At 49.7% G+C, this 139,014-nt stretch overlaps 8 protein-coding genes across 14 annotated transcripts in view; 5 read left to right on the forward strand and 3 right to left on the reverse strand.

Annotated features, from left to right (window-relative positions):
- Positions 1–3,722: 3,722 nt before the first annotated feature.
- On the reverse strand, positions 3,723–20,608 carry PRPH2 (peripherin 2). 3 transcript variants are annotated; one of them, XM_038760836.1, is made up of 5 exons: positions 19,125–20,608; positions 18,246–18,369; positions 15,891–16,537; positions 7,599–7,845; positions 5,907–6,137 (listed from the first exon to the last, which is right to left on the reverse strand). In XM_038760836.1, exons 3-5 carry the CDS (start codon positions 16,469–16,471, stop codon positions 5,907–5,909), a joined length of 1,059 nt encoding a protein of 352 aa, XP_038616764.1. In that variant the 5' UTR covers positions 16,472–16,537; positions 18,246–18,369; positions 19,125–20,608. The 3 variants fall into 3 exon arrangements, with proteins under 3 accessions (XP_038616766.1, XP_038616764.1, XP_038616765.1); XM_038760837.1 differs by having other exon boundaries at positions 15,891–16,706; XM_038760838.1 differs by lacking the exons at positions 18,246–18,369; positions 19,125–20,608 and having other exon boundaries at positions 3,723–6,137; positions 15,891–16,471.
- A 168-nt stretch (positions 20,609–20,776) lies between these two features.
- TBCC (tubulin folding cofactor C) lies at positions 20,777–21,831 on the reverse strand. The gene has a single exon (XM_038760839.1). The coding sequence runs from the start codon at positions 21,766–21,768 to the stop codon at positions 20,857–20,859; it is 912 nt and encodes a 303-aa protein (XP_038616767.1). The 5' UTR covers positions 21,769–21,831; the 3' UTR covers positions 20,777–20,856.
- Positions 21,832–21,947: 116 nt separating this feature from the next.
- BICRAL (BRD4 interacting chromatin remodeling complex associated protein like) lies at positions 21,948–78,627 on the forward strand. 4 transcript variants are annotated; one of them, XM_038761199.1, is made up of 12 exons: positions 21,948–21,969; positions 61,285–61,330; positions 61,772–61,820; positions 61,907–61,975; positions 64,374–66,074; positions 69,333–69,438; positions 70,513–70,607; positions 72,650–72,711; positions 73,037–73,182; positions 74,142–74,236; positions 76,494–76,596; positions 77,835–78,627. In XM_038761199.1, exons 2-12 carry the CDS (start codon positions 61,290–61,292, stop codon positions 78,614–78,616), a joined length of 3,249 nt encoding a protein of 1,082 aa, XP_038617127.1. In that variant the 5' UTR covers positions 21,948–21,969; positions 61,285–61,289; the 3' UTR covers positions 78,617–78,627. The 4 variants fall into 4 exon arrangements, with proteins under 4 accessions (XP_038617127.1, XP_038617130.1, XP_038617129.1 ...); XM_038761201.1 differs by lacking the exon at positions 21,948–21,969 and adding an exon at positions 34,804–34,891; XM_038761200.1 differs by lacking the exon at positions 21,948–21,969 and adding an exon at positions 48,632–48,646.
- A 10,137-nt stretch (positions 78,628–88,764) lies between these two features.
- Positions 88,765–96,524, forward strand: RPL7L1 (ribosomal protein L7 like 1). The gene is made up of 7 exons (XM_038761087.1): positions 88,765–88,830; positions 89,611–89,719; positions 91,686–91,849; positions 93,000–93,137; positions 94,639–94,748; positions 94,867–95,081; positions 95,844–96,524. The coding sequence occupies exons 1-6, from the start codon at positions 88,817–88,819 to the stop codon at positions 95,073–95,075; spliced, it is 744 nt and encodes a 247-aa protein (XP_038617015.1). The 5' UTR covers positions 88,765–88,816; the 3' UTR covers positions 95,076–95,081; positions 95,844–96,524.
- A 5,492-nt stretch (positions 96,525–102,016) lies between these two features.
- On the forward strand, positions 102,017–107,940 carry PTCRA (pre T cell antigen receptor alpha). The gene is made up of 4 exons (XM_038761446.1): positions 102,017–102,083; positions 105,070–105,387; positions 106,355–106,396; positions 107,409–107,940. The coding sequence occupies exons 1-4, from the start codon at positions 102,017–102,019 to the stop codon at positions 107,564–107,566; spliced, it is 585 nt and encodes a 194-aa protein (XP_038617374.1). The 3' UTR covers positions 107,567–107,940.
- Positions 107,941–110,281: 2,341 nt separating this feature from the next.
- On the forward strand, positions 110,282–119,517 carry CNPY3 (canopy FGF signaling regulator 3). Of its 2 annotated transcripts, none has more exons than XM_038760816.1 (6): positions 110,282–110,467; positions 113,352–113,475; positions 114,100–114,196; positions 115,014–115,136; positions 115,425–115,542; positions 117,621–119,517. In XM_038760816.1, the coding sequence occupies exons 1-6, from the start codon at positions 110,341–110,343 to the stop codon at positions 117,914–117,916; spliced, it is 885 nt and encodes a 294-aa protein (XP_038616744.1). In that variant the 5' UTR covers positions 110,282–110,340; the 3' UTR covers positions 117,917–119,517. The 2 variants fall into 2 exon arrangements, with proteins under 2 accessions (XP_038616744.1, XP_038616745.1); XM_038760817.1 differs by lacking the exon at positions 117,621–119,517 and adding an exon at positions 115,674–116,654.
- Positions 119,518–119,973: 456 nt separating this feature from the next.
- GNMT (glycine N-methyltransferase) lies at positions 119,974–125,019 on the forward strand. The gene is made up of 6 exons (XM_038760815.1): positions 119,974–120,180; positions 120,500–120,627; positions 123,833–123,946; positions 124,112–124,254; positions 124,459–124,580; positions 124,722–125,019. The coding sequence occupies exons 1-6, from the start codon at positions 119,975–119,977 to the stop codon at positions 124,891–124,893; spliced, it is 885 nt and encodes a 294-aa protein (XP_038616743.1). The 5' UTR covers position 119,974; the 3' UTR covers positions 124,894–125,019.
- Positions 125,020–126,813: 1,794 nt separating this feature from the next.
- PEX6 (peroxisomal biogenesis factor 6) overlaps positions 126,814–139,014 on the reverse strand; it is a 14,687-nt gene continuing 2,486 nt past the window's right edge. The window contains 16 exon segments of the mRNA XM_038761369.1: positions 126,814–127,261; positions 128,159–128,298; positions 128,535–128,612; positions 128,994–129,110; positions 129,242–129,350; positions 129,566–129,627; positions 129,757–129,962; positions 130,662–130,794; positions 130,999–131,075; positions 131,335–131,530; positions 131,762–131,970; positions 132,173–132,284; positions 132,436–132,572; positions 132,663–132,765; positions 135,505–135,588; positions 137,184–137,347. Of these exon segments, the coding sequence (XP_038617297.1) occupies positions 127,125–127,261; positions 128,159–128,298; positions 128,535–128,612; positions 128,994–129,110; positions 129,242–129,350; positions 129,566–129,627; positions 129,757–129,962; positions 130,662–130,794; positions 130,999–131,075; positions 131,335–131,530; positions 131,762–131,970; positions 132,173–132,284; positions 132,436–132,572; positions 132,663–132,765; positions 135,505–135,588; positions 137,184–137,347 (2,064 nt within the window). The 3' untranslated portion in view covers positions 126,814–127,124.

Here is a 139,014-nt window from a genome sequence, read left to right on the forward strand (position 1 = left end):
TTGCCGTGGAGGTCCCCCCAAGGTCTCCCCTACCCAAAACGGTCCTCCCCCAGACTCCTGAGGAAAACTTCAGACTGGGCCAACACTCCCCGCCTTCACGCTGCCCCTGAAACCACCATCCCAGAACTTCCCCGGGTCCCAGAACTTCTCCAGACTAAAGCAGGAAGGAGAATAACCAACGCAGTCACATCAGGAAAGCCTGGACCTTTTAGAAACACTTGGAATATCACCTTTTCACTGCCCAAATGAAGGCTTGAGCAGCACTCTGCTGGAGTTGCTCCATGCAGGCGACTCAACCGGCCCGTTTCTGCCGGGAAATGGGTTTGCGAGCCAACGCTTGCGTCTTCGTGTAAAGTTTGACTCGCTTGTGGTGTCTCCAACACTGCTCTCGTACGCGAGGACCTGCCTCAACTGCAACCTTTACTCAATGCCAGGCACCCACCTGATTGCCTAGTGGGAAGAGCACAGACCTTTGAGTCGGGAAATACGATCCGTTAGATGTGGTAGCCTTGGTGTGCCCGGGGCAGGGGGGAGACAGGAATCCCAAACCATCCATCCCTGTCTCCAAGGGAGCCCTGCTCAGTTGTCATCCGCTGCTAGTTCATCATCATCAATCGTATTTATTGAGTGCTTACTATGTGCAGAGCACTGTACTAAGCGCTTGGGAAGTACAAATTGGCAACATATAGAGACAGTCCCTACCCAACAGTGGGCTCACAGTCTAAAAGGGGGAGAGAGAGAACAAAACAGTTAACTTGTGAAAAATAGCCAGACCTAAATGTAGGGCCTTTCTAAGTGATGTATCTGCTCTGGGTAATTTTTTTTTTAGAGTTCAGTGTTGCTTTGGATGAATTTTTCCAGAATTCAATGCCATTAGGGATGGCTTTTCCAGATTTCAGTGTCACCTGGGAGACTTTTCCAAAATGCAGTGCCTCTACTGGGCAATATTTCCCCAATTCAGTGCCCATCTGGGTGACCCCTGCAGATTTCACTTTCATGCTGGGTGGATTTTCCCAGCAGCTGGTGTTCATTTGTGAGGTTCAGCCCCCAGTGTTCTCTTAGCTCCTTAAAGAAGTGCAGTTCTGGCACATCCTCGAGTTTGGTTCGACTAAAGGGGATGCCCGCTCGTTGACGGCAGGCTACCCATTCTGCTCCCTCTGAAGAAGGAACAAAAAATGCATGTGGAAGTGGGGAGCATCACCTGGCTACACAAACTCTGGGCTGCAGGGAGAAAATGGGGACCTAACAGCTGCTTCTCTTTGCCTCCAGCTCCCGACTGTAAAAGCAGCCCTTTTTCTTCTCCACACTTGGGTCCCCACCAGAAACCTCACTGCCCATCCGCCAAGCTAGCTTGCCCATCCGCCAAGCTAGCTCTCTTCCTCCCTTCAAGGCCCTGCTGAGAGCTCACCTCCTCCAGGAGGCCTTCCCAGACTGAGCCCCTTCCTTCCTTTCCCCCTCGTCCCCCTCTCCATCCCCCCATCTTACCTCCCTCCCTTCCCCACAGCACCTGTATAGATGTTTGTACATATTTTTTTACTCTAATTTATTTGTACATATCTATCCTATTTATTTTATTTTGTTAGTATGTTTGGTTTTGTTCTCTGTCTCCCCCTTTTAGACTGTGAGCCCACTGTTGGGTAGGGACTGTCTCTATATGTTGCCGATTTGTACTTCCCAAGCGCTTAGTACAGTGCTCTGCACATAGTAAGCGCTCAATAAATACGATTGATGATGACACCACCCCGAAGTGGTGTCACCCCCTGGCCTGTCATTGAGCACTTGCTGTCAATCCTGAAAGAAAGAGCCCTGCCTGGCCCCCCAGCTAAGCTGTAAAACTGCTGGTCTGGACTATCACTGCATTAGCAGTGTCCACCCTTGGAGGGGGGGACGGGGGGGTCAGGGAGCAGGTACTGTAATCTCCTTTCCAGGATTAAGGCCCTTTGGGAATTACTGACCCTACAGGTGTTGGTCAGAATTCTCCCCTGCGGCTGGGAAACATTCAGGAAGATGCCTGGGTTCATTCTGTCAAGGTTCCGATCCAAATTACAACTGTCTTTCCTTTCATCTCTGATGAACATGGAAGTACATATTTGTACTTCCAATTTGTACATATTTATGGTTGTACATATTTATTACTCTATTTTACTTGTACATATCTATCCTATTTATTTCATTTTGTTAGTATGTTTGGTTTTGTTCTCTGTCTCCCCCTTTTAGACTGTGAGCCCACTGTTGGGTAGGGACTGTCTCTATATGTTGCCAATTTGTACTTCCCAAGCGCTTAGTACAGTGCTCTGCACATAGTAAGCGCTCAATAAATACGATTGATGATGAACCTGCTGCTAATTAACACTCACTTGTCGGACGGCAATTTCTCATTTCAGACAACTAACGACGGAGGAACTCCCAACTTGCCTCTCCAAGCTGGAAGCTTTTGGGCTCAGCTGGGCTGGATGGGGCGGGCCTGGATTGGATGAGGTAGGACTGGAGAGGAAAAAGAACAGAGCAAGCAGAGGCACTTTCCTCTGAGTTCAAGGAGAAAACTCTCTCCACCCTCCCGAGAACAAAATAAGAGAAAATGGGCTCAAACTGCAGTGAGAGGGATGTATAGGTTTGGTTGAAGAAATGAATGACTGGGGGAAAGGGGAAGCGGCATGACCTAGTTCAAAGAGCTTGGGAGTCAGAAGACCTGGGTTCTAATCCTGACTCTCCCACCTGTCCGCTATTTGATCTTGGGTAGGTCATTTCACTTCTCTGTGCCTCAGTTTCCCTTAAACAAGGGCAGGGAAAAAGGGGAAGTGTAAAGAATGGAAAACCACGGCTAACTTAAAATGGACCTCTCCGGCAAGAGTTTCCTCCACCTCCTTCCCAGTATTTTCTATGCCAAAGCTATGCCAAAGGGACAGTGTGGAGGCTTGAGTTTGCCCTTTCCCCTGGGCTCGGTGGTGTGAAACTGGCTGCCGCGTGACTATATTTCACCGGACAGCCAGGTCGTGTTCCTCCAAAGTGTGGTCCCTTTTCTCACACTTGGGTGTAATGAGTTAGGTTCCATTCCAGAACCAGCTCCACTGAGATGGCCGAGGACTACAGGGAAGTAAAAATTACCTTGTTCATCTCCCCCCAGCCCCCCAAATCCTTCCCCTCCTCATTCCTACCAACTTTCCTCACTACCCCCCCAACCACCAGGAGTCGAATTCGGCCCCCTCCTCCTACGGCCCCCAGTCCTCTCCCTCTTTGTACCGGTATTTTTTGTTTGAACTTTCCGTCTCAACAGCTGCTGCTGCAGGCATGGCCAGTGTCCGCATCACCCCACCCCTCCCGTCTTGGAGTCCCGCATCCCTACCCCAGCCCTGAAATGGGAAGAGGGCCGGGCAGGATGGTGGGGGCACCGTGGTATCCTCCCCAAGCCCCCTCCGCCGGCCCTGGGCTTATCCCGGTCCCTGTACCCGGGGCTGCAAGCCGGGACAGGGGAGGAGTTGAGGAGGCCACTGCCAGCATTGGCCAGGCCTACGTCAACAACTACCATTACAGTTCAGACAGAAAATAAAAAAGACTCAAGTGTGGGTTGGGGGACAAGAAAGAAGGGTGATGAGTTTGGAGGTCAGGAAGTGGAAAGGGAACCGGGACTGACAGAACGTGAAGTCAGGGTGGAACTGGGGCGCAACACAGACAGACGACGCAGGAGTCCAGAGAACCGGGCTTTCGGCAAGCAGGCAAACAGGTGGGTATCCACTGTATATATTTAAACATCTCACGCAACAAGTGTTTTCTTACAATATAGTTTTAACATCCGTATTACAGGTGACGGCAGCATAGACTCTCTATGGGCACAGCTCTAGTTTAGGCATTCCACGACGGGGTGGCCTCTCTCTCTCTCTGGTTTACAGGGAAAGCTGAGAGAAACGAAGCCGACACGGCACAGAGAGAGGCCTCGGCTGACCTGGGGTGAGCACGGGAAGTTGGAGACTCCCATGCGCCTGGTTTGGGATTGAAAGCGCCCAGCAAATTCCCAGTAGGCGCACTGGGCCTACTGGGTCAAGCCGACGCCAGCCCAGTTGAGGGCTGGGGCAGTGGGTCCTCACTCAGATCAAACCGCTTGGGATTGGGAATCCGCATTTTGTGAGTAAACCCCCCTGGAGCTGAGAATGAGGGGACCAGAGGGTCCCTTTTCCTTCAATTCCGCAGCACCAAAAAACCCTCAGGCTAAACCCCTGGGACAGCAATGAAACAGCCTCTTTGTAGGAGAGATGAGACATGTTGGCTGTCTCCAAGCTCCCTTGTCCCTATGAGCTCCTGGCCTTTCTACACCTTTCACCTTGCTCTTACCTCCCCCCTGAGGGGTTTTGGTGGCTGGGATGGTGAAACTGAAGCCCAGAGGTAAGTGATCTGCCCTCAGTGCCCCTGCAGGACGCTGGCCTGGGATGTTTTCCCCTCCATTATGCTCCTCTAAGCTGAATGTACAGTGGTGAATGAAGCAAACACAGCCCCGGCTGGGTCATGCACCCACTAGGGAGACTGACAAAACAGTCAGAGGGGGGTGGGGGTTTATAGTTCTCCATCAATCAATTAGTGTTAGCTAATTAGTGTTACTAACTAGTAACACTCAATTAGTGTTAGCCTGTGGAGATAAATGATGGTGAAGGAAAGAGTGGGCGGGGAAACTACTGGAAATCATCAATGAACCTACATATATAAATGGATACCACGCAGTGGCATTAGTAAGAGTGACCCTACAACACTGGCCATGGCCAAGACCTCCTCGCCAGGGATCTCCAGACCAAGGCTCCGTCCGGCTGATGGACACACATCACCTCCCAGTCCGTTAGGACAGCTGGGAGCCCAGTTTGAGTCTCCAGCTGCTCTAAGATGCAGCCGTGTAGGGGCAGGGAGGTGGGAGAACATCAGCTATTTTCCTTCCCATCCCCACCAAAGGAACAAGAGTGGGGAGGAGGGAACTCTAGGGGCTGTGCTTAAAGTGAGGAGCCTACAGTCTTCTGGATCCAGGGTGGGCATGCAGATAAATTGGGAGCCAAAGGGATAAGATTCTTCAGAATTGGAGGTTCTGGTGCAGGATCCTATCACTGCCCACTCAAGTCGGGATTTCCCTAGAAATCTGAGGGCGGGGGAAGAACGGTATTTGGGTGTTTGGAAAACACTGATTTTAATGTACGGATTCTCCCCCCGGGGTTGGACAAGCTATTTTCCAAAAGAATCCAACATCGTGACCCAGCTGGGAGCTGTGGGGGTCCTGGGGCCAGCTGACAGGCTGGGGAGGGTCTCTTTCTGTCCCACCCACACCTCTGCCAGGGAGCAAGTGGGTGGGGTGCCTTGGGCCCGAGGAAGGTCAGAAAACACCGCTTTTGGATCTTGCTTACTGCTATCTGATGCCTTTATAACCCTAGGGGGTTTTAAAGTCCTCTTGGCCTCAGGAACCAGGAGCGGTTTTGCTTCCACCACTGAGTGTTTTTCAGTTTAGTGACTGGAACCCATATGCTGCCTGGGCCAAACAGAGGTACCCTTAAAAATTCCAAACGGATGAAAAAAGAAAAGATTTGTCCCCATCCCAGTCGTCCACCCCCAGATGAGATCACCAAATCACCACTTTGCTCTCTAGCTTTGCAAGCAGCGACGAAGCTGAGTCTACAGCGGGGCCCGGGATGTATCACAGGTTAGAGAAGAAGATGACTACCACTCGCGTTTCAGGCAAGAACCTGCCCCGTCCAGGGTTTCCGAGCACTAGGGAGGGAGGAGGATGGAGGGGAAGGAGAAGGTCCTAACCTCAGATGCACCTCGTTGTCATGTCTCTGACGAGAACAGCCGATGAACGTGGGTTTCTATGTTTGCTTCAGATGAGCGGCCGTGGAGTTCATGTGGGGTCCAAAGGTCCCTGGGCCCCTGTGGGGTGCTCAGCTGACTGTGGCGACGGCTGGCCCCTTGCTGCCGTCCTCGTCTCCCGGAGGGTCGGCCTCCACCTGGTTGCCTTTGCCCAGCCTCTTGACGCTTTCCAGGATGGCTCTGCAGGTGTCCTGGATGCTCTGCTCCAGCAGCCAGCCCTCGCTCTTGCACTCTGGGTCCTCCGGGTCGGCGATGCTTTCCAGAGACGTGTGTAAGTAGCGCAGCCCAACCATGACGGACACCTAGGGGAAGAGAAGTGATAGGATGCAGCGGGAGGGGTTCAGGGTAGACCAGAGAATTTCTGACACCAAGGGGGACTTTCTAGTTTGCCTCGATTTCCAGTCGGTGATAACGCCGCAGGCTCAGCTGCCTTGCTAGGGGCGTTAGGGGGTGGTCTGCGGCACCACTCTCAGCAGCAGCCGCAGCTATCTCACTGATCCTCTCATTAGCCTATGTAGGACGACTATCTTTGTTCTCCCCATTTTACAGCAGGAGACACTGAGGCCCTGGACACTGAATGATTTGTCCCCAGTCACGCTGTGCATTAACCGGCACCACAACCCAAGTCTCCTGTCTCAAAGAACAGAGCTCTAGCCACAAAAGCGAAGCAGCAGCCTGTGAGCCCCACGTGGGATAACCTGATCACCTTGTAACCTCCCCAGCGCTTAGAACAGTGCTTTGCACATAGTAAGCGCTTAATAAATGCCATCATTATTACTAGTATTAGTGGCTTGGGCATGGGCCTTGGAGTGAAGGACCTGGGTTCTAATTCCGGCTCCACTAGTTGTCTGCCGCGTTACCCTAGGCAAGTCACTTCTCTGTACCTCAGTTACCTCAACTGTACAAAATGGGGATTAAGACTGAGCCCCTTGAGGGACAGGGATTGTGTCCAATCCATCTGCTTGTATCCACCCCAGCGCTCAATACAGTGCCTGGCACATAGTAAGTGCTTAACAAATACCACAATTATTACTATTACAAAACTGGCGGTGCTTATCCCCCATCCGCATCCCTGCGCTGGCTTCTCACCGCACCATCCCAGCCTGATGCCCCTCCCCTCTCCCCTCCCAAAATACGGAAAGTCTGAAAAGCAGCATCCAGATTGGGCCCAACTGGACTGGGTTTGGCTCTGCGCCAGCCTGGCTGACCTGACCCATCACGGTTTCTTGACTTAACCCTGCACTAAGGAAGTAGGAAGAGGGGAGCAAAGGTAAGAGGCTCCCTAGCCCCACACCCTAGGGTCGACCCAAAGAAAATAGTAGCCATTCCACAAGTTCTTAGAGGAACTGGCTTTCAAAAGTGAGGTGGGTGGGTAGCACGTTCACTGACTCATTTTAGTTGATTAGTGGGCGAGGGTCTCTTCAGAACAAAGGAGCCGTCCTCTACTGAAATGTCCCTGAAGGGGTTGTCTGAGGTTCTGCCCCATCCTCCCCACCCCCACACCTTGGCACTACAGTAGACACCTCTAGGGGAACGGGACAGGGGCCTCGGGCCACCTGAGCAATGTCAGAAAAAAAAGATCCCTAACAGTGGATCTCACCAATGCCCAGGAAATCCCAACCCTGCAAATGCCATCCCAGGAAGTCTCGCCCCATTAAGCTCCAGCAGCCTGGCCCCAGGGGACCCTCCCCCCGGCCCCGTGGACCCAGGCCATGCCTGCTCCTCCCCCAGTGGGAGGGGGATAAGTGGGGGCCCAGAAGCACCTCAAAGGACCACACGAGAAGGACGACGACACCCATGGAGTTCATCATGCCGCTGTAGTAGTAGAGCAGGGCCTCCCGGCAGCCCCGGCCCCACAGGTTCAACTCCTCCGTCTGATAGTCGTAGCTGTAGTGGGCCGAGTTATTGGTGATCTGGTATTGGATGCAGGGCCGAGGGGAGTTGGGGTTGCAGCAGCTAAAGGGGACCCCGTCCACCAGGTACCGCCCATCCACGTTGCTCTTAATACGACTGTCGAAAGGAAACAGAGAAAGAGAGAGAGAGACAGAAAGACAAGGGCTATGAACCTGGGGCTGAGGTTCTCCCAGGCCTTGAAATATCAAGAGATCATACACTGCTTGGGGGTGGAGACCCCTTCATCTGTTCTCCTGCCTCCAGGCAAGCTGCACAGAAATCGTCTCAGAAGAAAAGCACCTGCTCTGTTGCTCTTAGGGCCCCTGGAACCAAGGCTCTTACAACCTCCCTAGTGACTTTTCCGGCGCTGACTAAAAGGTGGGCATTCCTGCTGCCTGGCCTAAGTCCCATTTCCTCTTGTTCCAGCTTCAGTGAAGATATGAGACATCTGGTCACCATTCCCCCTATAATAATCCTTATGCAGCAGACACAATGAAGGGAGTGGGGGTCATCCTCACCAAAATCCTACATTAAGTCCCCACCTACTCTTGGCCCTGGGCTAGCCCTGACTGGAAAGAGGTTCAGAGCCAATCCCTGCCTGGGAGGAATGTCTCGCTAAGGACAGACAGCTCTCCCAGACAGATCAATCTTTATTAAACCAGGGAGAACAGGTCCTCCTGATTCGGACCAGGATTTCAGCCTGGACACGGAGGCTTCATCCTGGCTTCTGTTCATCCTGTTCATCTGTTCATCCTGGCTTCATCCTGGCACCTGTATATACGTATGTACATATTTATTACTCCATTTATTTATTTATTTTACTTGTACATATCTATTCTATTTATTTTCTTTTGTCAGTATGTTTGGTTTTGTTCTCCGTCTCCCCCTTTTAGACTGTGAGCCCACTGTTGGGTAGGGACTGTCTCTATATGTTGCCAACTTGGACTTCCCAAGCGCTTAGTCCAGTGCTCTGCACACAGTAAGCGCTCAATAAATACGATTGACTGATTGATCGATCACTCAATGTCATTTACTGAGTGCTTACTGTGGGCAGAGGACCGTACTAAGTCGTTCATCAAACTCCAGGAAGCTTTGTGCCAATCTATTCACACCAATTAACTGGGTCCTGTAAATACAGTCCTGGTTTGAAATATTCACCTATCTTTGACCAAAAAGACCTGGAAAACTGCAATCCAAAGAAAAGCAAAGACCTCGTACAACTATGTGTTTCCCCCTCCTCCCTGTTTCCTCCTTTCTCTGAGGAAAACTGACCCTAAAATCAATTGGTTTTCCTGCTGCTTCACCTGCCCTGGAACCAAGATCTGAGACAATAAAGCTTCCCTGCCCAAGGGCTGCCTACAGTCCAGCGAGTCCCCGACGGGGCCTGCTCTCTGGGGCCCAGAGGGACAAGGCCCGTGGCCTGCAGCGTGAGGGCTTGAGGCCAGTAGGGAAGGGCCCAGGAGGCCAAGGGAGTCTCACCAGGCTCTGTTCATTCATTCAATCGTATTTACTGAGCGCTTACTGTGTGCAGAGCACTGTACTAAGCGCATGGGAAGGACAAGTTGGCAACATATAGAGACGGTCTCTACCCAACAACGGGCTCACAGTCTAGAAGGGGGAGACAGAGAACAAAACTTCTCTTCTGTCAGAGAAGCAGCGTGGCTCGGTGGAAAGAGCTTGGGCTTTGGAGCCAGAGGTCATGGGTTCAAATCCCGGCTCCCGGCTGTGTGACTTTGGGCAAGTCACTTCACTTCTCTGGGCCTCAGTTCCCTCCTCTGTAAAATGGGGATTAAGACTGGGAGCCCCCTGTGGGACAACTTGATCACCTTGTAACCTCCCCGGCACTTAGAACAGTGCTTTGCACATAGTAAAGCGCTTAATAAATGCCATTAAATTAAAAAAAACATATTAACAATATAAAATAAATAGAATAGTAAGTAGGTACAAGTAAAATAGAGTAATAAATCTGTACAAACATATATACAGGTGCTGAGGGGAAGGAGGTAGGGCGGGGGGGAATGGGGAGGGGGAGAGGAAGGAGGGGGCTCAGTGTGGGAAGGCCTCCTGGAGGAGGTGAGCTCTCAGTAGGGCTTGGAAGGGAGGAAGAGAGCTAGCTTGGCGGATGTGCGGAGGGAGGGCGTTCCAGGCGAGGAGGAGGAGGACATGGGCCTCTGTTTACCTCACCCTGCCTGCAGTTCAGCTCCGCACAGTCCCAAGCACGCCCACCTCACTCTAGACCTTTTAAGCTAAAAGTCCTGATATAAGCAGAGGGTCCTAGGCTGAGGGTGGGGGAGAAATGGAGGGAGAGGGGCAGGCGGGGAGGTCTCCCATCACCTGATCCAGTCCACTGCCTCCAGCCGGTGAACAACTAAACCCTCCAAGGAAGGTCCATTCTTAAAGCCCTCCAGAGGTCCAGAGGCAGAGACACCACAACCTTCTTCAATCGCCTGTTCCGGTGATAATCCCCTTGGGAGTCAGAAAGCTCTTCCACGAGTCTTACCCAAATCCTTCTTGCTGCAGTTTAAGTCAATCAATCAATCGTATTTATTAAGCGCTTACTGTGTGCAGAGCACTGTACTAAGTGCTTGGGATGTACAAGCTGGCAACATATAGAGACAGTCCCTACCCAACAGCGGGCTCACAGTCTAGAAGGGGGAGACAGAGAACAAAACCAAACATACTAACAAAATAAAATAAATAGAATAGATAGGTACAAGTAAAATAGAGTAATAAATATGTACAAACATATGTACATATATGCAAGTCCCATTTTCTTAAGTTCTGCCTGGACGTGAAGAATAACTGGACAGCGATAGTCTCACAAAAGCTTTTTGGACACCTGAAGAAAATGAATGAGTCCACCCTCAGCTTTCTCATCTCCTCGCTAAATGATGCTGATTCCTTCCACTTTTCCCTCTCGGGACTATCGTCCAGCCCTTACGGTACCTTTACTGCTCTTCTCTGTATTATCACCAGTGGCATTTACTGAGCACCAACTGTGTGCAGAGCACTGTACTAAGCGCTTGGGAGAGGATGAGGAGCCTAATTCCAACTCCCTGATTGGCAAATCAACATCTCAGCAGGATTCCGTCAGGTGGACGGTTTTCCCACTGGACTTACAATATAATCGTAGACCACCCTGGCCTCATCCTTTCTGCCTGTTCTTTCCTCCCACTCCCCCTCAGCCTTCCAACTCCCTCAGCTTTAGGTCAGCTGGCCTCCCACACGCTGCCCGCATCAGCACCTCCCTCGCTTCTCCAAGCCCATCTTTCTGCCTAAAAGAGACTTCCTGCCACTGCTCCCGTTCCTACCCACCATCCCCTGTATCCCTACCTTTCCGGGCTAGTTCCGGACCACCTCCCCCAGGGAGAAGGAACAGTAATAATAACCGTGGTATTTGTTTGGACACAGTCCCTGCCCAACACGAGACTCACAGCCTAAGTCGGAGGGAGAACGAGTATTGGATCCCCATTTTAAAGACGAGGAAAGTGAAGGCCAGAGAAGTCAAGCAACTTGCCCAAGTTCACACTGCAGGCCAATGGTAGAGTCAGGATTAGAACCCAGGTCTCCCGGCTCCCAGGCCTGTGCTCTTTCCGCTGGACCTGCTACGTTTCGGGAAGTGCACGACCCACTCTCCAGCCAAATAGCATTTCTTCCCTCCAGCTTATTCCTGTCATTTTTGCATCTGTGTGGACATAGGAACACATAGGGAATGTCCACATGGGTTTTCTGTCTTTACCTTTAGACGGGGACTTCCTTTGGGTGGGGACATTTGTCCCTAACACAAACCCCGTCTGGTGCTGGGTCTCAACAGAATTATTGACTGACTGTACAGTGCTCTGCACACAGTAAGCGCTCAATAAAGCGCCCAGCTGCGTTCCTACTTTGCAAGTCCTGGGTGGGGCAGCTGTGTCCAGTCTGCTTTTATATTATCCGTCCCAGATAACAGTAATAATAGTAATAACAACAGCGACTGTGGTAATCTGTTAAGCTCTTACTAAGTGCCAGTCACTGTATTAAGCGCTGGTGTAGATACAAGGTGATTGTTTTGGACACAAGTCCCTGCCTCACATCGGGCTCAAAGTCTCTGTCCCCATTTTCCAGATGAGGTAACTGAGGTCCAGAGAAGTGACTTGCCCAAGGTCATACTGGTGGCAAGTGGCAGAGTTGGGATTAGAACCCCGGTCCTTCTGATTTCCAGGCCAAGGCTCTATCCACTAGGCCACGGTGCTTCTCTGGTACAGATCTTAGCACAGTGCTTGGCACATACTACATGCTTAAGGAGCACCATATTATTTTTATTTTCTTTCTCTGTCCCAGGACAGCGTAGTTTTCCTGAGGGGCTTTGCCCTTATGCTGATGCTGGATTTGGGACAAGCCACCAATTTAGACTAAAGCCGGACAGGGAGATCGCATTAGGCCTGGAGAGGTCGTTATTTATATCCCGTGGCATTTCTGAGAGTCCCAGATAGAACGGGGCAATGCCACTCTGGGAGGCTGACAGTCTAGGGACAAATTCCCATGTTTCCGCTTGAAATCCAGGTTAGTAAAACAAAGACAAGGGGTTCCCGGGATAGATAAAATTCAGCCATCAGACTGTTTTCTCCTTCCCTGAAAGCCCCAAGCAGCGCTTTGCAGACAACAGCAGTAGCAGCAGTAGCCTGGTGAGTACCAGTCATTCGAGTTACAGTGGCTTTAGGCAGCAACAATCCAGCTTCCGTGACCCTATCTGTCTGTGGAGCTGTGACCCCACCACTGAGCAATCCCTGCACTGAGCTGAATGAATGGGATGATTTTTTGGACCACAACAGGGGGGAAAAGTCACTTTTCAGAAGCCTGAAAGGGCTCCCAACTGCTGCTTGCACAAATAGGGTACTTGCAGGCAGGGATCCCATCTTTGTATTCTATTGACTTTCCCAAGCACTGCTCTGCACACTATAAGCACTCAATAAATACCACTGATTGACTGATCTCTGGTTTGGAGGCTCTATTAACTTCCACAAATCCCCTCTCCTCTGCCCTAACCTTCAAGTCTTTGATATCTGCGTCTGCCAAAACAATGGGCTCTCCACCCTAGCTGGCGCATGGGCTGCCCCTCAGCCTTCTCACTCCCAGTTCTCTACATCTACAATGCCCTCCCTTCCTCCATCCTCCTTCTATGCTAAATCCTATCCCTCCCCTCCTTCAAACTAAATTCAAAATCTGCCTTTTCTGGAGTCTCTGCAGAATAAGCCCACCGAGGTTTTGGTCTCTCCCCCATCACTCCAGGATTCGCGTGTCTCTCCATATAAAATGGTTTTTGTTGATATTGGTTTCAGATGTGTTGCTTCTGTGCATGTTTTTTTTTTAAAAAAGAAAGGATTTTTAAAGCAAAGTCACTATAAACAACTCAGAGTCTTTTAAGCAAGGTTCTCCAGGCCTTCGAGTTTGTGTTTCACCTCTCCAGCAACTAACACCTGTGTCCCCCATCTTCCAGAGTGAAAATTTAAGAGTACGGAGCAGCCCTGGCTGAGATCAGGAGCCGCGTGGCCAAGTTGGAAAGAGCACGGATCTGCGAGCCAGAGGACCTGGGTTCTAATCCCCGTTCTGCCACGTGCCTGCTGTGTGACCTTGGGTACTTAACATGCCTCAGTTACCTCATCTGTAAAATGGGGATTCAATTCCTGTTCTCCCTCCTAGTTAGATCACGAGCCCTGCGTGGGACAGGGACTGCGCCTGACCTGATTTTCTTGTTCTTCCCCAGTGCTTAGAACAGTGCTCGACAGAAAGCAAGCACTTAAATACCACAATTTTGATCAGCCTTAAACATAATCCAAGGGGAAATGCAGGGAATACAACGGGATATAAACACATCGATCCATATTCGTATATCCTCCTCCTCATTCATGGAAGGTCACGATGGGATAGGTGATGAAGTTCACAGGAGGTCTCTAAGTAAGACACAGCTTTCCCTTCTCAGGCGGGGGGAAGGTCCCAGAATGGGGCCATTGAGTTTCCTGAGGCATCCAAAACCTCACTGTATCCATGAGCTTAATTCACCTCCCCACCCCGACCCAGCTGCTGCTTAGGTGCACTTAGATTTTTCCATCCTGTCTCTGCCTCTGTTCCAAGGGTGGGGCTTCCAGGAGGGTGATGGGCCAAAACTGGAGAGCAGAAGGGTGAGGGAACCCTTCAATCTTCAATCCTCAGGCCGCTCAGATCCCTGCCTGGTGGTGCTGAGCAGTCCTGGATCTTGTGCTGAACGCTCTTCGGGGTTCAGAGGTAAGCTGAGGGGGACTGCTCAGTAATCAAAGTAAACCCTGCCAAGGCAGAGGTCAGCGTGGCATCACGCTGAACTCTGCTCTGATCTCAGGGGAAAGCCCAGGGGTCTTGAAATCCCACACATGTAACCAGCCCAGCCACCTCTCAATTATTCAGGACTTGCATGTGGATTATCTAGGGTCCTCTCCCCCGACTCCCCCAGACTCTTCAGCGCTTTCCCCACTCATCAATCCCTCCCCCAGGGTGGGCAGGGTCAGGGAAGAGAGGGGGAAATGCTGGGAGGGTAGGGTGGATGAGGATGGGCTACACTATAGGTTTTTCTGTTTTCCAAGCTCTCCCTGACCCCGATTAGTCCCAGACACGTAGTCGGCTGCGAATCGAGTCAATCAAGGAAAGGAAAAGAGGAAAGCTGAAAGGGGTGTGGCTTATAAACCTGCACAGGATAAATGAACAGACCATCTACCTTCATCTCCCCACAAAGCAGGGCTATGGCCCTGAATGACGGCAAAACAATGTGAAACACTGCAGGTAACAGTCCCTAAGCACTGGGGCCACGAAGGATAGAGATTTCAGTCCTTCCCCAGACCCAGGGCTTTAAGCCAGTAATCCCCGCAGAGTACACAGAGGAAAGAATAAAACCCTGAGCAATGACCTTCAACGGGAATTTTCTTTATTGGTGGGGGGCAGATTAATTTTCAAGGCTGCGACTGGGCAGAGTCCAACTGAGCAGAGCCGTTACCTGTTCTTTACTCCTCCCTTCTGCTGTAACCAGCGGCTGTGTGTGGATTCCCTACCAGCACAAAACGATACAGGGCTGTAATACCCAGGCCACCCAACAATCAGTTACACAGGCAACGGAGAGGGTGGTGGATGTGATTGCTCAGAAAACTCTCAAGGAAATAAAAGTAATGGGCGAGGGAAAGAAAAACCAGAATAGTAATAGTATCTATTAAGTGCTTACTGTGTTCAGAGCACTGTACTAAGCGCTGGGAGAAAATACAAAGGTGGAAATGAAACATGGTCCTTCTCCCTCATGGAGCTCAGAGTATAAAAGTGGAGGCTAGGGATTGGCTTCAAGCAGACACTTGGATTGGAAAACTCCGAGAAGAAATCAAAGGCGTTTTAAACCCTTTAGGAACTTGGAGTTGTGACGCAGATCGTACCTCAGGGACAGCGCAGTCACCCTGAGCTTTTAAGATCAATCAGTTGTATTTACTGAGCACTTACTGTGTGCAGGGCACTGCACTAAGCACTTGGGACAGTTCATCAGAATTAGCAGATACGTTCCCCGCCCATAAAGAGCTTACAGTCTAGAGGGGGAGACAGACATTAATATGAATAAGAACAGTGCCTGGCACATAGTAAGCACTTAACAAATGCCATTATTATTAAGTCATTTATAATATATAATTTAAAGATACGTACACAAGTGCTGAGGGGTTGGGGGGGAATATCAAATGTCCACGGGTCGCAGATGGAAGTGCACAGATTGACGCAGAAAGGGAAAGGGGGCCTAATAGGGGAAGGTCTCTTGGAGGAGCTGTGACCTTAGTAATGTTTTGAAGATTTAAAGAGGAGCAAAGAAGGGGCTTTCCCGATTGAAAACACAGCAAACTTTATAAAAGGAAAAAGGAGGGTGGAAGTTTAGGTGAGGTGGGGGCTCCCTTCAACGTTTTTCGGAGCAAAACCAATCTGGAGTGATGGAGTGGTAAGATATTACGAAATCCTTAAGAAATCGCTTCCCTCCCTTCTCCCCTCCACCTCCCCTTCGCGCCCCACCAGGGGAAGGGGAGTTGTATTTTGGGGGATCCCCTCCACCCCACCCATCCCTTCTCATTTCCCAAGACGAATGCGCCCACCGGATGCCCACATTCCGACCCCCACCCCACCCTACGACTTACTCTTTCACTTCTTTGGAGCCGAAATCCAGGTATCTGTTGCTGATCCACTGGATCTCAAACCAGTCTCGGAAGCCGTTGTTCCCACAGCACCTGAACTCGATCTGCAGCATGTCGATGGTCTTCTTCATGAAGCAGCGGCCCGGCGTGTCGGTGTCTCGGTAGTATTTCATCCCGCTCTTGAGCCCGTGGGCCAAGGTGTCCTCCAGGGAGCCCCTCGTGAGGAAGCAGAAGAGGGCCGCCAGGAAGACGAAGACGTTGAACAGGAAACAGACGGCCAGGTAGGGTCTCAGCCACGGTCTCCATCTGCCGTACTTGGCTGGGTCGAGGGAGTCGTAGCAGATTTTTCCCGCCAGGGCGTTGAAGACGCAGCCCAGGGTCCCCACCAGGATCAAGGAATTGGGCACAAAGTGGCTTTCGGAGTTGTTCATCACCTCGCTTCTCTTCCTGAGTTCGATCTTGAGGAAGAGTCCTAAGCTGAAGATGACGATCCCCGCGATCACTGAAAACCAGTTCATGAGCCAAAGCCCCTGGGCTAATTTGACCCGCTTTTTGTGATCAAACGTGACTTTCATTAACGCCATCCTGGTGGTTGGAGGGTCCAGAAGACTCACGGGTCAGTCTCCTCCCCTCAGACGGACTCGATGTTCCTAGCAACCAAATCAGGCCTTTAGGAAGATGCCTCTTGGGCCCGGCTGACCTGAACCGTCCTTTGGGCCTTCCATGCTGATCCCTGGGGCCCCTCTGCCCCCGCCAGTGAAGAGCGCAGGCCCCGATGGCCAGTAAACAACAGTGCCGGCCACCGGCCGGACCTCCTCACTGAGCAGGAGAAACATTCCCGACCTTGCACATTATTAAAGCGGGATCCACAAGACGTCACCCTAATGCCTCTAATCTGCCTCATCCCATTAGAGAAAGCCCCACCGGCGGGGTGGGCTGCAGGTATAATTCCCCCCCCCCCCGACATCTTACTGGTTGACGATTTTGTCGTGTTCACAAGGAACCGTGGGGGAAGCAAAATCGAGAGAGCCCAAAGCTTCAGGGAACTTAGTTAACCCAACGTGGGGACGGGGAAAGAGTTCAGGACATCAAATCCCGATGGCGACGGATAGCATTTTCCATCACCTTCCTGGACCTTTCCCTTCCTGCTGGTGACTTCACCCCTCACCCTAGAGTTCATCCTCGGGTTTAGCTGCTTGGGAAGGAGCTGAGGGCGGCTTGGTCGTGAAATAGCACAGCCTAGTTAGTGGCCAGAGCCCAGGCCTGGGAGTCGAAGAACGTGGGTTCTAATCCCAGCTCCACCACAGGCCTGCTGTGTGACTTTGGGCAAGTCACTTAACTTCTCTGTGCCGCTATACCTCATCTGTAAAATAGGGATTAAGACGGTGAGCCCCACGTGGGAAAATCTGATGACCTTGTTATGTACCCCAGCGCTTAGAACAGCGCTTGACACACAGTAAGTGCTTAACAAATACCATAATTACTATTAAGTTATACTACAGCTCTCTGCTGTAGTACCAGGTACCTTGGGGACGATGGAGAATGGCAGACTGTGCTAAGATTAGTAGCTAGTCCTGGTCAAGAGGAGAACCTGGTGAATAGCCAAGTACTTAGGCGACGTGGAAGTGCTGTTGGGGCAGTATGAGAAGATATAGAGTGTGGAGAGGAGAGATTAACGAAGGAAGGCCTCCTGGAGCAGATGTAATTTCAGAACCATTTCTGAAATGCTTTCAAACACTTCAAACAAAAATGTTTTGTTTTGCTGTCTGTCTCCCCCTTCTAGATTGTGAGCCCGCTGTTGGGTAGGGACCATCTCTATTCATTCATTCATTCATTCATTCAATCGTATTTATTGAGCGCTTACTGTGTGCAGAGCACTGTACTAAGTACTTGGGAAGTACAAGTTGGCAACATATAGAGACAGTCCCTACCCAACAGTGGGCTCACAGTCTAGAAGATTAATTAATAACCAATAAATTCATAAATTACAAGAAATCAATATATAATATACAGTAATATAGAATATATTCAGGATGAATAATAAGTGGTGATAAATATATTAATAATGAGATAATATATTATGTGTAATATAATCAATAAGAAACGAATATGTTGCCGACTTGTCCTTCCCAAGCGCTTAGTACAGTGCTCTGCACACAGTAAGCACTCAATCAATATGATTGAATGAACGAATGAAAAATGAAGACGGGGAGGACACTGAGTGGTCCGCCAGCCTTGACTTGGGGAACAGATCCGGAAGACACTATTGACAGCACCTTCATGTCTTCTATTTTTATCTGAAAAGCCTTTTTAAAAAGTCTGACAGGAGAGAGTTGTTAAGAGTTCGTCTGTACTCACTGTTCCTGAAAGGTTCAAACCCCGCACATCAGACATCACAAAAGGTCACGGGTTCTACTCCCGGCTGCGCCATACGTCTGCTGCGTGACCTTGGGCAGATAATGTCACCGGTCCTCGGTTACCTCTGTAAAATGGGGATTAAGAGCGTGAGCCCTAGGTGGGACAGGGACTGTGTCCAACCTAACCTGTAACTCCCCTAGCGCTTAGAACAGCGCTTAAGCGTTTAACCAGTACCGTAATAGCGATTATTATTCTCAAGACAATGGCCTCAACTGTTGCTGTCAGCATTCCTGGTAGAAAAACAGTTTGAGTTCCCAGGCATTCTTAACAGTGAGCCCCATGTGGAACCTGATTGTCTTGTAAACACCCCAGTGCTTAGTACAGCGGTTGGCCTATAGTAGGTGCTTAAATACCGCAATTTTTATCCTTGGTCCTCCTGAGGCCAGAGATCTCCCCAGAGAAAGTTACTTCCTCAGTAGCCATAAAATCCAAGGCATCCTTCCTAATCGCTTCCTCCTCCCCCGCCCCTTCCCCCCACGCCATAAAACTCTGGACCCATATTCTCTCCATCACTCGTATTTACCAAGTCTATCTTTTCTCCCCCACCTCCCCCCAGAACACTTAGGCAGAGAGAACCCCAACCACCTCTTCCCCTCATGCCGCCTACTGAATTTCTCTGAGAAATCCAGAAGTCGTTATCAATTCTCAAATCGAGGGCCTGGATAGCCCTAGTAGAATCACGTGTGTGAGGAAGTCCTGAATGGTTCCCAAACTTGCAAAAATTCCAAAGAGGTATTTAGCGGTGGTAGCGGCCAACTAGGAGCCGAATAAACCATCTCAACCCTGCCCGTTGCTCCAAGTCACGATTGACGATATTACCTCTCCCACCCCAATTCGAAAGACTGTTGTACGACACGAGCACCGATTCCTGTCCAGGATCTGCTTCCCGGGGATCAGTGGCTGAGGGCGGGGGTGCACGGGCCACTACAGTTTCGGTCGTCTCTCCGAAGAGACGATGTAAGGTCTTGGTCTTTTGTTGAGCCGACATTCCTACAAGTTTTACACCTGTGATTTCTCATTACGTTGGCTTCATCGCCCGTCTTACACCTTGAAGAGCAGAGGGGTCGTACAACATCAGCCCTGAACACAGCCCTACTCTGAGCTCCGACAAGACGAAAGGAAGCGGGAAACTGTGTTAACTCGGTTGCGCTATTCTGAGCTTCGACAAAAGGAGGCGGGAAACCGTGTTAACTCAATTGCGCTATTCTGAGCTTCGACAAGACGAAAGGAAGCGGGAAATTGTGTTTAACTCAACCGCCGGAGCGTTTATTACTAATGGTTGGGATGTGAACAGGAAGCACCCGTTTGGGAAGAGGAGATTATGTTAAAAGTCTTCTATTGGGCGGGAGGAGCGTCGTTCTTCACGCCCAGTCGTTTCGGTTTCACGGTGGGCGCAGACACGGCGTCCCCGGGAGCGAGACCGCGTCCCGTCCGAGGGGTTGTTACAAAAGGCAAACGAAGCGGCGACCGTTAGAGGGACGGGATGGGACGGGGCTTCTTTCGGCCCCACGGCGGCAGAAAGGGGTGGCGAGGGGTTGTTAGAAAAGGCAAATGAAGTGGTGACCGTTAGAGGGACGGGACAGGACGGAGCTTCTTTCGGCCCCACGGAGGCGGACAGGGGCGGCGAGGGGTTGTTAGAAAAGGCAAATGAAGCGGCGACAGTTAGAGGGACGGGATGGGGACTGGACGGAGCTTCTTTCGGCCCCACGGCGGCGGAAAGGGGCGGCGAGGGGTTGTTAGAAAAGGCAAATGAAGCGGCGACCGTTACAGGGATGGGACGGAGCTTCTTTCGGCCCCACGGCGGCGGAAAGGGGCGGCGAGGGGTTGTTAGAAAACGCAAATGAAGCGGCGACCGTTAGAGGGACGGGACTGGACTGGACGGAGCTTCTTTCAGCCCCACGGTGGCGGACAGGGGCGGCGAGGGGTTGTTAGAAAAGGTAAATGAAGCGGCGACCGTTAGAGGGACGGGACGGAGCTTCTTTTGGCCCCACGGCGGTGGAAAAGGGCGGCGAGGGGTTGTTAGAAAAGGCAAATGAAGCGGCGACCGTTGGACGGGACTGGACGGAGCTTCTTTCGGCCCCACGGCGGTGGAAAGGGGCGGCGAGGGGTTGTTAGAAAAGGCAAATGAAGCGGTGAATGTTAGAGGGACGGGACCGGACTGGACGGAGCTTCTTTCGGCCCCACGGCGGCGGAAAGGGGCGGCGAGGGGTTGTTAGAAAAGGCAAATGAAGTGGCGACCGTTACAGGGATGGGATGGAGCTTCTTTCGGCCCCACGGCGGTGGAAAGGGGCGGCGAGGGGTTGTTAGAAAAGGCAGATGAAGCGGCGACCGTTAGAGGGACGGGACTGGACTGGATGGAGCTTCTTTCGGCCCCACGGCGGCGGAGAGTTGTTAGAAAAGGCCAATGAAGCGGCGACCGTTAGAGGGACGGGACTGGACGGAGCTTCTTTCGGCCCCACGGCGGCGGACAGGGGCGGCGAGGGGTTGTTAGAAAAGGCAAATGAAGCGGCGACTGGACGGAGCTTCTTTCGGCCCCACGGCGGCGGGACGCTCAGTTCCACTGGGTGATCCTCTCGTCTTCGGGCAGGACGCTCCAGTTGGGCGAGGGCTCCCCCTGGACCAGCCAGTTGAAGTCGTCCACCTGCGTCCAGTTGTTCGCGTCCCTGTCGAGGCCGGAGCCGGCGAAGTCGTCGTCCAGGCCCGGGTAGGTCCAGGCGTAGGGGGCCAGGCGCAGCCCGCTGCAGTCCTCGACGACGGCCCGGCTGGTCACCTGCAGGTACACGCGGGTGTCGCGGGTGTCGTGGGCGCGGAGCTGCTGGCAGGCCACGGCCAGGAGGCAGTCGGCGCAGCCCTCCAGGACCACGGAGGTGGTCACGGGCCCGCAGAGGACGGTGCAGCGGCGGGCCCGGGCCAGCCGCAGGGTGTTGGGGTTGCCCCGCAACCTGACGGTGCAGTCGGTGAGGTCGCTGAGCAGCACGTCCCGCTGCCGCAGCTCGGGCGCCGACCGCTCCAGCACCTCCCCGTGCCGGTCGCTGAAACCGGGGGCCGGGGCGGGCTGGGGCCGCTCGGCGGGGGCGACCCCCTTGTCGGGGACCGGCTCCGGGACCGGAGCCCCCTCCTTCCTCCGGGCCTTGAAGGCGAAGCGCTTCGGGGGCTGCAGCTCCCGGCGGCGCCGGGCCAGGGCCTCCTGCAGCCGCTGCAGCGACTCCTGGCCCTGCCGGACGTCGTAGGCCGGGAGGAAGAGGACGGCGTCGGTGAGCATCTTCCGCAGGCCCTGCAGGCGGGACGACGCCTCGGACAGGCCCTGAGGGGAAACCGGGCCTCCCTCCTCGTCCTCCCCCTCCCGCTGCAGGAGCCGCTCCACGGCCGCCCGCTCCCGTCCGAAGGCGGCGAGGAACGCGTCGCTCTGCTCCCGCTTCCTCAGCGGCTCGGGCGCCGCGCCGCTGACAGGACCCGCCGCCATCTTTCTCCTCCTCCTCCTTCTCCTCCGTCTTCCGCGCGCACGCGCGCGGCACCTCCCACCAACGCGCCCTCCGATTGGCCCGCCCTCGCGGGGGCGCCGCAGGAGCGAGGAGCGGATTGGACGAGGACGTGTCCCCCCCCCCCCCCACGCTCTCCTCTTTCTCTTTCTTAAAGGGGCAGGACGTAGAGCCGGGACTATGGGGTGAGTCGCGGGCTGCCCGTGTGGGTTTGTTGAGGAGGAGGAGGAGGAGGGTGGGACTCGCCGGCCCTTCCCCCCCCCCCCCTTTTTCCCGCTGACAGGACTGGTTGAGGAAGGAGGGAGGGAGGGTGGGCGCGAGGAACAGCCCCCCGCGTCCGGCCGCCTCAGCCCGCGGGATGGAGCGCGCATGCGCACGCCCGCGAGGCGCCTCGCCTCAGGCGCGCGCCGCGGCGGGGGGGGGGGGGGCGCGCGTGCGCGAACGTTCCCTCAGCGAGGCCTAGCATCAGCATCATCATCAATCGAATTTATTGAGCGCTTACTATGTGCTGAGCACTGGACTAAGCGCTTGGGAAGTCAAAATTGGCAACATAGAGAGACAGTCATCATCATCAATCGTATTTATTGAGCGCTTACTGTGTGCAGAGCACTGGACTAAGCGCTTGGGAAGTACAAGTTGGCAACATATAGAGACAGTCATCATCATCAATCGTATTTATTGAGCGCTTACTATGTGCAGAGCACTGGACTAAGCGCTTGGGAAGTACAAATTGGCAACATATAGAGACATCATCATCATCATCAATCGTATTTATTGAGCGCTTACTGTGTGAAGAGCACTGGACTAAGCACTTGGGAAGTACAAGTTGGCAACATATAGAGACAGTCATCATCATCATCAATCGTATTTATTGAGCGCTTACTGTGTGCAGAGCACTGGACTAAGCACTTGGGAAGTACAAGTTGGCAACATAGAGAGACATCATCATCATCAATCGTATTTATTGAGCGCTTACTGTGTGCAGAGCACTGGACTAAGCGCTTGGGAAGTCCAAGGTGGCAACATCTAGAGACAGTCCCTACCCAACAGTGGGCTCACAGTCTAAAAGGGGGAGAATTCACTCATCATTCACTCATTTATTGCCCATTCATTCACTCACTCCATCATTCACTCATTCATTGCCCAGTCGTTCACTCACTCCCTCATCCATCGATCATCATCATCAATCGTATTTATTGAGCGCTTACTGTGTGCGGAGCACTGGACTAAGCGCTTGGGAAGTCCAAATTGGCAACATAGACAGTCATCATCATCAATCGTATTTATTGAGCGCTTACTATGTGCAGAGCACTGGACTAAGCGCTTGGGAAGTACAAATTGGCAACATATAGAGACAGTCATCATCATCATCAATCGTATTTATTGAGCGCTTACTGTGTGCAGAGCACTGGACTAAGCGCTTGGGAAGTACAAATTGGCAACATCTAGAGAGAGTCCCTACCCATCTAGAGACAGTCCCTACCCAACAGCGGGCTCACAGTCTAAAAGGGGGAGACGGAGAACAAAACCAAACATACTAACAAAAGAAAATAAATAGAATAGATATGTACAACTAAAATAAATAGAGTAATAAATATGTACAAACATATATACATCATCATCAATCGTATTTATTGAGCGCTTACTATGTGCGGAGCACTGGACTAAGCGCTTGGGAAGTACAAATTGGCAACATAGAGAGACAGTCATCATCATCATCAATCGTATTTATTGAGCGCTTACTGTGTGCAGAGCACTGGACTAAGCGCTTGGGAAGTACAAGTTGGCAACATAGAGAGACAGTCATCATCATCAATCGTATTTATTGAGCGCTTACTGTGTGCAGAGCACTGGACTAAGCGCTTGGGAAGTACAAGTTGGCAACATCTAGAGACAGTCCCTACCCAACAGCGGGCTCACAGTCTAAAAGGGGGAGACAGACAATAAAACCACACATACTAACAAAATAAAATAAATGGAATAGATAGGTACAAGTAAAATAAATAAATAAATAAATAGAGTAATAAATATGTACAAGCATATATACCTCATCATCAATCGTATTTATTGAGCACTTACTATGTGCAGAGCACTGGACTAAGCGCTTGGGAAGTACAAATTGGCAACATAGAGAGACAGTCATCATCATCATCAATCGTATTTATTGAGCGCTTACTGTGTGCAGAGCACTGGACTAAGCGCTTGGGAAGTACAAGTTGGCAACATAGAGAGACAGTCATCATCATCAATCGTATTTATTGAGCGCTTACTGTGTGCAGAGCACTGGACTAAGCGCTTGGGAAGTACAAGTTGGCAACATCTAGAGACAGTCCCTACCCAACAGCGGGCTCACAGTCTAAAAGGGGGAGACAGACAATAAAACCACACATACTAACAAAATAAAATAAATGGAATAGATAGGTACAAGTAAAATAAATAAATAAATAAATAGAGTAATAAATATGTACAAGCATATATACCTCATCATCAATCGTATTTATTGAGCACTTACTATGTGCAGAGCACTGGACTAAGCGCTTGGGAAGTACAAATTGGCAACATAGAGAGACAGTCATCATCATCATCAATCGTATTTATTGAGCGCTTACTGTGTGCAGAGCACTGGACTAAGCGCTTGGGAAGTACAAGTTGGCAACATAGAGAGACAGTCATCATCATCAATCGTATTTATTGAGCGCTTACTGTGTGCAGAGCACTGTACTAAGCGCTTGGGAAGTACAAGTTGGCAACATCTAAAGACAGTCCCTACCCAACAGTGGGCTCACAGTCTAAAAGGGGGAGAATTCACTCATCATTCACTCATTTATTGCCCATTCATTCACTCACTCCATCATTCACTCATTCATTGCCCAGTCGTTCACTCACTCCCTCATCCATCGATCGATCGATCCTGTTTATTGGGAGGTTTACTGTGTGATGAGCGCTGTACTGAATAATAATAATAATAATGATAGCATTTATTAAGCGCTTAATACGTGCCAAGCACTGTTCTAAGCGCTGGGGAGGTTCCAAGGTGATCGGGTTGTCCCATGGTGGGGGCTCACAGTCTTCATCCCCATTTTCCTGATGAGGTCACTGAGGCGCAGATAATAATAATAATAATCATGATAGCATTTATTAAGCACTTACTATGTGCAAAGCACTGTTCTAAGCGCTTAGGGAGGTTCCAAGGTGATCAGGTTGTCCCACGGGAGGGGCTCACAGTCTTTATCCCCATTTTCCAGATGAGGTCACTGAGGCACAGAGAATAATAATAATGGCATTTATTAAGCACTTACTATGTGCAAAGCACTGTTCTAATTGCTGGGGAGGTTCCAAGGTGATCAGGTTGTACCACGGTGGGGGCTCACAGTCTTCATCCCCATTTTACAGATGAGGTCACTGAGGCGCAGAGAAGTGAAGTGATTTGCCCAAAGTCACCTAGCTGACAGTTGGCGGAGCCGGGATTTGAACTCATGTCCTCTGACTCCAAAGCCCGGGCTCTTTCCACTGAGCCAGGCTGCTTCTCATAAAAGGTGATCGGGTTGTCCCACTGGGGGCTCACAGTCTTCATCCCCATTTTGCAGATGAGGTAACTGAGCCACAGAGAAGTGAAGTGACTTGCCCAAAGTCACACAGCTGACGATTGGCGGAGCCGGGATTTGAACCCATGACCTCTGACTCCAAAGCCCGCGCTCTTTCCACTGGGCCACACTGCTCTCAACTGAACAGTTGCTGCGCCCTGTCAACCCCGAGGGCCGAAGGCGCTGAGGTGCCAACCCCTCCTGCCTTCTAGTAGGAGTAATAATGTTAGCATTTGTTAATCTGTTAATCAGTCAATCGTATTTATTGAGCGCTTACTGTGTGCAGAGCACTGTACTAAGCGCTTACTATGCGCAAAGCACTGTTCTAAGCGCTGGGGAGGTTCCAAGGTGATCAGGTTGGCCCACGGGGGGGCTCACAGTCTTCACCCCCATTTTCTAGATGAGGTCACTGAGGTGCAGAGAATAATAATAATAACAATGATAATGGCATTTATTAAGCACTTACTTTGTGCAAAGCACTATTCTAAGCGCTGGGGAGGTTCCAAGGTGATCAGGTTGTCCCACGGTGGGGCTCACATCTTCATCCCCATTTTCCAGATAGGTCGCTGAGGCGCAGAGAATAATAGTAATAATAATAATAATGGCATTTATTAAGCACTTACTATGTGCAAAGCACTGTTCTAAGCGCTGGGGAGGTTCCAAGGTGATCAGGTTGGCCCATGGGGGGGCTCACAGTCTTCATCCTCATTTTCCAGATGAGGTCACTGAGGCGCAGAGAATAATAATAATAATAATGGCATTTATTAAGCACTTACTATGTGCAAAGCACTGTTCTAAGCGCTGGGGAGGTTCCAAGGTGATCAGGTTGTCCCACGGGGGGCTCACAGTCTTCATCCCCATTTTCCAGATGAGGTCACTGAGGCGCAGAGAAGTGAAGTGACTTGCCCAAAGTCACACAGCCGACAAGTGGGGGAGCCGGGATTTGACCACATGACCTCTGACTCCAAAGCCCAGGCTCTTTCCACTGAGCCACGCTTGATGGCATTTGTTAAGCGCGTACTATGTACCAAGCGCTGGGGGGTTACGAGGTAATCAGGTTGTCCCACATGGAGCTCACAGTCTTAATCCCCATTTTACATTTGAGGGAACTGAGGCACAGAGAAGATAAGGGACTTGCCCAGAGTCACTCAGATGACAACGATTAGAACCCATGACCTCTGACTCCCAAGACCGGGCTCGTTCCACTGAGCCACGCCACTTCTCTTAATGATGTGGTACTTCTTAAGAGCTTACTATGTGTCAGGCACTGCACTAAGCACTGGGGGAGATACAAGATCATCCGGTTGGACACAGCCTCTCTCCTACCTTGGGCTCGAACTCTTAATGCCCATTTTACAGATGAGGGAACGGAGGCACAGAGAAGTGAAGCGATTTGCCCCAGATCACACAGCAGATGCGTGGCAGAGCTGGGATTAGAACCCAGGTCCTCTGACTCCCACTCTTTCCACTAGGCCATGCTGCCTCTCTGCTTCTCCCTGTATTTGGGGGAGGTCAGTGCAACAGAGTTGGCAGGCTGCCCTGCCCACAGCGAGCTTACAGACTAGTGGATTTTGACCTTGCCTTTCACATGCATTAGCAATCGAGGAGCTCGACAAACGTACCTAGTGGAAAGGGCCCCGGACCTGGGTTCTAATCCGTGCTCTGCCACGTGTCTGCTGGGTGACCTTGGGCAAAGCACTTCACTTCTCTGTGCCTCAGTTCCCTCCTCTGCTTAATGGGGATTCAATACCCATTCTCCTTCTAGACTGTGAACCCCCCTGTGGGATCTGATGATCATCATCAATCGTATTTATTGAGCGCTTACTGTGTGCAGAGCACTGTACTAAGCGCTTGATCTTATATCTACACCAGCACTTAGGGCACTCGTTAATGTTTAGCAAATACCCCTGATATCATTATTACTTGTATTCCTACACCCCCGCCAGCCTTCCTCCCGCCCCACCAGGCCTTGAAGATTTCTTAGCAATAACCTAGTCTGAAGCTCCGTTATTAGAACGGGGTAACATGCTGATATATCTATTCTATTTATTTTATTTTGTTAGTATGTTTGGTTTTGTTCTCTGTCTCCCCCTTTTAGACTGTGAGCCCACTGTTGGGTAGGGACTGTCTCTATATGTTGCCAACTTGGACTTCCCAAGCACTTAGTACAGTGCTCTGCACACAGTAAGCGCTCAATAAATGCAATTGATGATGATGATGATGGTGTTGAATATATAGCATATCCAAGATTTGGGGTTCTATTGGACAGGATAAATAGCGTGTATGGGTTTGCTTGGGTAGGGACTGTGAGCCCGTTGTTGGGTAGGGACCGTCTCTATATGTTGCCAGCTTGTACTTTCCAAGCGCTTAGTACAGTGCTCTGCACACAGTAAGCGCTCAGTAAATACGATCGAATGAATGAATAGGGTAAAGATAAATGTCAGAAGGGATTAATGGGAAGTGATTGGGTTTTGTTAGTTTTTAACCTTGACCGTTTCTTTGGATTGGTTTTATGGTCAAGATGTGAAAGGTTTTGTCAGTCTGTTTTGTGCAGGAACAAAGACTTGTCCAAAAGATAGTTGGACTGAGTTGGACTGAGGACTGTAATTATCTGCTTTGATTAGAGCATTCTAACTAAAGGGTTTAAACAGTTTGCATCAGATTTCTTGCTAGGAAAACAAATCTCTCACCTTTTTAGTCATCTTCCACAGCTGACAGTTTCTCCTTTAAACTTTCCACATACTAAATTTGGAATTTGTCTTGTTAATCCCAGACAACCTTTAACCTGGAAATTTGGCCTAGAGTCAGGGTATTTTCTTGGAAACAAAATCTGTCTTTAGAATTATTTGTGTCAAGAGTAAAGGTTGAATCTGAACACCTCTTCCCAAATGTTTATTTATAGCTCCTAAACACAAGTTTCAGTTGGTTGCCCAGAGAAAAATGAGAGCGCATTGAGTTTCTGGATCTTGAAATCAGACCTTCGGGGGGAAAAACAAGTGATTGAAATGTCCTCAGGTCGCGCTGTGGTTTCTCCAGCTAACATCGACAGGTTTTTTAGTTAGATGGAGCTGGGGTCATTTGTTTTATTATGACTAGTGATGGATTTGATTAAAAGTTACAATGTTCAGAAAAGCCGGACCGAAAGCTTGTGAAGTTCAGGAACAACAGCTCTTACTTCTGGGCATTTTAGGTAAGAAAGAATTGAAAACACTATTATTCTGGCATTGATCATGATTAATTTATATCACATTCTCAAAACTGATGTATCAGCTTGGGTGAATTCATGTTTGGGTGGAAGGAAAAAGGGAAAGGGAATGTTGAATGCCTTGTTATATTTAGCTCTGCCACCCCATGCAGAGTTAATCTGATCAGAAAATCCAGTTTCCGGAGAAATATCAAAGGGTTTCTTAATCATAGGACAAGTGCCAATTTTCAAACATCTGGGGTTTTTTTGGTGCATTAACAACTCCATTTTGATCCCTCCCATGTAACGTACATATCCCTGCTGCCCTTAGTGTTGAACGAAGGTAGTAGTGACTGCCCGTGGTGTTGGGGCACAAAGCCTCACCATCCTTCAGAAACGTTTCAGGTCCTGAGTATGCCGATAGTCTACCGGTCATCCAAATTGTTCCGACTCTACACAGAGTATGCCCAGACATTCTTGGGACTGCAAGTCCCAAAATATCAAGTAGTAAAAATCTGCCCCTTTCCACCTGAAGCTTGCTCAGAAAAGGAGGAGGTGAGGCGAGGGGAACCTACTGGGCACCTTTCTTCCTCCTGGCTGGTTACCATGGCCCTCCAGGACCCCCAGAAAGTTATGTATGGTATGTAAGTTAGTTAAATCACATAACGAATTGTCATCACAATGACAAAAAAAAAAGGTTCTTTTCAGAGTCTATCCCTGGAGCAGCCCCTGGCTGCCCCTCTTCTTCCCCCCTCTCCCCCCCAACTTGCTCTGGAGTCTTTTCATTTCCCCGCCCAGGCCCCTCCGAACATGGGACCTGCTGCTCCTGAGCTGGGGAAACTGGTGGCAGGGCCTAGGCGGAGGGAGGCTGAAAGCTGAAAATAAAAGTATTGAACATAAAACTTCCCAATATGATCTTAGCACTAGACAAATGCTACCGGACTGTGAGGCCAATGCAATTGTCAGACCGCCTTCCTAGCACTTCCAAGTGCAAAGCAGGACTTTAGTGGGCCCTGCGGAGGCCTTGAGGATGTTGGGATGGACACCCCCCCCACCAAATCATGATGCCCCCACCTGAGCCGCAACGTCTGGTCACGTTACATATGAATGTTTTTAATCCTGTCCCGAAGTACCACGTTATGGTCTTCTTGGCCTGCAAATGATCCCCCCTCCACCTTATCAGTGGGCTTTCTTTGAGCTTCCATCTTTGTGCTAGGGGACTTCCACATATATTGGCTAGTGGCCACGAGGCAAACTTACAGGTAGAGTGAGAAACTTCCCAAATTCTACAGGTATCCTAATGGCATTGGTGACATCTGACACCACAGGTCACCAACCTGCCAGGACTCTGTCTTGAGGTCCCCAAAGCAGGGTGGGAATGGGATGTGGGGTTGCAGGGTGGTTTAAAAAGTCTTGAAAGAAAGCTTAAAAAGTCTGAAAGAAAGCCTTGTCCGAGCCTAGAGCCTATGGGTCTGGATTGGGAGGGCAGAGGGGACGGACACAAAACTGGCTGGATCAGCCTGGGTTTGATCGCGGGACTGCTGGTTTGAGGGATTTTTGTTGTTGGTTATTTTAACGGTATTTGTTAAGCGCTGGGGTAGATAGAACCTAATCGGGTTGGACGCAGTCCACGTCCCACGTGAGGCTCACAGTCTTCATCCCCATTTTACAGATGTGGTAACAGAGGCACGGGCAAGTGAAGCGACTTGCCCAAGGTCCCACAGCAGACCGGGATTCGAACCCAGGTCCTTCTGATTCCCAGGCCCAGGCTGTATCCAGTAGGCCCCGCTGTTTCAGGGGGTGCGGTGTTGTGATAGGGGTCCCGCCAAACGGGGCGCAGCTTTCCGTAGAAGGACGATTGTCCTGGAAGACTTCTGGAAGGACGGATCCCAGCCAAAGCACCCCACCTTGGTCAACCTCGGAGGCAGGAGCTAATGCCATCTGGAATGAGCTCTTCTGGTTTGGCACAGGCTCCTTCCCCTCCACTATAGCTCAGGGTTTGGCTGCTGAGGCCTGGGTTCATTACGAGGCTAACTAAGCCATCTAGGGTCCAGCCCCGCGGGGCAAGGCGAGGCAGCGTCTCCAACTTCAGACCATGGCCACGTGTTGCAGGGCTAGTGTTCATACGATACCAGGGTGCGCAAGGGGCAGGCGTGGACATGTGGTGGTTTGCAGATAGAAAAACACGGTCCAGTCTGCACAGCACCGTCTAAGCCATCGTTTGGTACGCACTTAGTGTGAGGCTGGCAAATTTTCTTAGGAAAATGTACCTTTAAAATAATATTCTTGCAAATTCAAAGATGGGCAATGAGTGGGATGGCTGTACTAAGCGCTTGGGAGTTTGCAATATGACTGAGTTGGTAGACGTGTTAGCTGTCCACAAGGAGTTTTCAGTCCCTGTGTTTCAGGACATGTGATTTAAAAAGAAAATTACAGGTATGTGCATAAATGCTGTGGGGTGAATATCAACGGCCTAAAGGGTACAGATCCAAGTGCAAAGACAATGTAGAAGGGACAGGGAGTAGCAGAAATGAGGGCACAGTCAGGGAAAGCCCCTTGGAGGAGATGCGATTTTAATAAGGCTTTGAAGGTGGCTTTGAAATGACCGTCTGTCAAATATGAAGAGGGAGGGAGTTTCAGGCCGGAGGCAGGACATGGGCAAGGGGTCGGTGGCGAGATAGACGCGATCGAGGTACAATGAGTAGTTTGGCTTTAGAGGAGCGAAGTAGGAAATCAGCAAGGTAAGATAGGAGGGGGCAAAGTGATTGAGTGCTTTAAAGCGAATGGTAAGGAGTGTCCGTTTGATGTGGAGGTGGATGGGCAACCACTAGTGGTTTTTGAGGAGTGGGGATACCTGGGGTGAACTTGCTTCAAAGAAAATATCTGGGCAGCGGTGTCGAAGGATGGACTGAAGTGGGGAGAGACAGGAGGCAGAGAAGCGAGCAAAGAGGCTGATGCAGTTATCAAGGTGGGATAGGATAAGTGCTTGGATCAGCATTGTAGCAGTTCGGATGGAGAGAAAAGGGCAGATTTTTAGAGATGATGGGAAGGTAAAGTAGAATTGACAGGGTTTGGTTTCTTTAGCATCTGCATTCTCCACTACTGCCAAAAGCCAATTTCCCCAAATGGAACATTTGGGAGGGACTACGCCATTTTCACTTTTAATTTTTCTGGGAACTTTTAATCTATTTCTATTTTCAGGCATGCAACCAAAATGACAGAGTATGTGCCTTTATTGTCCTATTAAATCCCTTCACCTTTCGTATTTTTCTGAGATCAGTTATGTGAAGAAATTACGATATGTGAAGCCATTTTCTCCGTGGACATATTTAGGGGTTAGAACAGAAATGATTTACTATAGGAATCCTGCCAGTATTGTATTGTGGATCCATTATCTATAAAGAGTAAAAACACTTTCTTGATGTTCCCTTTCATAAAGTCCCCAAATTTTTAAGTCCCAACTCAGTGTTCGGATTTCTTTTCCCACTTACATTTTTGTGTTCATTTTTGGTAGCTGGTCAAAGGGAGAGTTTGAATCGTTAAGAGTTCTGCCATTTTCCCACCTACTTTTATTTCCACTATTGATCACATGGATCATGATCATAGCTTTGAGGTCAGAAAGTTTTTCAAGGAAAGCTGTATTCTTGGGAAAGGTGAGGAGCAACCTTAAATTGATTTCAAAGTGTACTTGTCTAGCGGCATCCTGAAAATTATCTTTCCTGCTTCACCCCAGGAAGTAAATATTCTAATAATTTCTCTGTTACCTTTCTATCAGAAAAGGTCAGGGCATTCTAATCTGAGGCCCCACCTGAATGGAGGAAACCTTTTTCTTTATGATTTACTATATTTCGCTGGTCACATTTTACGATGATACACGTTAATGGCTTCCACCTCAACATCAGTGGCATTTTTTCAGCATTTACTATGTGCCGAGCACTTTACTAAGCGCTTGGTTTAGGAGTACAACACGAGTCAGCACAGGCTTGTCCTACCCAGAGCAAGCTCACAGTCTCCGAAGAACCTTTCCTTCAGATACTAATATAGTAAAACATTTTGAAATGAAATATTTCATCTCAAGTCAATGAAAGGAGGCCTGCCTGCTGGAAATCCTTATCAAGTAAAAATTAAATCATTTTTATTAAAATGAGAGTTTTGGCTTCTAATACGTAGCCTGGTGCTGGGCCACCTAGTAAGCACTCGATAAACGCAATTATTATAGTTTTAAACTTTAGATTTTTTTTTAACTTCACCTTCACCCTAAAATGAATATTCCTTTAGAGGCTCAGCTGACATGGAAGAAAAGTTTTTCTAACTCCCTTTGATATTTAATTTGAGTTTTAAGTAAATAGATAAAAAGCCTGCTTGGGGCATCTCTGCTGTTGTAATAATCCGTATACATAACTCTTTTGAAATACAAACATTTGGAGTGGTAGGGTGCCAGTTAGAATATAAACAATCAAGGAATACTTTTCTTAAGTGTTCACAGCTTTCTCAAGACAGTAGAAAGCCCGAGTGTCAGGTATGCAGAAATATGCTAATATATGCGAAGAGTAGTGTTTTGCAGAAGTCAATGATTGAATTTGGAGGGCATCCCCTGAGAAGACACCTTTTGTATCAAATGATACAACACATACGTAATAAATGAAAAATAAAACCTCAAAACATTACAAATGGCCATTTATTCCTTAGTTACCAAACAGTCGGGTCTTGCATAAAATTGAGAAATATTTGATGCCAAAAAAAAAGCCAACCCATCTTTCATAGCATTTCTGAACTACCAAAGCATTTTGAAAAATATGCTTTTGTTCACTGCCGTTTTAAAATGTCAATTTTGGAATCTTAGAATGGGACAGTGTAAAAACCAGTGAATCTCACCGTTAACACTTTCTTTGAAAAAATTGGAAGAAAACATGCAAAAAAAAAAAAAGTGGATTGCCAGATCTATGTTTTGTCTTTTCCAAACTCTCACTTATCAAAGAGTGCATCTTAACAAAAGGTCAGCGATAAAGCTCAATCTGAAAACAATTTTTAAGGGGTAAAAATTACTTTATAGGAATTAAAAACTATGACTTTTAATAGTGATATTCATTGAATATTCAAAACGTGCCAAGTGCTACCTTCAGGGCAGATTGGGGCACACTTTTTAAAAAACTTTTAAAAACCCCCACACATTCAGGAAATAGGTCTGAATATAGTTGAAATATTTTTAAAAAGTGAGCCCACCTGAGATTAAAGGAGTTTTCAAAATTGAAGTACCCTGAACATTTTTAATTAGTCGGGAACTTTGTAGAAGGGGGGAAAAAGCCATTGATTCTGGAGTAAAGAGACTAAACCCAATAGAATAAAAGAGAAGGTTGTTCTGTAGTGTTTTGTGTGTGGTTGCCTCCGCGCCAAATCCTCAAGGTCCAGTTCTTGTTCCTTAAAGTACAGTGCTAAACGCTTAGTACAGTGCTCTGCACACAGTAAGCGCTCAATAAATACGATTGATTGATTGATTAAAGGGTAGAGGTTTTCATTTTTTAATATTGTTCTAAAAGGGTAGAGGTTTTCATATTTTAATATTGTTCTAAATATCCCAGGTAAGGTTTCAGGGGCGCTTCAAAGTGAGAAACGGGAAGTAGAGTTCATTACACCAAACCGAATAACCTCGGAAGTTCAGGTTAACCAGAACGATCCTTAAAAATTTAAGGAAGAGGTGGCATTTTCTGAGAAAGAAAAAGAAATAGAAAGCCAAAGAATCAATGGTGGGATGGGTTTGCTAAAGTATGTCCAGGAGTGTTCTTCCTCCAGACGAGCTTTACGTTTTAATGCACGTCTCCCCAATGTCAGTTTTCACGTTGAGAAGGGCAAAATAGCCCTAGATCATTTTTCCAGGGTAATCGATCGCATTTCCGGAGCAAACTATTAAGTTCTGAAGTGGGGAAAAAGAAAACAACGGGAGAGTCGAGAGAGTTAGCCCCAGTGGAGTTTATGAAGAGCGCTTCCAGGAGCCAAAAAAAAAATGATAATAACGAGCAAAATAAAAACGTCCTCACCCAACCATGTTTTCTACGTTAGAAGCGAAGTTTTAAGGTGGGAAAAAAGAGGTCGGAGGGGAAAATGAAGGGGAGAGAGAGAGAGAGGAGCAGCAGCAGCAGCAGCAAGAGCGGCAGCAGCAGTATTAGCGGGAGCCTGGTGCTGGTGTGTGTGAGCGGAGTGAGTGTGTGTTGCTCGTAGTCTGTCTCCTCTGGCTGGGAAACTCCTGCTCCTGTCTCTCCCCCTCTCCCCCTGCTGCTGCCTGCCAGCCCCTGATGTGATGGCGCAGAAACCCCGTTGACAAGGCACTGCTTTTTCATGACGGTGAGTTTCCCTTTGAGTGTATTATAATTTTGTGATAAAAATTTCAAGGAAGAAAAAAACCCCACCACAACCTCCTTCCTCTGCCTCTTTCCTTCGGGGAGGGAAAAGCGAGGGAGGGGGGGGGGGGATGCGAGGCCTGGGTGGTGGTGGTGGGGGGGAGAGGAATCTATCTCCAGACAGGCAGAAAAGAAAGAGGAGCAAATTAAACACCGAGTTGCCAAAACCAGGATATTAGGTTTCAGCCCAGAGAGCTATTGGCTCAGGCTGTGGGTTTTTTTTTGGGGGGGGAGGTTGTGGGTGGGTGATGGTGGGTGGATGTTTAATGGACGTGGAGAAAAGGGGAATAAACTGTTTATTCCTTTTCCCATCCCCGGTGGGGGCCCCGGGAAGACAAAGTTCAGCGGCTTTCGGGAGGGGTGGAGGGGAGAAGGAGGCCCGCGGAGCAGGGCCGGACTGGGAGAGGCAGGCGCTGGGGGGTGGGGGAGGTGATGGGGGGCTGGGGCTCTTGCTCGGGGGTGGGGGGTGGGTTGTTTTTTTTTTTTCTTCCTTCTCGCTGATGCAAATTTCAGGAGAGCAGAGGGGAAAAGGGGGGGGAGGGAGAGGTGGTGTGGCGATGGCGAGGAGGGGAAGGGGGGGAAGCCTTTTAATGACTCATTGATTGAGCCGGTTTAAAATTAGTGTTGTGTGTGTGTGTGTGTGTGTGTGTTTTCCGCCCCCCCGGCTCAGCTGTGGAGAAGGAGAGGAGGGAGCCAGGCTTCCAGAGGGGACTGAGGGGAAGGAGGACAGCAGGCAGCGAGACAGGGAGGAAAGGGACAGAGGCCAGGGAAGGAGGGAGGCAGAAAGAAAAATCATCTTTTCCAATCTCCTCCCCTCTCTCTGCCCCCCCACCCCCCCCCCTTCTTTTCATTTCTTTCTCGGAACCTCTCGGGTGTGAAGCGCATTTCTTTCTTCTCAGGAAAATGGACACCGCGTCCCGCAGGGAGGGAGGGGAGGAGTGGGAGGGTCGGGAGACCGGCTTTAGTTTTCATTCTGGCTTTTCCTTGCGGGCCTGGGCCGGCAAGGCCGGGGCCTGGTGGCTGGGGGGGGGGGCCTGGTGGTCGTAGCCGGGGAGGGGGCCGGGGGGGACTGTTGGTTGTGTTCGTGTTTTGGGGGGCAGGGGGGTGGGGTGGGGGTTCGTCTGGATCTCGGGGGTGAGGGGAGGGTCCCTTCGGGGGCTGTGGGGGTCTCCGTGAGGGGGGCCGGCCCCGGTTTCGGGGGGCTGCGGGGCGGGGAGGTGCTAAGATGGCGGCGGGGCTGGCGGCCCGCCAGGCCTGGTTGCGCAGTTCCCCCGCGGGCGCCATCTTCTCCCAAGCCCGGGGCGGCTCCCGCAGAGACCCAACAGGGAAGGGGAGACCCTTCTCCTCCTCTTCCTCCTCCTCCTCCTCCTCCTCCTCACCATCCCCAATCCTTCACGACCCCCCCCCCCCCCTCAGGAGGACCCTCGGACTGGCCGCCCTCACCGACCTCCCCCCCAACGCCTCACAACGAAGCCTGGCCTTTCCCGGGAATTAGGTCGGCCCCAGCTGGTTCTCCCAATCAATCAATCAATCAATCAATCAATCGTATTTATTGAGCGCTTACTGTGTGCAGAGCACTGGACTGAGCGCTTGGGAAGTCCAAGTTGGCAACGTAGAGAGACAGTCCCTACCCAACAGTGGGCTCACAGTACACCCCGACTGGGGGATTGGGACCAGTTGTTAAAGCTGAAAACATCCCGGAGTTAAGGGGTTCCGATCACCCTGTAGATTGTGATTATTTTATTTTGTTAATATGTCCAGCTGGATCACTCTGTAGATTGTGATTATTTTATTTTGTTACTGTGTCCAGCTGGTTTTCCCAATCAATCAACCAATCAATCAATTGTATTTATTGCGCGCTTACTGTGTGCAGAGCACCATACTAAGCACTTGGGAAGTACAAGTTGGGAACATATAGAGACAGTCCCTACCCAACAGTGGGCTCACAGTCTAAAAGCGGTTTTTACACCCCGACTGTGGGATTGGGACCAGTTGTTAAGGCCGAAAACATCCCGGAGTTGAGGGGTTCCGATCACTCCGTAGATTGTGATTATTTTATTTTGTTAATATGTCCAGCTGGTTTTCTCAATCAATCAATCAATCGTATTTATTGAGCGCTTACTGTGTGCAGAGCACCGGACTAAGCGCTTGGGAAGTACAAGTTGGGAACATGTAGAGACAGTCCCTACCCAACAGTGGGCTCACAGTCTAAAAGCGGTTTTTACACCCCAACTGTGGGATTGGGACCAGTCGTTAAGGCCAAAAACATCCCGGAGTTGAGGGGTTCCGATCGCTCCGTAGATTGTGATTATTTTATTTTGTTAATATGTCCAGCTGGATCACTCTGTAGATTGTGATTATTTTATTTTGTTAATATGTCCAGGTGGTTTTCCCAATCAATCAATCGTATTTATTGAGCCTTTACTGTGTGTACAGCACTGGACTAAGCGCTTGGGAAGTACAAGTTGGCAACAGATAGAGACAGTCCCTACCCAACAGTGGGCTCACAGTACACCCTGACTGTGGGATTGGGACCAGTTGTTAAAGCTGAAAACATCCCAGAGTTAAGGGGTTCCAATCACTCTGTAGATTGTGATTATTTTATTTTGTTACTATGTCCAGCTGGTTTTCCCAATCAATCATATTTATTTATTTAGTGCAGAGCACTGGACTAAGCGCTTGGGAAGTCCAAGTTGGCAACGTAGAGAGACAGTCCCTGCCCAACAGTGGGCTCACAGTACACCCCGACTGTGGGATTGGGACCAGTTGTTAAGGCCGAAAACATCCCGGAGTTGAGGGGTTCCGATCACTCTGTAGATTGTGATTATTTTATTTTGTTAATATGTCCATCTGGTTTTCCCAATCAATCAATCATATTTATTTATTTAGTGCAGAGCACTGGACTAAGCGCTTGGGAAGTCCCAAGTTGGAAATATATAGAGACAGTCCCTGCCCAACAGTGGGCTCACAGTACACCCCGACTGTGGGATTGGGAGCAGTTGTTAAAGCTGAAAACATCCTAGAGTTAAGGGGTTCCGATCACTCTGTAGATTGTGTTTATTTTATTTTGTTAATGTGTCCAGCTGGTTTTCCCAATCAATCAATCGTATTTTTTGAGCGCTTACTGTGTGCAGAGCACTGTACTAAGCGCTTGGGAAGTACAAGTTGGCAACATGTAGAGACAGTCCCTACCCAGCAGTGGGCTCACAGTACACCCCGACTGTGGGATTGGGACCAGTTGTTAAAGCTGAAAACATCCCAGAGTTAAGGGGTTCCGATCACTCTGTAGATTGTGATTATTTTATTTTGTTAATATGTCCAGCTGGTTTTCCCAATCAATCAATCATATTTATTTATTTAGTGCAGAGCCCTGGACTAAGCGCTTGGGAAGTCCCAAGTTGGCAACATATAGAGACAGTCCCTGCCCAACAGTGGGCTCACAGTACACCCCGACTGTGGGATTGGGAGCAGTTGTTAAGGCCGAGAACATCCCAGAGTTGAGGGGTTCCGATCCCTCTGGAGATTGTGATTATTTTATTTTGTTAATATGTCCAGCTGGTTTTCCCAGTCAATCAGTCGTATTTATTGAGCGCTTACTGTGTGCAGAGCACTGTACTAAGCGCTTGGGAAGTCCAAGTTGGCAACATATAGAGGCAGTCCCTACCCAACAGTGGGCTCACAGTCTAAAAGTGGTTTTTACACCCCGACTGTGGGATTGGGGCCAGTTGTTAAAGCTGAAAACATCCCAGAGTTAAGGGGTTCTGATCACTCTGTAGATTGTGATTATTTTATTTCGTTACTATGTCCAGCTGGTTTTCTCAATCAATCAGTCGTGTTTATTGAGCGCTTACTGTGTGCAGAGCACTGGACTAAGCGCTTGGGAAGTACAAGTTGGCAACATATAGAGACAGTCCCTACCCAACAGTGGGCTCACAGTCTAAAAGCGGTTTTTACACCCCAACTGTGGGATTGGGACCAGTTGTTAAGGCCAAAAACATCCCAGAGTTGAGGGGTTCCGATCACTCTGTAGATTGTGATTATTTTATTTTATTAATATGTCCAGCTGGTTTTCCCATTCAATCAATCAATCATATTTACTGAGCGCTTACTGTGTGCAGAGCACTGGACTAAGCGCTTGGGAAGTACAAGTTGGCAACATATAGAGACAGACCTTACCCAACAGTGGGCTCACAGTCTAAAAGCCGTTTTTACACCCCGACTGTGGGATTGGGACCAGTTGTTAAGGCCGAGAACATCCTGGAGTTGAGGGGTTCCGATCACTCTGTAGATTGTGATTATTTTATTTTGTTAATATGTCCAGCTGGATCACTCTGTAGATTGTGATTATTTTATTTTGTTACTATGTCCAGCTGGTTTTCCCAATCAATCAATCGTATTTATGGAGCGCTTACTGTGTGCAGAGCACTGGACTAAGCGCTTGGGAAGTACAAGTTGGCAACATATACAGTCCCTACCCAACAGTGGGCTCACAGTCTAAAAGCGGTTTTTACACCCCAACTGTGGGATTGGGACCAGTTGTTAAGGCCGAAAACATCTCGGAGTTGAGGGGTTCCGATCACTCTGTAGATTGTGATTATTTTATTTTATTAATATGTCCAGCTGGTTTTCCCATTCAATCAATCATATTTACTGAGCGCTTACTGTGTGCAGAGCACTGTACTAAGCGCTTGGGAAGTACAAGTTGGCAATATATAGAGACAGTCCCTACCCAACAGTGGGCTCACAATCTAAAAGCGGTTTTTACACCCCGACTGTGGGATTGGGACCAGTTGTTAAGGCCAAAAACATCCCGGAGTTGAGGGGTTCCGATCACTCTGTAGATTGTGATTATTTTACTTTGTTAATATGTTTCGTTGTCCGGCTCCCCCTTCTAGACTGTGAGCCCACTGTTGGATAGGGACCGTCTCTGGATGTTGCCAACTTGGACTTCCCAAGCGCTTAGTACAGTGCTCTGCACACAGTAAGCGCTCAATAAATACGATTGATTGATTGTGAGCCGCGCGTGGGACGGGGCCCGGATCTGAGCTGGAGATTGTGCGCTCCGCGTGGGACAGGGCCCGGATCTCATCCGATTAGCAGAGAAGCAGCGTGGCTCGGTGGAAAGAGCCCAGGCTTTGGAGGCAGAGGTCATGGGTTCCAATCCCGGCTCCGCCGCTTGTCAGCCGTGTGACTTTGGGCGGGTCACTTCACTTCTCTGGGCTTCAGTTCCCTTGTCTGTAAAATGGGGATTGAGACTGTAAGCCCCCCCGTGAGACAACCTGTTTCATTCATTCATTCAATTGTATTTATTGAGCGCTTACTGTGTGCAGAGCACTGTACTAAAAGCTTGGGAAGTACAAGTTGGCAGCATATAGAGCGGTCCCTACCCGACAGTGGGCTCACAGTCTAGAAGATCACCTTGTAACCTCCGCAGCGCCTAGAACAGTGCTTTGCACATAGTAAGCGCTTAATAAATGCCATCATTATTATTATCTGGTAACCATCCCAGATAGCCCAGCGGTTGGCACCTAGTAAACACTTACATGCCAGGGTTAAGTCAGGGCCAGAAAGAGCAAAATGTTTTTTCTAAGGGAGTTGTTTGCTTCACAACAAACGGGGAAGGAGCCTTCCGGTTCCGTAAATGTTCTGGTTCAGCCTTTTGGGGGTTCTCCTTTCTCGGCAATCTGGGGGTGTGGTCAGCAAGCCACATGTGGCTCTTCCTCATGTGCTCTGCACACAGTAAGCACTCAATAAATACGATTGAATGAATGAATTTGCTTCGTGTCCCACAGTGAAAAGCTAGGTAACATGTTTTTGTGGCTCACCTTTCACCTCAGTTACCTGTGGCCTGTGCCACTTACTCCAGCCTTTTCCGGAACCCATGGGGGCTCTGGCGGAGGAGCTCCCTTCAAAGCCCTACTGAGAGCCCACCTCCTCCAGGAGGCCTTCCCAGACTGAGCCCCCTTTTTCCTCTCCTCCTCCCCATCGCCCCCCCCACCTTACAGCACTTGTATATATTTGTACATATTACTCTATTTTACTTGTACATATTTACTACTCTATTAATGATTTATTTATTTAATTTATTTGTACATATCTATTCTATTTATTTTATTTTGTTAGTATGTTTGGTCTCTGTCTCCCCCTTTTAGACTGTGAGCCCACTGTTGGGTAGGGACTGTCTCTATATGTTGCCAATTTGTACTTCCCAAGCGCTTAGTACAGTGCTCTGCACATAGTAAGCGCTCAATAAATACGATTGATGATGATGATGAGCGTATAGCTATAATTCTGTTTATTCTGATGGTCTTGATGCCTGTCTACATGTTTTGTTGTCTGTCTCCCCCTTCTAAACTGGGAGCCCATGGTTGGCTAGGGACCGTCTCTATATGTTACCGACTTGTGCTTCCCAAGCTCTTAGTACAGTGCTCTGCACACATTAAACGCTCAATAAATACGATTGAATGAATGAGGAGAGGTGGCAGCCTCCAGCCCCTGATTGCCTGCCCACTTTTTGGGCCAAAATTACAGTTTCAATAAAAGGGTACTCCAAAAGTAATAGTCCTGGGTTTCACATACGAGACAACCAGTCATGTGTTATACCACCAAGCATTCCACTGTGAAAGTTCTCTATTCCAAAATAGAAGATTGTTTCTGACAGGTGACCAGGTCAATCTCTGTGTCTTCCTGATGCTAAAGTCCTAGTGTCTGCAAAGTTTGAAAATTGGCTGTAAAGGTTCACTCTCCCTCAGTCCTGTGTCTTAAAGCTGTACAGAGAAAATGAGATTTCCATCTTGGGAAGGTTTGGGGGAATGCAAAGCACTGTACTAAGTACTGAGGGGGTAGCTTATAAAAGAAAAACACAAGGGCCCTGACTTTCAGATGTTTAGAATCGAAAGGAGACAGCGATATATAACCATATCATTAGGTAAAACAGAGTATAAATAACCAAAATAATCAACTTATTTTAAGAAACAGCACAAGATAAAACTCTCGTTCAATAATATATTTAGTGTGTTTGGGCAGGATGTGTTGCACATCGTAACTGAAGTAGTTTCAGTTTTTCGGTAGTGTATTTGGTATAAAGTGCTGTAGTAAGCATTTGTAGAACAAAACAAGCAAGTGACACATTCCCTGCCCACAAGGAGCTTACGAGACAGGCATAAACATAATTACAAATGGAGTAATTAGGATAAATATGCAGTTGAGAGGTGTTGATGTTTTGAAGTCCATAAGTGCCGCAGGTGCTGATGGGTTTACATGACTCTGGATGCTGGGAATTAATCCAGGAAAGCACATTGGAGAAGACTGGCTTTTCAGGAAGAGTTTGATTATGGGGAGGGTCGTGGTGTGTGAGATTTGGGACGGAGGGAGTTCTGAGCTCTGGGGACAGTTTGAGGGAGGGAGGCAGAATTGTAGAGCGGAAGGTATAGGTTAGTTTGGGAAGAGACTGGGTGAAGAAAACAGGGAAGGTAGGGTGAGTTAGTGGAGAGCCATGATGTTAATTTTGAGGAGCTTTTGCTCAGTGTGGAGAGAGACGGGGAACCAGTTGGGGGTTTTGAGAAGTGGAGAGATGTGTGTTGGTCAGTGCTTCAGCTAGATTATCCAGGCAGCAAAGAGAGAAGAGGCTGAAGGCAGGGAGATCAGCAAGAAGGGGAAAGATTAGTCCAGTCCCCATAATAATAGTAAGAATTGTGGTGTTTGTTAAGTGCTTACTATGTGTCAGGCACTGTACTGAGCGCAGGGGTGGATACAAGCAAATCAGGCTGGACAAAGTCCCCGTCTCACATGAGGGGCGCAGTCATAATCCCCATTTTGCAGAGGAGGGAACTGAGGCTCAGAGAAGTTAAATGACTTGTCCAAGGTCACCCAGCAGACAGTTGTCACAATTTCAATCTCCCATATCTCCCAAAGTTTAAACTGTCCTTCACCTTGCCATCCTGAGTAGTATCCGTGTTTTGCCCATCAAAGAAAGCTTGCTTTATAGTCCTCGTATCGTGCTTCAGTTCTTTGTAAAAGACAACTGACGTGTGTGTCTGGGGACCTACCAGCACGAAGTTCCATGAAGTGAGAATATACAGCAGAGACTCTAGCACAGGCCTGGACTTTGGTCTGTAGGGTTAATCTTTGGGATTGTTTTGGGTTAGTGCCAAGCAGACCCAAGCTCCTCCAGGGAGTGAGGCCTGACTCATTTCCAGGTAGTCCCACTGGAAGGAGCAAACTGGGGAGAGTGAAGAAACTAGCCTGAAAAAAGTGCAGGTTGGTTTGAGAAATAAGGCGATTAGCATTAGGATTTTGAATTTTGCCACTACTGTCCACCTTCATTTTTTTTTCCTCGTCTTTGGGACTGAGGTGACAAAACGATTCTTTCCGTCAATCACTAATGTGATTCAGTGGTGGAATGAGAAGCAGTGCGGCCTAATGGAAAGAACAAGGGCTTGGGAATCAGAGGGCCTGGGGTCTAATCCCGGCTCTGTGCTTCAGTTACCTCATCTGTAAAATAGGGATTAAGACTGTGGTACCTGTGTGGGATATGGACTGGTTCCAATCTGATTAGTTTGTATCTACCCTCAGGGTTTAGTTCAGTGCCTGGCACATAGTAAGCACTTAGCAACTACCACTAAAAAAAATGGGATTGGGGCCACATAACGAAAAAGCCAGGAGGTGGGCGAGGGATGCCATTTCCTCTGTTACTGCCACCTTCTTCCACTCATCTGTTACCCAGCTTTATTAAGTCTGCTGTGCATGGGTGGCGGAGGACGGCATCAACTCTGACCACGTCAGAACTTGTCTGTCTGGGCATCGACACGTTTCTGGACTGCCCAAATTGGCGGGCTTCCAGCTTCGCTGGAGTTTCTCATCAGTGGCCTAGAAGGCCCAATTCAATCGTAGTGATGATGGCAGCCGCAGGAGCCATGTTTTTTGCCATTAAAAAGAGGGAGAAAGATTAATCCGTCTCCCGGGATTTCTCCCCCGTCACCTTCCCTGAAAGTGGGACTCTAAATTCCACCTCAGGTCTTTCAGTCGGTAAAGAGTGTGACTGCTTTGTTTTTCAGAATAGAGCCACACTCAAAGCATTCTTGTATCAGTAACAAAGTACAGAGCCAATTTTTAATCTTTCAAAGAGAAAGCCAGAAATGCAGTGAACTGATTGACTAGTACCTTCTATATTAGACTAGTCCGGCTATTGGTCCAGTGGAATCAGGAGAGCTGGGTTCTGAGCCTGGTAGTGCAAAAAAAGGGAATGTCTGCTGGGGCCGGCGGTGATAGAACCGTCCGTCGTAAGCGTCAGGCAAGCCTCGGTCCAGTCACAGGGCTCCTCGGCCGAGAATCTGCAGGAGGAAATTATAATAGCGCCGGCGGTTTGCTCAGTCAACCCTCTCATCCCTGTGAATCAGATTCCGGTCTGGGCAGTGGGAACCACGAGCGAGTAGGCGGGTGCCGGCGTTCAGCAGCCAGCTGCCATCAGCGGCGAAGTCTCTGCCTGAAAAGTCACCTCCGCTGTTCCGGGGGGTGGACGGACCCAGCAGGAATCCCGAAAAATAGTGGGTTGCTAATGGGCGGTAAAGGTCACAGCAACCCCCAAAGTGCAGGTTCTCTGGTTCTGAAGTCGTAACCAATCAATCAGTGGTATGTTTTGAGCGTTTACTGTTTGCAGAGCACTATACAATCAATTAGTGATATTCATTAGGCATTTGGTCTGTGCAGAGCATAAGCACCAAGTGCCTGGAAGAGAGTACAATACAACTGAGTTAGCAGGCACGTTCCCTGCCCAAAACAAGATTACAGTTTAGAGGTAAAGACAGATGTTCACATTAATTTTAATTCAAAGCACTTGGGAAAGTACAATACAATAGTTGCCCATAAGGAACTTATTTAGTCTTAGAGCAACGGACATTGCAGTATATAAATTCTGGATGCGCACATAACCATCATCATATAGTAGTATAGTCAAATTAAGTAGCATCGAAACAATGATTGACATTTTAATTCTCACTCCCCCTAACCAATACATTATGGTAATATTCAGACATTTAATATTCATTATTTAGTTCCCGGTGTTTGAGCTCTGTAGAGGAAGAATTTATAAAAATCTAGTTAACTATTTTATACGTAAAAAGGGAAATCATTGCTTCTTCCCTTCTATAATGCTACTTAGAGTTGGAAATATTTTTAGGAATAAGCAAATTGTAAAGGTCCAAAAATGAGACAATTGCTTGGTTTTTTTATTTGCCTAGGAGATCTGTAATGATAATGTATACAGAACATTAGGGAGGAACATGAGAGAATGTTTAATTGTTGAAAAATTACCCTGTAGGGGTTTTGATGTTTTTTTCTTAATCGCAAGTAAATCATAATAATAATAATGATGATGGTATTTGTTAAGCGCTTACTACATGCAAAGCACTGTTCTAAGCGCTGGGGGGATACAAGGTGATCAGGTTGTCCCATGTGGGACTCACAGTCTTAATCCGCATTTTACAGATGGGGGAACTGAGGCACAGGGAAGTGAAGTGACTTGCCCAGAGTCACACAGCTGACAATTGGTGGAGCCGGGATTTGAATCCATGACGTCTGACTCCAAAGCCCGGGCTCTTTCCACTGAGCCACGCTGCTTCTCCCGTTTTTCCCCACATTGCTTTGGTATATAACTTTAGGCATTTGAATTTTTCACTGGGCCCAAATCATATGACATTATCAGTTGTTTCCATTGCATGCAACTTGAACTGTCCACGTTTTTCCCAACCCCACGTCTCTTTGCACCAACTTGTGGATCATGCTGTATCCAGACGGTCATGCTTTATGGGATGATCATTTCTTAATCCTTCAATAGCATGCTCTATCCAAACTGTGTAACGGAAACATGCGTTAGAGAACTGGCCGCACATATCCGTGCCTCCCGGCTGATGTGGGAGTTTGCGGATTTGCAAACTGTTCTTGAGCAGTGCTGGCAACCCTGGGCTCCGGGCCTATTCACTTTGCTATCAACTCTGCCTGTGTGTATTCATTCATTCAGTCAGTTGTATTTGTTGAGCGCTTACTGTGGGCGGAGAACTGTAGGAAGCGCTTGGGAGAGTAAAATACAACAATAAGCAGCCACATTCCCTGCCTACAACAAGCTTACAGTCTAGAGGGAGAGACTGACATTAATATAAATAAATTACAGATCTGTACAAAAGTGCCGTGGGGCTGGGGTGGGGGAATGAATGAAGGGGGCAAGTTAGAGTGACGCAGAAGGGAGAGGGAGAAGAGGAAAGGAGGGCTTAGGGAAGGCCTCTTGGAGGAGATGTGCCCTCAATAAGGCTTTGAAGGGCAAGAGAGTAATTGTCCGATATGAAACAGGAGAACATTTCAGGCCACACGTAAGAGGTCTGCAGTGAGGTAGAATAGGTCAAGAAACAATAAGAAGGTTAGCAATAGAGGAGCAAAGTGTGCATGCTGGGTTGTAGGAGAGTGGTGAGGTAGGAGGGGGCAAGGTGAATTTATTTTATTTATTTATTTATTTATTTTACCTGTACATATCTATTCTATTTATTTTATTTTGTTAATATGTTTGGTTTTGTTCTCTGTCTCCCCTTTCTAGACTGTGAGCCCACTGTTGGGTAGGGACTGTCTCTATATGTTGCCAACTTGTACTTCCCAAGCGCTTAGTACAGTGCTCTGCACGCAGTAAGCGCTCAATAAATACGATTCATGATGATGATGATGATGAATGAGTGCTTTAAAGCCGATGGTGAGGAGTTTCTGTTTGATGCGGAGGTGGATGTGCAACCACTGGAGGTTCTTGAGGAGTGGGAAAACATGGACTGAACGTTTTTGTAGAAAAGTGATCCAGGCAGCAGAGTGAAGTATGGACTGGAGTGGGGAGAGACAGGAGGCAGGGAGGTCAGCGAGGAGGCTAATACAGTAATCAAGGAGGGATAGGATAAGTGCTTGAATTAACATGATAGCAGTTGGGATGGAGAGGAAAGGACGGATTTTGTAATGCGAAGATTGAACTGACAGGATTTAGTGATTGAATATGTGGGTTGATTGAGAGGAGTCAAGGATAACACTAAGTTTACAGGCCTGGGAGACAGGAAGGATGGTGATGCTGTCCACGGTGTTGGGAAGGTCATGGGGAGGACAGGGTTTGGACGGGAAGAGGAGTCCTGTTTTGGACATGTTAAGTGTTGAGGTGATTGCAGGACATCCAAGTAGAGATGTCTTGAAGGCAGGAGGAAATGCGAGACTGCAGAGAGGGAAAGAAATCAGGGCTGGAGATGTAGATTTGGGAATCAGCCGCATAGAGGTGGTAGTTAAAGCGATGGGAGCAAATGAGTTCTCCAAGGAAGTGGGTGAAGATGGAGAATAGAAGGTTCAGGAGAACTGAACCTTGAGGGACCTCCTCAGAGGGAGTGGCAGGCAGAAAAAGACTGGGAATGAGTGACCAGAGAGTTGGGAGGAGAATCAGAAGACAATTTCAGTGAAGCTGAGGTTGGATAATGTTTCCAGGAGAAGGAGGTGGTCGACAGTGTTGAAAGCAGCTGAGAGGCTGAGAAGGATTTAGGATGGAATAGAGGCCGTTTGATTTGGCAAGAAGGGGATCACTTGTGACCTTCGAGAGGGTGGTTTCTGTGGTGTGAAGGGGACAGAAACCAGATTGGAAGGGGTCAAGGAGAGAGTTGGAGGAGAGCAACTTGAGACAGCGGGTGTAGACAACTTGTTCAAGAAGTTTGGAGAGGACTGGTAGGAGGGAGATGGGACGATAACTGGAGGGAGCCATGGGGTCAAGGGAAGTTTTGTTTTTTTAGGATAGGGGAGAAACATGAGCAAGTTTGAAAGCAGTGGGGAAGAAGCCATTGGAGAGCAAACAGTTGAAGATGGCAGTCAGGGAGGGAAGAAGGGAAGGGGCAATTGTTTCGATAAGATGCAAAGGGATGGGGTCAGATGTGCAGATGGAGGGGGTGGATTTTGAGAGAAGGCAGGAGGTCTCTTGAGATACTGCTGGGAAGGAAGGGACTGTTGAAGGGGCAGGAGGAGGGAGAGACTGGAGAGGAGCAGAGCAGATTTTTAGGGAGATCGTGCCTGATAGTTTACATTTTTTTTTTTTAATAAAGTAGGTAGTCAGGTCATTAGGGGCAAGGGATGAGGGAGGGTGGGACTGGGGGGATTGAGAAGGGAGTCAAAAGTCCGGAACAACTGGTGAAGGCGACGGGCACGGGTGTCAATAAGGATGGAGAGGTAATTTTACTAGGCACAGGAGAGGGCAGAGTTAAAGCACGCCAGACTGAACTTGAGGTGGATGAGGTCAGCCAGGTATCTAGATTTCCACCAGCAGCGGCTCGTGCACAGGAGTGAAGGAAGAGGACCGTGGAGGTGATCCAGGGCTATGGGTTAGTGGTTCGAGATCGCCGGAGGGATGGGGAGCGTTATTTAATAATAATAATAATAATAATGATGGCATTTATTAAGCACTTACTATGTGCAAAGCACTGTTCTAAGCACTGGGGAGGTACAAGGTGATCAGGTTGTCCCATGGAGGGCTCACAGTCGTAATCCCCATTTTACAGATGAGGGAACTGAGGCTCAGAGAAGTGAAGTGACTTGCCCAAGGTCACACAGCAGACCTGTGGTGGAGCCAGGATTTGAACCCATGACCTCTGACTCCAAAGCCCGTGCTCTTTCCACTGAGCCACGCTGCTTCTCAGTAGAGAGGGTAAGCATAGGTTTTCAAATTTCATCCACACGGCTACTCTTAAAAAAATTTAGGTCAGGGATATCTATCTACCTTATTTATCCTATTACAGCTACATCAGAGATCTTATTTGCGTAATGTAATGGTCTTTCAACAGGATCCAAATATGAGTCAAACGGTGACTGTTTTAGCGTAGCACTTGGTAGCAGTGAGGTGCTGTGAGTCATACTCTTCATTTTTAAAAGTATTTTGATTGGAAAAGGGAAGTGAAACAGCCACTGACTGGACTGAACACAGTGCAGTGTGGTTGATGTTGAAGATCTTCTGATGCTTTGGAGAAGTTATCTTGTCAACTTACTGCAGAGTAATGCTAAAGGTTTGATATAATTTTTCATTACACAGGGTGGCCCCTTGAAAATCAGAAACTCCTGACTGCAGATTTGCTTTTAAAGGTTTCTATGGGATGCGGTGCTAGGTTAAATTCAGGCCAAAGGGGGAAAAAAACAACATGTCAAAAGAAGTAACTTTCATTTTTTTGATTTGCTACAGGAAATGGAACCTGTTAAGGGTAACCATATGGCAAATTTGAAAACATTCTAATTGGAGACGTCTTTAATTCAGCCATTCCCACCCTATCAGCATCTATAAGCTTTGGCAAAACCTTCCCTTGCAAATCTGGGGGAATTCAACTTTCTTTTTTAACTCCAACTACTTCATTGCAGTTGTCTACTTGGAGGCGGTGTAGGCTTTTCAGGGAAGCCTACAGGGATTTCAGGGATTTCCAAAATTTTGCCGTACCTGCCGCACAGGTTGACTAACAGCCAGGGGCATCTGGGGGTACCCCCAGGGTGCATATTGAATTTTCAAAGCAGGTCAACTCTTTCAGAAGGAGCAATTTCATTGAATTTTTACAAATATAAATGGCTAAGCCAGTCTATCTTATTGGGCTAGTTTTTTGTAAATTTTGATTTCAGAATAATTAGCTGATGTTACTTCTGAGCACTTTAAAAACGAATTGCCAACAATTTTGTCCATTTTTGTGCAGTATCTTAGAAGGGTTATACCCCAATTTTAAAATAAAACAAATTTCCAGACAAATTTTTGTTTTGTTTATAGCCCAAAGTGATTGGAAATGATGATTTGATTAAAAACTAACTTTTCTGACAAAAGTAAAATTTGGAAATCATTAGAGAAATTATCACTTGGTTTTTAAAACACGGTTGCTTGTTGATTAGGAGTAATTTTTAGAAGATGGGGGAAGTTGAATTTGTCATTCATGCTGTGGTTGCCTTGGCTTCATACCTTAGAATGATAATGATGTATGTTGTAATAGGCTGAAGTGTAATTTTTTTAAGGTTCAGTGATCTTTTACCAAGGTTGATAAACAACTGGTGTAACTTTTTAAACTCGTCAGAGAATTAAAAAATAATAAAAATGTATTTCCTCAGATCTGGTGGCTTCTATTTTAATTCCTAACAAAACTCTTGGCACTGACTATTGATGAATAAGAAGTTTTCATTATCAGTGAAAAGAAGTCAATGAAACAGATTAAACAGATTAATTTAAATTAAATTTTAAATTTAAAGTAATTTCAAACTGACACGTGGGAAAGACTGCAATATAAAGGATAATTATGTTTCTCACACTGATCATATTGCACATTTCTAATTATTTTAGCTCTTGCTTTGTTTTAGAAATACACTAAATTCTCACTAGTACATATCGGACCTTTACCCTAGAATATTTCTTCTTCTCCAAATTTATGTAGAATCGTAGGGATAGATGTTTGTTTTTTAAAAAGTTCTCCCAAATTCCTAAAAGATAAAGATTCATAGGGAAAAAAGGAACCTCTCTTTCCTAACCCATTTGTTTCTGATTTTTCAGTTTTTAGGGAATATTGTAAATTAAACATTTACTTTTTCCTTTGGTTTACCAAAACCTACACCGGTTATTTTGTAACATACTTTCTTTTCACTTGTGTAACTTTTACGTGAAGGATTTCAGAAATGGAATACCTGAAAAATTTATATAGAAAGACAATAGGCTATCAGTACAGATAGAAAAATATTATTAGCTGGAAATTTAAAATGAATTTGGACTTTTAAAAAAATCAGCCTCAGAGGAAAACATTCTTTACCTTTTAATATAAATTTTTCACGTGTTAATCTAATTAGTCTCCCAGAGTTTGTGTAATCAGTCATTTTTATGGTTTTTTTTAAGCACTTACTATGTGCCAGGCTCTGCACTAAGCACTGAGGTAGGTACAAGCTAATCAAATTGAACACAGTTCATGTCCCACAAGGGGCTTACAGTGTAAATTCCCATTCTCAGTTTTAATTAGGTGTTATATGAATTGGTGAAATGCATCAGATTATTTAAGAAGCTAAGAAATTTGAAATAAAAGCTGCCATTTGATGGTGACTTTTGACTTTGGTTCAACTTTCTGTTGTAAAATCCACTCCCCCCCCCTTTTTTTTTAAGGAAACAAGGTATAAGATAAATCTAGCCATTCCGTAAAAAGTCAACTCAGAGCTTGCGTTTTAGCACTGTGTATAATTTAATATAAGATCTACTGCCTTAGGATCGAGGCATTTATTATTTTTATTGAAGTATTCCACCCAGCACCCTACTGAGGTAAGCCATCATATTTTTATTTGAGGCAATTGAAGCACAAAGAGGTTAAAGGACTCGGAACTAGGACAAAAATTAATGAGCTATGAATAACTATCCAATAGTCTATACCTGCATCATTACTAGGCTGGAAAAAAAATAGTGTGATGGCTATGAGAGTAGATAGCCTATTATACTGCCAGCAAACCTAATTCTTTAGTGACAGAGAGGACTTGATATTTGGTAAATTCTCCTGCTAAATTATTAATCTCTTTATATAAATACATTTTAATTTAATCAGTATTTATTGAGCACTTACTGTATGCAGAGCACTATACTGAGTCCAATCAGTCAATGTTTATTGAGCGCTTACTGTGTGCTAATCACTTGAAAAGTACAGTGTATTTGAGTTGATAGGCCCCTTCCCCACAAAGACCTTACAGTCTACAGGAGTAAACAGACATGAAAATATATTATAGATAGGGAAAATAGTAGAGTTTAAGGCTATTAACTCAAGTGCTCTAGGGCAGAGGTGAGTATCAAAGTGCACAGGTGAGCAAGGTAGAGTAGCAGATAGAGGAGATAGAGGTCGGTGCTTAGAGGAGCTGATTGTGTGGATTGGGTTGTATAGATAAGCAAGGTAAGGTGGGAGGGAGGGAGCTGATTGTGTTCCTTAAAGCCAGCCCTTGACACACAGTAAGCGTTTAACAAATACCATTAAAACCGATGGTGAGGAGTTTCTGTTGAATGCAGAGGTGGATGGGCAACCATTGGAGGTTTTTGAAGAGTAGAGTGATATGGACTGAACGGTTTTTCAGAAAAATGATCCAGGCAGCAGAGTGAGGTATGGATCGAAGAGGAGAGAGACAGGAGGCAGGGAGGTCAGCGAGGAGGCTGTTGTACTAACCAAGGCGGGAATTATGTCCTTGAATCCCTGCCCACAAAAAGCTTACAATCTAGGAAGGTTGAGACATACAATATGAATTTTCAAATCAAATGGGCAAGAACATGTTGCCTTTAAAATCAGCCTTCTGCCCTATTGCTACACTGGCTGAGTAAAGTGTATTATTTTGGATGCTGAGAATGGTTTGTACTTCGCCATGATACGTTCTTTCAAAATCACCTTCAGGACTTTGGGCCAGAGAGGGCCTGTGCAAACTTCAGTGGGATCTTTTTTATTTGAAACCAAAAATAAAACCCAGAAAACTTATTCCTGAAGAAAGAATCACAGTTGCATTGATAGGCCCAGAAGTGGCTTATTTATCTCTTCAAGATCTCCCTTATGTTCAGTTTTCAGCAGATACTAATACTAATGGCATTTATTAAGTGCGTACTATGTGCAAAGCACTCGTAATATGGTTTTTCAGTGGAGAAAGAAGCCATTGTTAAGGGACTTCTCCAAAATTCTGGAGTTTTGTCTTTAGTTCTAGATTTTTAGATTCTGCAAGCTAACACTCTAGAACCCTGAAATTCTTCTACTTGAAATACCATGGTAAATATATTTTTGCTTGTTGAGATTCTTCGACTAAAGTTCACCTGATTTTAATTATTTTTATAGTAATGACTGTGTATTAAGTACTTACTAAGTGCTAAATATTGGGATAGATGTAAGACACAGCCCTTGTCCCTCATGGCTTACAGCCAAAAGGGAAAGAACGGGCATCTTATTTTACAGATGGGGAAATAGGTACAGAGATTAAGTGACTTTCCCAAAGTCCATACAGCTGGCAAGAGCTGGGGCTAGAACCCAAGTCTTCTGCTCCCAGGCCCAGGCTCTTTCCACAGGCCGTTGAAAACGTTACAGACAGGGCTAGTTGTCTCTTTCGATCGTAAGGTTTTAATAGGAATTTATATCATTAGAATGGTATTTATCGAGTGCTTAACTGTGTGCAGAGCACTATACCCACGACTTGGAAGAGTTCAATATAACAGAGTTGGTAGATGCGACCCCTGCCCCAATGAGCGTACAGTCTAGAGGGGGATACAGACTTTAAATAAATAAATTACGGATATGTGCAGAAGTACTGTTGGGGCGGAGGGTGAGGTGAATATCAAGTACTTAAAGGGTACACATTAAAGTGCGTAGTTGACACAAGGGAGAGGGAGTCGGGGAAAAGAGGGTTTAATCGGGGAAGGCCTCTTGGAGGAGACGTGATATAAGGCTTAGAAGCTGGGGAGAGTGGAGGTCTGGTGTATGTGGAGAGGGAGGGAGTACCAGACCAGAGGGAGGATGTAGGAAAGGGGTCCTCACTGAGATAGACGAGATCAAAACACAGTGAATAAACTGACCCCAGAGTAAAATGAGCATGCTGGATTGTGGTAGGAGTTCAGTGAGGTAAGGTAGGAGCGAGCAAGCTCATTGAGTGCTTTAAAGCCGATGGTAAGGAGTTTTTTGTTTTTTGATGTGGAGGTGGATGGGCAACCACCGGACGTTCTTGAGGAGTGGGGAAATGTGGACTGAATTTTTAAAAAAAATCTGTAATCTGACAACTGTTAGAATGATAAACTCATTGAGACTGAAACCATGTTATTGCAGGTTGTATTCATGTAGTGGAAATATTCAGGTGTCTTGTGGGATATTTTAAAGGAAATTTTTCAGAGGACAAGTTCGTATTCACCTCAAATTCACACATGGCAAATCTAATCTAACCAACCTAAATGATTTGGGAGCCACCACTAGTTAAGGTGACCAGAATTGTGGGGTCCCAGTGGATCAGGGCAGGTCAGGAAATGGGGAGAGGAACAGAAAGTGGGGAGGGAATAGTGGGGCCTAAACCTTCCTGCCAATGATCCCCACCACTGCCCAGTACCAGTACTTTTTGTTGGGGCCAAGGCGGTAGCAGTTGAGCCGCCCGATTGTGTCAAAACTGAGGGTTTTAATTCCACCACCCCAGCAGCAAAAAGGGCCCCAATGGACAAACTCCCCAAATGAGATTGTTCCACTTTACCGCTAGTCCCGTTCCGAATTTGTGGTGGAAACACTGGCGGCCACACATTCAACTGTTAGGGCAGACCTGGAACTCAGGCTAACTCTTGGTCAGATTTCACAGAACTAAAACCCCATCTGCACACACTCAACCTAACATTCTTTTAGGACGAATTATGACAAAAGCTTTCGTCTCCCGAACCCCCAAGTTCTTCTGTAAAAATGGAACTTGGGTCCTCACAGAACCTCTTTTTAAGGAATAGTCATGTTTTAGTATTCATGCGTACCTGCACAATAGTTCTCCCAGTATCATGTCTGCTGCATCTAGGCAGGCTTGCATTATTGAAATAATGTTCCCTAATGTTCCTGTGGTAATTTAGCAAAAATGCAGAGCAAAACCATACATTCTGGCAGAGCTGAGTATATTATAAATGAAATTTCAGTATAACGTGGTTGGAGTAGTGAGAACCATTTTATAGTCAAAAAAACCCCAGCTAGAATACTGTCAGATTAATCATGTTGAAAAACGCATGGGATTATTTTCTAATATAAATCCCTTATGGGCAGGAAATGCATCTACCGACTCTATTGAATCGTCCTCTCCCAAGCCATTTAGCATCATACCATTTAGTACCATTTAGCACACAATAAGAGCTCAAAACATACCAGTGACATGATGAGCTCCTGGGGTAGAAAGCTGCAGTTTAAAGTCAACCTTTTCCACTTTCCCCTTCTTAAAACTGTTATTTGTCAGGAGATATCTCCTGGCTCCCCCCGGTTAGATTATAAAATCATTGAGGACAGGAACCTTATATTTTACTATTTTTTATGTTCCCCAAGCACCTACTAGGCACCCAAGTATTGTTGATACGGAGAGTGGTACAACCAGTAAAAGGATACTGAAAACTAGTTTCTTAGTGTTCTCTGGTCTCCATTGTCTCTAAATCTTTGTAATGCAGGTGACTGTCAAACTGGTTATTTTGGGGGGAAAATGGCATAGTTAAAAGCAAATATATTCAGTTAATTGTAGACTCATTTCTCAGCCCATTTTTGTGTAAACTTTTAGTAACCCAGTTTTTGGTATTTGGGGCACATGGTATAATATCTTACACAAAGTGACAAGATAGAGTAAGATCTTTAGAGAATTTCTATATTGACTCAAGTGAAAAGTTGGTATTTTGCCCTTTTATGTTGTAGTGCATTTTCCCTTCATTTTTTGTTTTAGCTTTCTGCATTTGCGTAAGCATGTAATTGGTGTTTCTCCATAGCAAATCATACACCTGTAATCCACAGTAGTGTTTCCCACATGGATTAATTTTGTGGTCATTTTTTTGGCTCCAGTGTTAATCTTAAATACAGTGTAATCCTGTGTGGCTGAAATCCATATGCATCTATTACTATGCATCTTGCTGTGACTGTCAATTTTGCAAACCACTGCAAAAATATTATGAAAAATATATCAGAGCATAATGTTAAAACATCCACAGTGATAATATTCCAAAACATATACAGTAGTTTCCTCAGTTTTGTTTTTTGGGTTTTTTTAAGTGATATTTCAGTGCTTGCTATGTGTCAGGCATTTTATTAAGCGCTGGGGTAGATACAAGATAATCAAGATGGAGACAGTCCCTATCCCACATGGGACTCACGATCCTAATCCCCATTTTACAGATGAGGTAACCGAAGCCCAGAGAAGTGAAGTGACTTGCCTAAGGTCACACAGCAGATGAGTGGCAGAGCCAGGGTTAGAACACGGGTCCTTGTAGCTATGTTGAATGTGTATCGCAGTGAGTGAAAATGGTTACAGATTCATCCTCTGGGAAAGGGCAAAGGAGTTAATATTTTACAAGATATTTTACTTATGAACCCCTCACCAAATGATCACTAAGACTAGATTATAAAACTTTTCCTACTAGAAATAATTAGCTTTTGGGTTACTACAGCAATTTGTTAACTGTAAAAGTAAAATTTGTTTCTCAGTCTGTGTAGTGTATCAGGCTTTATGTACTGGACTCTTCTCATTTTGACAAAATGTTTTAGCAAAACCCCAGAGTATTTAAGTACTTTTAAATCAATCAGTGGTCTTGAGTGCTTGTTGTGTGCAGAGCACTGTACTAAGCATTGGGGAAAGTACAGTACAACAGAGTTGGTAAGGAGCTTACAGTCTATTGGGGAGAGATGTTAAAATAGATTAGGGTTAAGAAAAAAGTAGAGCATAATCAATCAATCAATCAATCAATCATATTTATTGAGCGCTTACTATGTGCAGAGCACTGTACTAAGCGCTTGGGAAGTACAAATTGGCAACATATAGAGACAGTCCCTACCCAACATTGGGCTCACAGTCTAAAAGGGGGAGACAGAGAACAAAACCAAACATACTAGCAAAATAAAATAAATAGAATAGATATGTACAAGTAAAATAAATAAATAAATAAATAAATAAATAGAGTAATAAATATGTACAAACATATATACATATATACAGGTGCTGTGGGGAAGAGAAGGAGGTAAGATGGGGGGATGGAGAGGAGGGCGAGGGGGAGAGGAAGGAACTATTTACATGAGTACTGGGGAGTTGGGGAGGGCACACAGCGAAGTACATAGTTGATTCAAAGGGCTGGGTGGATAGAGGAAATAAAGGATTTAGTTTGGAAAGGCCTCTTGGAGAAGCAGTGATTTTAGGAGGGCTTTGAAGGTGTAGACTAACAGATATGAAGCAGGGAGGGCGATCCAGGGTCAAAGAAAAATACGGGCAAGTGGTTGGTGGCAAGATAGGTGAGATCCAGGTTCAGAAAGTAGGTGGTCTTAGAAGAGTGGAGGGTGTTGGTTGAGTTGCAGTAAGCCATCGGCAAGGTTAGGTAGGAGGGATAGAGCTGATTGATTGCCTTAAAGGAATTTCTGTTTGTGGAGGTGGTTGGGCAGCCGCCGGGAGTCAGAGGACTTGCCTGCTGTGTGACCCTGGGCAAGTCACTCAACTTCTCTGTACCTCAGTTTTTTTCATCTGGAAAATGGGGATAAACATATGTTTCCCCTCCTATTTATTAATTTATTTTACTTGTACATATCTGTTCTATTTATTTTATTTTGTTAATATGTTTTGTTTTGTTGTCTGTCTCTCCCTTCTCGACTGTGAGCCCGCTGTTGGGTAGGGACTTTCTCTATATGTTGCCAACTTGTACTTCCCAAGCGCTTAGTGCAGTGCTCTGCACACAGTAAGCGCTTAATAAATACGATTGATTGATTGATTGCTTAGATGAGGGCCCCAAGTGGGACAGAGACTGAGTCCAGCCAGTTTATCTTTTATCTACCTCAGTGCTTAATACAGCATGCAGCTTGGCACATGGTAAGTGCTCTAATGAATCTTAATAATAAAAAAGATAGTTGTTTTACCCAGGGAGATAACTTTAGCCTATTTATTTTTTGGTAATTCCCTGCTGGGAAGCTGTATTTTAGAGCTGAATATATATAAAAAATGTGATCAGCAGACGCCCAGGTGCGCCTTAGACACAGAGGGTCTGCCCGGGCCATTTCTCCTCTCTAGTTGTTACCCTATAATCAGCACATAGTCACAAATACAGGCTCTGAAAACAAACTGTGCTTATGCAGTTGCTGTTTCACCAGTCTGCATTTGCCTCTCCCTGTAAATGCTATAGACTGGATGCTCCTTTAGGGTAGGGATCGTGTCCGCTAATTCTGTTGCACTCTTCCAGAGCTTAGTACCATGCTCTGCAGAGAATAAGTGCAGTAAATACTATCGGTTGAAATCCTTTAGGCCATCTAAGTTCTCCAAAAAAGCCCTCCCTGCCTAACTGTCCTAATCGTGTCAAACCAATAACCACTTTCAGTACTTATGCATTTTATTCAATCCCTCAGTGCTCATTGTATATGCATATATTCATTTTTAGTTGATTATTGAACTGTCCATCCTGCAATATTTGTATTACTTGTTCTGTCCATATAATTCTTCCTGTTCCCATTAATTGTGAATGCTTTTTAATCTGTCTCCTCCACTAGATTGTAAACTCACCGAAGGCAGGGAACAGGTGCCTGCTTTTTTTGCTATACTTTCCTTAGTACAGTGGTTTGTACTCAGTCGGTGCTCAATAAACACTGTTGACTGACTGATTATCTCTTGAGGAGGCTATAATATCCAATTACTAAGACCCCATTTTTGGACTCCACATTTTACAGAACCCAATTCAGAATCTCATCCCTTAGCACTTAGCACAGTGTTCTGCTCATAGTAAGCACTCAGTAAATACCATTGATGGTGATCTGCAGGAGTACCCAACACCTACTAATCCAATCTCCTTGAGGCTAGTAAGGTCTTCCCTGGGGGAGTGTACTCACCTATTCTGGACTTTAATTGGGCATTGAAAGATGGGGATAGTTATTTCCCTGTTCTGAAAAATGGATGGGGAGCCAAAAAACAATATTTTCAAGCAGTCTTTCTCGTTGTCTTCCTTTTGGATTTGACTCTTCTCTGGGCACAGAGGACTTGCCTCTTTTATCCAACTGCCATTTTTAACTGCTCTCCCCAACTGCCACAGAATGTGCAGCTCCCGTTCCATGATGCAAATTATTCCATGGGCAGCATGAAATGGGAATGGAGTAGTGTTGCCAGGTGGGCAATAATTGAAGAACCGTTACCAGACATCTGCTGCTTCATTTTTACTTAAATCATAATCATGTAGGATTGTCTGGATGAAATGTTGGTGGAATGAGGCTGTTACCCAAATTCGCCTGTTAGAATTTGGCCATGTGGGTGTCCTTTAAACTTGGAAACCCAGTAACACAGTCACAGAAGGAAAGTGGTAGATTGTGTAAGTCAGGAACTGCTACGATAGTTCAAGTGACGTTCCTCTCATCATCATAAGGAAATATACTTGGTGTTCCGATTTTCTAAAGAAAAGTAGAAAAAAGGGCATTGTGAGAACCATTCTGTGCTAGAACCCAAGCTCAAGTTTCCCTTCATCCCACCTCAGTGTCTTTCCACTGCCCTCTAGCCAGTGTTGTCTTAAACCTTTAACAGCACACGGATCTGTTTGGAGCCTTAATGTCCACAGATTAAATTTCATTTTAGCCACACAACCCCCTAAGAAGCCCAAGACTTAAGGCAACTGAACCCACTGAACCAGTGTAGTTCCATCGCTGAAAAAGAAACCGTCCTAAAACCAATCAACGTTACATCTGAATGTGCGAGAGTTTTCACGACAAGAAGCGGCATGGCGTAGTGGATAGAGCCCGGGCCTGGGGGTCTGAAGGTCATAGGTTCTAATCCCGGCTCTGCCACTTGTCTGCTGTGTGACCTTAGGCAAGTCACTTCACTTCTCTGTGCCTCGGTAACCTCATCTGTAAAAGAGAGATTGAGACTGTGAGCCCCACGTGGGACAGGGACCGGGTCCAACCCAGTTTGCTTGTAACCACCCCAGCGCTTGGTACAGTGCCTGGCTAAGCGCTAGTAAGCGCTTAACAAATACCACAATTTTTTCTTTTTTAAAAAAAAAGTTCTATACTCATTTTAGAAAAGATAGACCCTTCTCCCAGACCCCAAGTCCCTAATTTACATGCCTGGCCCATGCCGAGTCACGGGGATGTGGTGAATGAACCCATATGGGTGTGGAACTGGTTCAGTCAGTCCGTTTTGGATTGGGAGTGTTACATTTGCTAGGCTGGTCACTGGAGGCATTTGCGAATGCTGGTCATGCTTTGGATGACCCAGAAGCAACAAAAATACATTATTTGCATTGCGGGTGTTATACAACATAACATGATGGTGTCATTCAGAACCTTTTTCAGAAATCCACATATCCTAGATTCCATCCCCAGGGAGCCCCGAAGGTTCCCTTTCCCCCGTTCCACCACGTACACACTTTTCTCCTGAGACATTGCATTCCCATACCAAGTCCCTGCAAATAAGAGCACTCCTTTGAAGCTACAAGATTTGGCAGCACGTACCAAGATGGAAGGAGGCTGGGCATTTAAAAATAAAAATACTCAAGATAAAGGCATCTGACTCCGTATCGGTAGCGGGCAGGTGAAAAATGGTCTGTCGAATATAAAAGCCAAAGAATTGCCACACCACCTTAGTACTTGCCAGACAGAAGTGAATCAGTCTGGACATGCATGAACAGTGGTGCGATATATCTGCACAAAGGGATTCCTCTGGCAGTGTCAGGATAACTTCTGGGATGGCTCAGAGATCAGGAGCTGCATCCAGGGATGGACATGGGATGGGACCAGACCGGACCCTGGATTCTGACCCAAACAAAAGCAAAAGGGGATCTGGACCTCACTTTGAGAGGGCAGGGCCAGGCATGTGCAGTATATTCATGCATGTGTGGTGGTCTTTGCGGGCTGCTCAATTTGCCCCACATGGACCCCGGTGCCCCCCCACAACCAAATCTCCCAATCCAACAATTAGGTTGGTGAATCGGGGAACCCCAAAAAGCATCCAAAGGTAACCCCAGTCCTCTTGGCCTTTGACTTGCCTACGTGTTCAAGATCTGTAGTTTAACCCAAGACCTTGCAGGGCCCTACCGTAGAGGACTTTGAGGTGGGGATCCTTTCCAACTGTATCTTACCTTGTTGCATCAAAGTTTGATATTCTAACTCAGCTCTTTCTGGATATATTGGTGCTCTCTAATTGATTTATATAAAACATCTTTCAAATCTTTTAATGGCTACATTGGAAAGCATGGCCTACTGGAAAGAGGTCTGAGAGTTTGGAGATGCAAGTTTTAGTCAAAGACCTGCCGTATGACCTTGGGCAATTCAACCTCTCTGTGACACAGTTATATCTTCTGTAAAACGGAGATAATACCTGGGCTCCCTGTTGCTTAGATTGTGAGCCCTCAGTAGGACGTGAACCACTGATTGTCTTGTGTCTACCCTGGTATACAGCACAGCGTCTTGGCCCATTATTTGTGCTTGGTAGCGTTATAATGATAGTAATAGAGAATCAAAAGTTATATGTCGCTACATTCCAAAATTAGCTAATGATTAATAATCCCACACTGTTCTTTTTAAAAATTGATTTTATGTTCATTTAATTGCATTCAGGTTGTTGCCTTGAGTCTCATTTGCAGATGAAATATCAGCCCTTTCTTTTTCATTTTAGTTGTCATGGATGATGATGATGAATCCTGCCTCCTTGATCTTATTGGGTAAGCTCAAAAATTAGTGTGACTCAGTTGCTTAAGAGCAGTGGTGCATACCTGAACTAATGCAAGGGTAAAGACTACCTCAGAAGAGGGGCCTGATGAAGGTAGAACTAAATGAAGAGTTTTACACTTGAAGAGGGGTAAGCCTGACTCTTACTTGTAAGGCAAGCAAGTGGTAGAATGGGAAGAATTGCTGATATCTTAAAACAAAAGGGAGACATTTATACAGTACTTTGATATTCATTCGTGCAATCGTATTTGTTGAGCACTTACTGGGTGCAGAGCACTGTACTAAGCACTTGGGAAGTACAAGTCGGCAACAAATAGAGACGGTCCCTACCCAACAACGGGAGTGCCTTGAGGAAAATATCTCAATTTAGTAGATACAATCTTGAAGATGATGTGTTTACCTGATTTTTGTCTTCCCCTTTATTTGTTTTTTAGAGACCCACAGGCATTGAATTATTTTCTACATGGACCTAGTAGCAAATCTGTAAGCATTATTTTAAAGCTTTAAAATTGTATAACCTTTCTGTGCTGGTTTTCTGCTAATATTTTGCTTTATTCATCCCATAATAGAGCAATGATGACTTGACTAATGCAGGATATTCTGCAGCCAACTCAAATTCAATATTCGCCAACTCCACTGTAAGTATTAAGATTTGAATTTTTTTTCAGACTATTATCATCATTGCAGTTATTTATTAAGTCCTCTTAAGGTGCGAATGACTGTCCTAAGCATTTGGGGTGATGAAAATTAGCAGGCATTGTCCCTGATGAGCTTCAAGGAGGTTACAATCTAAAATGGGGGGAGATACAGCCATGTTTTGAAAAAAAAAATCCAAGTCTCAAAAACTACAGGGGAATATAACTAATAAAACCCATCAGAAAAATTTCAGTTTGGTCCCTACAGCGTGGACCATCTGCCCAAGGATGTAAATTTTCAAATTTTACACCGAGTTCAAAACAGAAACGAAGGCAGCCTGGCCTTCACTCTCTCTGCCACTACCGGGGAAGTGGATTCTTCTCAGTGGTGGGTGGAACATCTCTAAATGAGAGTCTGAACCTTCATTCTGTTAATGTGGCTTGACCTAATAGAAAACCAAATGAGTTCTGTTGACCCTTCGCTCAGCCAATTAGGATGCTCCAAAGTGAAATTTCCTTTCTCAGTGTTCACAGAAAGTCTTTCAGAGTTCAGTTTTTTTTTTCATCCAAAATGACTCTATGGAGTTCAGTCTTACTGATGTAAATTATGACATTCCTCAACCTTATTTGCATAGGTTTGAGGAAGCTGTACTTAATATAGTTATTTATTAAAACATTTTCTCTCTTGGTCTTCAACCAAAATATAAATTATACATAAACCAGAAATTTGAGCTTAGCTATTTAGGCAGTAAAGTCACTGGCTAAAAATTTCCCATTTTTTCAGGGAACATATTCAGGTTCATTTAAAATTAAAAATGATTTGTGTCTGAAGCTGTAGCCTGTATAATCTCTGAGTTTTAGAGTTGAGGAAGTGAAGGGAAGAATCCCGAAGTCATTTTTGACTTCACAGCCATCTCGTGCCTTACTCTGGGCTTCAGTTTTTTTAGTCTATAAAATGAGAAAACTATTTTTGAGGGTGGACGAACGAGTGCTCCTCACGTGAACGTTTCCATTTTAAGAGCTATGGTTCGTAAACTTTATTAGCAACCTCTTCTACCAGCATTTTTTTCAGTAACTGCAAACTGTGTAACACCGCCTTCATCCTTGCATGTGTAGGTGCTGTCTCTGGTTTTATACTGACCGGGCAGCCCAGTTTCCAACTGGCCTCACCCTATTGCAATTGGATAGAGAAGTAGATAGCTTTTAAGTCCAGTATTTTCTTTAAGCGCTCAGCCTCCCTCCACCTCGGTTCCCGCTTCCAAGTTTTGCCTCCTGGGAAGCGCCGCCTAAGTCCACAGGGATCTCCAAAGGCAACCCAGAGGCTCCTAGCAAGTAGGGAGTCGAGGCTCCGCACAGGAGGAACGATCCAGATTTGGATGGAGCTTGATGGATGTTCACAAGGTGGGGCCTCTGAAGCCATTATGTTACGCTGCGGGCTCAGTCTACATACAACATGCGCCATCCCTCACATGTAGGGTGGCCAGTCCCCGTGAGGGTCATCAGTGGCCACTCTAGCTGAAGTCCTCCCTAGCTTTGCCACTTCCCTTTGATAAGATAGAACTGCGCATCATCGTTGCCTTGGCTTCCTTCTGTATTTTAGGTCCTTGCCTCAGCCAGCCTGGCTTCCTCCTTTACTCTGGTTCTTCCCCTAGTCCAGCACCGACCTCTTCACCACCTCAACTTTGCGGCTGTCCGTGTGAGAACCTCTTCCGCAGCTCTTCCTATTTGGGACATTACTACTCTCCTTTTTTGAACCCTTTAACTCATTTCAAATCTTCAATAACATATTTTCCTTCCCACCCCGCACCCACTCTGCCCCATTATTCTTTTTCTGTGTTGTTTGCATTTCTTAACTCTGTGGACTGTTTGAAGGTCTACTCTGTCTGAAGGATGAGCAAATTTATGGCACTACTACCAATGGTGATTCAGGAATAAAACATGCATTTTAGGTGCAGGGATTGCCTCTGTGTGGCAGAATGCCCCTGAAAAATGGAAAATAATTGAAAGATAACCTTTGAGTTTACCGATGTCATATATCCTCTGCAAACATCTAAAACATCTGGGAATGTGCCTACCGACTCTGTTATATCATACTCTCCCAGGCGCTTAGTATGGTGCTCTGCACACAGTAAATATGATTGATTGATTTTATTACTCAGGAAAAAGGCTTCTGTGGCCCATGAATACTTTCTTTTTCTCATCAGTAGAGTAAAACTAAGGAATTCAAAGCTCCGAAAAAGAATTTGTCTTTTAGCCCCTGGTGTTTTTGCTCTCACGGTTATCCCTAGTGAGAGTATTTAACGGTAATAAAATGTAGACCACTTTCCCGAAAAACAGGCTCGTGATGTTGCCGATCGTGACGGGTCCTAGCACACGCATGAAGTTCTGTCTTTGCTTTCAGAACGCCGACGCCAAGTCATCCATCAAAGGTGTGAGCAGCCAGCTTGGAGAAGGCCCCAGCGATGGCCTGCCACTCTCCAGCAGCCTTCAGTTTCTCGACGATGAACTTGGATCTTCTCCTCTCCCCGATCTCAGTGAGGACCAACCCTTTGACATCCTCCAGAAGTCCTTGCAGGAAGCCAACATCACCGAACAGACGCTGGCCGAAGAGGCGTACCTGGACGCCAGCATAGGCTCTAGCCAACCGTTTGCACAAGCCCAGCTTCATCCTCCTTCATCAGCATCCTTTACTCAGGCCTCTAACGTTTCTAATTTCTCAGGTCAGACGCTACAGCCTATCGGGGTGACCCACGTGCCCGTGGTCCAGCAACCGGTCGGAGCATCGTTCGCCGGCGGCGCGGTCGGGGTGCAGCATGGCTTTATGCAACACGTGGGGATCAGCGTCCCCAGCCAGCAGCTGTCGAACAGTGGTCACATCAGTGGCTCGGGGCAGATCCAGCTGATCGGTTCGTTCGGTAACCAGCCGTCCATGATGACCATTAACAACCTAGACGGGTCGCAGATCATACTGAAGGGCAGCGGGCAGCAAGCCCCCACCAGTATGAGCGGCGGGCTCCTGGTTCATCGGCAGACCCCCAACGGCAACTCGCTATTTGGGAACTCCGCCTCGAGTCCCGTCGCGCAACCCGTAGCCGTCCCGTTCAACAGCACAAACTTTCAGGCGTCTCTGCCCGTCCACAACATCATCATACAGAGAGGCCTGGCGCCAAATTCAAACAAAGTCCCGATCAACATCCAGCCGAAGCCTATCCAGCAGACAGCGTACAACGTGAATAATCTGGGAATCCAGCAGCATCACGTGCAACAGGGCATCCCCTTTGCATCAGCCAGCTCGCCTCAGAGCTCGGTCGTCAGCCCCCACATGGCGGTTAATATCGTCAACCAACAGAACGCACGGAAGTCGGCGGCCCCCCAGGCGGTGAGCAACCCAGGAGGCAGCATTGTGATCCACTCTCCCATGGGGCAGCCTCACGCGCCTCAGAGTCAGTTCCTCATCCCGACCAGCCTGGCGGTAAATTCGAACTCGGTGCACCACGTCCAGACCATCAACGGGCAGCTTCTGCAGGCGCAGCCCTCCCCGCTCGTCCCCAGCCAAGTATCCACGGAGCATGTTATGCTGAACAGGAGTTCTTCCAACATGCTCAGGACCAACCAGTCATATTCAGGGCAGATGCTGAACAACCAGAACACCGCGGTCCAGTTAGTGTCCGGGCAGGCGTTCACGGCCCCCGCAGGCCAAGTGATAGTGAATCACGGGTCCCCTCAGATCGTCAGCGGGCAGATGCCGTTGCAACAGGCCTCCCCGACAGTGTTGCATCTGTCGCCCGGCCAAACCGGCGTTTCCCAAGGAAGGCCGGGCTTCACCTCAATGGCGACCGGACAGCCTGCGGTCGCTAACATGGCGGTACCCAACCGGTTCACCGTCGTGAGTTCTTCGGGCACTGCCCACCCCAGCCCGGGTTCCGCGGTTCAGTCCGTGGCGTCGGGATCAAATTTTACAGGAGATCAACTCCCGCAGCAGAGCAGAACTCCGGTTGCAGGCGGCGGCTCTCATCGTCTTCCAGCATCCTCTTCCAAACCCACCAGCACCTTTAGCGGTACTCCGGGAGCAGGCCCCCAACAGCATTTTTCTTTCTGCCAGGTATGGATGGCTTTAGTTTACTCCGCTAGAAAGGGACTGACTTCGGTTGAGAACACTTGGCTTGACTGTGTCGAGGGGCTAATGTAAAATCCACGACTCCGATGTTCATAGGTGACTGGGCTCATGGTCTTTTTCGGTCTAAGGTCCTTCTGAAGGTTTTGATAGGCATTTTTGCTGAGAAAGAGCCTGGCCCGGAAAAAATAATGGAATGATAGGGGAAATGGGTGGGGAAGCAGGGCTGCTGACAGAGGCAGGCGAAAGTGGAGAAGATCAGGGAACGTCAAGAGAAGCAGCGTGGCTCAGTGGAAAGCGCACGGGCTTTGGAGTCAGAGGTCGTGGGTTCAAACCTCGGCTCTGCCAATTGTCAGCTGTGTGACTTTGGGCAAGTCTCTTAACTTCTCTGTGCCTCAGTTCTCTCATCTGTAAAATGGGCATTAAGTCTGAGCCCCGTGGGACAACCTGATCGCACTTAGAGCAGTGCTTTGCACGTAGCGCTCGATAAATGCCATCATTATTATTAGTAGTAGTAGTAAGAGAGAGGCATTTGGAGAAGAGTGTTTTGCCCATAGTAAGTGCTTAACAAATGCCATTATTATTATTATTATTATTACCTCAGATTACTCATACTGGCTGGTGGCAGTTTCTTTAGAACTAGTTCCTTATCGTTTCGAGTTGTATATTGAGCTGCTGGAATTCTCGCTCTTGGTTCTTTCAGCGCTTCATTTAAAGCCATTTTTAAGGGGCAGTTCACCTTTTGCTGCTCGTCGGTGATCTGAGAATCTCCTGAAACTGAAAAGTCCAAATGCTCTCGAAGTGTTTTTAAGACGTCTGTCCCAGTGATTCAGCTAAACTCTTTATCCTTGCAGGAGCCATTAAATTAAGGTGGTTTTTATTCTTTGCCAGTTAGATGCACGAGAGCTCACCTCCTCCAGGCCTTCCCAGACTGAGCCCCCTCCTTCCTCTCCCCCTCATCCCCATCTCCATCCCTCCCATCTTACCTCCTTCCCTTCCCCACAGCACCTGGATATATGTATATATGTTTGTACGGATTTATTACTCTATTTATTTTACTTGTACATATTTATTCTATTTATTTTATTCTGTTAATATGTTTTGTTCTCTGTCTCTGTCTCCCCCTTCTAGACTGTGAGCCCACTGTTGGGTAGGGACCGTCTCTATATGTTGCCAACTTGGACTTCCCAAGCGCTTAGTGCAGTGCTCTGCACACAGTAAGCGCTCAGTAAATATGATTGAATGAATGAATGAATAAACCGGGTGCCCACAGATGAGCCTGTTGAGGAAACCTTCAACGGACTATATTTCCCATTCCCGCACTAACCTTGTGGTTTAGGCTAGCCTACTGAGACCTGACCCAGGAATGCCATTCCTTAGGTTCTCCTCCGAGCTCCATCCGGCCCAGTATTCCGTCTTTGACAGTGGCAATAATTTGGTGGAAGATGCGGGTGTTGATTGCCCTCTTTGGCATTCATCACAGTGGAGGGACCATTTAGCCTCCGTGACCTCCCCTCCAGCAACTCCTTAGGGCTCTCTCTTACTCGTTCATGAATTTATCCAAACCTCTCTTGAACCTACTGATGGTTTGCCGGCCCACTTCCTGTGGTCAATGAATTCCACTCACCGAGTGAAGAAGTGCTTCCTTTTGTTTGCTCTGATTAATTTTTTGGAAACTCATCAGAATGTGCAAGGAAATTTGCATCAATGTTTTGACATACTGTGGAGGAAACAGAAACTATACTGTGGAAGTCAACAAAGCGTGTTGATATTAGTAGGCTTTTTCATTTCTGGAGAAACAGTAAACTGTTGAGACCAGAAATGATCTGCAGCCTCTACGAGGAATAATTCAAGGTTTAGGAGAGAGTTAGAACGTTTTCACATCAAGATGTCTTTGCCAAAGACTCAGTGTAAGAAACTTGTGAGCATTTAATAAAAATGTGTTTATTTGCTGAAAGCTGATTCATCAGGGGAAAGTATTTCTGGATCACAAACCGGGTGTGTTTTGGACTGGAAGAAGAAATCGGAGAGCGGGTAGAGGCAGCGTGTTCAGGCGGAGCGCAGTAGGGTCAGCAAAGTTTCTAACCTCAGGAGATAGAAATAGGGCCTGCTTCCCCCCAGGGGCCCACCAGACTGGGGGTCTCACCAAGAAGAGCCTACTCTGCTTTAGGAGAGATTATGACTCTGGATAAAATTTTGAAAATGAGGAAATAGCCTTTCAGGGACATTTTGATACTGGAATTTGGAATCTGGCTCTGTGTTAGGAGAGATTATGAGTGTGGAGAATATTTTGAAAATGGGTAGCCATTTAATTACTTTCAGGGACATTTTGTTACTGGAGTTGCCTTATCTAAAAAGTCTTTAAAAGAAGAGAAGAGATTCTTCTGATACAGTTTGTGTGGTGGCGTCATCGTTGGCATCAACAGCGGTTTTTAGGGAACACCCACTGAATGCAGGACACTGTACCAGGCGCTTGGGAACATACAAGAGAAAAATATCCAGGGTTATGTGGGGTCACCAGATTTCCTCTCCAAGTTCCAACTGAGTTACCTCATCTGTAAAATGAGGTTTAAGACCATAAACCCCTGTGGTAGTTAGACTGTGTCCAACCCGATTAGCTTGTATCTATTTCAGTGCTTAGTACGGCGCTTGGCACATAGCAAGCACTTAACGAATACCATTTAAAAAAAAAAAGTAGTATGTGATTTTCCATGGGATGGAGAGTAGGAAACTTAACAGTGAAAAGAATGAAAAGAATTAGACAGTTGAGAGAGTAAAACATATGACAGTATATGTGACTCTATTGTTTAAATACCACCCCCAAATTGGTATTGGGCTTTTTGGTATGCGTGCGTGCAACCACTGAGGATAGAAATATAGGATTTTAGTGAGCCCTCTGCACTTGGTTACTCATGTCGTGGTGGTTATTATTTGCACAACTAACCCGGAAGAAGGAATCTTGGATTTCTGGTTACTATAAGACCAAATCCCCACCATTGCTGAGTAGAACCAAGAGATTTCCACATAGCGGGAATCACAGGGAAGAAGACCACCTCGAAAGAGGTAATGCACTTTTTAATTCCCCTCCCATAAAAAGGGATATTTTATTTATTCCTTTGATTAAAAAGTGAGGTTTAGTTTGGGACCGAAGTGCCTCTTTAAAAAAAAAATAATACACACTCGCTAGGGTGATTAAAGCTCTCTAATAACTCACTGATCTTTCCATCTTGGTGATATTTTTCACAGACTCAGAAAAAAAGTTTGAACCAGACTCCCTCAGTTTCAACATCAAAGACCCCCGAAGGCTTGAGGCAACCACACATCACTGGTCTCCCGAGTAATACCTTGCCAGGTCAGGACTCTTTGAAAAAAGCTCTTTGCATTGTATTTCCCAGCCCTCCTGACATCTAAATGGGATTTCTTTATGTCAAGGCCTAGTGGAAAAGCTTTGAGAGTACAGTCAGAAACTGTGGACGGTGTCTTTTGATCCGTAAGCCGAACGGGTTTTCAGAGGCCGTGGAGATCTTCTCCTAAACGATCAATGGCTACTCTTCCCGGGCCCCCGGAGGATCTGGAAGTGAAGAGTTCAAAGCTTCTCCACCAGATTGGCAGGGTCAGCGCTAGCATTGCACTTTGAGGGGTCGGGGGGCCCCAAGTTCCAGGGCAGAACTTGGAATCAAACCGCTTGACTGGTTCCACTCTCTGAACCGCCCTCTCACCACGTCAAGTCCGGGTGACTCATCAGACTGGTGTTGCAGCTAGAGCACAGTCCTGGGAGTCAGGAGGCCGTGGGTTCGAATCCCGGCTCCGCCACTTGTCTGCTGCGTGACCTTGGGCAAGTCACTCAACGTCTCTGCGCCTCAGTTACCAAATGGGGATTGAGACTGTGAAGCCCCGCATGGGGCAGGGACTGTGTCCAACCTGATTTGCTTGTATCCACCCCTGTGCTTGCTTCAGTGCCTGGCACCTAGTAAGTGCTTAACAAATACCGCAGTTATTATTATTATTATTATCGGTTCCAGTCAAGTGGCTAGTGGTGCCAGTCTTTCAGCTTCCCATCTCCCGGCCACCATTCCTATGTCCCTAATGCTGCCTTTCCTGGGAACACCAGACGAGTAGATGCTCACAGTCACTCACTCTGAGCGAGTCTGGGAGATAGTTTGGATATAAGGAGGCACCAAATGGCCCCGAGTAAGCGAATGCTTATGCCGATTTGATTGCTCCAATGTTTGCCCCCGGCTTCACCGTATCTTCAGTCCTGCTCTGCCAGTCGGGACCCTAGGATAGCTCTGTCCCTTCTGCCTCAGTGCCCTCCCCACCTAGAGTTTAACAGGTTTATAGGATCATGCCCAGGAATAGAGGTGCCTAGGTCCCAATGGCTTGCTTGCCAGTTTACGGTTAACTCTGACATTTTGTATTTTAATAGGTCAGGATTCTGGAAACAAAGTTATACAGCCGTCCTTAGGATCAGCACAGCCACAACAGGAAACAGTAGTTGGAGCATCACCCATTCAGCAAAATGTAAGGGTAGACTATTTTTCAACAGAGCATTTTTTACATCTAATAGAGTTTAAGGAGTCTTCCTCTCTTCGTCCAAAGTATTTGCCTTTGTACACACACAGTCCACCATTTCAGTTTGTCTTCCAGAGATGTGTCCTAAAGAAGGGAAGGAAAAGGAGAAAGGTTTTCTTAACCCAGCACTAGCCGCAGTCACTTCTCTTCCCTTACGCCGAGTCAGATTCATCAGAGTTTGATGACGCGTGTCGTGCCTCGCTAGCAGCGTATTATCCGTGACCACTGTTGGTAGCAGACCACTCTGCTGCTACTCAAGCCTCCACCTGTATTTCAAAACCAGCAAAAGGAAACACTTCTTCTTCATGCCGTGGGTGGTAAACATGAATTTCTTACCTCAGGAAGCTGTGCAAGTAACAAAAAAAAAAAAATCATCAGTTCGGGGAGGGCCTAGGTAAATCCCGGTTCGGCATTCAAGGTGGCAAAGTGGAGGCAGACGTGGAAAAGTAGTGGCTGTTAGATGGTCCACCGTAGTCACTGGGGTGAAAGTCAAGGCAAACTCCGGTCTCTTGCCACTCAAAGACAGAATGGTGAACTGGATAGACTATTGATCTGTACTAGTAATGGCAGTACCTATTCTTTTGAAATGACGCTTTCCCATTGATTTGTTAACCGACAAAAGGAGTTTGTATCTGCAGAAACCCGGTTAAGGTATGCAGAATTGATGGTAGCTTTTGACTTCCCAATCAGTCGTACGTGTTTAGGGACTGCCCCCACCCCGCCAGAAGGATTTGGTTGTTGGATATTTGTGCAAGATTGTAGTAGGCTAATGTGTCCTTAAGGTTTATACCAGTCGTTTATAGCCCAAAATGGTTGGTTGCCCTGCCCACATAAGGTGTTGGCCTGCCAGGTTCTAACTGCTACTTCTCCTGTGGCTACTGGGTTCTGTGACATTTTGGCCAGCACCACCACACCTGATGCCTTTCATGTACACCCACGGTCCAGAAGAGAGGGGGGCCCTGGGACCTGTAAGAGGTTACCCAGAAAAACCACCAGAAGCTGCACGGGACTTCCGTGAAATACTGGTACCAGCAAATGTGGGTACCCGTGCCGGGCTCTGACATGCCAGACTGAATGACCTGGGTCCCTCCCAGTCCTTCCCTGAGACCTGTTTTTATACTGAAATACAAAATTATGTAAACGAACTATTGGTTTGTATTCTATAGGCGTGTAGAGCCTTGTATACAGTCTATCACATGGGTTGTGTTCTTGTGAACTTCATATTTTGACAGACGTATGTTATAGTAGCTACTGACTCAGTAGGAATTAACGGGTTAGGAAGTAGATGATTCGAAGACATCACGACTGGAATTTTTTGATGGAAACTCCTGTGTTATTGTTTGGTTCCTCACCAAGAGAACATTCTGCTCTCCTCCCTTCACACTCATTGATATATTACTGAAGGAACTACTGTAAAGTTGCAGAAACACAAAAAGATCCCCTCCCTGTGCACTTATTGTAGTGTACACAGCAGTAAGGCTGAGGCAGAGGCTGGGAAATTCTGCAGCATCGTTGCATCACTGATGCCATGTGGACAGCATTTTGCACATAGTAAGCGCTTAATAAATGCCATCATTATTATTATTATCCCACACGAAATCTATTTGTGCCAACTTGTGGATCGTATTTTACCAGAACACATTTGCACTTTGGGAAGAGCATTCCCTAATTCTTCCATCACATTCTATCCAAATCGTGTGATGTTATAGTATTTGTTATAACCGAACCATCAGTAGTAGAATTGTATATGGATTTAGGTTGTGGGGCATTGTTATGTTTTGGGAAGCCACAGAGAGATCTCACTCTCTCATAGTGGATACCACAGCTGCAGCCCCAGAAAACCTGTCTGATAGCAGGCATGTCCTTATAACTTTTTCTTCTGTGTAGCTTGTGCTGCCCAAGCGCTTAGTACAGTGCTCTGCACACAGTTAGTGCTCCATAAATACGATTGACTGATTGTAGCGGTAATTACAGATTTGTTTTACCTCTAGGTGGATAGTCATACAGTTGGACAGAAGAGGCCTGCAGCTAAACAGCTAACTAAAGGAGCTTTGTAAGTAGCAGTCTAAATTGTCAAATATCTAAAATGTCAGATATTCTCTCCAGCATTCCCTCTGGGTTACAATAAAAACCACAGTAATTAGGTCCTGATGCATGTACATTAGCCTATTTGAAAAATGGGCAGTTTAGAGAGGGACCTTTAAGCATCCCTTCTGAAATACCCCTTAGGAAGTGTAACAATCTAAATTTTGGAAATTTAGCCCATGGAGATGAAGCACCCGGGTCTTGGGCATATCTGATCTCTGTGTAAAACATATTAATCTTATTGGGCTTGCCGTATATGTTTTTCATGACCACTGACAATCTTTCTTTTAAAGTATCCTCCAACAGTTACAAAAGGACCAAGCCCATGCAGTGACACCAGATAAAAGTCAGTTCAGATCACTAAACGATGCAGTCCAGCGGCTGCTCTCATATCACGTGTGCCAGGGATCGCCGCCAACTGAAGAGGATTTAAAGAAAGGTAATCTGTCAGGCCTCGGGGTGATGAGTGGAAAAGCGAAGCCGCATGCGGTGGGGTTCCCCGAATGATAAAGTGGTGTCTAGTTCTCTAGCCGCGGCTACACGGATGGCCGTCCCTATTCTTAAAAGCAAGGGGTTCACGGAGAGTTCTGGCTCCAAGCCCCCTTCCTGGCTGGCCTCTTGATCTCCCTGGGCTTCCGTTTTCCCATTGTCTGAGCAGGGGGAGGAATAGCACACTCCTTTTCTGTGACAAATGACCTGCACCTGTAAAGCGCCTTCATTTCCACAAGTGAAAGGTGTTCTCCGTCGATCCCGATCCGTCGTGAACCGCCGTGATTGATCGGGGCCTACAGTGCGCAGAGCACTGTTTTAGGAGCTTGGGGAAATTCAACAGAAATAGGAGATACGAGTCTCTGGCCTTGAGAAGCTGTCAGTGTGACGGCAGCGTGTCGAACAGGCAGAGAGTCAATTAAACAAGCAGTAGAAGAGAGTAGAGGAAGGCAGAGTGAGTAAAGAGAGAAAAAATGGGACAGGTTGAAGAAGCTAACTCAGCGGGTAAAAAGTCTAGAGGGAGGCTGAGTTTAATATGCAGCCCAGGTATTAAAGAAAAGACAGGAAAGAGGCGAGAATAGAGGAGAAATACACTCTAACATCAGCAATATGAGGACTGTAAATGTTAGGTGGAGAGGGAAACGAGAGAAAATTAGCCCTGTTGTTGCCAGTTTTGCCAAGGGACCCGAGGGAATTCTTTGAGATCCCACTGAGAGGCAGAAGCTGATCTAAAGTAGGTCTGGGATTTGTTAGACCACAGAGACAAGAAAACCGTTAAAAAGATATTAGGAGACGGTCCTTTCTGGAGAGAGGAATGGACTGGATGACCCCTTGAGGAAAGTACCAACCCCAAGACCTATATGAAATAGATGCCAATAACTCACCCACCTTTTCTTGATCTGTTTTTAGTGGACAGCGAATTTGAATCTGTAGCCACTCAGCTTCTGAAGAGGACTCAGGCTATGCTCAACAAGTATCGATGTTTGCTCATCGAGGATGCCATGGTAATAAAAATTGTGTAATTTATTAAGCTCATATATCGTGTCAAGCACTGTACGTAGCACTGGGGCAGACACAAGATAATTATGTTGGACACAGTCCCTGTTCCACATGGGGCTCCCAGTCTAAGTAGGGAGGAAGAACAGGCATTGCATCCCCATTTTACAGATGAGGGAACTGAGGCCCAGATCATTTAAGTGACCTGCCCAGAGTCACACAGTAAATAAGTCGGCAGGGCCAAAATTAAACCCCAGGCCCCGCTGCTTCTCCTAGTATTGGGTGTCGCTGCTTCTCAAAGCAGAGGTAACTGGTGTGTGCTTAAAAGTTTCATTTTGAGATGTATGTGGGTGTCTCACATGTCCACCTTTGCCTGGACTCAAGTAGCAGGGGGTCTTTGGGGGACACAGGTCCCAGAGCAGTGCACATGGTAGCAAGAGAATAGTGAAATCACCGAGTCCTGGAAAAGCTGTTGGTGGGCACTGTTGACATGTGTCCTGTCCCCCCCACTACTATTTCTCTTTTCCTTCCCCCCAGATGGTACGACCAGGCAAAACCCTTTAATAATGCCTAGTTGAGCTTTTCGTTCACTCAGTCATTCAATCGTAATTATTGAGCGCTTCAGAACAATAGCTTCAGGGCTGTGTTTTCACATCACTTTCTAAAACAGTAAATTCCTCATTGATATTTCTCGGCTCATTTGGGGTCTTTTAAGGTAGTCTTCAACCAGACTGTTACTTGTATTTAAGACTGTGGTATTTTGAGGTTATTTAATCACTGACGTAAATGTGGGGAGCCACTCTGGGGTGATTAATCTTTCTCAAGTATCCAGAATGAGCCAAGTGGGCCCTATAGAGAGGTTCAAAAAAATCCCACCACAATAGATTTGACCTGCCTTTCCACACACCCACACATACAAACGCGCACCCCACCCCCCTACGCGCACGCACGCACACACACATGAAATCACAATATTTTTCTTGCAGTCGTCTTATGTGTTCTTCCCATGAGCTGATACCCAGAGTCCCTGGTTCAGTGGCCACAGCCTGCTTGTCGGGGTTCTCAGACATACCCTGAATCCGGTTCCCCAGGAGTCCAACAGAGCTAACTGAAGCTCTGGGAAAGCTCTGAGCTGTGCTTTGGGAAACAGTCATTTGTGATTGATTGGTTGATTGATTGATTGATTGGCTGGTTATAGCTGTAGAAAGTTCAGCTTTGCTCAGTGCCTTAAAGGAAGAAGCTAATTCACACTGCAGGCCCGTGGAGGCCATTGAAAGCACTGCAGTGGCACTACACTTTAAAAACCCTCTAAGATCATGCTTTTCGAAACAGAGGGTTGGGGCCCCCTGGGGAAAGATTGGGAGGGTTTCTAGGGGATTCCCATGGCTTGGTTCCCGCTGTTCAAAATAGCTATTTAGCAGTGCTGAAAACGTAGCCACCTCCCCCACCACATAATCATCCTTGTTCTCTTTTCTTAACCACCTCATCAACTCCCTTGCCTGTCGCACCCTCCTCATTATTACTATTAGGTTCTCAGGAGGAGAGGAGCTAGGGCAACAGATGAGCATTGGAAAGACTCGCCTGAAAAACACTTTCTTTTTTCCCTACCTATATTCACCCACCTGCTGCCACCTCCACCTCCTCCTCCCTCAAGATGGAAGTGATACTGATTGGCCCCTGAGGGAGATTTTCAACCCCTTCTAGTCGGCACCAGCCGGAGTCCATTGTCTCATGCCAGACTGAGTCAGGGGTGACCATTCACTCAGTAGAATATTGGAATAAGTAAGCGGCTGCCATATTTTCTTCCCGGCTGAGCCGGGCAGCCAAGTATAGACAGGGCCCGAGAACAGTGCTCCTGCTACCATCACCCACCTTTCCTTGATCACCTTGTCCCCTTTACCCCATTCATTGTCCCCTCGCTTTAGCCTTTTTTCTCTTGGGTTCTGCTCGCAAGGGAAACATGAGGAACGTATCACCCTTCCCTTCCCACAACAATCTTGCCACTCTGATTTTTGCTGGGGGTCGCGGTGAGGAAAGGTGTGGAGAGACAGGTTGAGGGGTCGAGGAGTAGGAGAGACCGTGGAATTGCACCAGAAGAAGCCACACAACCCGGGGGACAGAAATAACCTGAAGTCAGAAGAAAAACAGGACACAAGAATCCGAGTTTTTCTGCTTTAGAATCCCCTCCCCATGTCTTCGAAGATTCAATAATCCATTTACTCTTAATAAAAGGGCCTAAAATGACTTGGGAATTTGATTTTTCAGAGAATAAATCCTTCTGCTGAGATGGTCATGATCGATAGAATGTTTAATCAGGAGGAGAGAGCATCACTGTCCCGAGACAAGCGCCTGGCACTAGTAGATCCCGGTAAGAAACATTTCACATCGGAGCTCAAAAGGAGAAAGCGACTTTGGGACGGTAAACATTGGAGCATTAAGTGGCCATGATGGTATCGATACCCACGTACAGGGGTCGAAGATCTGAAGCCCTTTTAGGGGCCGTGGGGAAAGTATTCACGCTCTTGCCAGGGCTGGGATTTCAGATATCTAAATTAAAGTCTTGGATCTTACGGTTACATCGGTGACTTCCTAGGGCAAGCCCAGGATTCTCACTTTTTTCCAGCCAACGGTCCTGGACAGATGCAAGGGCCACTCTTCAACCCCTTCCATTTCAAGGGTTTCATTGCTCACATATATCCCATTTTTACGTAAGTTGCAAATCAGACTTTCTGCCTGATTTTCTCTTTAGAGTGGTCTCTTCTATGTATTTTCTTCCCTGCATTTTGCCATGCCTCCACTTCTGTTCCTTGTGCTCTTCTCCTGGGGCTCGGTCATCGTCGTCGTCCCCATCGCCACCAACAAACATTTTGAACTCACGGGTGCCCAGTCTTTCTGGACAGCAGACTGTGAGGACAAACCACAGCCCCAACTCTCAAAGACCGTATCATATGGAGTGGGTGGATGGGGGGAACCCAGACTAAGAGTTCACACTGTGAACTTTTGATTCTCCTCCTCACAAATGAACCGCAGAGCAGATAGTACCAACAATGGATAGTGCAAAATGGTGGGGAGATTGGCAGCAGTTTAATCCCTGGATGACACGTGGAGTCTTCCTAGGGGGTGCGGGGCAGTGACGGACTCTGGGTCAGTGGCTCTAAACCGGCCGGGTGAGCATCCTGATCCGGTTGCCCCATCGCTGCCCCGAGTCTGGAAGCAAAGAGTCCGAAACTCAAGAAAGCGAAGTGGGCGACTCGAGAGCGGTTGGCAGAGGGTGGGGTTTACGGGAGCGACAGAAGGGAGGCAGACTGGCGGCGGAGGAGCGCCAGCTTCCACGTCCTCTGGAAGTGGTCTCCGTGCCTGCTGCTGCTCTGCGGCTTGCACTGCCCCCCCGTCTCCCATCTCCCCTTTTAGGCGACCTCTTGGTATCAGGCTCCCTCAGGGTCCCGTCCCCCTCCGTGGAGCAAACCGGACTTCCCGAGCGGGGCAGGAGACCGAAGGGGCTAGCGTGCTTCCGGGCGGGACCTCGTCGATGTTTTGCCCAGGCCCGTGGGCATCGAAATGCCCTTCTGAAAAATAGAAACAAAATCTCTTCTCTTCCCTTCCCAGATGGTTATCAAGCTGATTTCTGTTGTTCCTCCAAACCGCCAGACAGCATCAGTGCTGAAACCCTGGGCAGCAAAAGCGAACCGCCCGGGAGCAGCCAAAAGCTCAGCTCGCCCCACCCGACCTCCAAGGCCAGAGAGCGAGGCAAGCCCGCCCCGGCCGACCCCGCAGATCACGACAGACTTCATGTAGTGCCTAATCACATTGCCGTCTCCCAAGAAGGAAGTGCTTCTAAGAAACCCGAAAGCCTCAGCAAAGCCCCGAAAGTTGACAAGTCCAGCCGCCCTCCTGACGTCCAGTACAGAAGCGGGTCCGACGAGAAGGCGTCCGGGAAAGACCGGGGCCGAGCCGGCGATCGCGCCCCGAGCCCCGATGACCCTTTGAAAACCTTGCCCAGATCAGATCGCGGTACGGAGAGCAAACTGTCCGGTGTCGCGAGCGACTCCCACTCGGAAGAGATCCGGAACAATTCCCTCCGAGACCAAACTCTGAGGAATTCTCCAAAGAACGAGGATTCCCCAACAGACGTCCCAAACAGACCCCAACCGGATCTGACCCTCAATAAGAGTTTGGAAACAACTTTCAAGAATCTTTTGGAACTGAAAAAACCTGGGAAACAAAGTGACCCAGCTGGCAGCGGCTCTGTAGATTTGGATTTTCCCCATTTTTCGCCCCTGGCTTCCCAAGAAAACTGCCTGGAAAAGTTTATCCCGGACCACAGCGAAGGTGTTGTAGAAACTGACTCCATTTTAGAAGCAGCTGTAAATAGTATCTTAGAGTGTTAAAAAGGACAACACCGGGGTGGGGTGGGGGGGTGGGGAGGGGCTAATCATGTATCTCCTAGCAGAAGCAAATGGAAAATTATCCCCTTTCAGCCCAGCTGATCTGTCACAGTTCCTTTCTCAACTAGATTCTGTTCTGTGTTTGAGAGCAATACTCATTGTGGTTACAGGGAAATACCCCGTAAAGCTAAAGCTACTCCTTGTTAGAAAGCAGTCTGTGAGGGCTCACACCATCCGAGGCTTAGTTAGGGTGATGATTATGGTCTTCATTTTAACACTGTAACTGAATGAGATTGCAGTTCACTCAGCCCGAGGTAATATGCTGACAATCACGTGCCGTTTGAAAGAGCAGATGAAAGCAAATCAAAAGACTGATCAAAGCCACTTTTTTTTTATTTGGTTCGTTTTGTTTTGTTTAAAGTCCCCCGGATCTCCCAATTTGAGGATGTTTTAGGAAGGCCTTCCGTCTCCAGCCCCCGTATCCCTCTGCGCTGTGCCGGGGGGTCCGTGTGAGCCGGATTCTGAGCCCGAATAATGCCATCTGGCTTTTCCAAAGCTCCGGAGTCAATGTTTAAGTGCTTTTCTGTGGCTCATGGTGCAAGACCTTGTGTCTTACAGAATCTGTATCGGGTGAATTTCATCTACGGAACGATTTATCCTCGGTCACGCCAGGCCAAGGCCGAGAGAACAAAAAGCCTGTAAAAGGCAAAGTGTACAGGAGGCGGCCATGATTATATATGTAATATACAGAAATGCATATATATGTTACCTATGGAGGAAACAGTTTGGCGTCCTATAATTGGCTAGAGTCAACCCAAGTCTTTCTGAAGTGGTATGTTTTTGTTTGGTTTCGAAAACGAACCAAGTGTTGTCAGAAGCACTTTTATTTGAAAACCGTGTTACGACGTTTGACTTGCTACCTTAGGGGGACTTGAGCGTCCGTCTGAGAAATCTCCAGGCCGTCGTTTTCGCTTGCTAAAGCTTCTTGCTGTCCAAGAGTCGGAGCCCCGGCCGGGAGCAGTTGTGATTACCAAAATACGTACAGACCAAAGTGACCCTGCTCACCCGTGGTTCCCAAATCATGTCAAAGCATTCTGTCCATACTTTTCGGCCAAAGTTGCCCTGCGGTGATTTCTATTTGGCCTAAGTGCGTGTGGATGGGAATAGAATCTTGTGGCTCTATTGGTTTTTTAGTTGTTGTTTTTTTAATCAAATAATTTTTTCCTTATTCCCCCTCCCCGCCATCCCCACCTCCACTTCCGTTGCACCCTTTGGTCCTCCGTGTTTGTGCCCAAGAACACTCTAGAGCGTCTGGAATGGCTGCCACGATGTATGGCAGGCCAGAACTCGAGAGCTAACATGATCACTGCAGTTTTCTCTCTCAATCTCTCTTTCAGTCTCTGTCCCTCTCCTCCTCCCTTTATGCAGGCCCACTCTGGTCTTCACTTTGCATACCTAACCGGCTTCTCAAATCTGCTCGTTGCCATCATAGGAACAGAGAAGATGGTGGTTAACCAACTGCGGTTCTCTTCCGATCCCCTTGAGCGGAAGGGGTGGTGAGGAGGTGCGGGGACGGGAAACCATTCCAACCCCCGGGTTCCCCTTCGGCGGGTGTGAAGCTCCCATTCCTCGCCAGGTCCCAAGAGAAAACCAAACTGAGGAAAGAAACAGTCTGACACGGGAATCGAAGTAAGAAAAATAAGGGCCAATTCCGACTGCCATTTTGGAGAAACGTGTGCCAATGCCCGGGTGCAGATTTGCTCTAAATATTGTAACATGACGAAAACAATTTTACTTTCTTGCCAGTCGTAGATTTCTGTTCAGGCACCCCGGGCCAGGTCGGCCACCCTTCTCTTGGTGATGGGGCTCGTTCTGCCTGGTTTAAGGGACATTTAGTGGCAACCCCCGGAGTACCCAGGTCCGCTCCTCCATGGACCCCACGCCTTCCTGTGACCCGCTGGTAGGCTGGCGGTAAAGCGCACGTGAGATTTAAATTCACTTGAATTTTGGAGGAGGAAAGATGTGGCTCGTGCGCTTTTCTCAACCCTTCACACCCTGGGTACCATCTCCAGGCAAGCTGGATGATTCCCTAGCACTTGTCTAGCAAATGTAGAGCCCAGTTTACCCAACTGAAACTTGTAAATTTTATGTCCTATATGTAAGTTTACTTTTTATGGGCTATGAATTCTAGATAATGACAAATGAAGAATAAGAGTTGTATTTTATTCTTTTTGATTAGATCACACACACACACACACACACACACACACACACACACACCAGTACCCCTCACTTGTGAACCCTTTGGGCTAAATTGAGTGGATTAGCTAACATTCAGCTGTTGAGGTTCGTTCCGTCTAACCTCAATTTTAAGGACACTCGTAGTCAGTAAGAAAAAATCATCTTTTGTTTTTTTTGGTTGTGAAACAACCGTGGATCTGTTATTAAGCATTTGATTTTCCATGTCTTTCAAACTGCCTGAAGGTAAAGCAGAGTTTAAACGGTCAATTTCGGAAAAGGTTTTAATTCTGGAGAATCTGGTATCTATCATTTGTCTGTTAGATTAGGGAGGCCTTACAGACTGACTTGACTTAAAGAGGATGTGTCACTTACTGTCAGTGTGGTATGGACTTTATTTGCTTAAATACCTTCATTTGTATAGTCTGTCTCACTTGAAATTGCTTTGTATACATTTTGTAAAAATATTTATAAAATGTTTTGTAAAAAAAAAAAAGTATAACAAATTGCAGTTTATTTTGTTATGTTGGATAAATACTGTTAAAAGAAACCAGTCAGTAACTATATTGTTAATCCATGGTTAGGAAATGTTTAGTTGGAGATTACAAAATGAAACAACCATTGCAATACAGCCAAAGATTTGGGAAAAACTGTGCAACTGTGATTGTCTTGATTTACCCAAGATGGAGGAATTCTCGTCCCCAAAGAGGAGCCAAGGTGATTTGGAGAGAGGGTTTCGTCGAGTCTGTTTTCATACCATCCTTCTCGGCTGATACCACGTTGCGTGTAAGACAGGAAGGTTGGATTACATCACTTTTGGGCAGGTCCCCAGCGAAGAGCTTAGCGAGTTACCCTCCTGTCCATTTCTGGGTTCCGCCTCTCCCCATTTAGTTCCATTTTTCCTACGGAACAAATGAAAGGACAGGCCGAGGGAGAGTCCTTTTAGGAGAGACGAGTAGTCACGGGAAATAGTTTTTTCCCCAGAAGAACATCGGTAGAAATCATAGTGAAGCTTACGCCACGCTGATTCATTGGTTCCGAAGAGTAGGAAAAGTCTAAAAGTTTGGGAAGAGAGAATGTTCAACTTTTTACCTGGAATTATTCAGTTCTGGAGTGAAGAAGAGAGTCGTGATGATTGCACTCTTGGATACTGAGTCTGGACCAAGCAAATCGAGAAGTATTTCTGTCTGGTTTGGCTACAGAATTATCTATCTCCCTCCATTTCTCCTTGGTTTTAGTTTTCTGTCAACTATTAGAAGAGAAAATGAGTGCAATTGTATGCACTTTTCCAGCAAGTATGACGGGATAGTAATAACGACAGTATTAAGCACTTATTAATCTGTGTTAAGATCTACACTAAACCCTGGGGTAGGTGCCAGACAATCAGATCAGACAGTCTCTGCCCCACCAGACTCATGATCCAAGAGGGAAAAAAAAAAACAGGTATTTCATCCCCATCTTACAGAAATGGAAAGAGCATGAGCCTGGGATTCAGAGGGCCTGGGTTCTAATCCCAGCTCTGCCACTTGTCTGCAAGTCATTTAAATTTGATGTGCCTCCGTTACCTCATCTATAAAATGGGGATTTAGATAGTGAGCTCCCTGTGGGACATTGCATCCAACCTGATTATCTACACCAGCACTTAGTACGGGCTTGGCACGTAGTCAGTCCTTAATAAATATCGCTCTCATCAACAAATACCATTTTTAAAAAATGGGGAAGTTGAGACTCCAGGAAGTTAAGTCCACCCTGCAGGACTGGAACTAGAATCCAGGTCTCCTGTCTCCCAATCCCATTACGCTATGCTGCCTCCCTGATGTTGCCCCAGGAATGCTGAACTGTTATCCTAAACTTTCAGGACTATATTGGATTCATCTTGCACAGATATATATATATATACACAAGTGCTGTGGGACTGGGAGGGGAGATGAGTAAAGGGAGAAAGTCAGGACAACGCAGAAAGTAGTGAAAGTAAAGGAAAAGAGGGATTGGACAGGGAAGGCCTCTTGGAAATGTGCCTTCAGTAAGGCTTTAAAGGTGGAGAGAGTAATTGTCTGTTGGATAATAATAATAATAATGTTGGCATTTGTTAAGCGCTTACTATGTGCAAAGCACGGTTCTAAGCGCTTGGGGGATACAAAGTGATCAGGTTGTCCCACGAGGGGCTCACAGTCTTAATCCCCATTTTACAGATGAGGTAACTGAGGCTCAGAGAAGTTAAGTGACTTATGGATATGAGGAGAGGGCATCCCAGGCCAGAGGCAGGATGTGGATGAGGGGTCGGTAGCAAGATGGACACGATCGAGGTACAGTGAGAAGATTGGCATTAGAAGAGCCAAGTGTGCAGGCTGTGTTGGAATAGAAGAGTATCCAATCGTATTTATTGAGCGCTTACTGTGTGCAGAGCACTGTACTAAGCACTTGGGAAGTACAATTCGGTAGCATATAGGGACGGTCCCTACCCAACAATGGGCTCACAGTCTAGAAGGGGGAGATGAGGTGGGAGGGGACAAGGTGATTTCTGTTGGAAATACTGTATGTACTCTCAAACGCTTAGTTCAGTGATCGGCACAGAATATGTGCTCAATAATAATAATAATAATAATGGTATTTGTTAAGCGCTTACTATGTGTAAAGCACTGGGGAGGTTACAAGGTGATCAGGTTGTCCCACGTGGGGCTCACAGTTTTAATCCCCGTTTTACAGATGAGGGAACTGAGGCCCAGAGAAGTGACGTGACTTGCCCAAAGTCACACAGCTGACCGTTGGCGGAGCCGGGATCTGAACCCATGACCCGTGACTCCAAAGCCCGTGCTGTTTGCACTGAGCCACGCTGCTTCTCTAATAAATACCATGATTGATTCAGTAGCCATCCAGCGCTTTGTACAGTGCCTGGCCCATAGCAAGCACTTAACAAATTTCATAATTATAATAATTATTGATATATGTATTATTGTTAAACATATTGTTATTATCATCTTTCCTAGTCCCCTCTTTACTCCATCTCATCTTGTTTTTCAATGCACAGGGTGTCTCGGCTAGTGATCGCCTGGCCATTCTAGGGTTCTCCCCTGCGGCGGCCTCTCCAGATCTCTTAGCACTATCCACTAGCATCTGAGGACAACAGTGCTGGAATCTAAAACAGAAGGGCTTCACATGGATTTCATACCACAGTGAGCCAAGCTCTGAAGTCACCTAAAGAATTTAATGGCCATTCGGATACTGACGAGGGGTGACAGAAGAAGAAGACGGGGCCCCTGTTCTCCAAGAGCGGCTGGTCTTCTGGAAGAGACAGAAACTTCTCTCTATATCCACTGAGAGAAGCGGCGTGGCTCAATGGAAAGAATTCGGGCTTGGGAGTCAGGGGTTGTGCGTTCTAATCCCCGCTCCGCTCAGCTGTGTGACCTTGGGGAAGTCACGTCACTTCTCTGGGCCTCAGTTCCCTCATCCCTCATCCCCCGCGTCCCCCTCTCCATCCCCCCGTCTTACCTCCTTCCCTTCCCCACAGCACCTGTATATATGTATATATGGTTGTACATATTTATTACTCTATTTATTTATTTATTTATTTTACTTGTACATTTCTTTCCTACTTATTTTATTTTGTTGGTATGTTTGGTTCTGTTCTCTGTCTCCCCCTTTTAGACTGTGAGCCCACTGTTGGGTAGGGACTGTCTCTATGTGATGCCAATTTGTACTTCCCAAGCGCTTAGTACAGTGCTCTGCACATAGTAAGCGCTCAATAAATACAATTGATTGATTGATCTGGAAAATGGGGATTAAGACTGTGAGTCCCTCGTGGGACAACCTGATTCCCCCCCAGCGCTTAGAACAGTGCTTGGCACATAGTAAGCGCTTAACAAATACCATGATCATCATCATTTCTCCCCACCCTAAGTTCCTTTGGGTCCAAGCCTGGCTGCAAGCCCTTGAAGGAGGTAGGGGTGTTTCGGATGGCATAGGATTCCTCCGTAATGAGGATCCTGAAGATTCTTGGCCCATTTGTTTCAGTGGTATCTGTTAAGCGCTTACTTACGGTACCAAGTGCCGGGGTAAGTCAGGTTGGACACAGTCCCTGTCCCATGTGGGGCTCACAATCTAAAGCCTCATTTTCCAGTTGAGGTAACTGAGGCATTTTCCACTTCCCCACCTTCCCAACTTCCCTACCAGAACGCGTCCTCTTTGAAGACGATATAGTCACTTAACTTCTCTGTGCCTCAGTTCCCTAATCTGTAAAATGGGGATTAAAACTGAGCCCCCCAACGATATAGTCACTTAACTTCTCTGTGCCTCAGTTCCCTAATCTGTAAAATGGGGATTAAAACTGAGCACCCCCCCACCCCGTGGGACAACCTGATCACCTTGTAACCTCCCAGCGCTAGAACAGTGCTTTGCACCTAGTAAGCGCTTAATAAGTGCCATTATTATTATTATTATTATCATCCCCACTTTCTAAAGGAGGTCACTGAGGCACAGAGAAGTTAAGTGACTTGCCCAAATGTACACAATCCTCTTTTTCCTTCTTCCGCCTACGTGTCACGCATTTTAGGGTCTGTCCCCTCCGCTGGATTGCAAGTTCCTTGAAGGCAGGGGGGTCAGGTCTGGTTCTACTGGACTCGCCCAAGCGCTTAGCAGAGGGCTGAAGCCGGAGCCCACTGTTTTTAGACTGTGAGCCCACTGTTGGGTAGGGACCGTCTCTCTATGTTCCCAACTTGGACTTCCCAAGCGCTTAGTCCAGTGCTCTGCACACAGTAAGCGCTCAATAAATACGATTGATTGTACAGTGCTCTGCACATAGTAAGCGCTCAATAAATACGATTGATTGATTGATTGATTGAGTAGGCCCCCAGCAATGATTGGCAGGGGGCGGGGCTCTCCTCGACCGCCGGAAGTGCCCGGTTTGCAGTGCATTGTGGGAAATGTAGTCTTTTTGTCCTTCACCTGGCCTGCTCATCCTCCTCCTCGAAAATAACAGAAAGCGCCCGGGGACCGATTTGCTTAAGGCTTCCTTCCTCCCGGCAGCCGGGGGAATTGAAGATTTAATTAAACCGTTTCGAGGCTAACGATAATAGTAATAATAATGGCATTTATTAAGCGCCTACTAAGTGCCAAGCACTGTTCTAAGCGCTGGGGTGGGTGCAAGGCTGTCCCACGTGGGGCTCACAGTCTTCATCCCCATTTTACAGAGGAGGGAACTGAGGCCCGGAGAAGTGAAGCGACTTGCCCAAAGTCGCACAGCTGACAAGTGGAGGTGTTGGGATTTGAACCCACGACCTCTGACTCCAAAGCCCGGGCTCTTTCCAGTGAGCCGCGCTGCTTCCCCACCAGGCTGGGACTCCAAGCGCCTTCAAAAGCACGCAGAGGCGGTGACGGAGTGACAACTTGTTACCAACTTGTTATATGTTACCAACTTGTACTTCCCAAGCGCTTAGTACAGTGCTCTCCCCCTCCCCATCCCCCCCGCCTTATCTCCTTCCCCTCTCCACAGCACCTGTATATATGTATATATGTTTGTACAGATTTATTTCTCTCTTTTACTTGTACATATTTATTCTATTTATTTTATTTTGTTAATATGTTTTGTTGTGTTGTCTGCCTCCCTCTTCTAGACTGTGAGCCCGCTGTTGGGTAGGGACCGTCTCTATATGTTGCCAACTTGGACTTCCCAAGCGCTCAGTACAGTGCTCTGCACACAATTAGCCCCCTCCTTCCTCTCCCCCTCCTCCCCATCCCCCCCGCCTTACCTCCTTCCCCTCCCCACAGCACCTGTATATATGTTTGTACGTATTTATTACTCTATTTTATTTGTACATATTTATTCTAATTATTTTATTTTGTTAATATGTTTTGTTTTGTTCTCTGTCTCCCCCTTCTAGACTGTGAGCCCACTGTTGGGTAGGGACCGTCTCTATATGTTGCCAACTTGTGCTTCCCAAGCGCTTAGTAATAAATCAATCAATCAATCAATTGTATTTATTGAGCGCTTACTGTGTGCAGAGCACTGTACTAAGCGCTTGGGAAGTACAAGTTGGCAACATATAGAGACAGTCCCTACCCAACAGTGGGCTCACAGTCTAGAAGGGGGAGACAGAGAACAAAACCAAACATCTTAACAAAATAAAATAAATAGAATAGATATGTACAAGTAAAATAAATAAATAAATAGAGTAATAAATATGTACAAACATATATACATATATACAGGTGCTGTGGGGAAGGGAAGGAGGTAAGATGCTTAGTAAGGAGGTAAGCGCTTAGTACAGTGCTCTGCACACCGTAAGCGCTTAATAAATACGATTGAATGAATGTCTCCCCCTTCTAGACTGTGAGCCCGTTGTTGGGTAGGGGCCGGCTCTATCTGTTGCTGAATTGTACTTCCCAAGCGCTTAGTACAGTGCTCTGCACACGGAAAGCGCTCAATAAATACAATTGAATGAATGAATGAATGAAGAGCTCAATAAATACGATTGAATGAAAAAGTGTTCAATAAATACGATTGAATGAATGAATCTGCATGCAGTAAGCGCTCAATAAATACGATTGAATGAATGAATCTGCACACAGTGAGTGCTCAATAAATACGATTGAATGAATGAATCTGCACACAGTAAGCGCTCAATAAATACGATTGAATGAATGAATCTGCGCCCAGTGAGCGCTCAATAAATATGATTGAATGAATGAATCTGCACAGTAAGCGCTCAATAAATACGATTGAAAGAATGAATCTGCGCACAGTAAGCGCTCAATAAATACGATTGAATGAATGAATCTGCACACGGTAAGCGCTCAATAAATACGATTGAATGAATGAATCTGCGCACGGTAAGCGCTCAATAATAATAATAATAATAATGGCATTTGCTAAGCGCTTACTATGTGCAAAGCACTGTTCTAAGCGCTGGGGGGGGATACAATGTGATCAAGTTGTCCCACGTGGGGCTCACAGTCTTAATCCCCATTTTTACAGATGAGGTAACTGAGGCTCAGAGAAGTGAAGTGACTTGCCCAAGGTCACACAGCAGACTTGTGGTGGAGCCGGGATTCGAACCCATGACCTCTGACCCCAAAGCCCGGGCTCTTTCCACTGAGCCACGCCGCTTCTCTATATTCATTCAATAAATACGATTGAATGAATGAATCTGCACCCAGTAAGCACTCAATAAATACGATTGAATGAATGAATCTGCGCACAGTAAGCGCTCAATAAATACGATTGAATGAATGAATCTGCGCCCAGTGAGCGCTCAATAAATATGATTGAATGAATGAATCTGCACACAGTGAGCGCTCAATAAGTACGATTGAATGAATGAATCTGCACACAGTGAGTGCTCAATAAATACGATTGAATGAATGAATCTGCGCACAGTAAGCGCTCAATAAATACGATTGAATGAATGAATCTGTGCACAGTAAGCGCTCAATAATAACAATAATGGCATTTGTTAAGCGCTTACTATGTGCAAAGCACTATTCTAAGCGCGGGAGGGGGGGGATACAATGTGATCAAGTTGTCCCACGTGGGGCTCACAGTCTTAATCCCCATTTTTACAGATGAGGGAACTGAGGCTCAGAGAAGTGAAGTGACTTGCCCAAGGTCACACAGCAGACTTGTGGTGGAGCCGGGATTCGAACCCATGACCTCTGACCCCAAAGCCCGGGCTCTTTCCACTGAGCCACGCTGCTTCTCTATATTCATTCAATAAATACGATTGAATGAATGAATCTGCGCACAGTAAGCGCTCAATAAATACGATTGAATGAATGAATGACGAGGTGTAAAGGAAAATAGGCGTGGCCTGTTCCCCCCCCCCGCTAGGGGGCGCCCCCCCGACCATAGAGTCGCGATCCTCCCGTGGCTTGGGCAGCCCGCCCTTAGGGGGCCAACTCTATCGTTTGAGTGAGGTAGAGCGGCGCTCCTTCTTCCGTCCAGGGAGGCGTGGCGGAAGTGAAGGGCGGAAGATGGCGGAGGCGGAGTAAGTGGTAGAGCTGGGAGCGGGCGGCCACCATCCAGAGCCATCCGCGGGGCTGCGGCCCTGAGGGGGAAGGATGGGGCTTGGGGACGCTTGGGAGGGGAGGATTGGTCGCCCTCTGGCCTTTTGGGGCGAGGGATGCCCGTCTGCAGATGCCATATGGGAAGGGGGCACTACCCGGGAATAATGATAATAATAATAATAATAATAATAATAATGATGGTATTTGTTAAGCGCTTACTATGTGCAAAGCACTGTTCTAAGCGCTGGGGGGATTCAAGGCAATCAGGTTGTCCCACGTGGGGCTCACAATCTTAATCCCCATTTTACAGATGAGGTAACTGAGGCACAAAGAAGTGAAGTGACTTGCCCAAAGTCACACAGCTGACAATTGGCGGAGCCGGGATTTGAACCCATGACCTCTGACTCCAAAGCCCATGCTCTTTCCACTGAACCACGCTGCTTCCCCCATCTCTCGGTCTTTTTGCGGGGAAATTGCCAGGGAGGGGACCGTCTTTATATGTTGCCAATTTGTACTTCCCAAGCGCTTAGCACAGTGCTCTTCACACAGTAAGCGCTCAATAAATACGATTGATGATGATGATGACTGGCCTTTTCTCTGGGGCAGAAAAAAAGACCAGGTTAAAGGGAGGGGACCTGCTTTTCTCTGGAGCAGAGAAAAAGGCCAGGTTAAATCGGGATTGGCCCAGGAACGGTAGAGCGCGTCATCCTGGTCTAAGTTTTTCTTTTTTAGTTATGATCGCGTCCGTTTTTATTTTCCAGACCCCAGAGAAAGATCCCCCTGGTCCCAGAGAACCTCTTGAAGAAGAGAAAGGCGTATCAGGCCTTCAAAGCCAACCAGGCGAAACAGGCACTTCTGAACAAGAGGAAGGTGAGGGCCGAGCTCTCTTCCTCCCTTCAAGGCCCTACTGAGAGCTCACCTCCTCCAGGAGGCCTTCCCACACTGAGCCCCTTCCTTCCTCTCCCCCTCGTCCTCCTCTCCATCCCCCCATCCTACCTCCTTCCCTTCCCCACTGCACCTGTATATATGTATATATGTTTGTACATATTTGTTATTCTGTTTATTTTACTTGTACATATCTATTCTATTTATTTTATTTTGTTAGTATGTTTGGTTTTGTTGTCTGTCTCCCCCTTTTAGACTGTGAGCCCACTGTTGGGTAGGGACTGTCTCTATATGTTGCCAACTTGGACTTCCCAAGCGCTTAGTGCAGTGCTCTGCACATAGTAAGCGCTCAATAAATACGATTGATGATGATGATTTGTTACTCTATTTATTTTACTTGTGCATATCTATTCTATTTATTTTATTTTGTTAGTATGTTTGGTTTTGTTCTCTGTCTCCCCCTTTTAGACTGTGAGCCCGCTGTTGGGTAGGGACTGTCTCTAGATGTTGCCAATTTGTACTTCCCAAGCGCTTAGTATAGTGCTCTGCACATAGTAAGCGCTCAATAAATACGATTGATGATGATGATGATTTGTTACTCTATTTATTTATTTTATTTGTACATATCTATTCTATTTATTTTGTTAGTATGTTTGGTTTTGTTCTCTGTCTCCCCCTTTTAGACTGTGAGCCCACTGTTGGGTAGGGACTGACTCTAGATGTTGCCAACTTGTACTTCCCAAGCGCTTTGTGCAGTGCTCTGCACACAGTAAGCGCTCAGTAAATACGATTGATGATGATGATTTGCATTTCATTGCCTTGCCTTTGAAGATTGTTTCAATTAAATACATCCGAGTTTCATTTTCTCGCCTTCACAGTAAGCAAAGTTTTCGGTATGTTTGGTTTTGTTCTCCGTCTCCCCCTTTTAGACCGTGAGCCCACTGTTGGGTAGGGACTGTCTCTATATGTTGCCAACTTGGACTTCCCACAGTAAGCGCTCAATAAATACGATTGATTGATTGATTTAAACAACTGCAAAAATCTCCTTGTTGCTTCTCTTCCAACAAACTGATGTTGCCCTATCATCTTAGATTCTTGCATAGCTCTTTGTTGCCTAGCGGTTTACCTACAAACTTCTGGTGGTCGTGTTATTCCTACCTAACCGTTTATTCATTCAGTTGTGTTTATTGAGCGCCTGTTGGGTGCAGAGCACCGTAGTAAGCGTTTGGGAAGTACAAATCGGCAACATAAATAAATGATGTTGGCATTTGTTAAGCGCTTACTATGTGCAAAGCACTGTTGTAAGCGCTTGGGGGGATACAAAGTGATCAGGTTGTCCCACGTGGGGCTCACAGACTTAATCCCCATTTTACAGATGAGGTAACTGAGGCTCAGAGAAGCTAAGTGACTTGCCCAAGGTCACACAGCAGACACGTGGCGGAGCTGAGATTCGAACCCATGACCTCTGACTCCAAAGCCCGTGCTCTTTCCATTGAGCCATGCTGGAGACAGTCCCTACCCAACAGTGGGCTCACAGTCTAGAAGGGGCAGACAGACAACAAAACAAGTAGATATGTGTCAATACCATCAGAGTAAATAGAACTGTGGCTATATATACATCATTAATAAAATAAATAGTAAATATAGAAAACCAGCCTCCCTTTCTCCTCCACCTCTCCTTGCTTCCTCTTTTGTTCCAAGCACCCTCCCTTTCCTCCTCTTCTGTGCTTGATCTTTTCCTGTCAGTGCACCCGGCTTTCCTGAGTAACCCAAATCCACCTACTAGTCATCAGTATTTCATCGCATCCAACAGACTCTCACTACTGTTTATGTCCCATCTGTTTTGCGATTCCCCATTAGATTGTAAATTCTTGGTGTCTTAATGATTGGGGGGGTCAATTTTCAGCACTGTCGAAATGGTGGGTTTTAATGCTCTCTTGATTTTCTCTAGCTTCAAAGAGGGAAACAGATCAAGTTCAAGAGACTTGAGACATTTGTTCACGATGCCCAGCGCCAACAACGCGACGAGGTGCGGCTCCAGCGCCTGAAAGTGAAGCCTAGAGGATTGGAAATGCCCGAGGGGCACCCGCTGGTCTTTGTAGTCCGCATCAAAGAGTAAGATCCCATGCCATCTTCCGGGCTAGAATGACCAATCTGACTCCAAGGGTCTCAGTCAATCAGTGGTATTTATTGAGTGCTTCTTTTTTAAAAAAAAAAACCCAAAAAACAGTATTTGTTTAGTGCTTAGTATGTGCCTGGTACTGGGGTAGATACAAGTTAATCAGGATGGACACAGTTCCTGTGTCCCTGTCCCAAATGGGGCTCAAAGCCTCACCCCCATTTTACAGATGAGGTAACGGAGGCGCAGAGAAGTGAAGTGACCTGCCCAAGGTTACCAAGCAGATATGTGGTGGAGCCAGGATTAGAACCCAGGTCCTTCTGACTCTTAGGCCTGGGCTCTATGCAAAGCACTGACTGTAAGCCCTTTGTGGGTAGGGGAATTGTCTATTTATTGTTATATTCTGCCAAGCACTTACTGCAGTGCTCAAAACACAGTAAGTGCTCAGCACGTATGACTGTATGAATATTAAGCGCTTGGGCGAGTACGACTGAATGAATACTAAGTGCTTGGGAAAGTACAAGAGTCCCTGCCCACAAGAAGCTTAAGTCAGGCCACGTTACCTGATTGGATCCGTGGTTTTTTTTTTTTCCTCCACAAAGCAGTGTGCCCGTTCTTGGGTCAGGTATGTCAGGGAAGGATAGGGCGGTCTGCCTAGCCACCGTTCCTCTTTTCAGACCTCCTCCGGCCCCAGCCTGGGGCCAGACGGCAGCTCTGCCATCCCTGTATCCATCTGTGGAGACTGCCCCAGGTACTGTCTGGGGTTGTGCTGTATGAGTAATAGTGATGGAATTTAAGTGCTTACTATGTGCAAAACACTTTTCTAAGCGTCTTCTGGGGCAGCCAGTCATGGGAGTCACTCCCCCCTGGACCGGGGGGCTAGAGACGGTGCTGAAAGTGAGTGCAGGATGCCTCTTCTCATGGGGTCCCTCTGTTCCTTTCCACCCAGCTGGGACCCCGAAGGTCTTCTGTTGGGGTGTGAGATGAAAAGTTTGGCGGCTAGTCCTGGCCTGGAGGGAGATGGCTGAGGTTGCTGGGGCCGGGCCTTTTGAGCAGAACCCGGCAACACCTGGGGCCTGGGACCTCCCTGCTGGTGATGAGGGGGCACCCCCGGAGAGCCTGACTTCTGCATCCTCTTTCCTTCAGAATCCAGGGAGTGAGCCTGCGTGTGAAGAAGGTCATTGAGTTCCTGAGGCTGAGCAAGATCTTCAGCGGGGTTTTTGTCAAGATGACGGCCAGTTCCATAAAGATGCTGCGGATAGTGGAGCCTTACGTGGCCTGGGGGTGAGTTGGGGACGGGTGGGTCGGAGGGTGGGATTCTGGGTGCCGGGTATGGAAAAAGAAGGGGGGGTGTACATCTCTTTCCTTGTTATTTATTTTTTCCCCTGTTTCCTGTGCCCTACCTACAGGCTAAGCACGTGGCAGGGGGATGGTTGGTGAGGGTAGTGTGTGATGGGTGGGTGAGCTTCCCCAGAACAGTACATGGAATTTATTGAGCGCTTAGTTTGTGCACGACACTGTATTAAGCGCTTGGGAGAATACAATACAAAAGAACTAGCAGAGATGTTTCCACCCATACGTGAGAGGAAGCCCCTTGGCCAAGGGTGGGGGGCCATCACTGTGGGCTGCACAGTGACACATCAGCCCTCAGGGGAAGTAGGAAGGGAGCAGAAAATCTCCAAAACCAGTGAGTGAGCGTGCCCAGGCCCTCTTTGCTAAACTTGATGGTGTAAAGAAAGGCATTTGCCAAAGGGAAGTGCTAGTGTACGGGTGAAACCTCACTGTAACGAGCAATCGGAAGAATGCTCATGGGCTATTGTGGGCCCTTGTGTTTGTTGATACTCTATCACTTGGGGAAGGGAGGCTATTTGGGAAGTGTGTGGAGAGTTGAAGAGTCACCCAGAGGGGCTCTTTGGGGTGAAGCGATACGTTTGTTGCCTCTAAGAGTGAGAGAAAGCAGAGAGAAGCAGCGTGACCTGGGGGAAAAAGACCACAGGCCTGGAAGTCAGAGGGCCTGAATTCTAATCCCAGCTAATTGCCTGCTGTTTGACCTTGGACCCGTCACTTCACTTCCCTGGGCCTCAGTTTCCTCATCTCCACAGCACTTTGTCTTTATGTATTTGTAATTACTTATGTAAATGTCCATCTATGCCTCTGGACTGTCAGCTTGTTATGGGCAGGGAATGTGTCTGCTAATTCTGTTGCACTGTACTCTCCCAAGCGCTTAGTACCAAGTGCTCAATAAGTACCGTTGATCAGCTGCAAAATGGGGGTTAGATCTTCCTCCCTCCAACTTAGACTGTGAAGTCACTGTGGGACAGGGACTGGGTCCAATCTGATTAATTTGTATCTACCCCAGCCCTTAGAACCCGCTTGACACGTAGTAAACACTTAACAAGGGTTGGCATTGTTGTCAGGGTGGGAGCCTCCAGTTTTGCTGGGTGGTTGTTAGTAGGGTGGAAGCTGTGGAGACTCCACTCATCACAGTGAACGTTTTTTGTGCGTCTCCCTGGGGGGTCATTTGAGAACTCGTCTTTCCTTAGTTGGTATTCCCAAGTGCTCTGCACTCGGACAGTCAATGACTATCGTTCATTGTTTTGATAGTGGAGTTGAGTGGTGTGGTGCTGGGTTCCTTTTCTCAAAACGAAAGTGAGCGGAGGGAGAGGGGCGTTCGACTCCAGAAAGAGAGAAGGAATGTGAATCGGGAAGAGTCGGGGTTGATTCAGCCGAGGTCTGGGGAAGAAAAGGACAGGCAGAATTGCTTCATTGTCTTCCCCCGGCACAGCTACCCCAACCTAAAGTCTGTCCGCGAGCTCATTCTCAAACGAGGCCAGACCCGAATCGACAAGAAGCTCGTCCCTCTGACGGACAACGCCCTGATCGAGAAGCATTTAGGTGAGGCCCGGGATGAGAACAACTGGGCACCCGGGGTAGCGGGGCTGGCGGTCACAGGGGGCAGGAAGAAGAGGTGGAGCCGTCTGGGGGGCCGACCGATGCCCCATGTGTTTTCCAGGGAAGTTTGGAGTCATTTGCCTAGAAGACCTCATTCACGAAATCTACTCGACGGGCAAACACTTCCAGGAGATGACCCGGTTCCTGTGTCCGTTCCCTCTGTCGGTGGCCCGTCACGCCGCCCAGAATAAAATGGGCTTCCTCAAGGAGATGGGCAAACCGGGATACCAGGGCGAGAGCATCAACCAGCTCATCCGGCAGCTCAACTAGTTCCAGGTGAGGACAGGGCGCTTTCTGCACCCCCCACCCCCAGCCACAACAAGGCTGGAAGCGGTGGGCCTGACCTTAGTGGAAAAGGCCATTTTTAACTCCTCTCCCTCTTGGTTTGCTTGTATTCTCCTTTGTGCATCTTCTCCCTTTATGCAAAGGGGAAAGAAATCAGAGGAAACAAAACCCTGTGGGGGAAGCATTTAGCATAGTGGGTTCCACACACGTCTGTCTGGGATTGTCCTTTTTATCCTATGAGTTCCTTCATGGAAAGAATGAAACTCAACTCCAAGGTAATTGGGGTGATGAAAAGCTGGGTGTAAGGCCCACCCAGCCCAGCGGCTCGGGGGTCTTTCAGGGACCCTGGAACACATTCGCTGGGTTCTGGGCACAAAGCAGGTATTTGATGTGTTGGAAGTGGTGACCCTGAAAGGTTTTGGAGGAAACTCCCAAGGGTTTCCATTTCTGTCAATTCTGCCAAACTAACTGACAGAAAATCTGGGAGCAAAGAGAAGATCTCTTGGCCATTTTGTCCATTGTGTTTCTACTCTGCTGCTCTGGAGGGAACCAGGGGCACTTTGAAAAAGCAGCAGTTTGTGGGACTGCTCAGAATAAAACGGGGTCCCTCAAGGAGATGGACAGGCCTGAATACGGACAGGTGGTATTCGGAAAAGATTGTGAAGAACTGAGCCCCATCCTCATTTTCTGACACTACCTTCCCAGATTGTGACGGGCTGCTAATAACACAGCTCCTTTTCTCTCACTCTCCAGGATGGCCAAAGGTTGAGGCTGTTGGTGAGTTGTATTGGCGTTCACAGTAAACATCTAGTGCCCTCACAAAGAAGATACTTTACACTGGATCTTTGGGAACTGTGGGGGGTGAGAAGTCCTGACCTCCCCTATTCCAGTCCTGAAGCATTCCAGCCCTTCTCTCACTTGGGAGATTAATTCTCAGGAGGACGTGTGTGACCGTTTCAGCTGAGTGGAAAATTCTCTCTCTTTCCCGGGCTGGGGCCCCGCCTCCCGAGAAACAATCTTTTGACCGTGGGGAACCCGCCCGACGGTTACAGTGTTAAACACAGCGTCGTCATTGACCTTGGGCCCCAAAACATTTTCCAGCCCAGCACAGACTGGAAATCCGTGCCTCGAACACCCGGGACCGTGGACTGTGGAGGGCAGCGGGGTTTGTCACGTGTGGAGTTGGCGGTGAACTGCTCCACGTCGTCCCCGCAGTTTGGGCCAAGCGTTGATCCGTAAAACTTCCGCTCGTGCAGTGGCGAACCCTGGCACAAAACAGCCAGGCTAAGCCCGATATTTGAGACTTGGACTTGAACCTGAGATCCCCGGGCCAAATTCGTGTGCGCTTGCACTGGGGTTTCAGACCTACAAGCGATGTTCTGTTTCAGGTGCTGGGGTGGTTCTCGATGAGGAATTAATTTTCTAAAAACTGTGTTTGGATTCCTTTTTTTTTTTTAATGGTATTTAAGTACTTACTGTGTGCCAAGCACCCCAGTAAACCCTGGGGTAGAAACAAAGTGAGAGCAGACACAGTCCCTGTCCCACATGGGGCTCAGTTCGAATGGGCCATCGGGCATTTAATACAGGAGAAGCCTATTCGATTTTAGAAATAGAAATGGGCACCCAGCATTTGAGCTGGAGAAAGTTCCCGCACTGCAAGGTGCCGTTTTCATATAGTGTTTCCACAGGTTGTATAGTAAGAACAAGCTTGGGAAAATGGGGTGACTAATCTGCCATTGGCCCCAATCTTGTACCCCAGTGGGTGCTTGGGGGACGCTGGCTGGTACTAACTCCCATTTTCCTTGCCCCTACCCTCCCCCCAACGAGTGAGCTTCCAGGCTGCTACACTGTTGCAGCCGGATTATGCCTCAGGGTTCGAGGCCTGTTGGCTTCACCCTGTAGTTCCTTCTCTTGTGCTAGAGATTGGTGTTTGACGTGGGCAGCGGGGCATCGCAGAGCTTGGCACGGGCCAGAATTCTGGCACTGGATCCAATCCTGGCCTGAGCTAAGTCACTAGTGGTGGGGGGTGACGGTGGAGAGGGGCAGAATGTTCTCCCAGGGCTGCTTGTAATCCTCCCATCCCAAAATCCCATTAGGGACTGGGGGAATTAATTGCCTGAGTCTACTTGCCAAAAGCCCCAACTGTGGAGGCAGATGGCCGCCACTTGAATCCCTGAGGGCTCCATGGAGGGGGCTATTTTGTCTCCTAGGCTGGAGTGGGGATAGGCCTGAGGGGCAGGGGGAATGCCATTTCCTTAATAAAGAAAAGGGCAAAGGACCAGCCTTGACTGAACTTGTTGCCCTCACTAGGTTACGGCAGGCCGGGTCATTCATTCAGTCGTATCTTTTAGATTCTTTTAGAGTATTTAGAGAAGCAGCGTGGCTCAGTGGAAAGAGCCCAAGCTTGGGAGTCAGAGGTCATGGATTCAAATCCCGGCTCTTGCCACTTGTCAGCCGTGTGACTTTTGGCTTGAGGCTGTTACCTCATCTGTAAAATGGGGATTAAGACTGTGAGCCCCCTGTGGGACAACCTGATCATCTTGTATCCTCCTCAGCCCTTAGAACAGTGTTTTGCACATAGTAAATGCTTAACAAATGCCATTATTATTATCTTTTGAGGGCTCACTTTGTGCAAACCACTGTACTTAACGCTTGGAAAAGTACATTATAACGGACACATTCCCTGCCCACAACGAGCTTATGGCGCAGAGGGGGAGGCACATTATATTAAAAAAATGGAGCACAGACGTGTACGTAAATGCTGTGGGGTTGTTGGGGGGGGTGAGTAAAGGGGGCAAATTGGGGTGATGCAAGAGGGAGAAGATGACAGGTAGGCTTAAAAACAGGGAAGGCCTCTTGGAGGAAGCGTGCCTTCAAAGTCGGGGGGGAGTCATTAATGAGGAGGGAGGGCGTGGATGAGAGGTCAGCAGTGAGACACACTGATGGAGGTCCAGGGAGAAGGTTAGCGTTAGTGTTCTGGGTCCGTCAGCGGATGAAACTTGGAAACAGTTTCTCTGCTTTCACTCCTGTAACCTGAAGCCGCGTCATTCATTCATAATATAATAATAATGGCATTTATTAAGCACTTATTCAGTGCAAGGCACTGTTCTAAGCGCTGGGGAGGTTACAAGGTGATCAGTTTGTCCCACGGGGGGCTCACAGTCTTCATCCCCATTTTACAGATGAGGGAACTGAGGCACAGAATAATAATGATGGCATTTATTAAGCCCTTACTATGTGCAAAGGACTGTTCTAAGCGCTGGGGAGGTTACAAGGTGATCAGAGAAGCAGCATGGCTCAGTGGAAACAGCACGGGCTTTGGAGTCAGGTCATGGGTTCAAATCCCTGCTCCGCCAATTGTCAGCTGTGTGACTTTGGGCAAGTCACTTGATTTCTCTGGGCCTCAGTGACCCCATCTGGAAAATGGGGATGAAGCCTGTGAGCCCCCGTGGGACAACCTGATCACCCTGTAACCTCCCCGGCGTGTAAAACAGTGCTTTGCACATAGTGAGCGCTCAATAAATGCCATCATTATTATTATTATATTATTATATTAATCATTATATTATGTTGCCAACTTGTACTTCCCAAGCGCTTAGTACAGTGCTCTGCACACAGTAAGCACTCAATACGATTATTATAATGAATGATGGCATTTATTGAGCGCTTCCTATGTGCAAAGCACTGTCCTAAGCGCCATTATTATTATCATCATCAGGTTGTCCCACGTGGGGCTCCCAGTCTTCATCCCCATTTTGCAGACGAGGTCACTGAGGCCCAGAGAAGTGACTTGCCCGAAGTCACCCAGCTGACAATTGGCGGGGTCGGGATTCGAACCCACGACCTCTGACTCCAAAGCTCGGGCTCTTTCCACTGAGCCACAATGCTTCACATTCATTCATTCATTCAAGGGCATTTATTGAGCGCTGAGTGTGTGCGGAGCACTGGATTAGGCCATATTTCGATGGGTGTGGGCCGCCCACGGCCCTGGCAATGGAGGGCGCGATGACGTCACTTCCGCCCTCACCGGGCGAGGACTTCCGGTCGGCTGGGTCATACCAAGGCCCACGCCCCGCGGGGGGGGAAATTGGGGGAGCGGATCATACCAAGGCCTGCTACAATGGGGGGGGGAAGAAGGCGCGTTTGATGGAGGAGCGGCCCGCTGGGCATAATTAACAATTATGTTGGTATCTGTTAAGCGCTTCCTCCCTTCAAGGCCCTGCTGAGAGCTCACCTCCTCCAGGAGGCCTTCCCACACTGAGCCCCTTCCTTCCTCTCCCCCTCGTCCCCCTCTCCATCCCCCCCATCTTACCTCCTTCCCTTCCCCACAGCACCTGCATAGATGTATATATGTTTGTACATAGTTATTACTCTATTTATTTTACTTGTACCTATCTATTCTATTTATTTTATTTTGTTAGTATGTTTGGTTTTGTTCTCTGTCTCCCCCTTCTAGACTGTGAGCCCGCTGTTGGGTAGGGACCATCTCTATATGTTGCCAACTTGTACTTCCCAAGCGCTTAGTCCAGTGCTCTGCACACAGTAAGCGCTCAATAAATACGATTGATTGATTATTATGTGCTAAGCGCCCAGATTGATACAGTCAATCAATCAATCAATTGTATTTATTGCGCGCTTACTGTATGCAGAGCACTGTACTAAGCGCTTGGGAAGTACAAGTTGGCAACATATAATAATATAATTATTAATATAATATAACAATATAATAATAATAATGGCATTTATTGAGCACTCACTATGTGCAAAGCACTGTTCTACGCTACGCTAGATACAAGGTTATTAAGTTGTTCCACTTGGGGCTCACAGCCTTCATCCCCATTTTACAGATGAGGGAACTGAGGCCCAGAGAAGTGAAGCAACTTGCCCTATCAATCAATCAGTCGTATTTATTGAGCGATTACTGTGTGCAGAGCGCTGTACTAAGCTCTTGGGAAGTACAAGTCGGCAACACATAGAGACAGTCCCTACCCAACAGCGGGCTCACAGTCTAGAAGGGGGAGACAGAGAACAAAACCAAACATACTAACAAAATAAAATAAATAGGATAGATAGGTACAAGTAAGGTAAATAAATAGAGTAATAAATATGTACAAACATATATACATATGTACAGGTGCTGTGGGGAAGGGAAGGAGGAAAGATAAGGGAGATGGAGAGGGGGATGGGGGGAGAGGAAGGAAGAAGCTCAGTCTGGGAAGGCCTCCTGGAGGAGGTGAGCTCTCAGTAGGGCCTTGAAGGGACTACTAGACTAGACTTCAGTTGTGAGGAAGAGCATTGGGAGAGTTAGAGACTGTGGTTCCCAATCGATCAATCAATCAATCGATAGACTGTGAGCCCGCTGTTGGGCAGGGACCATCTCTATATTGTCCATATGAGAAGCAGCGTGGCTCATTGGAAAAAGCCCAGGCTTTGGAGTCGGAGGTCGTGGGTTCTAATCCCGGCCCCGCCAATTGTCAGCTGTGTGACTTTGGGCAAGTTATTTAGCTTCTCTGGGCCTCAGTTACCTCATCTGTAAAATGGGGATTAAGACTGTGAGCCCCCCGTGGGACAACCTGATCACCTTGTAATCTCCCCAACACTTAGAACAGTGCTTTGCACATAGTAAGTGCTTAATATATGCTATCATTATTATTACATGTTGCCAACTTGTACTTCCCAAGCGCTTAGTACAGTGCTCTGCACACAGCGCTCAATAAATATGACTGAATGAATGAATGAATCATATTTAATAATAATAATGGCATTTATTAAGCATTTACTATGTGCAAAGCATGAGAGCTTACTGTGTGTGCAGAGCATTGTACTAAGTGCTTGTGAGAATACAGTATAACAGAGTTGGTGGACATGTTCCCTGCCCACAACAAGCTTTTATTCCAGAGGGGCATGCCCATGTGAGCCCGTTGTTGGGTAGGGACCGTCTCTATATGTTGCCTCCTTGTATTTCCCAAGTGCTTAGTACAGTGCTCTGCACACAGAGAAGCAGCGTGGCTCAGTGGAAAGAGCCCGGGCTTTGGAGTCGGAGGTCATGGGTTCAATCCCAACTCCACCAATTGTCAGCTGTGTGACTTTGGGCAAGTCACTTCGCTTCTCTGTGCCCCAGTTACCTCATCTGTAAAATGGGGATTAAGACCGTGAGCCCCACGTGGGACAAATTGATCCCCTTGTAACCTCCCCAGCGCTTAGAACAGTGCTTTGCACATAGTAAGCGCTTAACAAATACCATCATCATTATCATCACACAGTAAGCGCTCAATAAATACGATTGAATGTAGATTTGGGTGTCATCACGGTAGAGGTGATAGTTGAAGGCGTGGGAGCGAATGAGTTCACCGAGGGAGTGTAGATTGGGAACAGAAGGGGACCAAGAACTGACCCTTGAGGAACCCCTACGGTAAGGGGATGGGAGGGGGAAGAGGAGACTGAGAATGAACATTTTAAGGAATTTCACTTAGCAATGGGAGAGGAATCCACCACGCTTTCCCCAGGTAAAATTCATGTCCCCTCTTCCCTAGGGCACTAAGCACCTTGAGGCTTGAGCTCTGAGCCGTTCCTCAGAGGGTGAGGGTGCAGTGATGGCGACTGAATGAGGGGGAGGTCCCGGGGAAGAAGGGGCCTGACAAGGAGGGTCTCGGCTCTTTGGCGAAGAAATCAGAGGAGGGGGCTCTGCTTCTGTCGAGGGAGAGGGAGGAAAGACTGAGCTCCAGGGGGGTGGGGGAGGGACAAACCAAGCCCTGGGAACCAACTCCCCTATGCTGAGTAGTAGCAGTGCAGCTGGGGTTGTGGGTTGGAAGGTGGTTTTCTGGGGGTTTGTGCCAAGCGAGGCCCTGTGCCCTACTCCCGGCCACCCTGGGACCGCAGCTGTCTGCTCTCGGCCTCTCCCAGGGCGGGCAGGGGGCCCACGCACTATGTCCCTGCCCTGGCTGCTGCCCCTGCTCCTGGTCTGGGGTTCTCCCGCCCTCCCGCTTCTGCCCGGTGAGTCTCCCTTCTGCTTCTCTGCCCCCCGCCGGGGGCCTCTCTTCCTCCAGTGGGAGGCAACTTCCCCGCAGAAACGTGCTTCACGTCCATAGCTGTCATTTACTTATTTCTTTTAATATCTGTCAGCCCCTCTAGACTGTGAGCTCGTTGTGGGCAGGGAATGTATCTGCTGTATTGTTGTACCCTCCCAGGCACTTAGTACAGCTCTGCACAAGGTAAGGGCTCAATAAATACGATTGGCTGACTGAGAGGGAGGGAAGGGTGAACGGGACCCCCGATCCTTGGGGAAACCATCCGACCCGCTTCCCATCTCCCCTTCCCTGCTCCCCTGGAGTCCTCAACGGAACCTCCGCTTCCCTCCCTTGGAATGGGGTTTGTGGGGGACACCCAGCTTTCAGGATTTGAGCAGGGTGGGTAGCTACTGGCAATCTGATGATGGTCTCTTCTCTGCCCAATCCTCCTTGACCTCTGCTGCCTTGACCACAGCCGGTGTCCTGCTAAAAACCTCCAACCTGGGTTTTCATCAACCGTATTTATTGAGCGCTTACTATGTGCAGAGCACTGTACTAAGCGCTTGGTTTTGCGGACAGCGCACTGCTGCTTTTCACCCTTCCTCTCTGACTGCTCCTTCTCAACTTCCTCGATTTGGTCTTCCTCCCCTCCTCACCTTTCAACCGTTGAGTGTTCCCGAAGGCATCCTTCCTCTCCCCCTCGTCCCCCTCTCCATCCCCCCATCTTACCTCCCTCCCTTCCCCACAGCACCTGTATGTATGTATATATGTTTGTACATATTTTTTTTACTCTATTTAATTTATTTGTACATATCTACTCTATTTTATTTTGTTAGTATGTTTGGTTTTGTTCTCTGTCTCCCCCTTTTAGACTGTGAGCCCACTGTTGGGTAGGGACTGTCTCTGTGTGTTGCCAATTTGTACTTCCCAAGCGCTTAGTCCAGTGCTCTGCACATAGTAAGCGCTCAATAAATACGATTGATGATGATGATGATGATGATCCTGGTTCAAGCCTTCATTGTCTTCCCTCTGGAGTTCTCCAACGGCCTCCTCACTTGCTCCAATCTCTCTGAAATACAGAAGCGGCGAGGCTTAGTGGAAAGCGCCCAGGCCTGGGAGCCAGGACACCTGGGTTCTACTCCTGGCTCTGCCGCTTGCCTGCCGTGTGACCTCGGGCAAGTCACTTAACTGCTCAGGTGCCTCGGTTTCTGCAAAATGGGGATTCGATACCTGTCCTCCATACTTAGACCGTGAGCCCCACGTGGGACAGGGACTATGTCTGATCTGACTGTGTTATCCCAGTGCTGAGTATAGTGCTTGGCACATAGTAAGTGTTTAACAAATAACATTACTATTTATTTTATTTTGTTAGTATGCTTGGTTTTGTTCTCTGTCTCCCCCTTTTAGACTGTGAGCCCACTGTTGGGTAGGGACTGTCTCTGTGTGTTGCAAACTTGTACTTCCCAAGCGCTTAGTACAGTGCTCTGCACAGAGTAAGTGCTCAATAAATACGATTGATGATGATGATTACTATTATTATTATTACAGTTTAACAAACATCGCTCTGAGCACCAACTGGAACACAACATTACCCCACTCCAACACTTCTCTCATCAAACCAAAACCAAGCATTCACACTCACCTACTCCTGTCCTCTCTCGCTTCGCCCACTCCCCGGAGGGCCCTCCCCTCTCAGTTTCCCCAATCCACGTTCCTCCCCTTCTTCACAGCCTTTCTGAAAAGCCATTCCCAGATGAATCCTCCCTCCGTCCTGATCTTGCCATCCCCTCCGCTACCTCAGCACTTATCTATTCATGTGTCACTGAGTTATTCACGGCTTTAATTTTTAATCTACGATCTCATACCCTTACTAGATAGTATATTCATTTCCTTACGCGTCTTTGGCTCCCGTGCTAGACTGTAATAATAATAATAATAATAATAATGTTGGCATTTGTTAAGCACTTACTATGTGCAAAGCACTGTTCTAAGCGCTGGGGGGGTACAAAGTGATCAGGTTGTCCCACGTGGGGCTTACAGTCTTAATCCCCATTTTACAGATGAGGTAACTGAGGCTCAGAGAAGTTAAGTGACTTGCCCAAGGTCACACAGCAGACATGTGGCGGAGCCAGGATTCGAACCCATGACCTCTGATTCCAAAGCCCATGATCTTTCCACTGAGCCATGCTGCTTCTCACGCTGTAAGCTCCTTGAGAGGAGGACGGAACCCTCATTTCTAACATACAGTGCTTTGCTCGCAGTAGCTGTCTCTCTAATAATTAATACTGTTGATGATCAATCAATCAATCATATTGAGCGCTTACTGTGTGCAGAGCACTATACTAAGCGCTTGGGAAGTACAAGTTGGCAACATGTAGAGACAGTCCCTACCCAACAGTGGGCTCACAGTCTAGAAGGGGGAGACAGAGAACAAAACCAAACATACTAACAAAATAAAATAAATAGAATAGATGGGTACAAGTAAAATAAATAAATCATCATCATCATCAATCGTATTTATTGAGTGCTTACTGTGTGCAGAGCACTGGACTAAGCGCTTGGGAAGTACAAGTTTGCAACATCTAGAGACAGTCCCTACCCAACAGTGGGCTCGCAGTCTAAAGGGGGGAGACAGAGAACAAAACCAAACATACTGACAAAATAAAATAAATAGAATAGATATGTACAAGTAAAATAAATAAATCATCATCATCATCATCAATCGTATTTATTGAGCGCTTACTGTGTGCAGAGCACTGGACTAAGCGCTTGGGAAGTACAAGTTGGCAACATATAGAGACAGTCCCTACCCAACAGTGGGCTCGCAGTCTAAAGGGGGGAGACAGAGAACAAAACCAAACATACTAACAAAATCAAATAAATAGAATAGATATGTACAAGTAAAATAGAGTAATAAATATGTACAAACATATATACATATATACAGGTGCCACTTTCCCCATTGTTTTCAGGTGTGTCTGCTGTCCCTTTCCCCACCCTGGCCCCTCCTCTGACCATGCTGGTGAATGGACAACGGCAGACCCTGGTCGTGTGCCTGGTCTCTGACGTCTCACCGGACGCCGCTCTGCCCGTCTGGTTCTCGACGGCCAACGGCAGCGCCCTGGACTCCTTCTCCTACGGCTCCATCCGGGCCCCCGATGGCACCTGGAGCGCCCTGGCTCGGCTCTCTTTGCCCACCGAGGATCTCGCCACCTGGGAGGCCCTCGTGTGCCATGCCACGCCCACGCGCGGTACCCAGAGCTGGAGCACCCAGCCCCTAAGGCTGCCAGGTAAGAAGCGCTTAGTACAGTGCTCTGCACATAGTAAGCGCTCAATAAATACGATTGATGATGATGATGATGTCCAGAGTCGCTGGGCTCTGTCCAGCCTAGTCACCTGTATATATGTATATCACCTGTATATATGTATATACGTTTGTACGTATTTATTACTCTATTTTATTCTGTTAATATGTTTTGTTCTGTTCTCTGTCTCCCCCTTCTAGACTGTGAGCCCACTGTTGGGTAGGGACCGTCTCTATACGTTGCCAACTTGGACTTCCCAAGCGCTTAGTACAGTGCTCTGCACACAGTAAGCGCTCAATAAATACGAAGGAATGAATGAATGAAAGAAGACGTTGGCAGGACGGAGCCGGTTCCAGGGCCTCGCCTTTCTCCCTTCTCTTCCTTCCCCATTGCCCCTCTCCTTTCCTCTGTTTCTCTCCATCTCTTCTATTTTCTAACTCTCTGCATTCCTTCTTTCTTTTTCTTTTTCCTTCTTCCTCTCTCCCCGGCTCCTTCTTCCCTTCTCCCGCCTCTGTCCATCCTCCTCTAGCTCTTCGACGGCACTTCACCACCAGGATGACCCCCTGACACGTGGGGGGACCAGACTCTTCGCCACATGGAACTGAAGGGTTAGTGGTGGACCCTTTTTGGGCCCCACCTCTCCTGCCTCTATTTGCCTCACCTCGCTTCCCCACAGCTCTCTTCTTCTTGCTTTGCATCTCTGCCTCTTTGATCTCTTCATCTCCCCTGTCCTGAGTAGCTGCGGAGGGCAGCGTGCGGGCGTGTGAGTGGCAGGAGGGACTGGAAACGTGTCTGCAAGGGGGGGAATGGTTTTAGATGGGGGGGAACCGGCCCCCGATGTGGGTTTCCTGGGGCATTTGAGCTCCCCTAAGGGCCACAGCTTCCTGGGAGAGGTGGGCAGGGTGAGTATGATGGACTCTGAGACTCATCGTATCTTTTGTGTGCCCAACAGCTCAGCCCAGGGGACAGGCGTGCTCGAAGGAGGACCACCGAGGTGAGCCAGGGCACTGCCAGGGACTTGGGAACGCTGGCTGTGGGCGGCAGCGTAGGTCTGGATCTGCTCTAGGAAGGGAGGCGGGGGAGGACAGGGCCTCAGGGAGCCAGGCGCTCCGACTCCTGAAGACGGCGGACCAATCAAAGGGCCGGGGCAGACCCTGACTTGAGGTCCAGGAAGAACTTCCGGCGGGAAAAGATAGGATTCCCCGGAAGAAGGGACTGAAAGAGTTGGGGGAGCCTTCTTTCCTGGAATCAATCAATCAATCAATCGCATTTATTGAGCGCTTACTGTGTGCAGAACACCGTACTAAGCGCTTGGGAAGTCCAAGCTGGCAACACAGAGAGACAGTCCCTACCCAACAGTGGGCTCACAGTCTAAAAGGGGGAGACAGAGAACAAAACCAAACACACTCACAAAATAAAATAAGTAGAATAGATATGTACCAGTAAAATAGAGTAAGAAATATGTACAAACAGATATACAGGTGCTGTGGGGAAGGGAAGGAGATAATCAATCAATCGTATTTATTGGGCGCTTACTGTGTGCAGAGCACTGTACTAAGCGCTTGGGAAGTCCAAGCTGGCAACATATAGAGACAGTCCCTACCCAACAGTGGGCTCACAGTCTAAAAGGGGGAGACAGAGAACAAAACCAAACATACTCACAAAATAAAATAAGTAGCATAGATATGTACCAGTAAAATAAATAGAGTAAGAAATATGTGCAAACATATATACAGGTGCTGTGGGGAAGGGAAGGAGGTAATCAATCAATCGTATTTATTGGGCGCTTACTGTGTGCAGAGCACTGGACTAAGCGCTTGGGAAGTCCAAGTTGGCAACATATAGAGACAGTTAGCCTTCACAGTTAGGAAACCTTCCTGGAATGGTTTAGGAGGGGGACTCGCTTGGAGGCAAGGGGCTGAATGAGATGACCTCCCTCAGAGAACACCACAATTATGATCATTATTATCACTGCTAATTAAGAGTTGGTCTGCCTTCTCCCGCAGGGCCTCAGAGCCGCTCCCAGGCTCTGCTCCTGGGGACCATCCGACTCCTTTTCTTCAAGCTGCTCCTGTTTGATATGCTCATGACCTGCGTTCACCTCTGGGCCGGGGGGTCTGCGGACACCCCTGGGACCGGACCGTCCAGGCTGAGCCTTGTCTGAGCGCCGGGGGTGAAGACTCCGTCGCGGAGAGTACGGACCGAGAAAGAGGGCTATCCGATGTGCCAGAGCGGGGCCGGGGAGAGGCAGGCCGGATCCTGGACCGGTTGGGAGATGGATTGGGAGCGGGGAGTCTTTGAGGGGGATCACACAGGACCAAAACCGCCCCCCTTCCCTTTGTGGGCACAGCTTGGGCACAGCTCCAGGCTCCGGCCTTGCCCTCCAAGCAGCCCAGGGCCGCCTCTTCTAGGTTCAGGCGAGGGCGGAATTGGGATCCTTGCCGCTTCTCCGTGTGTGTGTTTATTTCAGATAATTAACCTGGAATGTCCGATCTGTGCCCTTCTCCGGATTCCACGCTCCCCTCTGAGCCAGAACTCCTCGGCCCCGAAATAAACATGAGTTCCAACCCAGATAACCCAGCTTTGGACGGTCAGAAGGGTTGAGGATCTGAGGGAGAATTTCAAGGGAGGGAGGGATCTTAGAGCCTAGGGCAGGGGGCTAAGGAAACGGTGGGTTCTCTTTTCCTGGAAATCTTTCTGCGAACAGAAGAGACCTCCTTGGATGAGGAAGGGGCCCACCAGCCCGTTAGCAGAGATTAGGAGCCCGTTGTTGGGTAGGGACCGTCTCTATGTGTTGCCGACTTGTACTTCCCAAGCGCTTAGTACAGTGCTCTGCACACAGTAAGCGCTCAATAAATATTGGGAGAAGCAGCGCGGCTCAGTGGAAAGAGCACGGGCTTGGGAGTCAGAGGTCATGGATTCTAATCCCGGCTCCGCCGCTTGTCAGCTGTGTGACCTGGGGCAAGTCACTTCTCTGAGCCTCAGTTACCTCATCTGTAAAATGGGGATTGAGACTGCGAGCCCCACGTCGGACAACCTGGTTACCTTGTATTTACCCCAGTGCTTAGAACAGTGCTTGGCACATAGTAAGCGCTTAACAAGTACCATTATTATTATTAGGATTAACGACGTCACCCATTCCCTCTGGTAAGAAATACCTCAGGGAACTCAACCTTTCTTACGCCTTTGAATTTATCAATCTTTTCTCCTCTAAATCCCCAATTTTCCCTTCTAGCGTAAGCATCTTTCACGTCTTTTCCCAAACTCTTCTTGAACCTACTGCTATTTTCTGCCTCCAGAAGAGGCTCCGCATGCTTCCTTCCACTTGCCGCATAAAGGTTTTCACGATGGCTTATGTGGAACCTACCTCAATTCCCGTTCCCCCGGGAGACGTGGGCCATCTTGACAGCCAGAAAAGTTCGAGCCGTGATCTGGGGCCCAGAGAAGTGAAGTGACTCGCCCAAAGTCACCCAGCTGACAAGCGGCGGAGTCGGGATTAGAACCCATGACCTCTGACTCCCAAGCCCGGGCTCTTCCCACTTGAGCCATGCTGCTTATCTCCCCCAGCGCTTAGAGCAGTGTTTGGCACATAGTGAGCACTTAACAAATGCTATTATTATTATAGCACTATAATAATACTGTATATTATTAGTTTATAATAATAACAACAATAATATAATTGCATATATTATTATATCATTATTATTGTTATCAACTACAATAATGTGTTATAATAACAGCAATAATATAATTGTACATATTATTATATTATTATTGTTATAACACTGTAACATTGTATATTATCATAACATGTTATAATACAATAATAATTGTATATATTGTTAAATTATTATTATTATAACACTAGAATAATATTGTATATTATAACATGTCGTAATACAATAATAATTGTATATGTTGTTAAATTATTATTATTATGACACTAGAATAATATTGTATATTATAACGTGTTATAACAATAATAATGTAATTGTATATATTGTTATATTATTATTATTGTTATTATAACACTAGAATAATATTGTATATTATTATAAGGTGTTATAATAATAACAATAATAATATAACTGCATATGTTGCTATTATGTACAATATCATTTTGTTGTGTATAATAATTTATGCAATATTATTTTAGTGTTATTATAACACTAGAATAGTATTGTATATTATTATAAGGTGTTATAATAATAACAATAATAATATAACTGCATATGTTGCTATTATGTACAATATCATTTTGTTGTGTATAATAATTTATGCAATATTATTTTAGTGTTATAACACTAGAATAGTATTGTATATTATTATAAGGTGTTATAATAATAACAATAATAATATAACTGCATATGTTGCTATTATGTACAATATTATTTTGTTGTACATAATAATTTATGCAATATTATTTTAGTGTTATAATAACAATAACAACATAATATATGCAATTAATTATTAATTGTATTATTGTAAGATTATTAGTATTACATATTTATATCACGATTATTGTTATTACAACACTAAAATAATACACTAATATTGTATATTATTACAACGTGCTTTAATAATAACATAATTGTATCTCTATAATTATTATAAGGTGGCCCCACTCCCTCGACGTCCCTCCCGCCCGCTCGCTCCCAGGCCCGGCTGCCACTCTCCGCGCTCCTATTGGGCGAGGGCCGGGAGCCCGCCCCCTCTCATTGGCCCGCGGGCGGCGCCATGGCGAGAGCTCATTGGCCGGCTCGGCCGCCAGGCGTGATTGGCCCCCGCGGGCGGGGGGCGGGCCGAGGGGAGCCTCGTTGCCGGGGTTACGGGGAGCACGTGGGCGCCAGCGGAAGTGGGATGCTGTTTGGGGCCTGGTTTGGGGCTGGGCCCTGGTGTGGCCCAGTGGCCCATCAGGTGGGTCGCCTCTTTTCCTCCATGGAGCCTCTGCCTCCCGGCCTGGGCCATCTGCACCTCCCCTTCCTGCTCCTGCTGCTCCTGCCTCGCTTGGGCCCGGCCACCGCCGAGGAAACCGACTGGGTCCGCCTGCCCAGCAAGTGCGAGGGTGAGCTGGGCCACGGGGAGGGCACCGGGACAAAGGGCCCACATCATCATCATCATCAATTGTATTTATTGAGCGCCTACTATGTGCAGAGCACTGTGCTAAGCGCTTGGGAAGTCCAAGTTGGCAACATATAGAGACAGTGGGCTCACAGTCTAAAAACACCGGAGCCGCCAAGGGGCCAGGGGAGAAGCAGCCTGGCCTGGTGGAAAGAGCCCGCGCTTGGGACGCAGAAGTCACGGGTTCAAATCCCGCCTCCGCCACTTGTCAGCCGGGTGACTTCGGACAAGTCACTTCCCTGGGCCTCAGTGACCTCATCTGGCAAATGGGGATGAAGACTGTGAGCCCCCCCCAACGTGGGACAACCTGATCACCTTGTAACCTCCCCAGCGCTGAGAACAGTGCTTGGCGCAGAGTAAGCGCTTTTAGACTGTGAGCCCACCTTTTAGACCGTGAGCCCACTGTTGGGTAGGGACTGTCTCTCTATGTTGCCATCTTGTACTTGCCAAGCGCTTAGTACTGTGCTCTGCACACAGTAAGCGCTCAAGAAATACGATTGATTCATTGATTGCTTAATAAAGGCCGTCATCATTATTATTATTATTCTCTGTGCCACAGTTCCCTTATCTGTAAAATGGGATCAAGACTGTGAGCCCCCCGTGGGACAACCTGATCACCTTGTAACTTCCCCAGCGCTGAGAACAGTGCTTGGCACAGAGTAAGCGCTTAATAAAGGCCATCATTATTATTCTCTGAGCCACAGTTCCCTTATCTGTAAAATGGGATTAAGACTGTGAGCCCCCCGTGGGACAACCTGATCACCTTGTAACCTCCCCAGCGCTTAGAACAGTGCTTGGCACAGAGTAAGCGCCTAATAAAGGCCATCATTAGACCGTGAGCCCCCCATGGGACAACCTGTTCACCCTGTAGCCTCCCTAGCGCTTAGAACAGTGCTTTGCATATAGTAAATGCTTAATAAATGCCATCATCATTATTATTATTACTGTTATTATTCGTGGAAAGAGCCCAGGCTTGGGAGTCAGAGGCCATGGGTTCTAATCATTGTCAGCCGGGTGACTTTGGACAAGGCACTTCACTTCTCTGGGCCTCAGTTCCCTCATCTGTAAAAGGGGGATGAAGACTGGGAGCCCCACGTGGGACAACCTGATAACCTCTTATATGTACCCCAGCACTTAGATCAGTGCTTGACACATAGTAATTGCTTAACAAGTACCATTGTTATTATTATTTGGGAGGGCCGAAAACACCACACACACACCCCTGCCCAGTAGCCCGGATTTACGTGCCCAAGACCCGGGCTTGAGTTGACCATAATAGCAATCGTGGTTTTCATTAAGAACGTACTGTCTGCCAAGCACTGTGCTAAATGCGTGTTTAGGTACAGTGCAATCAAATCAAAATTTCATTCATTCATTCAATCGTATTTATTGAGCGCTTACCGTGTGCAGAACAATGTACTAAGCGCTTAACCGCGTCCAGTAGGACCCGTGTTTCCCAGATGCCCCTCGCGGGATATTGGGTAGTAATAATAACGGTATTTGTTAAGCGCTGACAATGTGCCAAGCACTGTTCTAATCGCTGGGGTAGATACAAGGTCTTCAGGTTGTCCCACGTGGGGCTCACAGTCTTCATCCCCATTTTACAGATGAGGTAATTGAGGTACAGAGAAGTGAAGTGACTTGCCCAAAGTCACCCAGCTGACAAGCGGCGGAGCCGGGATTTGAACCCATGACCTGACTCCCAAGCCTGGGCTCTTGCCACTGAGACACGCTGCTTCTCTAAGGCACCTTAAGGGTGCCCAGGGAGCCCCTAAGATGGTGTTTCCTGGACCAAAATTGTAGCATCAGCCCACCCCATTCCTAACCAAGCCCATCTTGGCTTCCGTCAAGGCAGGTGGCACACATGCACACATATTCGTATCTTTCTCCTGTTTCCTAGAAACTTAGTTTTCCTACAAAAATCACCCTCCCGAGGTTTCATGCTTTTTCATACACCTATCCCTCACCCTGGAGTCCCTCTCTCTCCCTCCCACAGCCCGGAGAAGAGAGCAAGACATTGAACCCTTCCTGTCCCTTTCTTTAGTCACTCTGTGGTTTCGGTTCCTCTTCCCTCCGTAGTCTGATACGCAGAGGCCCGCAGGTTTCCCTTTTTATTCTTGTGGCTTGACCCTCTCAGAGTACTCTTCCTGAAGGAAGTTTCACTGATACTGAAAAAAAAGAAAGAAAGGTCCTCCAGTGTCAAAGTCTTCCTTGGGCATGCCAAAATGCAGCCCTCGGGCATCTCCTGACTGCATATTAATAAGGGTGTGTGGGTGCTAACAGTAGCCAGACACCCAGCTGGATGAAGAGTTCGGCCCAGAGTCAGCGCCACAGGCCTAAACGTGTTGAAAGGATGGCGACCTGCTCAGGGAAAGAGGGTAGTCCAGTTGTGGGAGTCTTCAGCGGCGGGAGGAGGAGAGGGGGGCGTCTCCAAGCATCCGATTCCGGGTGGGATCCCTAGAGGGAATCTGGACGGGAGCAAGTATCGAAGCAGGGGTTGGCTCGTTGGCTGGGCATCGGCAGGGTACGCCAAGCCCGTGGGGCTTATCCAAATGCACGGAGGTGGGCCGGGAGGAGGGAGGGAAGGAGCCAGGAAGATGAGACGAAAGACATGAGCAGGGGAGTGAAGGCGATAAGAGGACAGAGGGCAGCGAGGTGGAGCGCTGTGGCATTGGTAATACACTGAACCCTCAAAATAACCAGATAGTTTGGGAGCTTCCTGATGGTTAAGGAATCAGGGTGTGGAGAGGGGAAGAGTGGAGCCAGATGTCAACTGGCAGTCTCTTCTTACCCGGCTGGGCTCTGCTTTTCCTCCCCCAACCCTTAAGTGTGTAAGTACGTGGCTGTGGAGCTGAAGTCGGCCTTTGAAGAAACCGGGAAAACCAAGGAAGTGATTGACACGGGCTATGGCATCCTGGACCGAAAGGCTTCCGGGGTTAAGTACACCAAATCGTAAGTGGACTGGGGTGATGATTATGGTCCTTGTGAAGTGCTTAGTATGTGCTGAGACTGTTCTAAGCACGGGGGTAGCTACAAGTTAATCAGGTTGGACACGGTCCCACAGGGGATCCACACTCTTAATCCCCATATTACAGATGAGGTGACTGAGGCACAGAGAAGTTAAGTGACTTGCCCGTGGCTCTAGCCACTAAGCCACGCTGCTTCAGCCCCCTCCCTTTTCCTCTCCCCGCTCAGTTCTGTTTTGGACCCCTGTCTGGGGTGGAGTTTTCCCCCGGTTCTCCCCCGCAAGAGGGTCGGGTGGATGGGTGGGATTGTTGTTGACAGGTGTAGGACCCGTTGACCAGACCCTCCACAAGATGGAGGGGAAACACAACCCAGTGGCGAGCCCAAATCAGGCACAGGATTCATCACCGGAGCCACGATGGAAACAGATACGGTCCCTGCCCTCGGGGCGTCCACAGTCCGAATGGCAAGACAGGCCAGTCGCACAGTTAATCCCACGATTATAGTGCCCTGTCGGGAAAGAGCCTTTAAGATGGATGTCAACAAAGGGCGGGGTCAACTGCGGGAGGTGACGGAGGACTCGGACGCACCGGTTTGCGTTTGCCTCCTCAGGGACCTCCGGTTAATCGAGGTTACCGAAACCATCTGTAAGAGGCTACTGGACTACAGCCTGCACAAAGAAAGGACTGGCAGCAACAGGTTTGCCAAGGTTGGTCCCGCGCCCTTCCCTCTCTCCCTCCGGGGCAGTTCGCGGAAGAGAAGCAGCTCACCTACGTCTGTGTGGGCGAGATTGCCGACTCGCCTTGGGAGGTCTTTTCCCCAGATTTCCCGCCTCCCGACCTTTACTGATTCCCCGTGCCCTCCCCGCTCCCTGCCTCGAGTGACCCGGGCTCGAGATCTTAGCAGGGAAGGAAGAGGGGTCGGTCTGCGGCCCCAGAGGTCGCAAAAGAGCATTTTCATCTGAAAGCTTGCAGGAGGAAGTGAGGGTTATTTTGGGGAACGGGGAGGTTTTTGGGTGGAGACCAGGGACTTAAGCCCCTCACAGGTGGAGTTCCTGAGAAGGCGGGCCTCCGCCTGGCCCGATCGTTTGTTTCAACTGGGCTGGTTCCAGCTGAGCTGCCCTTGAGTTCCAGGAGGAACACGTGTCGTCCTTAAGCAGTTGCTTCTCGTTATTCTGGAAGTCTTGGACCCAGCGGCCCCCACAGACGTACGGGAAAGGTCTTTGGGATTCATCCCGCGGGAGTGCCACGAGCCCCAGAATGGCCATACTCCCACCCGGACCAGCAGCTTCCCCCCGAGCCTAAGCCTGGCCATTCTTTCACGGTCGGTGCTCGCACTCGGGGCTTCCCCAGTAGCCTCCCAGCGCCCCGGAGAAGGGAAGTGGATAAGAGACGAAGGGCACAGACTCGGGGGAGGAGGAGGAGGAGGAGGAGGAGGGAAAGAGGAGAGGTGATTGGAAGAGAACTGGGAGGGACAGAGAAGGGGAGGACCCAGTTCTACCTCCCTTCCTCACTCCGTCCCCGCAGGGCATGTCCGAGACGTTTGAGACGCTTCACAACCTGGTGCACAAGGGGGTGAAGGTGGTGATGGACATCCCTTACGAGCTGTGGAACGAGACCTCCGCCGAAGTGGCCGACCTCAAGAAACAGGTACAGGCCCGGGAACTTCCCTCCTCCTCGCCTCAGTCTGAGGCGCCCGCTGGGCCCGGGCCGGCTGGGGGCTGCGTCCCGAGGGAGACGGAAGGACGTCTTCGCCGGGCGCCGTGACGCGCAGGCTCCCGGCAGCTGGGCCGTGGGCAAGCTGGCAAGATTCAGGCTTCGGGGAGCCAGCCAGCACATCGCTGTGGGGCTGAGCCTCCCTGCCTGTTCAGCCCTGCCAGGAGCGGGGGTCCTGCCAGGAGACGGTTGTGAGCGGGGGGCTCTCTCTCCTCCCACCAGTGTGACGTGCTGGTGGAAGAGTTCGAAGAGGTGATTGAGGATTGGTACCGGCACCACCAGGAGGAGGATCTCACCCTGTTCCTCTGTGCCAACCACGTGCTGAAGGGGAAGGACACGAGTGAGTGTCAGGCTGGTCGGGGGGGGACCCACCTGGCGGCAGGGAGGGAGGGAGGCCGAGGGGAAGGTGGCGAGGGAGAGAGAGCAAGGGGAGAAGGAGAAGGGAAAGGCTCTCTTCCCTACTGCCCGTAGGTTGCCTGGCCGAGAAGTGGTCCAGCAAGAAAGGGGATACGGCGGCCTTGGCGGGGAAGAAGGCCAAGAAAAAGGGCGGCAAGGGAAAGGCGTCGGGCGGGAGGAGCCAGAAGCTGAGGAAGGAGCCTGGGGGCGACCCCGGCGGCCCCGGCCCAGAGACTGCCCAGGCAGAGGAAGACGAGGGGGTCCAGAAAGCCACCCCGCTCCCACACAGCCCCATGGATGAACTGTAGTTCTACGCCTCGACCGGCCCCGAGCGGCGGGGAGTCCCCGGGGCCCTTCTGTGAAACGGGGGAGACACCCCCTTGACTGAGAAGGCCGAGAGCCACGGCCTGGGCAAACCCCTCCGTTCGAGGAGGGGCGGGTCCTCAGCAGCAGCCGCAGCTCGGGGGCGGTCCCCTTGCCCCGCCGAGCCCACGCCTCCCTCGGGGCCGTGCCGCCGCCTCCCAGAGGCCCCCCGCGAGTCCTGGGCGCCACACAGACCGTACAGGTCTCCGAGGAGCAGCACGACACTCCTGCCTTCTGGCTCCCTCCCCACCTAGCCCCTGAGCTGGTCTACTCTGGAAAGGACTAAAGAAAGACTTTGGGGAGGGCGAGGAGGGTCCCTGACCCCATCTCTTCAGGCTTCACGCTGGAGTCGGCTCGGTGGGGCCGGGAAGATGACCTAGTGGGTCCAGGAGCTAGAGGCAGAACCAACGGCAACCTTGCTATATCATGCTCCCTCTTCTCCTCTTTCTCTTTTACTCTCCCCTCTACTCTTTTCCTTCCTCTCCCCACCACCTTCCCTCTTTATTTCTCTCCCCCGCCCCGTCCCCTCCATCAGGGGCAATCAGGACTCCACTTAGAGCACCACAGTTCCCTGAGGTCTGGACTTAGTTCGGCAGCGGGCGAGGGGAGGCGGGCTGTCTTGTTGTCTGCCAGGAACGGTTAACCTGCCTCACTCAGCGGGCAGAGTAAAATTATTTGGGCTTTTCGCTCAAACTACCGAGTCGTCTTGGTGCCTCTGGGCCGAGTTGGCCAGGCTGCTGATTGGAGAGAAGGGGAAGGGCGAAGGTCTCCGACAGACAGAGGAAGGCGGGGGAAATACATCCGTTCAGGAATTTTATCTTCTGTGATGGACTGGGGAACCAAGAAGATTTAAAGGTGACTTACTCTCTCCAATCAATCAGTGGCATTTACTGAGCGCTTAATGTGTATACAATGCTATTAGGTGCCTGGGACAGTGCGGTAGAGTTGGTAGGCCCCATCTATGCTCACAGAGTTTACAGGCTAGAGGAGGAGACAGACATTAAAATCAATCACTAAGGTGAGCCACGAGAAGCAGCGTGGCTCAGTGGAAAGAGCCCGGGCTTTGGAGTCAGAGGTCACGGGTTCAAATCCTGACTCCTCCACTTGTCAGCATTGTGACTCGGGGCAAGTCACTTCACTTCTCTGGGCCTCAGTTCCCCCATCTGTCAAATGGGGGTGAAGACTGTGAGCCCCCCATGGGACAACCTGATTACCCTGTATCCTCCCCAGCGCTTACTGTGTGCCTTGCACATAGTAAGCTCTTAAGAAATGCCACCATTATTATTATTATTGGGAAAAGGACGAGGATTAAGGACATATTCTGAAGTAGTCTGGGTGGGGTGAAAAAAATCAAGGGCTGAAGGGGTACGGAGCTAGCTAGTACTAAATCAACTGAAAGAGGCTAGAACTAGAAGCAAACAACCCCGTGCGTGGGGCAACGGCCACAGCTGCCGTTGTTCCCACAGGCCTCTCCCTGCCCCCCTGTTGCCTCCCTTTCGGCTCCCCTCCTTCCTGCCCAGGTTGGACGGTGGACGGCCACCTCCCTCCCTGTCCCTCTTCCAACTTGTTCCTTGTGTAAAGTGTTTACCAGCTCCCCAGTGCTCAGCCTGCCGCTCTTGACCCTTGTTCCTGCCGTCCTCTTGCCTCCTGCTCCCCCAGGCCGCGTGGACAGGCCGAGGAGGATGCCGCCCCCGCTTAGCTGGCAGACCAGGCCGCTTCCCCCCACCCCCCTCCCGACACGACACGAGAAGCTGAGGATGCGGTGTCCCCGAGGAACCAGAGGACGGGCAGAGACTGCTGAGGGTCAGGGAGGGGGCAGAGCCTCGCCAACTCCATCGAGGCACGCCGGGTGCTGCCCTGGAGGCGGGGGAAGCTGGGCCCAAAGCCAAGCCCGTCTCCAGCGTCCCTTCCCCGGGGGTGCCAGGAGGGCCTCCATCCCCCACACCTGGCAGTAACGGCTCCTTTGGCGTTAAGCATGTTCTCCCCTTTTCAAAGAGGAGAAAGAAAACGGCTTGCAGCCACAACTGTGCCCCTATAGAACAACCGAAGATGGGTTAGTCCCACCCCCGTTCTGTCAATCAGTGGTATTTACGAAAACTTACTGTGTACAGAACACCGTACTAAGTGCTTGAGAGAGGACAATAGAGCGGACACGATCCCTGCCCTCAAGGAGCTTCCCAGAAGGGTCGCTTGGCGACGCCTTCTGTCCCCCTGGGCCCCGAAGGGGTCTGTCTTACCTCAAGCTATTTTCTAATCACGGTCTGACCCGATCTGACCGTCTCTTCTGAGACAAGCTTGGGTGTGGGGCTAGGCCTGGGAAGCCAGTCAGCAGGCTCAGTTAAGGCTCAGTTCTCCCCTCTGCCCCATTTCCCCCCCCAGCAATATCCCAGGACACTTGATGGGGAAAGGGGTGATTTTTTTTCAGAAACAGTCCAGGAAAGGGAAAGGGATCACCACCAACAACCTTAGGGGGTCAAGATGGGCCCGGCCTCTAACGGGCCTTACATCTCTGGGTCTTGATCTTAAAACCCTTACTGTGGTGAGAGGGCCTGGGGGGCAGATCCTCAGTGAGGGTGCTCCTGACCCATTGCCGCAGCCTCGTGGCGTTTCTGCGTGCCCATGCGGTGAAGCTGGGCTGGCAGGGTCTCGGCGGCTCCTGCCCTTTTCCTGGGGCGTTGACTTCCCTGCCCAATCCCCAGCTGCTGCAGCAGCAGCGGCGGTTGGTCTCAGCCCAACCTACCCCCCCACCTCGTTGCTCTTTGAACCGCTGCTGAGGCCACCACCTCCGTCCCACCTCTACCCCCCGCCCAGTGCACTCCACCTGGCCGGCCTCCGCGGCTCTGCCTGCCTGGAAACCGGGACCGGGGCCAGGCCCCTGGGCCTAAGGAGGCTCCGGCACAAACCCATCCCGCTTTCTCCGCCCTTGTCCCAGTGGCTGCCTTCGCCTCCCCAGCCTGCCTCCTTCCCATTTCTTCCTCGCCCCCACCCTTGAATGTCAGTCAACCCCGCAACTCTAACCCGCCATTCACATGCCCCCAGGCCCCCTTCCGCCTCCACCCCCAAAAATGTAGGGTACTGGCGTTCGGCCACAATCTCAAATAAACCCCCTGCTAAAAATCCAACCCTTCCTCTTTCTTCCGTCAGCCTTGGCTCCGTTTCCCCCGACCCGTGCCGTGGGGAAAGAGTTGGATTCTCAGACTTCTCTCCCCTTGCCCACCACCCACATAGTCTCATATTCTCTCTCTCTCTCTGTAGCAGCCTGAAATTTACAGCCTGAATAGGTAAGCCAGATCCCGTTTTTCATACCCGTGACCCCGAACTGGTCATCGAGTCCCTCCCTGGTTAGAACTGCAATTCCAGCCCCCATCCCAGAAGCTGATAACCTCCACTCCCAGCCCTCCCTCAGGGCCCCTCACGGTCTCCCACGCTGCCAGGACGAAGGGGCAGACCCGGTGGGGGAGGTTTCCCACACCTGGTGGGGATCGTCTCAGGTCTCCTGTCCATCCGACTGCGGTGGGCAGAGGAGCCACCTGGGCAGGAAGTCAGAGCAAAAAGGGGGGCGGGGACAGGACAGTCAGCCGCCTTGGCAGTGCTGCCACCGAGCCAACACCTGCCCGCGATCCCCACCTCCTGCTTCCCTGGGGAGGCCTTTAGACTCCTCCCGGCCCACTTCCAGGGAGCTGGTGGCCTGGAGCCAGTTCAGAGTAAATCCCGTCACCCTACTGTCCCGACGCGGCTCTTCCTGGACAGCCCGGGCCCGCTCCGGTGCCCGCCCCTTCCTACCTCGTTGCCAGGCCCGGCCCAGCCGGCCCCCGGCCTGGGGGTCACCGGCTCCCCTGGCCCGGGCCCAGGCCGGGGCCCAGGCGGCCGATGCCCGGAGGGAGCAGCTGTCGGGGGGCGGGCCTGGGCCTTGGCCCGCCATTGGGCAGGGCCGCCCGGGCAGGCCGGGCTCACGGGCAGAGTCGGTATAAAGGTGCAGGGGCCCAGGCGGGGGCTGGGCAGAGGGCAGCGGCATGGTGGACAGCGTGTACCGGAGCCGGTCCCTGGGGGTGGCGGCCGAGGGCCTGCCGGACCAGTACGCCGACGGGGAGGCCGCCCGGGTGTGGCAGCTGTACATCGGGGACACCCGCAGCCGCACGGCCGAGTACAAGGCCTGGCTGCTCGGCCTGCTCAGGCAGCACAGCTGCCAGCAGGTCCTCGACGTGGCCTGTGGCACCGGGTGAGGCCGGGCGCCGCCTCGCCCGGGGGCGGGGGGCGAGGCCGGGGCGGGCGGTGGGGCCTGGGGAAGGCCCGAGACCAGGAGAAGGCCCAGAAAGGTGGGAAAACATTGGCCTGGGCCTGCGCGGAGGGCAAGGCCCAAGGGGACACAGACGGTGGGGGGCTACCTCTTGGACCCTGCCCTCCTCACTTCTCAAGTCCTCCTTTCAGGCCCGCCCCACGACTCCCCTCCTCTCGCCGACCCCCATCCCCTGACCGCCCCACCACGGCTCAGTTTCCCCCCGGGCCCCCGCTCTCTTCCCGCGCCCCCTGGTCTGCAGGGTGGATTCCATCATGCTGGTGGAGGAGGGCTTCACCGTGACCAGCGTGGACGCCAGCGACAAGATGTTGAAATACGCCCTGAAGGAGCGCTGGAACCGGAGGCACGAGCCAGCCTTTGACAAGTGGGGTACGGGGGTGAGGGTGGGGGGCCCTGAGGGAGGCGGAGGGCCGAGAGGGACACAGTAACCCGGGGGAGGCGAGCCGAAGGGGTGGGAACAGCTTACTCAACAGAGAGGGGCTATCTGGAACTGTACCTACCTGCACGGGGGTCCTTAGCCTTTTCAGGGTCTCCCTAGGGCCCGACAGCCTCCTCCCCCAAAGGGGTAAGAAGAGGCTATCACCACCCTGGGGGTCAATCAATCAATCGTATTTATTGAGCGCTTACTGTGTGCAGAGCACTGGACTAAGCGCTTGGGAAGTACAAGTTGGCAACATATAGAGACAGTCCCTACCCAACAGTGGGCAGGTCGTTCAGAAACTTCCTCTCCACCCTATCCCTGGAGGTCCCGTCCAGTTCGGGTCTTCCCAGGGGAAAGGTGCCGAGTCCAAGAGACCCCTCGCCTTTCCCCTCCTCTTCAGAAGAGGTGCCCCGATGGGATGATAAAATCCAGTATTTGGAGGGGCGCGGAGGGGGCTCACCCTAAAGCTGGGAGAGCCCTCAGATCATCTGACTCAGCCCCCTCCGCTTCCTACAGATTTAATCTTATCAGACCAGTGAATCTCTCTCCTATTTGAACAGAATCGCAGAACTCGTGATTCCATAGCCTCTTCCCGCTGCCTAGCCATTCATTCAATCATATTTATTGAGCGCTTACTGTGTGTGGAGCACTGGACTCTCCCCCTCGTCCCCCTCTCCATCCCCCACATCTTACCTCCTTCCCTTCCCCACAGCACCTGTATATATGGATATATGGTTGTACATATTTATTACTCTATTTATTTATTTATTTATTTTACTTGTACATATCTATCCTATTTTATTTTGTTAGTATGTTTGGTTTTGTTCTCTGTCTCCCCCTTTTAGACTGTGAGCCCACTGTTGGGTAGGGACTGTCTCTATATGTTGCCAACTTGTACTTCCCAAGCACTTACACATAGTAAGCGCTCAATAAATACGATTGATGATGATGATGATGATAATGGACTAAGCGCTTGGGAAGTACAAGTTGGCAACAGAGACAGTCCCTACCCAACAAGGGGCTCACGGTCTGGGAGGGGGAGACGGACAACGAAACGTGTAGACCGGTGTCAAAATATATAGACCATCAGAATATATAGAATTATAGCTATATGCACGACATTAATAAACTAGAGCAGCAAATATGTACGAGTAAAATAGAGTAATAAATATGTACAAATATATACAAGTGCTGTGGGGAGGGGAAGGAGGTAGGGCAGAGGGGCGACAGGGAGGAGAGGAAAAAGGGGCTGCAGTCTGGGAAGGCCTCCTGGAGGAGGTGAGCTCTCAGTAGGGCTTTGAAGGGAGGAAGAGAGCAATGCCTAATCCACTTGAGAGTCTTCTAATTTTTCTTTGGCCTGTTAACCCAGCTCTTATTTACGACGTCAACCTCTCCGGTTCAGGCCTCTGCAAACATGAAAAGTAACGGTTCAGCATCCTCAGAAAAATTATTGTTTGCCCGACAGTGATTGCGGGGGTGGGGGCGGTAAGAGAGGGAGGTTGGGGGGCCCGAGAGTGTCTCCTCTTAGCCTTGTTTCTGCTTTGCTATACACCTTCACTTCCTTTAACCTTCCAAGGCCTTGTCTTCCAATCTCTCATTGTGGTTCTCATTGTGTCGGCTCCAGTGTCTGCCCCTCCTTTTTAAAGTGTGATGACCTAAATTGGACCCAACACTCCGATCCAACAGCAAGGTTTTGGAGTTGATCCAATTAGCCCTGTATTTTAGTGTCCTGTTTCTGCCTATTTGTTCTTAAAACCTAAATGGGTCTCCTGGTGTGGCATATCTGTTCCTGCAAAACTGAAAGTGGGGTCGCTTGGGGCGGCTGCTCGGTATCGCCCGGCGCCCTGGTGTTATCATCATCATCAATCGTATTTATTGAGCGCTTACTGTGTGCAGAGCACTGTACAAAGCGCTTGGGAAGTACAATTTGGCAACATATAGAGACAGTCCCTACCCAACAGTGGGCTCACAGTCTAAAACGGGGAGACGGAGAACAAAACCAAACATACTAACAAAATAAAATAAATAGAATAGATATGTACAAGTAAAATAAATAGAGTAATAAATATGTGCAAACATATATATACGTATATACAGGTGCTGTGGGGAAGGGAAGGAGGTAAGATGGGGGGGATGGAGAGGGGGAAGAGGGGGAGAGGAAGGAAGGGGCTCAGTCTGGGAAGGCCTCCTGGAGGAGGTGAGCTCTCAGTAGGGCCTTGAAGGGAGGAAGACAGCTAGCTTGGCGGATGGGCTGAGGGAGGGCATTCAAGGCCCAGGGGATGACGTGGGCCGGGGGTCGATGGCGGGACAGGCGAGAACGAGGTACGGTGAGGAGGTTAGCGGTGGCAGAGGTGGCAGAGGAGCGGAGGGTGTGGGCTGGGCTGGAGAAGGAGAGAAGGGAGCTCATGAGGTAGGAGGGGGCGAGGGGATGGACAGCCTTGAAGCCCAGGGTGAGGAGTTTCTGCCTGATGCGCAGATTGATTGGTAGCCACTGGAGATTTTTGAGGAGGGGAGTAATGTGCCCAGAGCATTGGTGTTAGCGGGGGTTGACTGCCAGTGGCCCTATTGGGGTCAGGGTGCTTGGCCTGAGTCGGCCAGTGGTGCCAGCAGCCTTGCTTTTGAGCGCCTGAGTCGGCTAGCGGTGCCAACGGCCCTGCTTCTGGAGCTGCCAGGCCCCAAAGTGCCCAGGACCGTGCGGGGGGGCCTTGGCGTTACCCAAGCCAAGCCTCCTCCGTGAGGGAACCAGAAATGGTGAAGTGAGCAGCCAGCGGCCTCCGCCCACCTCCCCCGCGGCACACTCTGCCAGCTCCCGGCGGTTTGAATTGAGCCGAGATGAGGCCGGTATAGTTTGCGGCTCCCGCGGCCATCTGCGCCCGGTGGATTGTAAGGTCAGGATCAGCGGTCCGACCCGGATTATCCCCGGCCTTTGACCCCAGAGAGTTGGGTTGGTCAGAGGTGACCCCCCTACCTCCCGGCCCTGCCACCGTCTCTTCCCTACTCTGTCTCATGGAAGATCCGCTCCCTCTCCGAAGGAGAAACTGAGGCTTGGGTGGGGAGTGGGGAACAGAGGGTAAGTGGGGCAAATGTAGAGAGACCCGGTGGGCCTGGGGGGCGGTGATTCCCATGATAACAGTTTCCCCCACCTCCCCACAGTCATTGAGGAGGCCAACTGGCTGACCCTGGACAAGGATGTGCCACGGCCTGGTGCGGGCTTCGATGCCGTCATTTGCCTGGGCAACAGCTTTGCCCACCTGCCCGACAGCAAAGGTGAGACACGGGACTGTGGCCTTACCCGCTCTTGGGTCAAGGACCCCTGCTCGTCAGGCGCGCACGGCCTCCTTTCCTCCTCCCTCCCCGCCCGAGTCACGTGCCGCCCCGGCCCCGGAGCGAGGGCGGCCGTGCTGAGCAGAGTCCGTGTGTCCGCACACCCAGGGGACCGGAGCGACCACAGGCGGGCACTGCGCAACATCGCGGGCATGGTGCGGCCCGGGGGGGTCATGGTGATCGATCACAGGAACTACGACCACATCCTCAGCACCGGTTGTGCCCCCCCGGGGAAGAACATCTACTACAAGGTGTGGGGCTGCGGTCAGGAGGAGGGGGCGGCGGAGGCTGTGAGAAAGCGGGCAACCCCCGCCCCCCCAAACGTGGGGAGGTGCCAACGAGAAGCAGGGGACGGGGGGCGGGAAACCAATTTAGGGGGAGCCTAGGAGCGGGGAGAGGTCTGGGGGAAAGCTCGGTGCAGGGGACCCGAGCACGTTCCCCCACGCCGCCTGCAGAGTGACTTGACCAAAGACATTACCACGTCGGTGCTGTTGGTGAACAACGCCGCTCACATGGTGACGCTGGATTACACGGTGCAGGTGCCCGGGGCCGGGCACGACGGCAGCCCAGGCATGAGGTAGCCGCCGCGTGGAGGGTGGAGGGCCGGGATGGGGGGGAGCCCCGTCCTCACCCAACCTCCTGCCTGCCGATTCCCCCGTTTCGCCCTCCCGCGCGCGGCTGCCCTGCCCCTGACCCCGGGCCTTCCTCCCCGCCACAGCAAGTTCCGCCTGTCATACTACCCGCACCGCCTGGAGCCCTTCACGGAGCTGCTCCGCGGGGCTTTCGACGGCAAGTGCCAGCACAGCGTCCTGGGAGACTTCAAACCTTACCAGCCGGGCCAGGCCCACACGCCCTGCTACTTCATTCACGTGCTGAAGAGGACCAGCTGAGACGCCGGACGGCCCCACACATCCCGTCCGGCGGGGAAGGCGTGGGGGCGCGGGGTGAATCTCGGCTCCGCTCCCGGCTCGCTTCTGTCAGCTCCCGTTTCAGGAAATTTGACGCTCCCAGCCTCAGCCCGTGTGCCTGTGTATTTGTGGCGGTGGTGGTGGTGGTGGTGGTGGTGGGTTGGCAGTGCACCTGCCCGTCTGTCCGTCCAACCTTCCTCAACTCCCCGCTGCCCTCCGAGGCAGCCCAGCTCTGGGGCGAAAGGGTGGAGGCCATCCCCTCTGTCCCCCTAGCACCAGGCCTCTTCGCCCTCCCAGATCTTTGATGCCTCCTCTGGGGTCAAGCCCAAGGAGTTATCGAATGTGTCGAATGGCCAGGGCCCAGCTGCCGCCCCGCGGGAAGGTAAGACGGGCACGCCCAGAGTCGGGCACAAGCCCCAGCGCATCTGGAGGTGGGGCATCGGTGCCCCAGGCAGCCGGAGGAGCGGCCGTTGGGAAGGGATAGCGCCTGGATGGCCTAGGGGCCACAGCGTGACCTGGGTTCTAATCCCGACTCCGCCACTTCTCCGCTGTGTGACCCCGGGCAAGTCCCTTCACTTCTCTGTGCCTGTTACCTCACCTATAACACGGGGATTAAGAGGGTGAGCCCCATGTGGAACAGACCGCGTCCAACCCGATAAGCCTGTATCTACCTCGGCAGTTAGGAGCCTCACAACCCCGAGAATAACAATAATAATAATAACAATGATGGCATTTATTAAGCGCTTACTATGTGCAAAGCACTGTTCTAAGCACTGGGGTGGTTACAAGGTGATCAGGTTGTCCCACGGGGGGCTCACGGTCTTCATCCCCATTTTACAGGTAAGGTAACTGAGGCACAGAGAAGTGATGGCAGAATCGAGGGACTAGGAAGCAGGCAGGGGAATAGGCATTTAACTTCATTTCACTTTAGTCCAGTGCTCTGCACACAGTAAGCGCTCAATAAATACGATTGATTGATTTTCCCCCAAGCCCAGTGGGTTTGGGTTGTCTCCTCCAGAAGGGCCAGAGTTGAGGTCACACCAACCTGGACTGGGTTTCTTTGAGGAGACCCTCTGGGGTCCCTCCGGAGGCATGACCTTGTACTTCCCAAGCGCTTAGTACAGTGCTCTGCACACAGTAAGCGCTCAACAAATACGACTGAATGAATGAATGAATGAATAGTACAGCGCCTGGCACCTGGAGCTTAACGATTATCATTAAAAGCAAGAAACAGGCCTTGAGGGCCCAGGCTTGGCCGGAGGGCATCAGGGCCCAGGTGACAGGGCGTGACACGGGCCCCAAGATGGCAACCCATGGCTAAAACAGCCCGGTTGACACGGCTGCGGAGCCACGGAGGGGGGTGGCCCCAGGTGGCTGCTAGGACCTGGGTCGCCGCGGCCCTCCCTGCTCCAAGATGGCCCGAGAGGAGAGGAAGGGCTGCAGGACTTGGGAAGGGGCACCGAGAAGTCGGGGTGAAGTCGGGCTGGCGGGGAGAGGACTCGAGTCGGAGGGCAGACCTGACCTGGGCCAAACCCCCGGGATCCAGCCTGCCCTGGGTTCGGCCTGGCTCGGAAAAGCCCCCCACCCCCCCCGATGACTTGGCCTGGCACGGGTAGTGCGATGGAAACCGAGGTGCCTCTGAAACGGAGGCGAGCAAAGGCAACCGGTAATGGCCCGGACCCCGTCCAGGGCCGCTGCTGCTCTGTGGGAGAATTGCCCCTCAAGTTGAGTTTTGGATCACTGCCCCTGGTGTTCCCATGCTTCCTCCTTCCCCCTGCCTCTTCGTGACTGACTTCCCTGTAATAGTGGAAGGCTACCGATTTATACATGAGGATTTTACAAAACCAAACGTGTGTGTGTATATATACATACGCATATATCTATAGATACATTTCTATTTCTTCATTCCAAGCCTGTGGGGGCTTATTTCGACCCCAGGGGCATGCCCCTTCTGCCTTCTCCCAATTGCACCCCCAAGGTGGACCCCAGCCCAGAGGAACCCTGGAAGGAAGTCCACAAGGATGGATTTAGCGGGGGAAGGGGCTCTCCCACAAGCCTCCAAGAGGTGCCACCCACCTGGCCGACGCTCCGGGGCGACGGGCGGGACCCGATGCCCGCTGAGTGTCTGGAAAAGGGAGAACCGACCGGCTCCCGCGGCAGCGAGAAGGCCGTCCCGGGGTCCGGGGGCAGGCTTGCGGCCCCGTTGAAAGCCCCTAGCAAGCGGCAAACTTGCGCTGGAGGCGCCTGTAGCGCTGTAGCTCCTGCTCCGACACGGACGGCTGCAGCTGAGCGGCAGCCTGAAGCAGGTCGGCCATGGTGAGGAGGAGCGCCGGGCCTTCCGCCGGCAGCCCTGCGGGGAGGGGAGGAGCGGCAGGATCGGCCCAGCGCCCGCCCACTTGGGAGAAGGCCCTGGGCCCTCCCCGGCACCCGTGCTCCCGAGGACAGGGTTAAGGAAGGAGGGAGAGAGGTCAGCCTAGAGTCCTTGGCCCTGGGACGGACCACAAGAGGGGATCCGGCCGCTCCCTCTCCCCGTCCCTGAAGATGGGCAAGATAGAGAAGCAGCGTGGCTCAGTGGAAATAATAATAATAATAATGATGGCATTTGTTAAGCGCTTACTATGTGCCAAGCACTGTTCTAAGCGCTGGGGGGGATACAAGGTGATCGGGTTGTCCCATGGGGGGGCTCACAGTCTTAATCCCCATTTTTACAGATGAGGTAACTGAGGCTCAGAGAAGTTAAGTGACTTGCCCAAAGTCACACAGCTGACAAGCGGCAGAGCCGGGATTTGAATCCATGACCTCTGACTCCAAAGCCCGGGCTCTTTCCCCTGAACCACGCTGCTTCTCTATCTTGGAAAGAGCCCGGGCTTTGGAGTCAGAGGTCATGGGTTCAAATCCCAGCTCCGCCAATTGTCAGCTGTGCGACTTTGGGCAAGTCACTTCACTTCCCCTCAGTTCCCTCATCTGTAAAATGGGGATTAGGATGGGACGACCTGATCGCCTTGTATCCCCCAGCGTTTAGAACAGTGCTTTGCACATAGTAAGCGCTTAACAAATACCATTATTATTATTATTTGGGCAAGTTCTGCTTCCTACCTCCTCTCAGCTCCTTCGATGAAAGATAATTAAGGACAGACTCGGTACGGGACCACCCCCCCCTTCAGAGGTTGCTGCCCGGGGCCGGGTCTGGGAGCGAAGGGGAGGGGAGAGCGGGGAGGGGAGCAGAGAGAGAAGGTGGACGGCTCACCCTTCTCCACGTCGCGCACCCTGCGCCGCAGGGCGGCTGTCATCGCGTCCGAACACAGGGCGTACAGGTCGGCGCCGGTCAGTTGGGCCGGGCAGCGGTCCAGAACGCTGGCCAGGCACACGGAGGGCTCCAGCTTGAACCTGGGAGGGCGGAAGCCGGTGGGAGGCGGCTGGCTCCGGCGCTCCCCATCCCGTCCCCGACCGCTTCCTGCGGTCTCACCGCACAGTCGTGCTGCCCGGCTGCCGGGACTCTCCCTCCACCCCTGCTGGACCGCCCTGTCCACCAAGGCATGGCCCGCAACTCCCTTCTCAGAGTGCCAGCCCCCCGCCCCGGTTCCCCTCCCATGCCGCCGACTCCAGCCTAGGCAGGGTCCTACTTGCGAGTGATGGCGCTCAGAACCCGCAGCTGGGAGCCCCGGTCTTCATTCACTCCCACAAACAGCAGCTTGTCAAACCTGGGCAAAGGAGGAAGGGAGGGGAAGGGAGGGGTGGGCACGGTGACCAGAGTTTCACACCGGCTCAGTGCTCCAGACCACCCCACTTCCCTTTCTCCTCCCCGTTTCCTCTCCTTTCTATTTGGGTCAGCATGGGCCCAGGCACCCGAGAGAGAGGGCCAGCCCGGGCCAGGGGGGCTGTCTAGGCATCAGAACTCAAGGCATGGCCCGGCCCGGCAGATGTCTGCTGGACCCAGGAGCCGGTCAGCACGAACCCTCGGCAGCCTCGTGGAAGCCCGGGAGGTAGGGGGGCGGGGGATGGCAGTCATTTGCTGGGACAGGGCAGCCCAGGAAAGGGGAATCAGTGATGGGGAGAGGAGGAGAAGGGGAGGTTCCACTTACCTGCCGGGCCTCAGCAGGGCGGGGTCCAGGAGGTCGGGCCGATTGGTGGCTCCGACGACGAACACGTCTTGGCTGCGGTGAAGCCCGTCCAGCTCGGCGAGGAGCTGGGAGACCACCCTGAGGTCAGGGCGAGCCGGGATGAGAGAGCGGCACCAGTCCTACGGCCCCGACGCCTCAGCTGTCCTCTCCTCCCCCCCGGCCATCCCCACGGAGACCGAAAGACTCTGGCTTTGTCCCAAGCCCCGCACCTGTCCATCACCCCGCCAGAATCACCGCTGCGGCCCCGGCTGGGGGCTAGGGAATCCAGCTCGTCGAAGAAGATGATGCAGGGGGCGGCGGCCCGGGCCCGGGCGAACACTGCAGGTACGGGGTTGAGGGTCACGGACGGGACGGACAAAGAACCGCAGGGTCAACCGGGAGGGTGGGGTGGTAGGGGAGGAGGCAGGGGGTACCCGGGCCTGCCCTCCCTCCCGGGGAGAGTCCACTCCACTAGGGCTGGGACACTGCCTCCCAAAAGCTGTTTCGGCCCGGAGGAAGATTTGGGGCGGGCGGGGCGGGGGTGGGCCTCTCACCTTCCCGCACGTTCTCCTCACTCTGCCCCACATACATGTTGATGAGCTCCGGGCCCTTGACACTGGGCGGGAGAGAAAGGATGGAGGGGGACTGAAGACTGTGTGCAGCCTTCGAGGGAGGGGGACAAGAAGGAGTTTCCTGGCTTCCCCTCACCCCAGCCCTGGCAGCCCCACGCCTGCCCTACCCTTACCTGAGAAAGTTCAAGCTGCACTCGGTGGCCACGGCCTTGGCCAGCAGGGTTTTGCCGGTGCCCGGGGGCCCGTAGAGCAGCAGCCCCGAGCGCCGCAGCCCCGAGGCCAATAGCTCTGGGTGATCCAGGGGGATCTGGATGGTCTCCAGGATCTCCTTTTTCACCTCCTGGAGGCCCCCGACATCCTGCCAAGACACCGCCGGGATCTGCGGAAACAGCGATCCGGAGACCCGTTAAGGTACGGAGTCGTCACCGGGACGCCAGGGTCCGCTCGGGTGGGAATGTGGTGGGGAGTGAGGGGCAGGGCCTCCCCGCCTCCTGGACCCTTCAGGGGACGGGACGGGAGCCGCGGGCTGACGGTCAGGGCACCGAGGAGCCAGAGTCGGCCGGTGGGTCACCCAGTTTTGACCAAATTCTCTGGGGGACAAAGTGATGCCCGGTGGGGGGCTTCAGGTCTGAGTTATAGGACAGACCAGATGGGGAGAGACCAGGGAAACGGGACAGATGTAGCCAATCCACATTCAAAAACAACAGGAGTGAGGCTGAAGGGCCCGGGGGAGGAGAGGGTGAATCGGGGAAAGCTTCCTGGAGGAAATGGCCTGGAGCTGCAGTGGAAACTGGAGAGGAAGAGGCCGGCCCGGGCTCGATGGGGGCGGACGGCTGCTGGGGCGGGAGGAGAAGACACCCGACAACGCCTCTTGTTGGGCGCGGGGGTGGGGGGAGCCGCAGAGTTCCAGGGCACTGCCGGGACTCCAAGAGCCAGTGTCCCACGTGGGCGACTGCATTTGCATCCCGAGAAGGGAAGGAGGCTCAGGCCCATTTCTGGTGCTGCTGGGACCCGGACACCACGGTCCCAGGACTAGGTTTCAGTTGGGCCGGGGGGGGGGGGGGTGGATGGGGCCTACCTTGGGAGCCCCGATGGCCTGGCTCTGGGCCTCCTGCAGCTGGTCCAGCGCGGCCCTGAAGTCCTCAGCTAGCAGGGGGAAACCAGCGGCACACAGCTCAGCCTCGTCTTCCTCAGACAGTTCATCTTCAGGGCTGAGCAGAGGCGGGGAGGGGGACTGAGAGCGGTCCACACCCTCAGGGCGGCCCTCTCCTCCTCTACACGCCCCTCCTGGGACTTCGGTAGCCCCCTTAGACCCACCCCCCCACCCACACCCCGTTCTCCCACATCCTCCCCTCTACCCGACTCATTCCTCAGCCCCAATCCCGCCTGGGTCGCACCCCGCCGCTCCCCCTCACCTGGTGCTCCGGATCCTGGCGCAGGCTGCCCGGCTGCTGTGGGCCAGGAGGGTACACAGATCACCCACCACAAATCCCTAGGACACAGGTGGGGGTGGACGGTGAACCTTGGGCCCAAAGGACCAGAGGACAAGGAGAAGAATGAGGCGGTCTCCCCTTTTGGTGGGGAAGCAGCAGGTGGGAGACGGACGGTAAAAACCAGTAAAATGCTTAATGTGGGGGCAACGTGGGCCCGGGCACCTCCTCACCCCCTTCCCGCTGTTGTGAAGCGGAACTCGCGCCTTTTAGGCCGGTCCCCAACCTGGACCTGGGCGGGGGCAGTCGGCCTGCACTTACGGCGCTCTTCCGTGCCAGCTGTGCCAGGCTCACTTCCCGGCCCAGGGGTAGCGAGGCAGTGAGCGCCTGCAGGACGCTCAGCCGCTGCTCCTCCGTCAGCACGGGCACCTCCACTTCGTGGGGAAAGGCCGAGAGCACATCCGCGGGGACTTCCTGGGCCCGGCAGGTGGTGGCCACGACCAGCAGCGGGAGGGGGCTGCGGAGAGGGGCATGGTGGAGGAGGGCGGGAGGGCGCGGGGCAGAGGACGAGGAGGAGGGAGAGAAGAGCAGGATCAATGACACCCTCACAGACAGAAAGCAGAGCCGGAGAGAACAAGGCAGCGGGGTACGGAGCTGGGGACGATCTAGGGAGATGGCAGTGGGAGGCGGAGAGAAAGACGGGGGGCGGGCCGAGCAACGGGACTGACGGCCCTGGCGTGTGGGGTACCTGCTGGTGGGGTCGCTCTCCAGAAGGAGACGGCGCAGCGTGGCCAGCACCCGGGCATCCTCGCCTGCCCCGTCCCGCTCCCGCCCCAGGAGCTCCACGGCCCGCAGGAGCAGCACGAGCGGGCGGCAGCGCCGGGCCCGGGCGAAGGTGGCGTGGAGGCGGCTCTCCTGGGCCGCGCTGGTGTCCGCGCACAGCGCTGAGCCGTCCACCTGGGAACGGGGACGGAGGGAGGGCTAGCTCCGGCCAGGGCCTGGAACGAGGAGCCCGGAAGGGGAGCGAGTGCGGTGGGGGAGGGCCGTGGAGGGATCCGCGATGGGAGGGAAACTGAGGCGGAGGACCGAGCTTTGGGAAAGAGCGTACTCAGAGGCTGAATGGAGATGAGGCCGGGGCGCCCTTCCCCGCTGCCCTCACCTTCAGCAGGTGGAGGCCGAGGCGGCCGCAGGCTGCCGTGACGGCGGTGGTCTTCCCGCTGCCCGGAGGGCCCTTCACGAGGATGGCACCCGGCCCCACCAGCAGGTCGCCCCTGCAGCCGCGCACGGACACCCTTCGTTCTCCCACCTGCCCCCACCAGCTCAGCCATTTCCCCGCATCTCCCTAACCTCGAAAAGAAGCCCGGCCCTTCCTTCCAACCCCAAATCCCCCCCCGCCAGCCGGGGGTCCGGTGGCAGACTCACCCAGGTCGGAGCCGAGGGCTGAGCGTGTCGCAGAGCTGCTTCACCAGCGCCTCCAACCCCGGCGGGGTCAGGCTGCTCCACAGGGCGGGGGCTCCTCGGGGAGGGACCCAGGGCACCAGGCTCAGGGTGGCACCCCCCTGCGCGTGGGAATCGGGGGAAGCCTCAGGTTCGGCCCGCCGCTTCCCTCAACCCCGGGATCCGGGGAGCCCCCATCTCTCGGACCTCACCAGGTAGAGGGAGGTGTGCGTGGTGTCTGCCAGATACGCGGGCCCGGGTGGGCCGACCGCCTCGCCCACGGTCGACTTCACCTTGAAGTACAGCTCGGGCCACCTGGGGGAAGGAAGGCAGAGGGCATCTGCTCCCGGCTGCCCCTCCCCGGGGCATGGAGGTGAGGGGGGCGGGTGAGGGAAAGCGGGGCAGCCGTGGGGCGGGACTGGGAAGGGTGAGGAAGGTGAGCTAAGGCGGCTGTTTGGGAAAACCCAATGGCTCAACGGGATCCCGCGGGCTCTCCGTCTGAGCGGCTGACCTAGGGGCAGGGACTGTGTCTACCAACTGACTGATGAGTGACCTGAGTCCCGGGAGCGCGGAGGCTGAGTATTCTCTACCTTTCAGGGGCAGAGACTGAGACCGCAAGAGATTGGTGGTTCACTCAAAGCCCCCCAGGGCAGCAGGGCAGGAGCAGGGCTCAGGGTTTTGCCCATTAGACCGCACTGGCTCGAGGAGCTCGGTTCCCACCTGCAGACCACCGGGCGGTTCCCCGGTTCCCAGCCTTGGGAAGCCTAAAGGGGAGTCAGCCACTTTCTGCTGCCACCTTTATTAATAATAATAATGGCATTTATTAAGCGTTTACTATGTGCAAACCACTGCTCTAACCTTTCTCAGCAGGCCTTGTTCTAGAGTTGTATCCCTAGGAAAAGGTGGGAGGGGATGTGTGAAACTGGTAGGACTGTCTGGGAAAGGCAGAGGAGGAGGAAACAGGTGTGGTGACCCGAGACATCTGGCTACGGTCAGGGGACAAGTGGGTTCTCCTTGGTTCCAGGCCGGACCAATGCAGTCCTGTTTTCTCCCGGCCGGGGCTGACTTTGAGGAATGGGAAACCCAGACCAGTGCTCTCCTCATCTTGCAAAACACGGGACCTGGGCCATCCTGCCCTGCACGAGGGCCGGCCCAAATCCACCCCCCTACCCGACCGTCGGGTGGGACCACCCACGGGCCAGGCTGGCCTAACTCAGACCACATCAAGTGGGAATCCGAGCTCCCAGCGGGGGCAGAGAGATGGCCTTCGCCTCCCCAGTTTTAATCAATCAATCGTATTTATTGAGCACTTACTGTGTGCAGAGGACTGTACTAAGTGCTTGGGAAGTACAAGCTGGCAACATATAGAGACAGTCCCTACCCAACAGTGGGCTCACGGTCTAAAAGGGGGTTTTAGATCGGTGGCCCCAGGTGGTTCCCTGGTTTTAGGTCGGTGGGCCCAGATGGTAGGAGCATAAAATAGGCAGGCTGGGTTTAGAAGTCTGCCAGGCAACCTGAGACCAAGAGGATAATAGCAGCTTAAGAGAAGCCGGTGTCATGGATGCTTCTGGATTACTTTAATTCCTATGGCCGGCTGCCGGAACAGCTCGGGCTCCAACTCTGAATGGGCTGGGGGTGATCGGGCCTCTGACCAGGGGACCTGGGGGATTCCAGGCAGGGAAATTCCAGGAGGCCAGGTGGGTAGAGTTTGCAGTGAAGAGGAAGAGGCAAGGAAGCCGTCATGGTGTCTGCAGATCCCCGCCCTCCCTTGAGTGTGTAGAGGAAACAGCTGGTGGTGATTGTGCTGAATTTTTACAAGTGGATATTAAACGGGCCCAGCCAGGACACTAGGGATCTGGGCACAGTTTCCATTCGTGGGTGCTCGAGGCCCAAGCGGGGAAGATGATGGAGACACAGCCCTGGCCAATAAATATAATTGAATGAACTGGCCTGAATGTCACGTCATGAGATTCCCAAGATTGAGGTTAACTTTAAGCAGGTGTCTTCCCCTCTCAAAAGCTTAATTCCCCAGAGCCTCTGGGGCACTTCCCTACAGGCTCCTTCCCCTTCTGTTCCAGCAATCTCTGGGTGGGGAAGAGAGCAGCGGGGGAGTTTGAACACAAGGTGCTTGTCTTCCTAAAAGCTCAAAACACTCTGGGTGCCTTATTTTGACCTGGGTGGTAAGCCTGGCTCCTCAAGTGTCTGCTGTGAGACCTTAGGTAAGTCACTTCACTTCTCTGTGCCAGTTACCTCACTTGTAAAATGGGGATTCAATACCGATTCTCCTTCCTACTTTGATTGCAAGCCCTGTGTTGGTCAGGTTCCGTATCTGACTTGATTATATTGTACCTTCCCCAGTGCTTGACACGTACTAAGTGCTTAAAAAGTACCAATTATTACTATTATTATTTCCGCTTTGCCGGGACATGGGTAGAAAGGCTTTATTAATGTCTGTCTCCCCCTTTAGACTGTAAGCTTGTTGTGGGTGGCCAATGTGTCTGCTTGTTATACTGTATGCTCCCAAACGTTGAGTATAGTGCTCTGCACGCAGTAAGTGCTCAATAAATACAACTGAGTGAATGAAGGGAAGCAGACTAGAATGACAGGCTTGGATTCGGCCTTTTCAGTGAGCTATGTTATCTAGCTGCCTTCTTGTCCTCCCCCAGCCGCCTCCTCTCCGATCCTGTGAGCGATCCCTTCGGATTTCGACTCGGACCAATCAGCCCCGGCCTGGGCCCGGCTCGGACTGTGTCAGATTTGCTGCCGTGCAAGGCCGGTGAGCCTCCTCGGGGGGGAAAAAGGAGTCTAGGAAGCCCCAAGTAAGCTCAGTGTTTTCATTTCCCTAGGTACCTCTCATCTTGCAGGGCCCCATTTCCAGAAGGCATTTGAGGGGGCAGGACAGCTACTTCTGCTCAGACCTTTGGGCACGGCTTAGAGTGCTCGCTCTTCCCAGGGCCCTTGAGACCCCCATCCGTTCAGTAAGTCGGCTGTGGCTCCTACGGAAGGCCCGGGAGGTGGGTGGGAGGGGTTGCGGGGATGGGGGCGGCTGCATACCTGGGCAGCTTCTCTGTGCTTCCCTCCAGGATCTCCATCTGCCCGAATGTTGGCACACACAGGATGTCCCCTTCCTGAACCACCCTGAAACACAACGGCGGTCTTGACGGGCATCTGCTAGAGACTGGGGTGCGAGGGCCTCCCCAAGCCACAGCTGAGGCCGGTCTTCATCAAACTCCCAAGCTTCGCAGAGGAGCGGCGTGGCCTAGTGGATAGGGCACCCGGATTTTCACCCCAGCTCTGCCACTTCTCTGCTCCGTGACCTTGGGCAAGTCACTTTGCTTCCTCTAGGCCTCAGTTAACTCCTCTGTAAAATGGGAGTTAAGCGTTAGCCTCATGTGGGAGATGTGCATTGGGTCTGATTTTATTAGCTTCCATTCGAGTGCTTAGTACAGTGCCTGGCCCATAGTAAATGCTTAACAAATACCATAAAGAAAAAGCTGTTCAGTAGCACTTGAAAGGACAATCCGAAGCGCCAGCTCAGACTCCCGCAAGGAAGGGAACAGGATGGCAGTTCTGGATTCTTGGTCGGGTAGACACCCCCGTCTAGACTGGGAGCCCGTTGTTGGGTAGGGGCCGTCTCTTATGTTGCCAACTCGTCCTTCCCAAGCGCTGAGTACAGTGCTCCGCACACAGTAAGTGCTCAATAAATACAACTGAATGAATGAATATAAGAAGTCCTCAGAGGCTTTTCAGCTGGAGAAAGATATAGCCCCGGGGGCGGTTCCAACCAGATGGGGATAAAGGGAACTCCAGAGAGCACAGGGACATGTGATAAGCACCATATTTAGGGCTCAGGCTCTTGCCACCTGCAGCAGTTTTCTCTCAGAAGAATGGTTCTGCTCCAGTAAGTACTTCTGCTTCAGTCTGAGCAGACGGAGGTAAAGGATGGGGGGAGCGAGTGGGAACCTTGAGACTGTAGGGAAGCTTTTAAAAAGGGCTGAAAAATCCCCAGACTCTGGCAGGCCACTCGGATGAGATGCTCAAGAGGCATTTCACCAAGTCAGTCTGTTGGTTTGGATTTCTGAGACGAGGGGACTCGCCCAGCTCCAAAAATGCCTTCACCAGCACCATCGGAGGTTAGGGCGGATCTCGGAGGGCAGGGGACGCCCCCGGTTCTGGGGAGTTCCTGAACCAGGGGCCCCTCTGGGTGGGCCGTGGCCCCGCTGGAGGACGGGTAGACGTCAGAGAAAAGTTCCCCCTGCCTAATCAAACTCCGGTGGTCTCGGGGTACCCAGGCTGCAGAGAGTCCTGAGACCCCTCCCCACAGTGCCAACATCCCTTCCGATCCTACATGGCACCGCCCTCATCCCCTAAGCGGGCTGGGGTTGGGTTTCCAGGCATCTCCCGCCCCGTTTGCTGGCTCGGTAGCCCAGGACGGAGCTTTCCTCCCACAATGGTGAGACTCCAAAAAGGGACATGGGGGGTGGGGGGGGCCTGAGGGCTCGCGCTTGGATCTGTGACCTATCTTAAAATCATATATTATGAATTACACATTTCTTCACACATTAACATCCGTCTCCCCCTCTGGACTGGAAGCTCGTTATGGGCAGAGAACGTCTCTGCTAATTAATTCTGTTGTACTCTTCCAGGCGCTTAGTACGGTGCCCTGATCATAACGAGCCCTCGATTAGTACCGCTGATTGACGGCTGGATTAGCGAAGGGGATTCTGGCTAACCTGGGAGTCTCAAAGTAGTGGTGCAGGGTTCGATCGTAGGTGCCGTCGGGGCTGTAGTGAGGCGAGGCAACGATGTCCAGGTGCAGCTCCTTGGCGAACGGAGGCCCGGACAGCACCGAGCAGCTTCCCGTCCCTTCGGGGCAGCCAAGCCCTTCGGAATATCTCTAGCGAGGAGGCAACTGGAAGTTTGAAGGGTTCCCCGCCTGGCTTCGGGCCCGAGGCTCCCCCGTATCCCTCTGGTGCCGCTCCCCACCCTTCGTCCCGAGCTGACCCCCCCCCATAGCGCTCAACCCCCAGCCAGAGGTGCATTTGGAAAACCGCGTGGGTGCCTTTCTTTCCACGGGGCAGAACCGCTTCTTACTGCGGCATTACAACTGCCCAGCGCTTAGAACAGGGCTTGGCACACAGTAAGCGCTTAACAAACACTGTCATGATGATATTGGTTAAGCGCTTACTGTGAAACAATACCGTCATGATGATGGTGGTATTGGTTAAGCGCTTACTGTGTGCCAAGCGCTGGGGGAGATACAAGGTCATCGGGTCATGGCACTTGATATTTAAGCGCTTACTCTGTGCCAAGCGCTCTTCTAAGCATGGGGGAGACCCACAGCACTTGCATATACATTTGCACAGATTTATTACGTTATTTATTGTACTTGTACACATTTACTATTCTACTAATAATGTGCAAATAGCTTTAATTCTATTTGTTCAGACAATTTTGACACCCGTCTCCGTGTTTTGTTTTGTTGTCTGTCTCCCCCTTCTAGACTGTGAGCCCACTGTTGGGTAGGGACCGTCTCTATATGTTGCCGACTTGGACTTCCCAAGCGCTTGGTCCAGTGCTCTGCACACAGTAAGTGCTCAATAAATACGACTGAATGAGTGAATGGGGGTCGTGGCACATAATGATGATGATGATGATTGTGTTTAAGTGCTTACTGTGTGCCAAGTGCTGTTCTAAGCATGGGGGAGATACAAGGTGATTGGGTTGTGGCACATAATAATGACGATGATGATTGTGTTTAAGTGCTTACTGTGTGCCAAGTGCTGTTCTAAGCATGGGGGAGATACAAGGTCATTGGGTTGTGGCACATAATAATGACGATGATGACTGTGTTTGTTACGTGCTTACTGTGTGCCAAGTGCTGTTCTAAGCAGGGGGGAGATACAAGGTCATTGGGTTGTGGCACATAATACTGACGAAGATGGTATTTGTTAAGCGCTTACTGTGTGCCAAGCGCTGTTCTAAGCGCTCGGGGAGATACAGGGTCATCGGGTCATGGCACATCATGATGATGGTATTTAAGTGCTTACTGTGTGCCAAGTGCTGGGGGAGATACAAGGTCATTGGGTTGTGGCACTTGATGATGATGATGGGATCTGTTAAGTGCTTACTGTGCGCCAAGCGCTGGGGGAGGTAGAAGGCGATGATACTGTGAGGCCGCTGTTGGGTATGGACCGTCTCTGTATGTTGCCAACTTGTACTTTCCAAGCGCTTAGTCCAGTGCTCTGCACCCAGTAAGCGCTCAATAAATACAATTGAATGAATGAATACTGATAATCGTGATAATGCCGATAATAGAGAAGCAGCGTGGCTCGGCGGAAAGAGGCCGGGCTTTGGAGTCAGAGGCCTTGGGTTCAAATCCCAGCTCCGCCACTTGTCAGCTGGGTGACTTTGGGCAAGTCGCTTTGCTTCTCTGGGCCTCAGCTGAAGATGAAGACTGTGAGCCCCCACTGTGGGACAACCTGATCACCTTGTATCTCCTCAGCACTTAGAAAGGTGCTTGGCATGTAGTAAGTGATAATAATGGCATTTATTGAGCACTAT

Source organism: Tachyglossus aculeatus, chromosome 19 (genome assembly GCF_015852505.1).
Source record: "Tachyglossus aculeatus isolate mTacAcu1 chromosome 19, mTacAcu1.pri, whole genome shotgun sequence".
Taxonomy (NCBI): domain Eukaryota; kingdom Metazoa; phylum Chordata; class Mammalia; order Monotremata; family Tachyglossidae; genus Tachyglossus; species Tachyglossus aculeatus.

What these genes read in the sequence shown, in the direction of transcription:
- TBCC (XM_038760839.1), bottom strand. Translation starts at nt 21,768, where the DNA reads ATGGCGGCGGGTCCTGTCAGCGGCGCGGCGCCCGAGCCGCTGAGGAAG.
- CNPY3 (XM_038760816.1), top strand. Translation starts at nt 110,341, where the DNA reads ATGGAGCCTCTGCCTCCCGGCCTGGGCCATCTGCACCTCCCCTTCCTG. An exon ending in GCAGCAACAGGTTTGCCAAG is followed by an intron (nt 114,197 to 115,013) that starts GTTGGTCCCGCG and finishes CCGTCCCCGCAG; the next exon opens with GGCATGTCCGAGACGTTTGA. An exon ending in TGGCCGACCTCAAGAAACAG is followed by an intron (nt 115,137 to 115,424) that starts GTACAGGCCCGG and finishes TCCTCCCACCAG; the next exon opens with TGTGACGTGCTGGTGGAAGA.
- PTCRA (XM_038761446.1), top strand. Translation starts at nt 102,017, where the DNA reads ATGTCCCTGCCCTGGCTGCTGCCCCTGCTCCTGGTCTGGGGTTCTCCC. An exon ending in CGCCCTCCCGCTTCTGCCCG is followed by an intron (nt 102,084 to 105,069) that starts GTGAGTCTCCCT and finishes CATTGTTTTCAG; the next exon opens with GTGTGTCTGCTGTCCCTTTC. An exon ending in CTCGAAGGAGGACCACCGAG is followed by an intron (nt 106,397 to 107,408) that starts GTGAGCCAGGGC and finishes CTTCTCCCGCAG; the next exon opens with GGCCTCAGAGCCGCTCCCAG.
- BICRAL (XM_038761199.1), top strand. Translation starts at nt 61,290, where the DNA reads ATGGATGATGATGATGAATCCTGCCTCCTTGATCTTATTGG. An exon ending in ATGGACCTAGTAGCAAATCT is followed by an intron (nt 61,821 to 61,906) that starts GTAAGCATTATT and finishes ATCCCATAATAG; the next exon opens with AGCAATGATGACTTGACTAA. An exon ending in TGAAGAGGATTTAAAGAAAG is followed by an intron (nt 73,183 to 74,141) that starts GTAATCTGTCAG and finishes ATCTGTTTTTAG; the next exon opens with TGGACAGCGAATTTGAATCT.
- GNMT (XM_038760815.1), top strand. Translation starts at nt 119,975, where the DNA reads ATGGTGGACAGCGTGTACCGGAGCCGGTCCCTGGGGGTGGCGGCCGAG. An exon ending in CCACCTGCCCGACAGCAAAG is followed by an intron (nt 123,947 to 124,111) that starts GTGAGACACGGG and finishes CCGCACACCCAG; the next exon opens with GGGACCGGAGCGACCACAGG. An exon ending in GGAAGAACATCTACTACAAG is followed by an intron (nt 124,255 to 124,458) that starts GTGTGGGGCTGC and finishes CGCCGCCTGCAG; the next exon opens with AGTGACTTGACCAAAGACAT.
- RPL7L1 (XM_038761087.1), top strand. An exon ending in TTTGTAGTCCGCATCAAAGA is followed by an intron (nt 91,850 to 92,999) that starts GTAAGATCCCAT and finishes TCTTTCCTTCAG; the next exon opens with AATCCAGGGAGTGAGCCTGC. An exon ending in CCTGATCGAGAAGCATTTAG is followed by an intron (nt 94,749 to 94,866) that starts GTGAGGCCCGGG and finishes TGTGTTTTCCAG; the next exon opens with GGAAGTTTGGAGTCATTTGC.
- PRPH2 (XM_038760838.1), bottom strand. Translation starts at nt 16,471, where the DNA reads ATGGCGTTAATGAAAGTCACGTTTGATCACAAAAAGCGGGTCAAATTA. An exon ending in GGCTCCAAAGAAGTGAAAGA is followed by an intron (nt 7,846 to 15,890) that starts GTAAGTCGTAGG and finishes TCCTTTCGACAG; the next exon opens with TCGTATTAAGAGCAACGTGG. An exon ending in TTCTCGTGTGGTCCTTTGAG is followed by an intron (nt 6,138 to 7,598) that starts GTGCTTCTGGGC and finishes CTCTTCCCCTAG; the next exon opens with GTGTCCGTCATGGTTGGGCT.